At 41.9% G+C, this 144,179-nt stretch overlaps 2 protein-coding genes across 4 annotated transcripts; both read right to left on the reverse strand.

The window, feature by feature from the left end:
* Positions 1 to 5,984: 5,984 nt before the first annotated feature.
* ARID1A (AT-rich interaction domain 1A) lies at positions 5,985 to 84,390 on the reverse strand. 3 transcript variants are annotated; one of them, XM_081306776.1, is made up of 20 exons: positions 82,888 to 84,382; positions 53,407 to 53,619; positions 51,118 to 51,570; positions 49,755 to 49,871; positions 23,825 to 24,065; positions 23,472 to 23,561; positions 22,690 to 22,857; positions 21,502 to 21,814; positions 20,106 to 20,251; positions 19,824 to 19,933; positions 18,278 to 18,487; positions 15,575 to 15,782; positions 14,049 to 14,181; positions 13,698 to 13,870; positions 13,194 to 13,344; positions 12,980 to 13,111; positions 12,799 to 12,895; positions 11,433 to 12,324; positions 10,961 to 11,091; positions 5,985 to 8,919 (listed from the first exon to the last, which is right to left on the reverse strand). In XM_081306776.1, exons 1-20 carry the CDS (start codon positions 84,010 to 84,012, stop codon positions 7,186 to 7,188), a joined length of 6,837 nt encoding a protein of 2,278 aa, XP_081162902.1. In that variant the 5' UTR covers positions 84,013 to 84,382; the 3' UTR covers positions 5,985 to 7,185. The 3 variants fall into 3 exon arrangements, with proteins under 3 accessions (XP_081162902.1, XP_081162901.1, XP_081162903.1); XM_081306775.1 differs by having other exon boundaries at positions 13,698 to 13,873; XM_081306777.1 differs by lacking the exon at positions 53,407 to 53,619 and having other exon boundaries at positions 13,698 to 13,873; positions 82,888 to 84,390.
* A 34,778-nt stretch (positions 84,391 to 119,168) lies between these two features.
* Positions 119,169 to 120,048, reverse strand: LOC308655269 (triosephosphate isomerase). Its single transcript, XM_081305240.1, has one exon. It carries the CDS (start codon positions 120,008 to 120,010, stop codon positions 119,261 to 119,263), a length of 750 nt encoding a protein of 249 aa, XP_081161366.1. The 5' UTR covers positions 120,011 to 120,048; the 3' UTR covers positions 119,169 to 119,260.
* Positions 120,049 to 144,179: the final 24,131 nt, after the last annotated feature.

A 144,179-nucleotide genomic window follows, 5' to 3' on the forward strand; every position in this document is an offset into this window, starting at 1 on the left:
GTGGTTTCGGTTATCTGCCCTCCAAACGTAGCCAGGGTCCGGGTTAGCCTCTGGCCACAGCCGGGCTTAGGGAGGGGTTTATCTTATACAACAGCCACTGGTGTGGGTGGGAACAAAGAGATGGTTGCTATCTCTCCAGGCAAAGAAAACTGGCCCACATCAGTGCTGTGGAGACCAAGGACTATCTTTTGATTCTTCTACAACTCATTTCAGGCCCTAAGACCTAAACTGCCCCTGATATTTGTTGTGCGTAAGGTGGATAAAGTCCAGGGCACATTTCAGTGGTTGTGTGGTGAAGAAGGAGAAAAATGGAGTTTAGAAGGCCCTTCCCCCAGGTTTTTCAGTGGCACTCATTTGTTCTCACTCCAGAGGCTTGTGAGTAAAATGGCAAAGCCTCGGGGCACTCTTGTGACTGGGGCCCAAGGTTGTGACTTGAATCTCTAGAAGCCCAGTGAGGCTCCAAGCAGCACACTTGTTTGAAATGACAAAACTGAGAAATGCACTGCCCTTCCTCTGTGAATTCACAAGGGAAAAAAGACATGCATTCTCAGCGTTCCCTCTGTCCACATAAAATTTTCCTCCAGAATCTATTTGTAAAAAGGCAAGGGCTCTCTTGTGACAAGTCAGAGTGTTTTCTAAAAGCTCAACTGTCACCCTTTAGAGGTAGAACTTTGTCCAGACCTTTACCTTTACTTTCCTGCAATTTCTCTTGCCCTACCTTCTCTGCTGCCCAACCCCCTCCTCTTCCGCTCTGTTTCCTGTTTTATTTTCTGGCTCCTGCTCCGACAGGAAAACAAGGAAGCTGAATCTTGTGCTCTCAAAGCCTGGCTCCCTGGCTCTTCAGATTGTAAGGCGGCTAGGTGGAATGGGAGGGGGTTCTGGGGCTCCAAGACTGTGTGCTGAATGAGAGAGGTGAAGGAGGCAGCTCATTTCAGGCTGCTTTTGGAGTATGCAGCTAAAATGGAGCCTGCATCAACACAGGAGACAGCTGAGCTACCAGAACTGTGGAAAGCAAGTGAGACAGCCATCCCCGAGCCACTTCCATTAAGAAACAAATATCCCATACCACCAAGAAACATTTTCATAATACAAATCTCTAACCCAAACAATACAAGCAATGCACTCTCTATTTCTAGAATCCTATAATTCAAGAGGGTTACATCATTTCTGTTCCTTGAACTTGCCTGGCTCTCTGCTCTTTTCCTCTGCTTGAAACATTCTACCTCCATACTACCTTTAGGTCAGTCCACCTTATTTGGGTATCAGTGGAAATGTCAGCTCCTCAGAGGGGTTTTTCTCTGACTATTCAGCCACCACCACTACCCTGTATTATCTCATCACCATTTTCTTCATAGCACCCTAACACCACCTGCCTATCCTGTCTGTCAATTTTAGTTGTTTCTCATTATCTGTTTCTCTTTTCTGGAATGTAAGATGAATGTAATAGAAAAGCAGGGGTCTCATTCACCAATGTATTCCCAGTGCTCAGGACAGTGCCTCGTGCACTGTGTCTCCAATTAAGTTCTGGTGCATGAGTCAATTTGTTAAACCTGATATCTATATTTTATGGACAAGGGAACTAAGATCACCAAAGGGGAAGTGACTGACCTGAATTCACTCAGTGAATGGTAAAGATGGGATTTGAACTCAGGTGGCTTGAGCTTTCCAAGGTTAATCCTATCACTCTGTGCTGTTAGTCTTTCCTAGGTTTATTTCTTTACTTCTCTTTGTTCCACACAGCTCAGCATCCTTATGGGCTATGCTAAGAATTCTATATAGGCACACCAAGTCTAAATATCTCCTATCTCTGCCAAATTCTTCTCTTACCTGTTTGATTTATTCAACAATATAGGAGTACACACCATGTGATGGGATAAGGATGTAATACTAAGCAAAACAGACACAGTCCTTTCCCTGCTGGGGATGATAACATCTACCTCAGAGGATTTATGGTACTTGGCATAAAGTGTTTAATAAAGATGCTGTTATAGCCAGGTGTAGCGTAGCGTTACATGTCTGTAATCCCAACTTCTCAGGAAGGTGGCTGAGGCAGGAGGATCATAAGTTGGAGGCCAGCCTGGGCAATTTAGGAAGATCCTGTCTCAAAAAATTAAAAAGGACTCAGGTTGTGGTTCAGTGGTAGAGTGCTTGACTAGCATATGTGAGGCCCTATATTCAATCCCCAGCACTAAAAAAATAAATAAAAAATAAAAATACCCCCCCCCAAAAAAAAGCAAATGATGAGGAGTAATTTTTCCCACTGAAGGTATATAGATAGTTCTCATGGAGCACTCACCTTCCGGGAGCATTCTGACAACTCATCCTGTACCAGTCTTACCTTGCTCCTGCCTCCACATCTGGAGAAGACCTTGGCCCCAGGCCAAGCAGAGGGACAGCCCAGTGTATATATCTATCTACTCCCAATTGCTGTTTCCAAACACTAAACTTGCTGCAGTCCCTGTTGAATGGAATTGGAGTAACCGACCCTCATTTGGGATATTGGCTCTAAGGCCATGCCCTTGTGGGGCAAAAGTGACCACACCAGCCTGATTCCTGGCAATGGTGCTTTACCAGAACTTTATGCTATTTCTTTTCACTGTAGATAAAAGGGTGTTCAATGGCAGTTTCAAAGGATGCTGGGTGACGTTTACATCTGTCCTCACAACTGCGGTGACATAAATCAGGACTTGAACATTTACCAAAAACATCCTTTTTGATTTCTGCTGGATCACTTGAAGATGCCCATCCCCACTAGGTCAAAGAACCTGCCCTGCTCTAATCATAGGAGCCAAACACTGATGCTTCAAAGCCCTGGGGACACTTTTCACCCTTCCCTGTTTGCCTTTCAGTAGTTAGAAAACCCTGATTCCACTGAGAGACTTGGTGGGAAGGCCTTAACCACTTGGGGGTGGCAGTGTCTGCAAAGGCAAAAGAACCAATGAGATTGAGAGTATTGTTTAGGCTGGACTTGGCTGCTGTCCAGCTATGAAAAAAGGTTAAGGTCATTTGGGGGGTGGGGAGGGAGGAGCCTGGGAAAAGAACTACTGGCCACACCCCTGGGTTTTCTACTGGCAAGGTTCTATTTACTTCTCAAAAGCAAATTACTCACAGCTCAGTGGTTAGCAGTTCTCTTGGCCTGTGGTAACTCCAGTCAGAAACTGGAGACCAGGCTAGGCTCCCCCTGCATTGCAGGAGAACAGATGAAAGGAACCCAGGAAACCCAACTCCTAGGTAATGCTCCACACCAGCCCAGAAATGCACTTTCCAGATTAGAAAATGGAGCAAGAGGCCCAGAGCAAAAATAGCCATTAGCAATATTGCTTACCAAAATGTAGACATGAAAAAGTTCCCATTAACTTTTTTCCAGAAGAGTACTAAGAAGGCATCTTGGTTGACAAAGATTTTTCTCTTAATATGAAATATTCATTTCAGTCCCTGACCCAAATATTAACAGCTGCACTTTAAAAGAAAATTTTTAGTTGTAGTTGGTACAATCTTATTTACTTTTATGTGGTGCTGAGAATCAAACCCAGTACCTCACACATGCTAGGCAAGTGCTCTACCACTGAGCCACAGCACTAGCCCCACCCCCAGTTGTACTTATTTTGATGAACACTTGATTGAAATTCTTGGAACAATTTTATCTTATGCAAAATACAATAAAAACCAACCTTGCAGGACTACGGCTGTAGATCAGTGGTAGAGTACTTGCCTTGCACTCGGGGTTCGATCCTTAGCACCATATAAAAATAAATTTTAAAATAAAAATATCGTGTCCATCTACAACTAAAAAAAATATTTAAAAACAACAAAAAACTTGCATGTTGTGTTAGACAGCTAGGTTGTTACTCCTGGTGTTTTTCCCAGCTAGAGGATGTGTATGGTATACCAGGAAGCACATGGGCCTAGATCCAGTGGACCTTGCTTAGTATGTGACTTAGAAAAGCCTTTCTCTTTCCTCAGTCTTTCCCCTCCAACTATAAAATGGGAGCCAGAATACTGACCTGATTTCTCCTGAGAAACCTCAATTTTTTTCTCCCTTGCTTCCCTAAAGAAGGGGATGATTAGAAAAACTGTATGTTGTGACATTAACCTCATAGAAGCAACTGCATCTAGCTGACATCTGATTCCTAAAAATTTAAGTAGATACTGTGGGCCAGGTTGTGCTTCAAAGCAAGGATGTAGCAATGAACAAAAAAATGCTCCTGGGCTGGGGATGTGGCTCAAGTAGTAGCGGGGTCCCCTACCATGTGTGAGCCACTGCGTTCCATTCTCAGCACCACATAAAAATAAAATATATTGTGTCCACCTAAAACTTAAAAAAAAAAAATGCCCCTGCCTACAGTTTGGGTTAGGGAAAGGGAGAAGGGAACAGGTGGGTATAAAACATAATAAGATGGTTAAAAGTGCTGTTAAGAAAAGTAGGGCAGAAAAAGAAAACAGGGTAAGGAAGCAAAGACTGCTATTAATTTTTCATTTTTTGGTGCTGGGGATTGAACCCTGGGCCTCATGTATGCAAGGCAAATACTCTACCAACCCCCCTGCTATTAATGAGATTGCTATTTTAAATAAGATGGACAGGGAAAACCTCATGACACTCCCCCCCCCCCTGGAGGGGGAGGGTGCACAGTACTAGAGATTGGACCCAGGACCTTGCATGTGCTAAGCACATGATCTAACGCTGAACTGTACTCCTAGTCTCCTAATATTTGAACAAATACCTGGAAGAAGACTTGAACCATGCAGTTATCTGGTAAAACAGTGCTCCTCACAGAAGGAACATAAAGTACAAAGACCTCAAGGTGGAAACAGCTCTGTTAATGGGGAAGAGAAGATAGTGTTGGAAAGGTAGTGGCCAGCTAGATAACTGAGGGCCTTATATGCCACTACTAGAATCTGGACTAGAGAAGCAATTGAATGAGTCTGTTCTGACTTTAATCCAGAAAAGACATGACAGTGTCTTGAACTATAGTAGTAGTGACTGGATTGAGGATTATTTTCTAAATTAGTGCTAACAAACTAGATGTGGAAATGAAGAGTTGAGGATTATTATTATTATTTTTTTTTTTTTGGCCAAGCAATGTAAAGTTGTTGGACTTGCCATTTACTGGAAAAACTGGGCTACTAGGGAGAGGATGGCATTTTAGCATGCGGATGTTCAAATTAAATTTCCAAGAGATACCAGAGCAGCTGAATACTTTAGTCTGGAGTCAGAGGAATGAGTCAGTCTGCAGATACAAGTGAGGCTACCTATTTAAAACTATGAAAATATGGGGGAAAAAACATGGAGGCTACCTTCAGGTAATAGTTGTTAGCTAGGAGTGGTGGTGCACACCTCTAATCTCAGCGACTAGGAAGGTCAAGGCAGGAGGATCCCAAGTTCGAGGACAGCCTCAGCAATTTAGCCAGACCCTCAGAAACAGTGAGACCCTGTGACCCTGTCTCAGAAAGGATGGGGATATAACTTATTGGTAAAGTGCCCCTAGGTTAAATTCTCAGTACCAAAAACCCCAAACTGAAACAAAAAAAAACCCCAACAAATAGATTCTCTGCTAATTATTTCCTAAAATTTCTTTCCTTTGTTATTTAAATCCAAGAGGCCAGCATACTTTTCTTGCCCAAATATCCTCTTGCAGGCCTAATCATCTCAGAGTTGCCTGTGGGGAAAAAAACAACAGGGTCCAGGATATCACCATTTCAGAAGAGAGCACACTAAGGGAGGTTTGTGAACACAGGACTAACTTGTACTTCCAACACACAAAGATTAAGATTTTAAATAGTATGTAAACAATAAAAAGCCTCACAAAAGTCTTACCAAGATTTAATGTACATTTATTCTTAACACGTGGAACATATAGTATAAAGATTTCATACTGAATAAATGATATTCATTAAGCCAAAAAAGGAAAAAAAGGAGGAATTTACATCAAGTTTTAGCTACATTGTTGAAATACAAATATGCAGATTTTATCACTGAAAAAATCTCAATTGTGTTTCTTCATCAGGAATTTCAACTGAACCTAGAACTTCTTCACACCTCGATTAGAAAGAAAACAAAACAAAACAAAAACCCAGAAAAAAATAAACTATAAGTTGATTGGCTGCTGAGACAGCAAGGACTTTTTACAGAGACCTGTACAGCATCACACCAAGAGGGGCGATGTCTGGCAAGAGATTAAATAGCTGTGTCTCGCTTTGTGCAGGTCACCAACTTGTTAACTCGTCATACTATAAAGGGGTAGCTGGGAGAGGGACCAAACTGTGGGGATCCAAGGGTATGTGCAATGTACAACGTCATATATATACACACGTGGCAGCGCAGTCGCTGCAGCTAAAGGTTAAAACCAGTTCTAAGAGGTGATCTCAGGGTTATTCATACAATCAAGGAGGAGAGAAAGAGGTCAGGGTGTTGTAGGTTCACACATGATACTTTGGGGGAAAAGCCTTTTTTTTTTTTTTCTCCTCAACGTTTAACTAAAAACATTTTTAAAAACTACAGCTTGCTGCTGACCCAGCGTCTTCTCTCGTTTCCATGTGAGACATTATTATTACAGTATGTTTACAGTATCAGGTGTACAGTACAGTACATGAAAGGGTCTACACTCTACTGCACAGGCCTCTCCAGTGAACAGGGTCTGCTCACAACTGCGAACTTCTCGGCTCCTGCGAGATTGTGAATGTACAACGATAAACCACACACAGTTCAGCAGTCACCTTTTTGTCCTTCAGAGTTTTTTTTTTTTGTATTTTTTTCTTTCTTTCTTTTTTTTTTTTTTACCATTAAAAACAGTTATGAAATGTGGCATCCCGTTGATGCAAGGACCGGGGAAGCCATTTTTAGTTTGTTTTTGTTTTTTTTTTTCCCCAAACTCACTGTAAACAACAGTAACTTTGGTTAAAATAAAAAAGTCTTCTATGTAGGCAGAGCTTTGTCTTTTCAAATAGGGTGGGGTCCTGAGGGGGAGTAAGGTAAGGACAGGAACAGAAGGGCGTGAGGAGTGGGGGGGTGGGGGAGGAAAGAGAAAACAGGAGAGACTTTTTTCCCAAGGGAGAAGCTGGACAGCACAGGGTAAACTGGATTCTGAGGTGGTTTTGCATAAATAAAGGGCAACAGTCAGTTTCTAAGTTCTCCACACACGCACACACACACGGGGTGGGGGGTGGGGGGGAGGTGTCCCACGGCTGTCATGACTGGCCAATCAAAAACAGTACATCACAAATGACTTGTGAAACCAATGAGTTCATCAATGGTGACACTGAGATGTCCAACAGCCGCGACTCATACAGAGTGAACTCGGAGTGGTTCTCGTCCACCTTGGCCAGGGCAAGCAGCGCGCGAGCAGCCCGCCGCATCATGTCCACACTAGTTGGCTCAAAGGGTGGGTTCTGCATGTGCAGGAGGCTGGCCTGGCTCTGTTGGAATTGCGTGGCAGCAAGGCTGTCCTCAAGGAAGCCCAGGAGGTTGCCGATGCTGCCCTTCTGCACTGCAATGGCACGGGCTGCCAGGCTGTCCCCCTGCGCCAGGTTGGCCAGCAGTACCACGGCCATCTCCCGGCACACTGGGTTCTTTCGGTCACTGAGGAAGCGCACCATGGTGCTATACAACTTCTCCAGGCGGCTGAAGGGGGGTGTGGCCAGAATCAGGTCCACATTGTTGTCCTGGATGCTGAGTTTGCTGAGGGTTTCCAAGACCAGTCTCTGGGGGGAGAGGACGGCATTGGGGCCCAGGGTGGAGAAAGGGTCCTGGGCTTCAGCTGAAGGGCAAACTGCCCAGTGTAGGAGTCCATCCAGGACAGGCAGGCAAATGCTCTCAGGGTATGGGGAGAGGTCCAATTGCCCCGAGATGTTGGCGAGCGTGACCAAGGTGTTTTCCCGGAGCATCTCCAAGCAGTCCCACCACCACTCTACTTTGTTGCAGCTCACCCCTTGGTCCTGTTCCTCCTCCTTCTCATAAGTTAGTGGTGCCTGCTTTCGTTCTGGGTGCTTGTGGTGCAGCAGGATCAGCTTGCCCAGGATGAGCAGCAGCCCTGGGTGTTTAGACATCTCAAAATCATTGCCTGGCACAAATGACAGGCTTCGGATGGTATTGGAGACACAGACACAGCGCTTGGCAAGGGAATCCTGCCAATCCAGAAGGGTACACAGTGGGGTCTCATCCTTACTGTGGGGTTCATCCTCTAGGATCTTGATGTTCCGGTGGCTCTGTGCTGGGTTAATGCCAAATGGAAATTTGCTGCTTTCCTTGGTGGCTTCTGCACTTTTAGCTCCCTCCTCTGTTAACGTGCTAGATCGAGTAGACAACATGTCATCCATAGTGGCTGTGATCCGTTTTTCTGGAGGGCCATCAGGTGGGGGTCCCTCTTGTTCTGTCGTCCCTGGCACACCCTCTACTGTTATGACATGTTTCCGGGGGGCTGCTGGACAGGGCACAGGAGGCCGGGAAGGCAGCAGCTCTGTCTTGCTCTCAAAGTGGGTCTGGATATGCTCAGTGGTGTCCCCCCCACCAATCCGCCAGTGCAGCAGGCCACTGTCAAACTCCTGTACACGCCCAAGCTTATCTGAGCAGTCCACCACAAACGGGTCATTCTTCTGTACGATCTTTACTGGAAGCTTGTCAAACTTACTGATTAGCTTCTCCTCACAATTCTCTGGAGCTGGCTTGTCCTTGCCTAAAAAGGCCATCTCCTCATCATTTTCAACTGTCTCCTCTTCTTCTTCTTCTTCCTCTAGTTTAGGACCTAGAAGTTCTTCTTCTTCTTCCCCCTCCATGGGGGCTGGACTAGACACCTTGCTGAATCTCCCAGGATCCAGAAGTGTTCTCTGTCCTGGGTCACCCACCTCATACTCCTTTAAAATGCCAAAGATCTCAATCAGGCATCGTCGGAAATATTCCACAAGGAGCTCCAGCAACCCTGGGAGCTGGAAAAGAAAGAGAAATATATTAAGGGAGAAAAGTGGCCTAAGAGAATTCCTGACATAAGAAATCTCCCAAGCTCTAACCAATCTCTCCTTTCCCTCTAGTCAGATACTTGCATCACTTGGAGAGGCAGTCACTCCTTTTCCCAAAGGCTTCTGCAAACAAATCACTCATCTCTCTCTCTCTTTTTTTTTTTTTAATACCCAGAGCAAAGTTCTTCCTTCTGCCCAAATGTTGCATAAATATGCCCCAGGAGCACGTACAACCAGAAGAATGAGAAGTGATACTTCATTTATGTATGATGTGTCAAACTGCATTCTACTGTCATGCTACCCCTCACCCCATCAGGGCCACCCAACTCTCAGCCTCCTCATTCTCAACCAATCTGCTTTTCTCTTCAACAGGCCAGTTTCTTTCTTTTTTTTTTTTTTTTAAAGAGAGAGTGAGAGAGGAGAGAGAGAGAATTTTTAATATTTATTTTTTTTTTAGTTCTTGGCGGACACAACATCTTTGTTGGTATGTGGTGCTGAGGATTGAACCCGGGCCGCACGCATGCCAGGCGAGCGCGCTACCGCTTGAGCCACATCCCCAGCCCTTTTTTTTTTTTAAGAGAGAGTGAGAGAGGAGAGAGGAGAGAGGAGAGAGAGAGAGAGAGAGGAGGAGAGAGAGAGAGAGAGAGAGAGAGAGAGAGAGAGAGAGAGAGAGAGAGAGAGAGAATTTTTAACATTTATTTTTTAGTTCTCGGCGGACAACAACATCTTTGTTGGTATGTGGTGCTGAGGATTGAACCCGGGCCGCACGCATGCCAGGCGAGCGCGCTACCGCTTGAGCCACATCCCCAGCCCTTTTTTTTTTTTTTAAGAGAGAGTGAGAGAGGAGAGAGAGAGAGAGAGAGAGAGAGAGAGAGAGAGAGAGAGAGAGAGAGAGAGAGAGAGAGAGAGAGAGAGAGAGAGAGAATTTTTAACATTTATTTTTTAGTTCTCGGCGGACACAACATCTTTGTTGGTATGTGGTGCTGAGGACTGAACCCGGGCCGCACGCATGCCAGGCGAGCGCGCTACCGCTTGAGCCACATCCCCAGCCCCAACAGGCCAGTTTCAAACCTCCTGGTCATTTGCCTTTATCCCTCTGGAACACTCTCTACATCCCACCACCAAGTGGAACCTAAGTCTAATAGTGGTGGGATGACTCCTTCCAAAATGAGCTAGGAGAAGGGAAGGCTGTGTGAAAGATGTTCACTTGCTCGTTTCCAAGCTTCCCAACATTATAGGAGACTCAACCTCCACGAGTCTTGTAGCACCAGTGGGACAAGGCTTCAGATCTCCAAACACTAGTTCAAGATGGTGCTAAAGAGACAGAAACTCCAACTTAGATCCCATATTGGCCATGTACCTTGAGAAGAATACACTAATCTCCAATCAGATTAATTTTTGGCTGACTGGTATAGCAGAATGGAAAACTGGAGTTTTAGAATTAGAAAGATCTAGGCATGAGGTCTGGCTTTTCCAGGAACTAAACTAGCTGTATGAAATTATGAAAATTCTTCACATTTACATGGTTGTTGTTGTTGTTTTTCTTGGAGGGGGGTGTTTAGGGGTGCTTTACCACTAAGCTACATATCCCTAGCCCTTTTATAAAATTTTGAGATAGGGCATTTGCTAAATTGCTGAGGCTGGCCTTGAACTTGTGATCCTTCTGCCTCAGCCTCCTTCCTTAGCCACTGGGATTTATAAGCATATGCCAATGAGTGGCACAGAATCTGTAATTCTTACCAATACCAAAACCTTTCTCCCCAATAAAATTCCCTTTGAAGTCAACCCTAAATGATGGCATCAACATGATACCTTTCACAAGTTGCTACTGTCCTCAATGTCCTGGGCTCATGCTCAGTTCCAAAAGAAGCAAAGTACAGATATGGAAATTATCAGAGAAACAAAGAAGACCATTTTGGTTGAGGATGGCTTCATTTCCAGTGTCACTTAGTATTATCTATGTCAAGAAGATTCCAGGCCCTTGCAATCTACCCCCAGAATCTGTACTCACCTGACTGAGGTTGAAGGTCATAATGCTGTTATCATCATATAGCAGGATGTTAATGGTGTCTAATGCCCACGTGCTCTCTGCCAGAAGCCCAGACTTGAGGGACATCATTACCCGCCATGCCTCCGGGGTTCCTGAAATAAACCTTTGTGTAGTCCAACCACCAAGCCCAGGTTGGCTGGAGGTAGCACAAGGAATGCTCCATCAGTTAGGGTACTCTGAAAAACGTAGCTCTCTCTGGGAGATGACACACACCTGCCCCTCAAGGCTTTTAAGCTCTCTAGGACATCACTGCATGTCAGTGCCTTAAAAGAAAACCTGAAATCAAGTTACTTCTCATTCTCCAAAGCTTTTGGGCTCTATTTCAGGCAATACCGGACCAGATTTAATCATATTCAGAGTATCAGGATAGAGGGAACAATGAACAGGATGAAAAGGGGTAGATTAAACAACTCAATCAAGGAGGTCTCCTTACCAATGTCTTTCATTGTGAGCCGCCTTCTCTGCTTCAACACAGGCTGCGTAGCTTCAACAGAGCCAGGTGGGAAGGTGATATCCCGCCGAATCATGGGGGGCTGCACAGGGGCAGGTGCTATGTGGGAGGCAGGTACTGGAGGGCCTGCCTTCTGCATTTTCATCCCAGAGTGCAGGAATGGAGACTTGCTAGGAGAGGTACGGTTCTCCATTGGCCGGGGCAGGGGAGCGGGGCTGGATACCTGAGGAATGTGATTCTGCATGCTTGGTGGGGGCTGGTAGTTAGATGGAGGGGGCCTTGTCATGGTGGGCACAGGGGCAGAGGGACCATATGGAGGCTGGCGTGTGCCATGGGAAGGCCAAGGGCCTTCGTGGTTGGCCCTCTGATCCGTGTGCAGCATTTCATCTGTTCGGTTCACACCATGATAAGCAGGACCCTGGGGGGCAGAGCCTGTGCTCTGCCTATTGGCATAATTATAGGTCATGTCATTACGCCCCTGCCACATGGTGCCTTGCTGAGCAACTTCAGCTGATGCCTGTATGGGGCCGCCCATCATTTGCGGTGGCATGTTCTGCTGGGCATTGGAGCCAGGGGGTGCAGAGACTCGGTCTCGGCCAAACTGGAATGGAAATTGGTTCTGGGGGCCGCCTGCTGGTCGGCGCTCAGTAGCAGCAGTGGCAGTAGCAGGATAGGCATTGCCATACTGGTTGTACACATCTTGCTGAGGGGAAGGCTGGGCAGCTTGTTGCTGGCTGGCAGACTGAGACTGGGCGGGGGGCAACTGCTGCTGTTGAGGCTGCCCCTGCCCAGTGCTGTATGGCACGCTGTACATCTCTCCTTCATGCCGTTTGGCAGGAGGGCCGTATGTGCCATCCATTGGCCGCTTATAATTCTAAAACAGAGAAAAGAAGAGAGGAAGTAAATAATCTGCATTTAGGGACCCCAATCTACAGATGCCAAGATGGTTACAACCAGACACTTGCTTCTTCTACTTCTCTGGAAGAGAGAACACAGACACTAAGAGAACAAAGGAATCACCTTTATAAATTATCTTTTCAATTTTTTTTCTGAGAACAATCCTTATTTTCTATTCCTCTCTGGCTCTCCCTTACTCCAAGGAGAAAAATGTAAGACCTCAAAACTCAAATTAAGGTCCGTTTCTAGCCTTTTTGGAGAACTAGGGAGTCTGGATTGGACTCTGAACAGGAGCCCAAAAACTTGGCTCTTCTGACAGAATTGGCAAGCTGGGTGAGAGGAATGCCAGAGTACCCAAAATAAGCTTCTGAAGACTATCACAGACTTGATTAGGTTACTCACTGCTTTAAGGGGGTGGGGATCAGTACAATCCTAGTTACTCCCTCCTTACCTGCTGTTGCTGCTGATACATTGTGGTCTGCTGGCTGGGAAAGGGGCTACCGGAAGGGGTGCCTTGGGTGGAGAACTGATTGCCATAGGAATCATGTCTGCAGGAGGGAGAGAAACAGAAGATTAGGATAGAGAATGGCAAAACCTAAACAGCAGTGGCACCAAGACCAAGTTTAACTCACCGTTGCTGCTGCTGCTGCTGCGGGGGGTAGCGGCTAGGAGAATACATCCCCGAGTCTGGGGTAGAAGGCATGAGATTGGGCTGGGGGGCCCCAGTGCCCATATTTCCCTCGGGCCCTATTCCAGGCTCCGTCCTAAACAAAATTAAAGTACCAAATTGAGTTCACTAGAGCTGTGGGGTCCAAGAGGTGGGACAAGAACAGGGGCTGTACTTACCTCACTCTGTCATAAGGACCTCCATAGGGGTAATGCTGCCGTGGTCCCATAGCCACATTTCCGAGCCCAGGGCCTGCAGCTCGGCTATAGGGGTCACCCATACCGCCATTGGGGCCCTGCCCTGAGGACATGAAGGGATCACTCCCTGGAGCTGAAAGGAGAAAGGCAGGCAGTGAGCAAACTGGTAAGTCAGCAGGCCCAGCAATTTACATGTTGCCTGCTCAGGCCCTCTTCAGAGGTTGGGTCTGTTTTGTTATTCCTGACAGGTTCAAAACAGACCTAAAGAGGACCCAATCAGCAAAAGCAAATACTTGTTTAAACGTGACAAGGTAAGACCAGGAGGTAAGAAAGGAAGTAGGAATGATAGAGGTATTTAGGTTAGGTGGTATATCTGGAGATGAAGTAAGGAAATGAGGATGGCTTGATAACAACCCCCAGCCACTCAAGACATCCCATTTCCCTGGCCCTATCTTCATGAATACATGGTCAACAGCAATTGGTCACCTTTCCTCATGCTGCCATAAGGATCCTTATTTGGCTCATAGGACATGCGCCCCATCATGTCAGAGGTATTCATACTGGGCTGATACCCAGGGTTTGGAGTCATGGAATTCCGTTTCTGGAATGTGGGGTCACTTCCATCAGGAAAGGCATCCTGGATCCCGACTGAATTGCTCCTACTCCAAAGTGAGAAAAACAAAACAAAAACAATTAAAACACAAATAGGTCAAATCCTCCATAAGACAAGACATACAGGAGTTATTGGCTGGTCAGGGAAAGGCTGGCCTTGGGCTGTACAGGAGTTGCCATGTTTCTGGGGCCCCCTAAATGTCTTGCCCCTGCTCCTGGCCTTACCTCATGCCTGGCAAGGGGGGGATCTGACTGTGTGGTGTGGATGCTGGAGTTGGTGGCTTCAGGTCTCCTCCTTCTGCCATGGAACTGCTGGTTGACTGAGGAGTCTGTGGCCCCTGCATAGACCCTGATCCCGCTGTGAACAGAGATGCAGGCTGAGAAGCTTGCTTGCCAGGAATGTTTCTCACAGAAACACATAAATGCCCCAGCAGTCAGTCGGTCTCTCTCTTTTTTTTTGTGGTATTGGAGATTGAACCCAGTATCCTCACTCTACCAGTGCTAGGATTGAACCCAGCACTCTACCATTGACCTACATTCCCACCTTAAGTATTTTGGTCTTGCTAAATAACCCAGGCTGGCCTCAAAACTTGTAATCCTCCTGCCTGAGTCTCTAGAGTAGCTAGGTAAATTATAGATGTGTGTCACCCCCCCAGCTCAAGGGTCTCTTTTTGTAAAGGATTTCCCTAAGGCCTTTAAAGCCTGGATAACCCCTCTCACAGGAGATAATATGCAAGGCTAGTTCATAAAAGAGGGGAATGGATTTTGTACTGCTTGCTTTTAACATTTACAGTGATGTGGCTATGACATCACCATGCTGATCATTTCTTGAGTCACTGCTAGCTTCCCCAACTACTTCTCTGTACATCCCCAAGGGAACCTATTAAACAAAATACTAATGCTGGTGCACAAGAGGGTCCCAGTCAGGGTCCCCAAAATCCAGGGTTGGGAGGGACCACCTTGCACCCAACCTGTGGTGCAAGAGGAGCTAAGGGATTTCTATTTTTTAGCACCAAGCACAATGTCATCCTCAGGTTCAAATGTTCCTCTAAGTTGATGAGCACATAACTACCAGTAATTAATGTTTCCATTAGTTACCATTCCCAGCAGCAGATATCCCACTGCTGAGGCCTCCCTGGATGATGAGTCATCTCAGGCGCTCATTACACCCTCAGAGGTCAACACCAGGGCACATATGTTTACACCTACCTTCTAGGGCCCTAGCCTTCTTCTCTCTCTGTGCTAGTTAGGCCCCAGCCCCCTCTCAGAAAGGAGGGTGGGCAGAGGCACTCCAATCAGAAAATTCCATTCATATCCCTCCCCAGGCCCCTCCTTCCCATTCATTACCATCTCAGCTCCCTGGGGAATTCAGTTGAGTTACATTCTAAGGCACTGACATCAGTGGGCCAAAGCTCCCAAAGAGCCCAGCCTCACTATTATTTGTCAGTTCCCCCACTCTTCTCGTGTCCCTCCCACTTACTAGTGTACAAACATTTGGCAAGATGCCAGGTGAACAATGAAAATTGAAACTTAATGGCTGCTGCAGTGTATCTCCCAAGGGAATTGCTGTTGTCCACTCTTTAATCTGCCAACCTGTTAAGCCCTGTGATAGGGCAGAGCAAAGTAGAGCACACATCCCCGGTACCTGCCCTGCTACACTGGAGGTAGGTACCACTGAGTCAGGGCGTAGGTACCACTGAGCCAGGGCAATAGGTCCTGGGCCTCGGTGGAGCTACTCAGTCCATCCTTACCAGGAGAGGGGGGTTGAATCTTGGGCTGGGACTTCTTGGAATCAGCAGCTGCAAAGATGTCTGGGGGAGGATCTTCTCCCCGCTCAATCTTGCATTCAAAGGCATAGAGACACTGGATATACTGCTTTTTCAAGGAGCTGGCAGCACTGCTTGATGTGCCCACATTGAGGTTGGTTGCAAGTTCCCGCCATTTTTTGTTCTTGTTGACCTGTACAACCAATTAGAAAAGTTGGGGTACACCTTCCATCTGGTCATCCTGCCTACATGCCCCAAACCCAAATGGATTCCTGCAAGGTATTCCTCTCTTCTGGAATCATGAGTTTACTTTATCCTCAGCAAGCTCCACTGCAACAGAACTCAGAAAGTCTGATGTTTGCTGTATACAAGTGTACTGTGAAAATAGTGTGCAAAGCTTCTTTAGATCCAAATCCTACTTTTAAAATCAATTAATTTACTTACATATTTACCCTACCTACCTAATTACTTACTTGATTGGTGATGCTGAGAATTGTACCCAGGGCCTTGCACAAGCTAGGCAAGTGCTCCACTACTACCCATATCCCCAAGCCCCAAATTCTATTTCAAATATACAAGAAAAACATTTTATAGAATGAAGACCCTTTTGTCAATGTCAATGACTACCTTATTTAACTCATTTTGTCAAACTGGGGGTTTTCACATCTAATTTTTTTTCTCAGTGTGAGGGTCCCTGCAAATTTAACATTCTTATGCTGCTGCTCCCTATAAACCCTTTTCCCCCACCAGCCACTGCCATGATTGTCCAGATGTTCAAGGCCTTTGTGACTTTTGTGTGTTTGTGTGTGTGTGTGTGACTTCTTTGTACCCTCTCAGTGGCCAGCCTACAGTTCTTTCTACTTTTTTCAGTCTCAGGGCACACTGAACAAGACCATTGACCAAATGCTCCCCACAATTAAGATTTTCTTCATTAGCTAGGCAGGTCTCCTTTTTCATGTATCCACCACTTAGGAAGCCTGAACCCAAAGGGTTGGGAACACTGGCTTTCCAGTTCTGATTTACAAGGAAAATTTAATATGTTGTGATGCCTTTTGATCTGGTGTCTATGATACCAAAGGATAGAATTTAAGGAAGCACAGACAGGGACAAAGGGAGGTGAAGAAATACTTCCCATAGTGGTGGTGTAACACATAAGCTGTCTTTAAAGTTGATGGCGTTGGTGGGTGATACTTCAGATTTTCTCCCATATCCATGCCATCTCTGGCCCAATCTATTAGAACAGCTCCTCCCCTCCACATAAACTCTGCTAATCTTTAGAAAAGTGCAGGACTCTTATAATTTGCCTTCCACAAACTAACTTATAAAAATAAAAACACCCTCATTTCTGTGAATTCTTATTGTCTTTCAAATTCAGTTACATCACAGCAACTGAAAGGTTTTCATCCTTTTGCAAACTGGAAGACAGGCCTAGGCTTAGGATTCTCTCCATAGTTCATTGTAGGTTCAATGAGTTCAGATGCCGATCAATCAGAAGTATGCCAAACCTAACCCAATATACCCCCTTTCCCTACAGGCAGGAGAAGCCTGACTGTGAGAACTCAGTATCAAAGAAATGAGCATGAATACACCCAGGGTCACCTCAAAGCCTTCTGTGGCTTTGCTTCCCATGACAATTATGGGGCAGTAGGCACTATGGGGCAGTATGCGCGTCTTGTTTTGTTTTGTTTTCCTTTGTGGGGGAGGGAAATATAGCCTGAAGGGAGAAGGAATTCATAACTGACTGTTGGTTGGCTTCTTTCCAATCACTTTCTTTTCTGCTAGTGACAGCTGTTTTCCTCTTCTGGTTTAGAAGGTTTGGAATAAGTCCCTCCCTGCCACACCTTCCCTCTAAGCTTAGTCACAAACTCTGATCCCAGAGCAGGTTTCTGGTCTAGAGACTACAGACCACACAGAGAAGCAGTCTGCAAACACTGTGTGCTATCTGTTAGTGTGGCCTCACTTGTTTGCCTCTTAGACTGAGTCTAAAACAAAACTGTAAAGTATCAGGGAGTGGGGGCAAAACTCTGGGTGGCATCTGTTCAGAGGTTTTCAGCAAGGATTAAACCCATTCACTTAAGTCTCCCATACAGAGTAACTACACACATATTTTCCAACACTTCACTTTACTTCTTCCCTTTATCAATTATTTCTATGAAGAAGCTCCTGAAATCACATCTCCATTAGGAAGTTTCCTGGATTGAGAGGGTTAACAAATTCTCCGGCTGCTCTTGTAGTATCTTGCCAATCAATTCATGTGGCAAAAACTTTGCTGAAAGCTTTATTATTTCTAACTTTTGTTTGACATTATACCCTTCAGAGTGGTTTACAGACCTTGAAATGGTCACATTTGTTCTGAGGAGTGAAGACAGGACTCAAAACTAGGCCTCTCTCTCCAAACACTATACTTGTTACTATGCCAAACTGTCTCCATGGAATCAGAATATCTAAGAGCTTTCTTTATTTTTGTACTTTAGTGGGGCCCTAGACTAATAACTCATACTACCAGGAAGGGTCTCAGTCTACTGCATTTGCCTTATCTCTGGTAGCCCGTCTTCCTGGTCTGACAATAGTATATGACCTAGAGTAAGAGAGTGCTGTCCCCAAGGGATACACAGTATTATAGAAAGCCAATGAGTAACCTGATAGGGGCTTGGGGGAACAAGGGGAAGTCAACTCTTAGGCACTCACCTGAGTCAATCCACCAATCTCCTTCACAGACACATAGAGGCGATAGAGGTCCAGAGGTTTCCTACCCACAGCTGGCAGATTTGTCATGCCCATGGCCTTCTCCTCTGTGAAGGCCAGATAACGGTCCACCCACATTTTCCTCTCAGGCTCACCACCAAGCTCATACAACTTGGTGATCTTCTCATTAGTTGTAGTAGAAGAACTGGACTTCTGGAAGAAGCAGGTCAAAATTCATAGAATGAGTCAAATCCAAAGCCTATGTTAAAGGTCTGAGAAGTCTTTTATAAGGGAAATGGGTAAAGCTTCTTGCTTTAGGTGGTCACTAACCCAGGTCCTGCCTTTATAAGATTGTAGGATCAAAAGGAAGCAAGATTGAAGGGTCAAAAGGAAGCCAGAGTTTCTTACCATAAAAGAAAGACGCTAATACTAACTATATGGTACATACTGAGAGCTGCCTTTACTTATCTGGTATTATAACTTCTCTCCTTTTTTTTTCTTGGAAGGGGGGTGGTATCAGGGATTGAACCCAAGGTACTTAACCACTAAGTCACATCTCAAGCTCCCAGCTCTTTCCTTTTTTAAAAATTTGGACACAGAGTCTCACTAAGTTATAATCCTCCTGCCTCAGCCTCCTGAGTCACTGGGATTATATAAAATGACCACCACATCTGGCACTTCCCTCCATTTTTAAAGATAAAGAACCAGACCCCAGGAGGCAACACCTAGGATCTTACAATTTTTAATTGGCAGTGAAGTTTCAAACCCTTGACACTGACACCTGACACTGAAGTCACTACTATCCCCACACTACTCCCCAGAAGTCAGGACATACTTAATATTGTTTTACTTGAGAAACTCAAAACATGATTTTAAAACAATGGGGTAGACTAAGATGAAAACAATCTCTTCCTCCTCTCAAAAAAGGATGGATCTCCCACCTGATTGAAAATAGTTTTGCCTAAGACAAGATAGTGGCCCAAAGGACTGGAAGCCAGAGGTGAAAAATCACAGGACACTGCAGATATGATTTTTATTTTCCCTATTTATACGGATAAGAAGATACCAGGGTTGCCATATAGCCTAACAGAGAGTATACACAGGACCAACCTATGGAAGCCCAAGGACTCAATACCCTTGCCATTTCCCCCTTTATATAACACAGGCACCAACCATTCTTGCTGCTACGAGTAAGGTCCAGGAAGAGAAGGGCAACTAGTTACCCAGAGCACACATCATCTATCAGTGCTAGAATACAGGAAGCAGTTTCACAGAAGCACCAAACGGCACAGAGAATGCTATGCTGTAGGGTGTAGCATTTCCTCCATGACATGCAGCTGTGAGAATATGTTGTTTACATTCGGATTCCTTAGGATAACTCAAACCTAATTCAAATGAACTATTATTCTGAAACCCTTTATGATAAGAGGAGGATAAGCATTTTCAGGCTCGATGAAGTCATAAAAGGTTAAAATCCTGTTACTATCTTCTTCCTATCACTGAAAAGGTTAGGATCCAAAGTTGAGAGGAGTCAAGACAAAATCATTACCTTGGATTTAGATTCTGTCTTGGGTGTCCCATCTGCCTTATTGTTCATTTTGGTAGCTGGAGTTAACTTGACGTCCCCAAGACCCATCATCTCTGGGCTGGCTGCCATCCCTATAAAAGAGAACAAAATTTAAGTCAACAGGTTTAGCAGTAACTTGCAGATCATTCTTGAACAAATCCTTGAGGTGAGCAAGGATCCTGGTCTGACAATAGTATATGACCTAGAGTAAGAGAGTGTTGTCCCCAATGGATACACAGTATTATAGAAAGCCAATGAACTTACCTGCTGAATTGTTGGCCATGGTTCCACCCATGGGATATGGGGGTCCCTGAGGGTTGATCATGCCAGCCATACTATTAATTCCTTGTCCATAGGGAGGTCCAGTTCCCATCATGCCCCCTTGACTCATATTGGGATAGCCTGGTGGCCTGAGAAAGAAAATGAAAAGCAAAAAGTTTATGGTTCCCTTAAACCAGAAACAGGAAACATCTAGATACTCTTCTCTTCTAGCTCTTTCAAAAGGTTCTAAGAGTGTTCTAAGAGGGTCTGAACTCTATATAGCAAAAACTAGCTCAATTCTGGGGCTGGGGTTGTGGCTCAGTGGTACAAAGCACTAGGCACTAGGTTTGATCCTCGGGCACCACACAAATAAATAAATTAATTAATTAAAAAATAAATAAATAAAGGTATTGTGTCCATCTACAACTAAAAAAATATTTAAAAGAAAAACTAGCTCAATTTTAAGTGGTACACTCCTTGAATAGTAGTGTTCTACTGTGTCTTGAAAGAACTGCCTTCCTCTAAGTCACCTCCGAAGTTAAGCTATATTTCCATTTCAGGGCCCTCTCTATGGCAAAAGGCCCAGATTAAATGCTTAATTCCACTACTTTTTCTCATACCAAACCCCAATCAGAAGTACTCCTCAGCATAGCACTTGGAAGTGGACTTGCAATCTTTCTTTGAGATGGGTTCCTGCTATGTTGCCCAGGTTGGTTTAAAAAAATATATAGGTTCAAATGATCCTCCTGCCTCAACTTCCTGAGTAGCTTAACCACTGAGTCATTCTGGCCCTTTTTATGATTTATCTTGAGACAGGGTCTCACGCAGTTGCTTAGGACCTTGCTAAATTGCTGAGGCTGGCTTTGAACTTATGATATAACCTCCTAAGTCACTGGAATTACAGGTGTGCAGCACCATACCCAGCTACATTCCTTATTTATTTTGTGGTACTAGCGATTGAATTCAGGGTCTCATGCATGCCAGGTAAGCACTCTACCACTGAATCACACCCCCAGTCCCTGCCCCCATTTTTATTTTTAGAAAAGGTCTCACTAAGGTACCCAGGGTAGCTCTGAACTTGTAATCCCTCTACCTCAGTCTCCTGAGTAGCTGTGATTATAGGTATGTGCCACCCTGCCCAGCTTTTGTAAGTTATTTACATAGGATACTTGGTCATATGAAACTTGATACCAACCTATGATGCTTAACAAGCAATACTTTGTAAATAAGCAGCTTTCTAAAAAGCTCAAGAAAATTATATTTATTAGTTATATGTAAATACATATATATAATATGTATTATACAACATTCTTTTTTAGGCCCAGAGCATCTCAATGACCCAAATGGCTTTGCAACATATTTCCTTGCACTTGCACCCCCTTTACTTCCCAGGCCTTACCTGTTTTGGATAGAGTTGGCAGCAACATGCATGGCGACAGCAGATTCTTGAGTTTTCCGGTTCATGCCCCCTGGTGGGGGACACATCCCTGACCCAACCTGAGGTGGCATATTGGCCATATTTGGGCCATAAGGCCTGTTGCCCATGGAGGCATGACTCATTCTCCCTGGAGGAAGTGTGCCATAAGGTGGGATGCCTGGTTGCCCATGCATCTGACCTCCAGCACCCATGGGGTTCATGCTTCCAGCCATGCCTGCACTGGGATAGTTGGCATTGGGCAAGGCATTGTAGTTTGGCTGCCTGGGGTAGCCTCCTGGGAGGGAAGGGAGAGAAGACACAAGACTTGGTTAGTGACTCATCAGAAACTCACTAATCTCAACTCCCAAACTCTATAAACTATGAGAATCATTCAATATTTTGGTCAGGAATGAGATCAACTTCATGGTAGCCTTAACCCCCATGGAAAAAAAGTAAAGGGAAAGCTAGATGCATGTAAAGGCAGGCCTCAGTTGTCCCACATCCCTCTCCTTGCTCATCCACAAAGCTGAGGTTTGAAGCCATGACCCTATACATGCTAGGAAAGAGCTTTACCTCTGAGCCACACTCCCAGTTCATCTCTTCATCTTAAAGACAGCGTCTCAAAATTTAAAATAAAAGGGCTGGGGCATAGCTCAGTGGTAGAACTCTCTTGGGTTCAATCTTAGTACTGAGGGGAGGAGGATTGGGGAAGCAAAAATGACTTTGCTACCATACTATCTGGAGCCCTTCAACTCTCAGGAGAAATTCTTTCCTTTCTACACACTCATCTGACTTCCTATCCCATGTTATGTGTGAGATATTCAGCTTTAGATCTACCTAGGTCTGATGTAAAGAAAAAATCAACTAAGACTTATTCACTAAAAATAAAAAACAACCCCAAAAAACCCCACACTATACTAACCAATAGCTACCCTCTTTTAAGTATCTGTGCTCAGCTCTCGGCTAAACACTTGAACTACAATTTATAGATAAAACAGGCTCAGAGAAATTCAAAGACTTGAGTTAAGTAAAGAGAGAACTCTGTCTTACTAAGAACTCTGATTAAGCTGGGTAGATTTAGGGCAAAGGACAGTTCTACTATTATATATCAGAGAAGAAACTATTTTCTCCTCTCATCTCTGCCTACTCCTAACTGGGTAGTATACTCACCTTGTGGGCCATACTGACCCCCTTGGGGACCATAGCTCCCCATGGAATTTTGCTGGTAGGAACCCATGCCTGTGTGCATCTGTCCTCCAGAAGGCTGACGTGGAGATAAGGCCGAGCCGGGCTGCGGGGAACTGTACTGGGGCATCTGGGGGTTCCTCTGCATATAACCTAATTGTGAGTAGAGTCCATAGAGTTATTTGCTCAGTACAGTGGGAACAAATGCTCTCTTCTGATCCTGGGATTTTATCATCTACATTTCCGTTTGCACCTATTTGCACAGAGTCTCTACGAAGTAGCACACCATTAACAGAAGGCATGCCAAATGTTCGAACTAAATGGATGCTTGAAAAGACACACAGTGACAAAAAACAAAATGGCAAATGGTTTAATGGATAAAGACTTAATGCTGAGTCTTCAGCAACTGCTGACCAAATTAGACACAGTGTAGGGAAAACGTATCAAAAAACACAGATAATGGGACTGGGGTTATGGCTCAGTGGAGCACTCGCCTAGCACAGGTGAGGCACTGGATTCGATCCTCAGTACCACAAAAAATAAATAAATAAAAATAAAGGCATTGTATCCTCCTACAATTAAAAAAAAAAAGACTACTGGGAAATGCAACTCTACAGCCATCAGTACAGCCAAACCGATGATAACTTCAAATCTGTTGATGGATTTAACCTAAGCTTCATGGACACATAGTTCCCCAAAAGCTACTGCATAATATTCAAATGTCTGCTTTAGCCCTCCATCCCTACACCAAAGTCCCAGACTCTCACCTCGATCTTGGGCAATGCTTGATTGGTTCATGGAAGGATGTATGATGCTGTCTGACTGGCCACTGGGTGGCCGAGGTGGCATCTGGTTGCCTGCTCCAGAAAAAGAAAGACGTAAGCAAATCATGGCTAAGCCTGAGAATTCTAACTAGGGGGTCAATTTATTAGAGCTGGAAACAACTCTTGGACAGCCAAGCACCTCCCAGTATTATATATACAGAGATATCCAGCCAAGGGGTTTCCACTTCCCTTCTCCAAACACTATGGGGAAACTATGCAGACATAAACCAGGGCTCCCTAATACCACCGGGACCAGTCACCTTTCCCTCTTCACAAAGGTCAGTACTTGAGGGTACCTGGCACTGCAGCAGGCGAGAGTGGTCCTGAGCGAGACTGAGCAACACTGGCAGGAGAGCCAACAGGGGACGGGGAGGGGCCTCGGATGCCAGGTAGGTGAGGGGAGGTATGAGGAGAGAAAGGAGACTGAGCTGGATTACTCTGCTCTCCTTGGCTGCTGGAAATCCCTGATGTGCTCACTCCAGGACTCAGAGCTCCTTCTGTCCCCATGGGGAGATCATCTATTGAACCAGACAGATCCTGAAACATACATAAGAACACAGATCACTCTTTTAACAATTCTATTACATGCTGAGAATTTTCCTTAAATAACCAAGAGCAGACATACATTATTTAGTTATGATACTATAGCTTATATGTGGCAAACTTTGTTGAGAACCAGGTACAAAATATTTTAGATTCTGTGGGCCATACTGTCTGTCAAAACTACTCAATTCTGCCATTGCATTGGAAAAGTAGCCATGAACAATATGTTAAAAAATGGATGTGGCTGTGTTACAGTAAAACATTTTTTAAAAACCAGGTAGCTGGCTCACAAATGGTAGTTTGTTGACCCCTGTTCCACCTTCCCGAGAGTTAGTGGAGACTTAGTACTTTCTTTTTTTTTTTTTTTTTTTTTTTTTTTAGAGAGAGAGAGAGAGAGAGAGAGAGAGAGAGAGAGAGAATTTTTTTTTTTAATATTTATTTTTTAGTTCTCGGCGGACACAACATCTTTGTTGGTATGTGGTGCTGAGGATCGAACCCGGGCCGCACGCAGCCACATCCCCAGCCCCGAGACTTAGTACTTTCATCTTCATTCTGAGTCCTTAACTTCTACGGTCACAAGTTAAAATTTTAAGAATTTTAACAAGTCTGAGCATGGTGGCACATGACTGTAATCTTGGTGGCTAGGGAGGCTGAGGCAAGAGGATTGAGAGTTCAAAGTCAGCTTCAGCAAATTAGTGAGGGCCTAAGCAACTTAGCAAGACGCGGTCTCTAAATAAAAAAATTTAAAAAAGGCTGAGGATGTGGCTCAGTGGTTGAGTGCCCTCAGTTTAATCCCTGGTAAACCCTCTGCTCCTCACCCCCAGAAAAAGGAAAGAAAGCAGCTATGTGCTGCACACAATGGGAGGGTAAGGCAGGAGAATCGAAAGTTCAAGGGCAGCCTCAGCAACTTAGTGAGACCCTGTCTCAAAATAAAAAAATAAAAAAGAATAGTGGTAAAGTGCCCCTGAGTTCAATCTCTAGTACCAAAAATAAAAGAAGAAGGCAGCTACTTCAGTGTGATGTTAGCTCTCCTCCAATGGGGAAACTACAAAACGCTGCCAGGATGGCACAAGGAGCTAAGAGAGAGAATTTTAACAAGTCTGGGCAACATTTACAGATCCCCCCCCCCCCCCGCCCTCTCAAGATTGTACTAACCTCCATTTACAAAGAAACTCCCTTCAACTCACCATACTTTGCAACATAAGGGGTAAGAGGTGAGAAAGGGATATATTTGCATGCAAAAGACAATTTCTTAACTGCCAAGGTTGGGACTATATGCCTAACACCTGGGATGAAAAAAATGTCAACTAACTCAGATTTTCTTCCAGCTGTAAGTTTTTCAAGGAAGAAGTTGGTGTTTATTTGAGGGGTTTGCTTATCTTGCATTAATCAGTAAAGAGTTCATTCTGGGTCAAGAATCCAAGATTAGCAATCAAAAGCTCAATATGAAAATATTCGGCCAAGGAATGTACTTCTCTACACCCCCTGCCCTCTGTTCATTCTCAAGCAACACCACTTAAGGTGTAGGACAAAGTGTACACTGAAGAAAAGGATGAAAACCCTGTACATTTAAGAAAAGAGTTAAAGAGACACATCTGAAGGAGATCCAAGTTGGCCTAATTTGAGTCTATTCCTACCTACACAAATGAGCTTGCCTTGGAAATATCAGTTGAAGTGAATCGACCTATCACTGGATTTTAGAGGACCTTTCTTAGGCTTTCCTTCAAGCTTTCAAGATATTCTGACCTTCCACAAATCATTTGACTACTTAGCTAGGCTGGGAACATCTCGATTGAGTTCTATGCAAAGAAAGCTTGCTCTGAAGGCAAGGTAAGTAACTGGATGTACACTTCTGTGTCCAGCTTTCATTGTTAGCTAAGGAGTCAGAAAATGCTAGTATTTTTGTTGATAAGCAGTAGACCTGCTGTACCACAGAATACTTTAAAAATGTGATTAACCTGGGTGCAGTGGTATAGGCCTGTAATACCAGCTACTCGGGAAGCTCAGGTAGGAGGAGTCCAATTCAAGGTCAGACTGAGCAATTTAGTGATTTCCTGTCTCAAAATGACAAATAGAAAAGGGATGGGATGTCACTAGTGGTAGAACACTTTCCTAGTATGCTTGAGGAGCTGGGTTCAATCCCTAGTAACGCCCCCCACCCCAAACAAACAAACAAACAAACAAAAAAAAAAAAGAGGCCAATCTCCAGGCAACACCAAAGACCTCTTCCCTCTCAAAGGACTAAAGCATGGGCAGTGATAAACATCTCTGAATTCATCCCAAGAGAAAATGGTTCATTCCATCCTCATTTTGAGAGCTAAGTTATAGGAGAGACACCTGGCTTCTGAGACAAGGAGAATAAATGCAAGAAGACAAGAGAAGCCAGTTGTATAGGCCAGAAATGGCCTCAAAGGCACTCGTTAGACCCTAATGTCTAATAAAATCCATGGCCCAATGCCCTCTTTTAGGGAGCATTAGATTTTCTCATGTACTCCTTTCTAGTCTCTGTTCCTTAGTAAGTTGCCAGCTTGTGGCAAAAAGAGCTACAGGCTTACAGGAAAAAGAAATTGGTGTATTTTGGAATAGAATGGGAATTCAGAGTCCATCCATAAGACAAGCAAGAACCTGGCTCTGAAAATTAAGTGTTTTGTTCTGAACATTTTTGTCTGTGTACAAGTAAAACATAAAGTCAAAGTCTCACTTAACTGTCTTTTTTGCTATCCTCTGAGGATGAACCCCTGTGCAATTTGGTATATGTTCTCAGAGACCTTGAACTGAGAAAACAAAGCAAACAGAGAAAAAAAGAAAAACCCACACCAAAACCTCATCAGCCATGCTACACAGTCAGGGCAAGGACTAAGAAGATTGCTTTAGTCGCACTTTTGTGAAAAAGCCAGGGTCACCACATCTGCAAGGAATGCCTCATTAAGCTGAGGGATTCTAAGAGCCTAAAGAAAATCCTTTGTAGCCCATGGGGCTGGGTCCCAGGACCTGTGGCTGGCAAAGAAAGTGACTGTCATACAGACGCCCTCTGAAGAAAGGTATCAGTTTTGGGAAAGTGCTTGAACTCCTTGGAGAAAAAATGCTAAATAAACCACTGCCAACAATAGCCCCAAGTGGGCTGGGGTGTCTGGGCACTATTATCCATAGGCACACACCACTGGACCATCTACTATGTGCCAGGCCTTTTGTGGAATTACTTAATTTCCTACAATTTTTGCTTATAGATACTACTACCATCACCATTTTGAAGATGAGGAAGACTTGACAAAAGATTGGGTTGTAACCCAAATCATCCAAAAAGTAAGTGGCAGTGCAAATCCAAGTCTGTTGGACCTCAAAGCCTGGACTCGTTTTCCCTCTCTCCCCCTCCATTTGCTCTGATTCTATATGAACTAAGGAAAAAGCACCACACCCTTGAGTTAGGAGACTAAGCCCACCTATGACACATTTTAGTTATAACCTTGGGCTGGGACTTTGGTTTTCTCATGATACAAAGAGAGGGAGAGGGCTGGACAAATCTAGTCTGTAACACTCTGGGACATGTGCAAATGCACTAGTACCATATGGTCAGGGCCAAGCAACCAGCACCAATACTCTGGAATAAGAGATTTAACACACAAGCAGTATAAGAACCTATCAGTCCCAGGGGCTAATCCCAGTAAATATTTTTGTTGGACCATGAGAGGAAGTGGTAAAGGCAGAAACTCCAAAAGATGTCTCATCCTCTCTCTTCCACACGAACAGATATGCTCTGAACTCCATATCCTTTAATTGCACAGGACACACCTCTGTCTTCTACCCTACAAAAAGCCAGTTTTTCAGGTCTTTTGTTCCACAAAAAGCCGGATGTCTGGTTGTTGAGTCAGACCTCACTGTGCCTAACAAGTTCAATTTTCTACAACATACTTTTACAGAACAAGCTTAATCCAAGCCCCTATTCTCCCTGGCAGGTGCTGCCTTTAGCATTTCAGGACTCCAGGTTCTTAGCTCTCTGTGAAAAGGGTTCACCTAAATCACCAAGAGAACTGTAGCAATACCCCTTTAGTGGAAAGCCCTCTTTTCCGGGGTTTGCTCTTCTTCAAGTATGATCCTGCTGAGAGACAGGAGGTGGGGATCAGCCCACTCAGTGCCCTGCCAGTTCCAAGGAAGCAGGAGGGCCAGGAGAATTTCCTCACGTGTTTCCAACGTGTTTCATGCATTTTACTGCTCATCTACCATGCAGATCAAAAGCGCTGGAGCAGGTCCAACTATTTCACACAGAATCTCACACTCCAGGCTGGCTACAGACCCGAAAGCCTTCATTTCTTCACTTGAAATACTGCCCAATGTTATTTTGGGATGTGACCTGATAGAGGAAGCCCATAGGGACTCCATGACGATAACTGTTCCAGCTGTGATTGGTTGCCCAGCCCCAGCGAATGCCAGCATGGGTTTGTCAGGCTCTGCTGACAAACAGAACTCAGCAGCTAACACCTTCTCTTCACACCACAACAAAACCGTGCCTGAAATCACAGTCCATACCTCATTTGGGGGGTGGGGGAGGGTGTGTGCTATTGCTCTCACAGGAAGAATCACAAGCTCTAACATGAACGGCTGCCTGGTAAAGCATATTTTCAAGCAGGAAGATACTAGATCAGGGTTAGAGGAAGGGGGGCTTAAATGATATCCCAATAGAGCCACATGGGGATGACATCAGTTCATTTTGCTGAGCACAGTAAACAATGTCAGGCAAGTCGAAAGAATAGGCTCACAGCAAGCTGATATCCAATTTCCCCATAAATTTGGCTGAATCCTTGAGGAACTCCTGGATGGAGTTCTTATACCCAGTTAGTTATGAAGAACTTTTGCCTAGTTGTGCTCATTGATAGCAGCTAAATTACCATCAGGTAAACTGAGTACAGTGGCACAGGCTATAATCCCAGAGGCTTGGGAGGCTGAGACGGGAGGATCGAGTTCAAAGCTAGCCTCAGCAAAAGTTAGGCACTAAGCAATTCAGTGAGTCCCTGTCTCTAAACAAAATATATAAAATAGGGTTGGGGATATGACTCAGTGATTGAGCACAATCACTGAGTTCAATCTCTAGTACCAAAAAGAAAAAAAAAGAAAATCAGGTATACCGGTGGCATGTACCTATAATCCCAGCAGTTTGGGAGGCTGAGGCCCTGAGCAACTCAGCAAGACCCTGTCTCTAAATAAAAATATAAAAAGGGCTGGGGATGTGGCTCAGTGGTTAAGCAACCTGGCATTTAAAAACAAACAACAACAACAACAAAACAACAGGTAAATCCTACAAGTATGTAGGTAAGGATATATAGTGGGAATTTTGCAACTCAGCTATAGCCACTTAAGTAACAACCCTTAAATGAAAAAATTCCAAAAGCATAGCCTAAAATGACCAAATCAATACTAGCAATTTGCCAGACTACTCTCAGCTTAGTCTCACAGATCCAGAGACATGGCAGGTGGTTGCTCCCATACTGGAGAGTGAGAAGAAATCCTCAAGAACACAGAAGACACTGGGAAATATAGCCCTTGAAGAAAGCAGAAGATTAAAAAAGAAGGCAATAGCTACAACAAACTCCAAGGAAAATGGACTAAGACAATTAATTATTCAGGCAAGTTTTGAGGATGCCTGGTTTTTCTTAAAACCTTCCTTAAGCAATATATCAAGAGGAGGAGACAACCTGTATCAAATACTTCTTTTAAGTTTTGGGGTTTTTTAAAAAAAATATTTTATTTTTAGTTGTAGGTGGACACAATACCTTTATTTTGTTTTCATGTGGTGCTAAGGATCGAACCCAGCGCCTCACGCATGCCAGGCAATCGCTCTACCAGGGAGCAACAACCCCAACACTTCTAAAAAAATTTTCAGTTAGCTTTAAAAAAAAAAAAAAAAAAAAAAACTAAGACAAAGTACAAAGGTATTATGTCTATTTATTTTATGTGGCGCTGAGGATCAAACCCAGTACCTCACACTTGCTAGGCAGGCACTCTACCACCGAGCCACAACCCCAGCCCTGTGGGTTCTCTCTTTTTTTTTTTTTTTAAAGAGAGAGTGAGAGAGGAGAGAGAGAATTTTCCAACATTTATTTTCTAGTTCTCGGCGGACATAACATCTTTGTTGGTATGTGGTGCTGAGGATCGAACCCGGGCCGCACGCATGCCAGGCCTGTGGGTTCTCTTTTTATCTTTGCTATAAATGTAAGGAAGGGCAATCTGACACACCCCATGCTGGAGGACTCAGAGTGACACATCTCCTGAACTGCTGTCCAAGGAGTGGTCTTGGTCCAAAAGATTAACTGCCACTATACCTAGAAAGCAGGCTAGCAGCTGGTGTTGGCTGAAACACCAAGAATGAACCAAAACACAGAACAGGCTGCCTCATACTCCTGGTGGTATACTTTTAGGTCAGGAGTGAAGCACATGGTAAGAAAGGGGAAAAGATAACAGAGGCTGGCACCTATCCTTTTCATTTAGGACTAAGCACCACCTCCTGCCTGAATGACACCACTGTTAGGAATAGCAGAAACTGCTACTGGTCGGTCCCACCATGTTTCCAAAAACTTGGGTTTGTATCCTAGAAACCACCACATAGGATGAGATCCCCCACCAAACTCCCTCTTCTCTTTTTCTACAATGGGCTATTGTTCTGAGGATAATGGTTCATTCTTCCTGGTACCTTCTGGCTGCCTGGTGGGGAATGTATAGCAGAGAAGGGTCAGATACTTTTTGTCTCTAGAATGCTTTTAGGGGGCCCACTTCTAAGAGGAAATTCCTTATATGTGTCAGAATTCATAAAGAAAGCTCTGAGAGACCAAATCTCCAAATTTAAATGATGTTGTAAAGAAGTTAAAAAAGCAAGTCCCTTTACATTTCCCTTTTACAAGGAAGCAGAATTGATAAGAATGTGCCTATCACATGTTTAACTGTAAGGTAAGTGTTTGACTCACCTTTAATTCGCACAGTTATCTTCTGATGTGGGTATTACCCCCATTTTAACCAAGAAGCAGGCTCAGAGATTAGGTGACGTTCCTAAACCAGAGAACCCAACTCTTTACAAGTCGACAATGCTATTTGTTTTCCTTTTTCCTAGCCACTCTTCTTAGAACTTTCCTGGTTTATTTCAAATCAGCCATTTTACTTATCACCCTCTCAACTTAAATGTACAGTGAAGGGTTTTCTTTCATTCATTCTTTTGCTGTAATGGGATTCAAATCAGGGCCTTGTACATCCCGCCCCCACCCCAGGTTTTCAAAAAGATACTTAATGTAAGAAGGGAAGGGAGAAGATGGCTTAGAACTAGGAAATTCGTTTCTATGAAGGTAGAAGTCTGGTCTCTATTGGAGATTCAAACCAAATGTGTGGAGAATAACAAGTTGAGGACAGTTTCAGCAATTTAGCAAGGCCCATGGCAACTTAGCGAGCCCCAGTCCCAAATAAAAAATAAAAAGGGCTGCAGATAAAGCTCAGTGGAAATGCCCCTGGGTTCAATCTCAGCACCAAAACAAACAAACAAAAAAGAACTGAATGTATTCTATTCCTATTGTTAAGCATAAAGGTGTGGCTCAGATAGAAGTCAAGATATTCCTGGCTGGGCTGGGGATGTGGCTAGAGCAGCCGCTTGCCTGGCATGCGTGCGCATGCGGCCCGGGTTCGATCCTCAGCACCACATACAAAGATGTTGTGTCCGTGGAAAACTAAAAGATAAATATTAAAATTCTCTCTCTCTCTCTCCTCTCTCACAAAAAAAAAAAAAAAAAAAAAAAAAAAAAAAAAAAAAAAAAAGATATTCCTGGCCTCTGGCTAGCTCAGTTGTAGAGTACTTACTTAGCATGCTCTAGTTCAATCCACACAAAATAAATAAACAGACAGATTCCTGGCCTTACCTCAGGTGATTTCAAACTCTCATACTTTCTTCCTCAGCAATCCTTCCAAACTGCTGGACAATTAGACAATTAGACCCCATTCCCTAAGGTGGGGAATGTAAAGGCTCCTTTCTGGAGGCAAAAGCCAAGTAAGCTTCAGTCCCCAGGTCATAGACATGCTCCAACAACAGGGTAACAGAGCTCTCCTTTAACTGAACATATCAGGTTGGCTGATTTCCCAGTCACCAAGGGATAGAACAGGAGGGGAGGGCCAAAGGCTTAATGATACACTATAGGTGTGACAACTATACATATATATATATTAGTCTTGGGGACTTCAAAGATAAGAACCAAGTTGGGTGCAGTTAGTGGCATGCACCTCTTGTCCCAGTTAGTCAAGAGGCTGAGGCAGAAGGATGGCTTGACAAGAAGTTTGAGGTCAGCCTGGACAACATAGTAAAACCTTGTTTCAAAAAAATAGATAAGCTTTGTGGGGGCAATAGGGGAATCAGAAACCTTCACACTCACAGAAAATTAGTTATTTTCATTCTGTTAAAACATGTGCTTTAAGCAGAGGCTACAGGACAACTTCCTGGCTTACCACACCAACTCATACCCCTCAGGCAGAGCCCAGAGAGTTCCTTTGAGGCTTTGCTAGACAAGGTGTTTTGTTTTGTTGGTACTGGGATGGAACCTAGGGGCACTTCATCACTGAGTCACCACATCTCTAGTCCTTGTTTGTATTTTATTTAGAAACAGGGTCTCACTGAGTTGCTGAGGCTGGCTTTGAACTTGTGATCCTCTTGTCTCAGCCTCCTGAGCTGCTGAGATTATAGGTTTGTACCACCTCCCCTGGCCCTAGAATAGGTGTTAAAAAACAAATGGCATTGTGCTATATTTGTCCCCTTTCCCTACTAGCCTCCAGAACTAGGGAAAGATCAGGGTATTAGTGAAGAGAAAAATGCCAGTTATACAAAAGACAAGATGTTTGATAACTGTTGCTCAATGAATAATCTCCTCAAAACATCATCCTTAGATCCAATCTCTTTCATTTCTCTTTCCCTGCATCTCCATTCCCATCCTATCCTGGTGTCCACGCTCTAGACCTCTACACTGAAGGAGAGACTCCAGGCGCTGCCATCAAGTACATCCCAAATGGGCCTTGGCAAGTGGGGTAAGGCTGTTGCTTGAACTACAGCAGTGCAGTCAGGTACAATGGCACACACCAGTAATCCCAGGGACTTGGGAGGCCGAGGCAAAAGTCAAAGTCAGCCTCAGCAACTTATCCAAGATCCTGTCTCAAAATTTGGAAAAAAAAAAAAAAAAAAAAAAAAAAAAAAAGAACTGAGGATGTGACTAAGTAGTTAAGTGATTCTGGGTTCAATCCCCAGTACCAAAGAAGGCTATTGGGAGGCAGGGTTTTGTGTCACTGAAGAAATTTCAATATAAATGTCAGAAAACAAGAACCTGCTGTTCAAACCCACCTTAGCAAATCTCTTGAGGTAGGTTTGACTCTTGGGGTGGAGGCTGAGGGCGTTGCTGAGGTAAGAAAGGGGAGAAGAAAGACTGCTGGACTGCTTACATTCCTGTGGTGGGAGCCCTGCAAACAGCAGCTTGGCCACTGCAGCAGCAATTGATTTTTCCAAGGGTCGATATTCTGCTCCCACAGATCTGCTCAGTTGGAGGTTTAATCACATCGAATGCTTCTGCTCAACATCTCCCCTATCCCCCTGCAGCTCCCCAACCAATAAAACAAACACTAAACAATGAGAGCTGGCAATAAAGATGTGGTGGTGCTCCCCACAGCTGTCCCTACCCTCGGAGAAATTCTAGGCACCGTCTCAAAGGGAGTTATGCATAACAGAATGAGCCAAAATTACATGGGGCAGTCCACAAGAAGCTGTAGAGACAGACCCCCCCCCCAGCCCCAGAGAAATCTTTTAATTTACTCTCCGACACCCCCCATATAGACCCATAAAAAAACTGAGATTTTATTTATAACCAGATTTATTTATTTATTTATACTGGGGTTGGTACTGGGGATTGAACACAGGGGTGCTCTACGACTGAACTACACAACTACACCCCCAGGCCTTTTTGTTTTGTTTTGGTTACCAGGAATTAAAGCCAGGACACTTCACTGAGCCATATCCTTAGCATTTTTTGTGTTTTTAGACAGGGTCTCGCCAAATTGCTTAGGGCCTCACCAAGTTACTGAAGCTGGCTCTGAACTTGTGATCTTCTTGCCTCAGTTTCCCGAGCTGCTGGGATTACAGGTATGCACCATCATGCCTGGCTAGTTTTTATTTTGAGACAGGGTCTCAATAAATTTGCCCAGGCTGGCCTTGAGCTTGCGAACCTCCTACCTCAGCCTTTGGAGTCACAGGGATTATAAGTGTGTGTCACCATTTCTAGCTAAATTGAGAGATTTTTTGTTTAAAATATCTAGGCTTCCAATGTCTAAAAAAATTTAGAAGTTCCTGGAATTATCATGGGGCACTAATTGATTGAAATCCTGCTTCTCTGGTTTGTCAGTCTCCATGAGGCCTGTATACCATGCTAATTGACCATTTCTCCTATACAAGCACACTGCCTCCCAAAGGCTTCATACTTTAGTGAGAGGGGAATATCTCGTCTCTAACCATCCCTTAAGTCAAAAATATACCTTAGGGGGGCTGGGGTTGTGGCTCAGTGGCAGAGTACTTGCTCCACTGGGTTTGATCCTAGCACCACATGAAAACAAATAAAGGCATTGAGTCCATACACAACTAGAAAATATATATTTTAAAAAATATATACATACATTAGGGCTAGGGATGTTGCTCAGAGGCAGAGTGCTTGCTCAGAGTGCTTAAACCCCGAATTCAAGCCCTAACATCACAAAAACAAAATTAGCCAAAACAACACACACACACACACCCCAAAAATGTCCAGAGTGTTTTGAGGGTCACTAGTTAACAGACTCAAATCAGGGGGAAAAAAATGAAACTGGGTCAGAGCTGGGCCTGAGTTAGAGCAGTGCATATTTATGGAATAGGGTTGTTCTAATCCCAGCAGGAAATAAGAACACTGTAAAGCTAGAGAAAGCAAGGAAGTAAGAAACCCCTACTTTCTTAAAGTCAAGCATCCTCTGTTAGGAAGGCCATCCACACAGAGCTTGTGCCATGATAAAGATCATCAGCTGTAATGTTAGAACTTGCACAAGCAGGGCAGGAAAAAGTGGAGTGCAAGGAAAGGAACACAGAAAAGCCAGCAGAGTTCTAGGTATAGGAAGTGTAATAGGGAGCAGGTATTGCCTTAGACTTCCACATCATCTGGCTCTGCTCTCTGTGGCAAGCCTGGCTGCCTCAGAACTGTAGTTCCACAGTCCCAGCTACTTGGGAGGCTGGGACAGGAAGATTGAAAGTTCAAGGCCAACCTGGGCAAATGAGCAATAAAAAGGGGGTGTAGCTCGGTGGTAGAGTGTTTGCCTAGTATGTTTGAGAACCTGGATTCAATCCCTGAAACTTGGAAAAGGAAAAAGAAAATTCTAACAACCAGAAAGCAAGCAAGGGTAATTGGGGAAGGTAAGTTATGTGCTGAACATAACTTAGAACGAGGTGGCTAATGGTCTCTAGGCTCTGTTATTCAGAATTTAAAGACGGGTGTGGTAGCGCATGCCTGTAATTCCATGAACTGAGGCAGAAGATCTCGAGTTCAAAGCCAGTCTTAGCAACTCAGCAGCCCCTAAGCAAATAAGTGAGTGAATATGGGGATGTGGCTCAGTGGTTAACAGTCCCTGGTACCAAAATTAATGCCTTTAAAACAAAATGAAACAAATCTTTGAACATAGAGACCTGTTATAAAAACGTGTGTGTGTGTGTGTGTGTGTGTGTGTGTGTGTATGAAATAAAAGTAGAAGACACTGGGGGAAAATCCAAATGTTCTTGATAATGCTTCCCCTGAATACTGATTCTTTTTATTTGAAACTTGTTTTTACTCTTACCTTCCCCCAAATGTCAGGAAATTACTTCCACTCATCTCAGTAAACAATATTCAGTATTTCTTCCACATCAAGGCTGGCTTTAAGAGACAGGTTTGTTGATTCTCAAGCTTGAGCTTTCAACCCCTAGTTACCATCATCAACAAGGCTTCTCAGCTTCCTTGGGAAAGTCAAATGGGAAGGAAGCTACTGGTTTGGAGCAGGGCTCCACTTCAAGGCAATCAGTGATTAGGTCATAATACTAGCCAATTCCATGCTGATACCAGGAGGGAAAGACAGAACAGCTTCAGGCCACAAAAGTAGATGTTTCAAGAGACCAAGCATTAGTTCCCAAAGTGATGGCACCAGAACACATCCAAATTCAACATAGCCTCAGGTACAACACCAAAGTCTTAAAAACAGAATTAATCCTATAGTTGATTTATTAGTTATGCTAACATAGCTCCATAATATTAAGTCCTCCTCCTCTGGTAGATTGGAATGGATTATCAACTTGGTTTAGGAGCCCTAATCTTCCAAGGATGAACCAAAAAACAGCTTTGTAAGCACACATCTGGGGCTGGTTTTCTGATTCTGGTTAGTCTTATTTTATTTTTATAAGGTGCTGAGGATCAAACCCAGTGCCCCATACATGTTAGGCAAGTGCTCTGCCACTGAGCCTCAGCCCCAACCCTGATTCTGGTTAGTCTTTTTGAAGCAGGACAACAGAAACCAGGGAATGTTCATCTCTGGGGTCACCTAATTGGCTCTCAGAAAGTTATAAAGCACCACCAAAAGGAGAGAAAAAGAGAAGGAGAAAATGGGTACAGGTAAGCCATTGTCACTAAGGCAACTGAGTTTACCCAAATGTTGACTAACTTCAGAATATCCTACTTTTTGAAGAATTCTTCTTTCTAGAGTAAATGCTTCTTGTATTCTCCTGGAGAATATACCTAAACCCAGAAGCTATAGCACTATTTACTTAGCCCAGAAATCACAATTTAAAAAAAAAAATTTTTTATACACACACACACACACACACACACACTTTAAAATAGTCAATGGACACAATACCTTAATTTAATTTATTTATTTTTTATGTGGTGCTGAGGAACAAACCCAGTTCCTCATACATGTTAGGCAAGTGCTCTACCACTGAGCCACAACCCCAACCAGAAATCACAATCATACATCCCTCCACAACTCCTTCTTCACTTTCTCTAAAGAAAAGAGAATAGGCAAAGTCTATCTCTCTCTACATTGAGGATTGAACCCAGGGCAAGCACTGAGCTACATCCCCAGTTCTTTCTACTTTGTTTTGAGCCAGCGTCTAAGTTGCCCAGGCTAGTCTCAAAATTGTAACTCTCCTGCTTCAGCTTCCTGAGTCTCTGGGATTATAGGTATGCGCCACCATGACAACTCTCTCTCTCTCTTCTTTTTTCCCCTAAAGGATCTTTCCCCAGGATCACTGATTTAGGGGTATGACTTGAGAACACTCAATCTGATAGCTCAGAGAGGTAGGAATACCTCTGTGGGTCAAATCTACATCAGATTTGGGTTCCATTCCTGGAAGGAAAGAGAACAGATTGGTTCACAAAGCAATGCTTTCCTTGGGGAAATCGGCAAGGGGAGAGTAAACTTTAGGCTTTTCAATACATTTTTCCAGGACAACCTCCTTCACTTCTTCCCTTTTTATAAGTTCCCTGCACTTTCTCCCTCCCACTTGAAGCTAACAGGAGGAGGCACAGAAGTTCGAGTTGCTCATACAGGACAGAAGGTTGAGTCAGCACATGCTTTCTTTTCTATCCCCATGTTCTTCTATAGACTGTTATTCTGCTAAAGGTGGCATTACCTGCCCAACACAAAATAAGTATCATCTGGACTTCAGGGAGGCTTGGGCTACATAGGAGACCACGTGTCTTCCTCAGCAGAAGCAAACATGCTCATCAACTCCAGGTGCCAAAAAACTAGGGAGCCCCACTACTGACAATAGTGTGTGGCTAATGAGTGAAGATATGTTTGGCTTGACTTTTTATACCAATCTCTAGTCTACAGCTTCCTGTAGCAATCTAGGGACAAAATGAAAAACAAGGTCAAATTCAAGTGGTATGTTTGGTGTGATGGGGTATTTTCCCCCACTCTTCTGTAGGAATGATGGAGTATAGGAACCATCATATTAGAGGTAAGGCTCAGCTGCTTTTCAGACGGTGGGTGTTGCAAATAAAACAAAAGGTTCCAGCAAGAGGAATCTGTGTGAGACACACAAGCAGGAAGCAGAGCTGAGCCACCAGTGACTAGAATAGAAACAGGAAATGGGCCCAGGAACAAGCATACAATAATCTGCTGCAAGCAGCAGAGGCTCCAGCAGGCACCAGGCAGTATCAGGGCTGGAACAGCATGACTAAGATGGAGAAGCGGATTGGCCAGCCCTGCTGGAGAACGAGGGTTCTAAAGAAGGATGGCTACATGCACAGGGTACATGCTGCTCTGAGCATTCTGTGCAGATGTGACAAAGAGGGTGGGGATTTCCTTTTCAAGACTGTGAGAGCACCTGGGCTACAATTCAAGGGGAACAAGTACAGACACATGGTCAGATGAAAAGAAAATAGGTTACCAACCTCTGAATACTTAGCTTCTCTGGTTACCATAATTGCTAGTGGCATTTCTGTCATCTCTTAGAAAACACACCATCAAATCCCTAGGCAAGAACTATTGGCCCTCTCTCCTATCATGAAATGGACAAAAGGGAATGGAAATAGTATAAGATTATAATCCTTTGAATGTTCCAATTTTTTAAGCATTCACAGGATTTGTCACTCCTCCCCAATGAACCCACACAACAAAAAGCTGCCCCTCAAAGTCAGTCAGGAGGCAAGAATCTAGAGGCCATTCAACACAGGTGTCAGATACAATTTTGAGTGCTCAAGCAGAGGTACCAGCATAATTTGGGCCCATAGGAAGAAAATGAGGCCAGAGCCCCAGAAAAGATATTTCAGATGGGTTTTGAAGCCAAAGTAGAAGTATACAGGATATTAAAAACAGATACACACAAATATCTTAAGCAAAAGGACAATAGCAGAAAGGAAAAGGCTTAAGTATAACCGAGTGGCCAGAGATGAGGCTGCAGAGGTGCATTGGGAGCTGTGGATGGCTTCACTGTGGACTCTGGACTGACTGCAGACACAGGGAGCCAGGGTCCCAGAGGTACCCACAAAAAACTGATGACGAGCTAGGATCGATGGCATATGCCTGTATTTCCAGTGACTTGGGAAGCTGAGGCAGAAAGCCTGCAAATTTGAGGCTAAGCCTGAGAAAATTAGTGAGATCTTGTTTCTAAATCAATCAATCAATCAATCAATCAATCAATCAATCAAGGGGCTGAGAAGTAGCTCAGTGCTTCAGGGCCCCTGGGTCCAGTTCCCAGTATCACAAACAAACAAAAACAAACAAACAATGAAAAAAAAAAAAAAAAAACCTGGTGATATTCTCCTACAACCAAAGAGTCTTTAAAATTTACTAGATAAGGTTAGTAAAATGTATTGTATCACAAAGTTCCCAGCTTGGTATTTCCTTTGAAAATCTTACTCTTAGCTTCTTCTTCTTTTTTTTTTTTTTTTTTTTTAAGAGAGAGAGAGAGAATTTTTTAAAAAAATATTTATTTTTTAGTTCTTGGCAGACACAACATCTTTGTATGTGGTGCTGAGGATCGAACCTGGGCCGCACGCATGCCAGGCGAGCACGCCACCGCTTGAGCCACATCCCCAGCCCCTTACTCTTAGCTTCTAAACCATTATGATAAATCACTCAGAAATATTGTTTACAGAGTTAGAGCCAAAAGAGGTAGAGTGGGGCCTGAGAATCTGCATTTCTAGCAAGATACCAGGTGATGTTAGTGTTGCTGGATGATAGATCACATTTGGGGGCAGGGAGGGGAATCAAGGTTTTAATAAATAGTTCTTTGACAGCTAAGTAGTCATTTGGAAAAAGATAAAACTGGGTTCATACCCAAGAACACATTTTAAATGATTCAGAGTTTTAAATGTAAAATGACAAGACCATATAAGTACTAAAGGAAAACACAGACTTATTTCTCTTTAACTTTAGTGAAGGAGAAGATTTTCTAAATATGATATAAAACAATTGTAAAAAAGCATGGGAAAGCACCACCAACAAAATGAAAAGACCACTGGGAAGCTGGGAGAAAACATTTAAACATATCATAAAGTTCACTGATATTTTCTTAATATACGGGACTCTTAAAAACAAAGGGAAAAGAACCAAAAATTTATAGAAAAATAAGAAAATCCATAACAGACCATTCACCAAACATTAGATAATTGCTTCTAAATAAGTATATTTTCTTTTTTTTTTTTTTTGAGAAATTTTTAATATTTATTTCTTAGTTTTCGGCGGACACAACATCTTTGTTTGTATGTGGTGCTGAGGATCGAACCCGGGCCGCATGCATGCCAGGCGAGCGCGCTACCGCATGAGCCACATCCCCAGCCCCTGTAAGTACATTTTCTACCTCACTTATAATCATACAAATGCAAACCAAAAATTATACTGAAATAACATTTGTCACTTATAAGACTGACAAGATAGATCCTTGCTGTTCAAAATGTGATCTAATTAAAATAAGCATTAACCACAATAGGCTAACTAGAAGAAAGGCCTACAGAATAGGGCTTGGTCCCATCCAACATGGGAGAGCCAAAGAACCACTCTATTCAACATTCCACTGTTTGAAGCAATTCCCTCACAATCTTTCAAGAAGATCCTACAGGTCTGGTCAAACCCTCCTTTCTGCAGGTTTAGCCAATACCCATGTCCCTCACATACACGTCTCACCTGTGTCTTCATCACCAAGGGGTCTGGGAAAACAAAAGTGAAATGGAAATCCATTCACATTCCTTACTTTAGGTTAAGTTTAGTAAATGTTAAATGGCAAAGAGTTGAGGCTTTAGTCTAAAAATGTACAGAAGATCAGATTGTCCATGGCTTTACTTGGTGGCATCCAAGAGGAAATATTTCACTTGATATATAAGAGCTAGATTCAAATCCTGATTTTTAAGCCTTGGTTTTCTCATAGTAAAATAGGAGTGGTTGCTCAGTACATTTTAATTCCTGTCCTTCCAGGATCACTGGTTTCTATAGCTCTTTTCCTAGCTTTACTCCTATTAGATTCTACAGGAACAGCATGCTCCCACCCACTTCCTCTTTCCAGACCACTGCAATCCATCATAGAAGTAAAACATGAGTATTAATAGTTACTACTTTAAGTGATAGCTAAAGAATGGCTTGGAAGCTGGGTGCAGTGGCACATGCCTATAATACCAGCAGCTCAGGAGGCTGAGGCAGGAGGATCATGAATTTAAAGACAGCCCCAACAACTTAACATATGGGACTCTTAAAAACGAAGGGAAAAGAACCAAAAATTTATAGGAAAAATAAGAAAATACATAACAACTTAGAAGGCTGTAAGCAACCTACTGAGATCCTGTCTCAAAATAAGAAAAATAAGCCAGGTGTGGTGGCACATGCCTGTAACCCCAGTGGCTCAGGAGGTGAGGCCCTAAGCTGCTCAACAAAACCCTGTCTCTAAAGCAAACTTATATTTCCTTTTCTTTTGCCCTTAGAAACCAGGCCATTTCCCTATGTAAAAAGGATCCCGATAAAAAATGCTTCATGACAAATTCACTGTCTGTTTTCCTTGATTTTTTTTTGGGGGGGGGGGGGGTGAAACACTGGGGATAGAACCCAGGGCCTTTGTGCATGCTAGCAAGCACTGTATCACCAAGATGCATCCCTAGCCCTTAATAATTTAATTTTTAAAATTATGAGACAGGCTTTAAGTAGTCAAGGCTGGTCCTAAACTTGTGATCCTCCTGCCTCAGCTTCCCCAGCAGCTGGAATTAACAGGCTGTGCCACAAAATATAATGCTTGAAATATAAATTTGATATGGACCATTTTCCCTCTTCCCCTTGCTTCCAGAAATATCACCCAATCGCGGTCTTCTGCCGATCTCTCTAACTCTGTTGGCTGCTTCCACCTGGTGACTGCAGGCATTGTGCAGGGCTCCATCTGGCTCCTCTCTCCATACTCCAATTGCAGCCTCTGAGGTCTACTTCAGTCCATGGTTTAACTATTAACTACCACACACACAGATAACCCTGCAACTCTATCCAGACTCAGCTATTCCCTAAGTTTTAACTCTTTCATTTCTTACTAGTAACTAAGCAGTTTATTTTTAGACATCTAATTATACCATGTTCCACAACAAAAAATAGGAACTTCTGCGTTGGGGTTGCGGCTCAGAGGTAGAGTGCTCGCCTAGCATGCGTGAGGCCCTGGGTTTGATCCTCAGCACCACATAAAATAAAATAAAAATACTATGTCCACCTATAACTAAAAAATAAATATTAAATACCCAGTCCTTTTATTTTGAGACAGGTTCTCCCTAAGTTGCTTAGGGCCTTGCTAACTTGCTGTGGCTGGCCTCAAACCTGCCATTCTCCTGTCTCAGCCTCCCAAGATGCTGAGATTACAGTTGTGTGCCACTGCACTCAGCTAGAATTCTACATCTTTTCCCAGAATTAGTTTAACACCTTAACTTATTCCCTTGCTTTCATACTCTCCCCTTTTCAAATCATAATATATGCCAATGGATCATTTTTGCAAAATATCCTCTACAGGGCTGTAATGTCAGCTCTAAATAGTTTACTTAGCCCACCAAGGTCTGAACCATTGTAATCTAGCTTTCCTTCTGTCACTGACCAGCCCCCAAATATCTGCACTGCACCCCATCCCCATCCCTGCCTTTCCTCTGATCAAACTGGATTTTTCCTTTCTAACTACTCAAATACAACCATCTAGATCATATTCATGATGTTTTTCCTCAACTATTTAGATATGAATGGATCACTGACATCACAAAACTCTTGATAGCACTACACTAATGAAACAGCGAAGGACCCTTGAAGATAGAATACATGTCATATTCATACTCATAGACCTAAGAGTACAAATGATTTAAGAAATCAACCATGTCTAACTAATGTCTATTTGCCAGAGTGGCAGGTTTTACTCCAGGGCTGGGGAACTTACCTACATTTTTTTTCTTTTTTTCTTTTTTTTTTTTAATATTTATTATTTTTAGTTTTCAGCAGACACAACATCTTTTTTGTATGTGGTGCTGAGGATCGAACCTGGGCCGCACGCATGCCAGGCGAGCACGCTACCGCTTGAGCCACATCCCCAGCCCCATTTTTTTTCTTTAATATTCTCATCTTCCAGATCACAAAGGAAATTGTATATTATCATGTCTGAACCTAAGCCTATAGACAACTGGTATCCAGAGGTTTCAAAGCAGTCAGAAAACTTGGTCAGTCATGGTTTTCCCCCCACCCCCCGGGATGATTATGTTGACCACAGACTTGAAAGTAAAAAGGGAGAGAAAAAGAATAGCCAGGAGCCTATGATAAGCTACCAGGTGAGAGGTAGCAAGCAGTGGGGAAGGACAGGGAAAACCAGATTCAAAACAATTTCTGAGGCAGACTATGATTTTGTGTCTGTGTGTGGCCCCATTACTAGAATCCAGTGATGAGCACCACAAGCTGAGGAGTACTTCCAGGGTGGCACTGGCAGTGCAAGGGCTGTCTTAACCCAGGAACAAATAGCTTTGAGGCTACAGCTAGAAAGCAGTCTCATTTCTTTCAAGTCTTTTTTTCCCCCCCATCATTTTCAACTCACAAGCCTGCCCTTCCAGATCTCCCAAGAGTGACCACTATTATTTAGATTAGTACTGTGCCTTCTAGGCTAATAATTTTTTTCCTTCCCTTTCCAAGGATTCCTACCTTACTGTTATTCCAACTGGGATCTTTTGAACTAGCAGTATAAGTCCACTGGAGAAATGGAAATTCTTGGGGTCTACTTCACATCTACTAAACCAGAATGTCTCAGGCAGATCTCAGTAATCTGTGTTTTAAATACTTTCCAGGTCATGCTTAATGCATGCTAAAATCTGAAAAGCAGTCTTCAGATGTGGGTTTTAAATCCTGTATCCATGTTCTATCAGTCAATCCCAAGTGCATGATTAGAGGGTGTAGCTCAATGGTGGAACCCTTGTCTACCACGTGCAGGGCCCGGGATTTGAACCCCACCACCATAAAAAATAAAAAGGTGGGGGGTTATCTCAGGTATACTTACAAAGCTAAATGTAAAACTTAGAAAACTGCCTCAGTAAGGAAAATTAGGGATGCATTAGGCATGAATTATTCCAGGGAACCACATATACTTGGACGAATTATTTAAACAGAAATTTTTAAGCAGGGTGCAGTGGCTCCTGCCTTATAATCCCAGAAACTTGGGAGGCTGAGGCAGGAGGATTGTGAGTTCAAACCCAGCCTCAGCAACTCAGGGAGCCTCTAAACAACTCACTTAGCCCCTATTTCTAACAAAACTTTAAAAAAGGGGCTGGGGATATAGGTCAGTTGTTGGTAGAGTGCTTGCCTCACATGTACAAGGCTCTGGGTTCAATCCACAGCATATACACAAAAAAAGGGCTGGGGATGTGGATGTGGTAGAGGGAAGTACTCTACCACTGGATTAAGCACCCCTGGATTCAATCCCTGATACCATAAGTAAACAAATGAACAAACAAGAGCTTTTAAAGATATAAATCCAAATTCTCAAAAACGATTATAATCCAAAGTCAGATACCAATTTTCAGAATGAGTTCCTCAAAGATATGGCTTCCAAATGAAGAAAATTAAAGATCTTAATGAAACATCCAGAGATTTGGTCACTCATACCTTACAAAAACCTTCTTAATATAAAGTGAGGTTGTATACATTTTATAAGATGGATGACAAACCCCAAACTCATCTCCTAAGGCCCTGTCAGTCAGTACAAATAATCTATCCTCTGAGATAGACTTTGGGTCTTCCCATAACAATCTGTGATGCCTATCTTGCCTTAGCAGTGGAAACAACAACCTGATACTACATGATCAAGCCCCGTCAAACACAATCTTGCCAGATAAGCAACGTTATGGATACTGCTCAGATTCACTTGTCCAATGAGTGGGAGCCTACTATATGCCAGGCACTGCGATGGCAACGAGTAAGACAGAACAAGTTAGCCCACACTGAGCTTTCATTTAAATAAGTAACTTAAAATATATTTGATATAGCACCCACACTTTTTGTGATTGCCTAAGAGTCTAAAAAGAACCAGACACAATCGAGTAGTGGATCTCTACACCTGGGCTGCAAATCAGAGTCATTTGGGATAGCTTCTAACTATGCCCCACCCTACATCAAAGCAAATCAGAACTCTGTGAACCCTAGACATTTTTCTTTTTGCTGTAGCTTGTTTGGGCAGTACTGGGGATTGGACCCATTACAAATGCTAGGCAAGCACTCTACCACCGAGCTATGTCCCCAGACCTTTTAATTTTAGGACAGGGTATTGCTAAGTTGCTTAGGCTATCTCAAACTTGGAATCTTCCTGCTTTAGTCTCCTCAGCAGCCGAGATTACAAGTATGGGCCACCATACCTAGCTGGCATTAGTTTTTGTTTGTTTTGGTACTAAGGATTAAACCCAGGGGCACTTTACCACCAAGTTACAACCCCAACTCTTTTTATTTTTTAAAGATTTATTTTTTAGTTGTAGACGGACACAATATTTTTATTCTATTTTTATGTGGTGCTGAGGATCGAACCCAGGGCCTCATATGTGCTAGGCGAGCACTCTACCTCTGAGCCACAACCCCAGCCCCCCAACTCTTTTTATTTTTTAAGACAGGGTCTTGCTAAGTAAGGCCTCACCAAATTCCTGAGGCTGGCTTCGAACTTGCAATTTTCCTGCTTCAGCCTCCCGAATCACTGGGATCATAGGTGTGCGCCACTGTGCCTGGCTGGCATTCATTTTTGAAGATAATTACCTAAAGTAATCCTAACATGCAGCCATGGTATACAACCACTGGTCCTGTAATGGATGTTGGGGACAGCAAGAACAACACAGTGTCTGCCCTCCAGAAGCTTGCCATTTAAGTAAATAGGGGTTTTAGTAAAATGCTCTGTCAACATGAAATTTTAAAAAATGTAAAAGTTGGATAGTACTTCCCTGGGTAAAGGAAAAGAGAAGTGATCCCAGAGGGGTATATAAGTTTTTGCCTACATGTGTTAGTGTAATTTGGTTTCTAAAGATAAATATTCAGACATCAAATTGTTCTTTATACCTGCTTCTCTTAAATATTGCAGAGCTTTCAAAGTTAAAACAGACTTACTCAGTGAAGTCAACATAAAAGTTACTAAAGTTGAATCTTTTTTAATTTTGTTTTTAGTTGTAGATGGACACAATATCTTTATTTATTTTTATGTGGTGCTGAGGATCAGACCCAGTGCCTCACCCATTCAAGGGAGTACTCTACCACTGAGCCCCAGCCCCAGCCCTTAAGTTGAATCTTGAAGTTTGATTAGGAAGAATGTTCAGAGGAAATTATCTTTAGGATATAGACTGAGGCTGGGCACAGTGGCACATGTCTATAATCACTGGGATTATAGGAGGCTAAGGCAGGAGGATCACCAAGTTCAAGGCCATTCCCAGCAATTAGCAAGACCTTGTCTTAAAGTAAGAAATAAAAAGGGTTAGAAATGTGACCAGTGGTTAAGCAACCCTGGGTTCAATCTCTTGTGCAAAAAAAATAAATAAAAAGAGAGATATAGATTGAGAGATGAACAGGAAGAGGTGGGGGGAAAGGTAAGAGAAAGTATGAGGCAAATAGAAGAGTATATGCAAAGGTCTGAAAGTGGAGAAAACCCAAGGCCTGACAGAGAAAGCTGCAAGCAAAATGGAAAAAAAGGACAAAGTAGAGATTCTCACAGTGCCTTCCCTGGTTCTGCCATTGGAATGGAAGTACTTGATAGAAATGCACATTTTCAGACTATTCTAGACCTACTAAACCAGAAAATGGTGGGAGAAATCTTTGCTTCTGATGCTTAGGTAATCAGACACAGTTACTTATGGGTTTTAATGCCTTTAGAACCAAGCAAGTATGCTGAAAAGAGTAAGGGTGGTGACAAACATGAGCCAGATGTGTAGTTGCAATCCCAGCTACTCAAGGGGCAAAGGCAGAACTGCAAGTTCGAAGCCAATCTGGGCAACTTAGTGAGACTCTGTCCCAAAATAAAAAATACAAAGGGCTGGGGATATAGATCAGTGGTAGAGTGTACCCCTTTGTTCAATCCCCAGTATTGCAAAGATAAAATATTAAGGACAACAGCAACTAAAGGGGTTATATAGTCAGACTAGCATCTGCATGGCAGCCAAATTCAAAGAGGTGCCTCCTAAGGCCTTACTTAGTGAAGGAATGTACTGGCAAGCCTGGGAATCCTTTAAAACAACTGGTTAAGAAAGAAAAGGGCCTTGTGAGCAATCTGACTTCTCATTTCTTCAGATGTGATTGCTTCCTAACCTGACTAGACAAATCTGCCACCAAACCAAAATTTCAAAGAATAACCACCTCTTGTTTTCTGGTCCAAGTAGCAGAAGGATAAAAAGCAATTAAAAATACAAGATGCCAGGACTAGGGCTGTAGCTCAGTGGCAGAGCAGTTGCCTATCATGTGTGAGGCACTGGGTTTGATCCTTAGCACGGAAACAAACAAACTAGAAAGATGCCAATAACCCAGGCAGCTCACTTTGCACATGGTCAACCATAGAGCCTAAATTTGGTAATATTACCTATTTGGGAGCTTTCCAAGAACAATCCTCCCCTGAGCTTAAAAGGCTGCCAACATCTTCACTTCAGTATTCAGTAGGTCAAATCAGAAACTCTTAAATTCCCAACCCTTAGAACATATGCATAGCATGAGGCTTGATGATACACACCTATAATCCCAGGGACTCTGCAGCTAAGGCAGGATTCCAAGTTCTAGGATAGCCTCAGCAACTTAGCAAGAGCCTCAGTATAGCAAGACACTGTCAAAAAAAATAGTGGGCTGAGTTGGCGGTGGAGCCCTTTGCCTAGCATGTGTGAGGCACTGGGTTCGATACTCAGCACTTTACATACATACATACATACATAAATAAAACAAAGGTATTATTATCCATCTACAACATAAATAGAGATGGGGGGGGGCTTGGAATGTGGCTTAATGCTAAAGAGCCCCTAGGTTCAATTCCCAGTACACACACACACACACACACATGTACACACAAACACAGAGCATGTCTGTATATGAACTTTCTCAGAACTAAATAATACTTTTAAAAAAAAACTAAATAATGCTAAATACATTTTTATCAAAAGGTCATTGGAAGTAAGAAGCAGCTTTTTAAAGGGGAGCAACTTACAGCACTGAAAGAAATCCACTGATTTGGGATCTTGCCACAATAGCACACCACCCAGATTTAGCCACAGACCACAGATGATGAGGGAGTAGTTACACATTTCTGACTGAATCAGGTTAAAAAGCACATTCCAGTGAAGTTCAGGATGCAGAAAAGGATTGCAACAGACACTAATGAGAAGGGAACAAAGAGTGATCACTTTATTCAGACACTTCCTCCCCCAATTTCTCAGCTGAGAAGTCATCAGTAGAAGTCCCATCCTGACAATGTCTCTCCATCCTGGCCTTGGAAGCTTGTACTGAGAAGCTCTGCAAACCTTGCCCTACTAAAGTTGTATCTCAAAGGTCTTCAGGGGAAGCCATGGGAGGCTTCATTATGAAGAGAGTTCCTTCCTTGTATCTGTTTCTTAAAGATACAGAAACCATCTTCTCCCAAGTCAGGTCTAGAGACGGGTTGTAAATCTAAGTAAAATCAAAATTTCAAAAGACTTTTATCTGGGCCTGTGTGGCTAAATGTCATTGCTTAATTGAAGTTGAGCTTATAATGGAAGGTGTGCTATCTATCCCCACTTACTAGATTTTGGAGTAGCCCACTTTATTTCTGTGCCCTACAATTAACTTTCAGAGGATGAGACTTTTTTGTCCCTGTGCAGTGGCAGAGGTAATATGTTCCCACAACTAGTCTCGATGTATTTTAGTTGGTGCTAACTGTCGCTGTGCCCTCTGAGATGATTATAATGGCTGGCATTTATGAGTGTCTACCACACAAAGCTCTCTTCTATTAGCCTACTTAATGTTAATTAGCACCCCCCCAAAGTGGGTACTTTAGGTTCATTTTACAGATGTGAAAACTAAGACACAGAAAGGTGACTTGCCCTAAGCTACACGCTACAGAGTTAGTGGTAAATCAAGATGCAGACTTAAGTACTCTGGCTCAGAGCCCAAGCTCTCCATCAACAAACTACACTGCTTTCTCAGGATATGATCAATCTATCCCATAATTAAGCTCCTGATTCCATAATCAAACACCAGGGCACCAAGCACTGTACTAGGCAAAAAGCACCCATTCACATTAAACCTCCATCATAAACTACTTTCATTTCACCCATGCTCAATGTGATAATGCAAGCTTGAATGTACCCCAGGATTCCATCTCGGCAATACTAAGCCAAAAACATAAAAAGTGTGTGCTCAACAGTAAGGTCAAAAACTGGAGATTTTTTTTTCAACTTTGATGGAGAGCAGAAAGTGCTTCTAACATCTCCATCTTCTCTGCCATTCATGTTTATCTCTAAAAGCCCCAAATCTTAAAAAAACAAAAACAGATTGCAAACCTATTCCCTGAGCAGCAGATAGGACAGACATTCTATAAAATCAGAATTTTGAACCTGAATTCAAAAAATGGCTTATCATTTGTTTAGACATTTATCACCAAAACATCCAACCAGAAACTGGTTTTCATTGGTTTCCTCTTTCTAAGGTGGCAGAAATACTCACAGGCAAGCTGGAGGGTCTTGACTGAAGACTCAGGTTCATATCTTCTTGCCCTCCCTTACTGGAGGTCATTGAGGGGGCTGAGGATGCCTGAGACCCAAAAGAATCTTGAGAAAGCTCCTAAAAGAAGAACAACAAGATGTGAAGGCCTGGTATTGATAAACCAGGCAAGCTTATTTCATGGTGAAAGGCGGATGGGACTTTAACACAGGGGAACTGGGTGGGAGATAAGGCACAATTGTAAACAATGTTATTTAAAGGCAGAAAAAAAATCCAAGCCTTGGTGCTTAAGTTTTATGTCAACAGTGAACTCTTTCTGATGGAACTGTCACCCATTTATTCCTACCCACAGGAACTGTTTCTTGGAGTTAAATGATAAAGTCTGGCTAAATCTAAGTTATACCTGTTAAGCAATGAGAGCTGATAATTTTAAAATGAACAAAAACTCATTCCACAACCTCTGCATTTCCTTGAAAGTAACCGCCTTGGAGTAAGAGATTTATTCCAATGATGCCACCAATGCACAAGATCTTTAATGAAGCTGTCATCAGTCATTCCTTCTCTTTTGGCTTTATAAAACTATTTTTAGGCTTCATTATCTATATCTTGTTCACCAGACACAGCTTGAACTCAATATTTGCTATTTCCTTAAATCTAGTCTACCCTCAAAAAATAAGATTTGTAGCCAGCCATGACAACACAAGCCTATAATCTCAGTGACACAGGAGGCTGAGTAAGGAGGACTGCAAGTTTGAAGCCAGCCTTAGCAACTTAGCAAGACCTTGTCTCAATTAAAAAGGGGGGGGGTGGTGGTCTGGGGATGTGGCTCAGAAGTAGAATGCCCCCAAGTTCAATTCCCAGTATCATCAAAAACAAAGAAAAAGATCTGCCACCAGTGAGAGTATTCTAAAGAATGTGACAGCAGCTCTCTCTGATGGAAATTTCAAAGGAAGGGGTTCAAAATACTTTTGAGTAAAGTAAGAATGAAATGGCAGCTGAAATGAATTATAACAGCTTCTCAAAGAGACTATTTTGGAAAAAAAGACCAAAATCATTTGGGGGGTAAAATTCTGATATGTTGGTTTAAAAAAAAAAATCAGCCTCATTATCTTTAATTTCTTATCTGTCTATGCAATTTTCCATTGCCCTATTTCTTCATCAGTAAGGAGAGCTACAAGTCTTTATGTAGTTAAGAAGGTTATATCTTTATTAGTTCAATCAATCCAGTTAGCATGTTTACCCAGAGTTTAATTAGTTTTTAAGTACACAGTAGAGAACCAATTTGCATGACAAAGTTCTTAGGACACCAGACCCCAACCTATCTGTGGCCACACACAGAGAAGGGCAAGAGGCAGGGGCATCTTACCTGTGGTGGAGGGAAGCGCTGCTGGGAGTAGGCAGTTTGCTGGGACTGCTGAGACTGGGGCTGAGGATATGCAGCCTGCTGGGAGAGCGTCGAGGATGCTGGCTGCTGAGGTTGCTGCTGCTGGTAGGGAGACTGTGCCTGCGGCTGCGAGTAAGGGGGTTGGCTCTGGGGATGCTGCTGTGTCGTGGACTGCTGGGAAGGGTATGGAGTTGGGGATTGCTGATGTGGAGGCTGAGATGGCTGCTGGGAATATGGAGGCTGAGAGGACTGGAGCTGTGGTGGCTGAGACTGTGGCTGCTGTTGATATGAAGGTTGAGCGTGAGGGGTCTGGGATGGTGGTTGCTGGGAGTAGGGTGGCTGCTGCTGCTGAGGGTGAGGACTTTGCTGGTTGTAATATGGAGTCTGGCCCTGTTGACCATATCCACTGGGGCCTTGTTGTCCATAAGGAGGAATCTGTAGAAAAGGAAAATATACTTTTAGCAATGAGTCTTCTAGATGAAGAAATATGAAGTACTCTATCAGAAGCTATACCCCGAGGATATAAAAAGCAAGCAAGTCAAGCCTCATACTAAGGCGGCCCAATATTTTCTTACCATCCCTGACTAAACTGAGCTGGGAAGAATGGCCAAACTTATTAGGTGGTTTGGTTAGGTGTGGACTACATTTATCCAATGAAAATGTATACTATTTCATTTGTGAGCAATTTACATGAGTTTAAGAACAATACTTTTACCAATGAGCCTACTCTTTTCATCATGGCCTAGGTTGTTTTTATAAACATTGGGAATTTATAAACCAGTCACAATGAAAAATCAATACTAGCTTGGTTCAGCCAACTGAAAACCTAGGGTTCTGTAATCCAGAAATGTACAAATCATTAAGCTACTTTATTTTTTGGTACTGGGGATTTAACCCAGGGCACCCTACTACTGAGCAACAAGCCCACACCTTTTCATTTTTTATTTTTTAATTTTTTGAGACAGGGTCTCACTAAGTTGCTCAGGACCTCAATAAGTTGCTGAGGCTAGCCTCAAACTTGTGATTCTCCTGCCTCAGCCTCCCAAGTTGCTGGAATTACAGGTATTCGCCACCACTCCTGGCTCATTAAGCTGCTTTAGTTCTATATTTCATTAATCTTCATTTGAAAAAAAAAAATTGAGGGCCTACTAGTACTTACTTATACCTCAGGCACTATTTTAGGGTCCAGGGATATATCTATGTATGTAGCCACATACTCCCCCCAAATGCCACCCCCATCTCCCCTCAATAATCACAATGGTGGAGGGAAGGAGGGAGGAAGGGAGGGAAAATGACAGTATCTCTTATTTAGGCCTTGCGCACGCTAAACTAGTACTTTACTACTGAACTATACTCCCAGCCTTCGATGTATCATTTTCTATATTTAAGGGTATTCTTTTAGCATCTTAGAAGTAATTTAAGTTTTATATTCTATCCCTCGACATTTTCAGTAGAAGTATCACTCATATATAAATTATAGAAAATTCCGTCAATACAAAAAAAAATTACAACAAAAAGATAATGATATGGGGCTGGGGATGTAACTCAGTGGTACAACAATCGCCTAGCATGCACAAGATCCTGGGTTCCATCAAAGGGAAGGGGAAGGGGAAGGGGAAGGGGGTAGATAATGAAATGGGAGGCCAGACAAAAGATGAGAGGAAATCTTAACATCTTAACATTTGTAATAGTATTAGTATCTTTATTATATAATCTACCCTTTTCCTTCCATTCCCAGTCCCTGGTAAATGTTCATTTTGAGCCAGACAGTTGATATGCTGAAGGCCTTGAGAAACATGTAGGGCCTCTTCCATTTCCAGGGCACACATTATGAATGGTTTTCTTTGTAGCAGCAGTAGACAGGTGCTCAGTCATTGCCTTCCTTCTATCCCACCTCCTTCAACGATCACCACTCAGTGAGTATAAGCAGGCCAAATAGGTCATGAGAAAAAAACAGGGGCTGGGGTGCAGCTCAGTGATAGAATGTGTGCTTAGCATGCACAAGGCCCTGGATTCAAACCCCAGAACTTATTAAAAAAAAAAAAAAAAAGGAGGTATCTAGCTTGTGGCCAGGGAGAAGTTTTCCCTGGCGCTCTCATGGGATGGTGCCCACAACTTTGGTCTTATTAACAGCACAACATAATTAACTGAGCCAGCTGGCCTTTGCACCTATTAAGAGGCTTGAAAGCTAAGGATATATTTTTATTCTATAGCTCAGAGAGTAGATCCTGAATAGCAACAAGAGTCAAAGTAATCAAAGACACCATCTACCTGCTGTGCATAAGAGAGGCTGCCCATGGCACTCTGCGCCCGGCCCTGCATGGTCATCGGGTACCGCTGCGGAGTCTGGGACCCATATGGCTGCCCTGGGTACCCATGTCCTTGCTGCGGTCCTGAAGGAGGTCCCTGTTGTTGCGAGTATGGGTTAGTCCCGCCATATGGCTGAGGTCTCATCTTGCCCATCTGATCCATTGGACTGGATGGCTACAAAATAAAGAGCATTTCATTAACCTGAAGCTTTGATGGCCTCTGGCCAATAAGAACATACAACTCAAATGTATGGGTCTTTTGAAGTCTGTATGCCACACAGAAAACCAGTTGCTATGAAAAGTAATGGAATAGACTCAGTAACTCTTGAGTGGGTCATTTAACCCTCCTCAGAAACTTCATTTGTAAGTCACATATATGTAAAATAAAAATACCAAAATTATTTGGAAAAGCATCTTGTAAGCTAAAAACTACTTTGTAAGTTTGGTATGGCTGAAGAGTCAAGGAATGGGTCAGATATAGAGCAATTAACGTATGCATTTTGTGGTGCAGAAATCAGAACTAAGGCCCTTCCATTAGAAAGGATGCTGTTGTTATGCACTATGACCTTGTTCAACATAAAAACCAATGCATCAACATAGTATGGCTGGGAGTTCAAACACACAAGCATCCAGATGGTTTGTTTTTGTTTTGCATCCAGATGTTTCTATACTTCCAACAGTGGAAACTTTTTTCCTTTGCACATTTGCAGCCTATTTGCACTATGGTCCAAGCACTTAAAAATTATGCTTTCTTCAAATGAGCAAAGAGGCCAAGTAACAGTTGTTGAGGGAACAGTGACTCTAATTTAGAGCCTTATGCATCTGAAGTGAAAAGTTCATTTTCTCTAAAATCAAGTTAGAGGACATAATGATAGAATTTTTGTCTCTTTAAAGAACAAGATAGAGAGGTACAGCACAGCACCAACAATAGTTCAAAGTTTAAATCAAAAGCATTTGTCTATAAGCAGCTTTCTTTCCAGCTCTCTAGGGAACAACAGGTTCAATCAACTCATTGACTTTTTGACATGCCTTTATCCTATTGGAGCTGCACAATACAGAATACTCTCATACTTTCTTCTGCCAAAAATACCTACCCATAACTACTGTGATACAGAAGGGAGGGATTTATTATCAAACACCCCTTAAATACACTCAGTGAGAAGATAGGTTTGGGCTTGATATGAAACTTGAAAGTGAATCTTAAATTGGGGGCGGAGAATAGATATTAGTATTCCAGGTCTAAGTATCATTAACTCTCAAATCAATTTCAGTAGGTCTCAAAGTTTATCATGCCTCAAAAATCACTTGGAAGGTTTGTTAAACCACAGAAACACTGGGCACCATCCCCAGAGTCTCTGGTTCAATAGCTTCAGGGTTGGACCTAGGCTATCTACTTATAACAAATTCCGAAGTGAGGCTGACACTCCTGGTCCAGGGACCACACTAAACTACAAGGCATGGTGGTGCATGCCTGTAATATTAGAGGCTGAGGCAAGAGAACCGCAAGTTTGAGGCCGGCCTGGGCAACTCAGTAAGACCCTGCCTCAAAATAAAAAATAAAAAGGACTGGGGATGTGACTCAGGGGTAAAGTGCCCCTGAATTCAATCCCTAATACAAAAGAAAACCCTACTAAATGTTTTATAATAGAGGAAGTAGAGTGCAGGCATTGTGGCACACACCTGTAATCCCAGCCGCTTAGAAGGCTAAGGAGGATTGCAAGCTGAGGCTAGCCTGGGTAACTTGGAAAGCCTCTATCTCAAAAATAAAATGGGTTGGGTGGGGGGGGTCTCTCAATCAGAGAGAACCGCTGGGTGGAAAGGAAACACAAAACTAGAGCTGTCATGAAGAAAAATGGTATAACAATAATCCACAAAAGCTGCTGTTCTAAATACCAACAGGAAAATAGCAGAAGCAGAGTTTTCTTTTTCTTTTTTTTTTTTTTATTATAAAGAGAGAGTGAGAGAGAGAGGGGGACAGAGAATTTTAACAGTTATTTATTTTTTCTTAGTTCTCGGCGGACACAACATCTTCATTTGTATGTGGTGCTGAGGATCGAACCCGGGCCGCACGCACGCTAGGCGAGCGCGCTACCACTTGAGCCACATCCCCAGCCCTGAGTTTTCTCTTATACTAGAGCTGAAATCTCAGCTAAAAAGGTAATAATGATGATGGGATCACTCCTCTCCCAAACTATAGAGAGTCAAACTGTGTCCCAAATCACTACTCCATGTCAGTGTTATTAAAGGGCTGTTTCTAATGATCCTCACAACTCCCCTCCTTGCCTGCCCCTGGTACTAGAGACTTAATCCAGGGGCAAGTTGCCACTAAGCTTTCTTTTATTTTGAAATAGGGTCTGACTAAATTGCTGAAGCTGACCTTAAAATTTCAATCTTCCCGTCTCGGCCTCCATTGTCACTGGGATTACAGGTGTGTGTCACCGTGCTGTGCAATCCTAACAACTTTTATTCAAGTCCTGCATCAGTATTAGAAGCTCAGAAGCTCCAATAATGTTACCGACCATAATTCTGGAGCTATATGAATTCTCTCAGGACTATTTAAGAAGTTCAAATTTAGCAATAATTGGGCTAGTGAGTAATAAATAGCATGTGGTCTTCCCCGATACACCTGGCAATGAAGCCAAAATACTATCATTCTCTCTTGTAAAGAGCTCAAGGGCTTACATGGCCACATCATGCCACATATCATATGGAGGTCTTCATCTCAGCCCCACAGAAGGTAGTTTCTATCTGGCTCCAAGTGAAGAGACATTTGCTGAACAGAGACCAACCTGCTGTGGGTATCTCTGTCAGTCTAGGTCTTCTCTGAACATGAGAGGCAGTCATTACCATGGAGCTTCTAGAGCAGCAGCTATTAACAGGGGCTGCAGATTAGAATAGTCTGTGAAGATTCACAAATGCCTGGGCCTCTCCCTAGAGATTCCAATTTAGTGGGACTGGAAGGACTGGGGCTCCTCCCTGTACCTCCCATTAAGATCTCGGAATGATTCTGATGTATACTATTAGCTGAGAACCAAGGATCTAGTGAATCTCTGTTTAACAGAATTTTATGGACATGTAGCAATTATTAAATATTTAGAATATAAAATGACTGATGAACCAAAATGTTTTATCTACCTTTTTTTATTTCTTTTTTGGTATCAGGGATTAAACTCAGGGGCACTCAACCACTGGGCCACATCCCCAGCCCTATTTATATTTTATTTAGAACCAGGATCTGAGTTGCTTGGTGCCTCGATTTTGCTGAAGCTGGCTTTGAACTCACATACCCCTCCCTCAGCCTCCTGAACCACTGGGATTACAGGCGTGGGTCACTGTGTCTGGCTATCTACTTTTAATTAATTTAAATTCACATGCAGCCCCATGTGACTAGTGGCTATATTGGACAGTACAGTTCTAAGGCAATGTTCCCAAATCACTTTTATCACTCCCTGCTCAATAAAAGCTCCAAACTTCCTATTAAATCCTGAGCAGTACTTGAGTTAAGATTCAGGCTCAGTGGTAGAGTGCTTGCCTAGCATGTGTGAGGCACTGGGTTCGATTCTCAGCATCGCATACAAATAAATAAAGTCCGCTGACAACTAAAAATACATATATTTTTAAAAACATCCTGAACAGTACTACAAAGAAACCAGAATATAGTAAAATTTGATAGATTTGAGTTCAAATCCTATCTGACCTCAAACATATCAATTCTTCATCTAAAATGCACATAACAAACAACAACACAGTACTTGTTTTTTTTTAATTAATACTTTAATTTTATTTTTATGTGGTGCTGAGGATCGAACCCAGTGACTCACACATGCTAGGCAAACACTCTACCACTGAGCTATATAACCCCCGCCCCAGTGCTTGTTTTTTTTTTTTTTTTGGTACGGGGGATTGAACTCAGGGGCACTGAATCACTGATCCACATCCCCAGCCCTGTTTTGTATTTTATTTAGAGACAGGGTCTCAATGAGTTGCTTAGGACCTAAGTTGCTGAGGCTGGCTTTGAATTCACTATCCTTCTGTCTCAGCCTCTGGAGCTGCTAGGATTACAGGCGAATGCCACCACACCCAGCTCAATGCTTGGTATTTACATGCACAATAAATGGTAGGAATTATCAATAATGATAAATAGTACTTCCACCTGGCTGTATAGCGTGGTTCAGTTCTACACACTTTTTCATTTGTACCATAGTTTTCCAATATTGTACATGCCCAGCTGTATAACAATATTCCTTGCCTTGCCCTCCTATACACAATGGCTTCTTGTGGCAGAAACTCAACTTTTCAACATGAAGCCACTGCCCACATTTTCAACACACTTTGATCTCTTACATATCTAAATATCCTATTGTAAATTCAGTCAGCACCACAAGATTTAACATTTAGTTGAGCTAACCACTTCTTAAGACTATTTTGTGTTTTTGAGGGGGTCTTCCTCAAAGTTCCTGCCTTGGCCTCCAGAGTAGCTGGGACTACAGGCATGAACCTCCACACCTGGCTAAGACTTAAGTTCTGGGAAGCCAGAATTCAGGTATTAAGTTCCCCCCAAACATCCAATTACAGATCTAGGGCTCAAGAACTGTTCGAGTGCAAGAAGAGAGCAAGAAAAAGCTCAGATTAAACTACTCAGACACAAGGCCAGAGGCTTATTCTAAGTCCAACCCTAAGACAGGACTTTACACAGAAAAAATTGAATTGGGTTGGATTGAATGGAAGAGGGGAGATTAAAACAGTCAAGGAAGAACAACAGGGCTGGGGATGTGGCTCAAGCGGTAGCACGCTCGCCTGGCATGCGTGCGGCCCGGGTTCGATCTTCAGCACCACATACAAAGATGTTGTGTTCGCTGATAACTAAAAAATAAATATTAAATTCTCTCTCTCTTAAAAAAAAAAAAGAACAACAACAACAATCACATTTTGAGAATAACCATCCTATACCAGAGAGGATTTCAAAACTGCACAGGCATGCTCAAACACACTGCTTAGGGCTGGGATTGTGGCTCAGCAGTAGAGCATTTGCCTAGCACATGTGAGGCCTTGGGTTTGATCATCAGCACCACATAAAAATAAACAAAATAAAGGTATTGTGTACAACTAAAAAAAATAAATATTAAAAAAAAACCCACTGCTTAAAAACAAAAGGCTAATGGCAAATCATCACCACCACCACCACCCCGTCTCACATCAGGGAGCCTGTGCACCCAATGGAATACAGCTACTTACATGAAGGTTATAAAGGGCTCAAGGAAATCTCCCATCTCAACTTTAGGAAATTTTTGTAGTCCAGAAAAAATGACACAGAAATTCTTTTTCTAAAAATAAAATTAAGATATTTCGGGGCTGGGGATGTGGCTCAAGCGGTAGTGCGCTCGCCTGGCATGCGTGCGGCCCGGGTTCGATCCTCAGCACCACATACCAACAAAGATGTTGTGTCCGCCGAGAACTAGAAAATAAATATTAAAAATTCTCTCTCTCTCTCTCTCTCCCCTCTCTCTCACTCTCTCTTTAAATAAATAAATAAATAAATAAATAAAAAAAAGATATTTCTTTTTCTGCTCATCAGATTCCCCTCACCAAATGCTTATAATCAAGAGTGTATATATAGCTTATTTAGCAAACTAAAATATTCATTCAGTTCGAAGAGATTACCCTGGTCTCACATCAAAGTTAAATATTTACTCTTATCAGAAGGGGAGGTGAGCAAGGGACCTAACCTAACATTTAAAATCACTATGAAAGATTTGTAATTTGTATATAGATGAAATGCTATCATCCAATCATAACAGAGAAAGGGTCTTAAAATCTTCACTAATCAGTTTTATTAGAAAGTAGCAATTTCACAACAGAAAAATCCCTACTACATGCAAGGTAGAAAAGTCAGTATCAGCAGTCTGCAGGCACAAGGCAGGGGATGGGAAATACCAAATCATAGCTGCAAAGAGCCAGAGATTCCACTCTGGGAAAAGACAGAGAGGAAATCCTTTCAATGGGAAACCACAGGAGTAGATTACTGTGATTACACTTCAAAAGCAAAGGCTCTGCCACAGAGACACATAATTGAGAGGAAAATGCTGCCCCTTGATCGAGGAAGTCAGGCCCCCTGCTATATACCCTCCTGCATTCATAAAAAAATAAAAATAAAAAAGGGGAAAAGAGCCATAAGAAAACTCCTCATCTCCATCTACCATTTATCTTCTTCCAGATCACTGGCCGTGTTATAAACTGCCTGCCAAATGAAATGCATCAGAAGATGCAGTTTAGGGGCATCAAAGGCAAGAATGCCTAGCAAGCTTGTCCTTCTGAATATATTCAAAACAAACAGCTTGTAGAGAGTGAGTTCCCCTGCTCCAGGCAAACAGAATTGCAAGCCCCTCCAGACCAGCTAGCTATTGTAATCCCTTATTGTACCAAGGAAAGCCACAATGACCCTCAGAAGCTGCTGAGATTTAACAGATTGGAACATTAAGGTAGAATTGGGCTAAGTGTCATAGAGCCAAAAGTAACCAGTTTCTGGACACTCAGATTAAACAGACTTGCAAAATTCTCCATCTGACTATGAGTGACTGAGAAGAGAACAGAGAAGACAGATGAGATATATCATTCTCTAAAATGAAACATTTCATGTAGTAGTGGCAGCAGGGAAGAGAAAATTATAATTCTGATATAAAAGTCCAAGAGAAAAGCCCTAGGCCCAATCCAAAGATAATGCTACTTGGCCAAAGTAACAACTCTAAGGGTCAGATCAGTACCTGACAGGGCCAAGACTGAAAATAAAGAGTAAAGCGAAAGGAGCCAGGAACTGCCAAAAAGGTGTCCATCAGAAAGGAGAAATCTTGACCACCACTTACTTGCTCTGTCACCCTAAATGTCAAATAGTTGGGGGCCAGGATAAACCAGAGCCATAACCTTGGATTTTAGACAGTTAAATATTATTTCTTACTTCTTGCACTTTCAATTTAATCCTGGCCAGATTTGTTGTATGACTTTTAATAATAACAATAAAAAAATGCATCCCTGGCTCTTTAACCGAAAGAACCCCCTAATTGATTCCCACAGTAATTAACCTGCATTTTACCTCAGAGAGCGGTAGTTAAGGAAGTCGGCACTGCTATTTATAACTCATCTCAAATTGAGGGCAGACTGCCTAAAATCTAACACATCCCAGCTGTACTCCTGTTTGAACTGGGGCCAAGGGAATTTTTTAAAGCAATCTTGGCACCGAATGAATGACACCAACAGTATGAGAGCGCGAGTGGTTGTGTTGTGGTGACGTAGCACTGGAGGTGGAATGGGAGAGGGGGGCCAGTGTACTGTGATCCCTCTCGTGCATGCCTGCTGCTTGCCGAGTCCCAGTACAGTAAGCTGGGAACCGCCCACTGAGAGCCAAACACAGGAAAAGGCTTTTCCTGTGGAACGCCTTGAAGTGAGAAACACATGGCTAATCTGCATAAACTCGAAGCCACACCGCCCCTGCCAGGAAGGTTAGTGCTCGTAATCTCTGGCCATGAAGCTGGCTGCCTGGGAGGACTTGGACTGGCGCCTGATAACCCAGAAAGAGCCGAGAGAACAGATGGGTAAGGACCCCAGCAGAAAACAGCCCCAGGTCACGTGACTCGCCACATGGCCCCGCCAGCACAAACTATTGTCTGGCGGCGGAGCTCCCATACAAAGGCACCCAGCCTCCGCTTCCTGTGATTCCAGGGACAGGCGGCAGCTGTTGATCCAGTTCCCATAGGGACCCTCTCCTGTTAAGGGGCACTGCAGGCAGGGACAAGTATAAAACTTAAGGCCTCTCCCAACCAACAAGCTTTCACTTTCCTGCCAGCTCCAAGGAGCTCACTTAGATTTCAGGACTAAGATTTTTAAAAGTAGACTTCCACAAAAAAACACTCTCTGTACACATAAGTTGACCAGCATTAAGCATTCCCATTGTCCCTCTCTTCCTCAGCCACAGACATCTGTATCTAATAGCCCCTAATCCTATCCATTCTTCTTTCTTTCCTTTTCCCCCTCTTCTAGCAAGTCATGGCTTTGAAGACTAGTCAAAGACCTCTACACCCCAACTGAAGAGAAACTCTTCAGAATCCTACTCATTTTAGTTCTACTCCTAGACCCTGTCTCCTAATAATAAGGAGACCAACTTCATCTCGTTTTATTTTTAAACAGTAGGGAAACATGACTGTTTATGTGACCCAGGACAATAAGCGATCCCTAACCTCTTATTTGGCCTCACCAAGACATCATTAAAGATTTCTTGAAGCTAAAATGATAACAGAATTATAATCTCATCAGATATATCAATACCCGACCTAGGAAATCAAATACACTTGACCTAAGATTCTCATCACTCATACATCAACTGGGAACCACACCCCAATTTTCTACTTCAGAAAATGGAAAACAGTTCTTTCATTCTAGTTCTGGTTCATTCAAGTTCTAAACAAGCTTTTTCTGTCTCTGGTGAGAGAACTAACCAACAACTAGTTTGCAACTACTACCCCAAAAAGAGTTTTCTTGTTTTTAATCTATTGAAACTTCCATAAGTTTCCGAGCTTAAGAATAAAAATTTCCCCGTTTCCAATATATCTCCTGAAGAACCAACTGGAGGAAACCCCCAAAAGGGTTTGACCTCATCCTCAGGACCTTCCAACCCATACTACTGCAAAAGTGAAACAGAATGACAAAAAAAGACCTCACTGGTGAGTATTTAGGCTCCTGTGCTCTATCCTTCCTGATTAGAAGATTAGAGAAAACTCACTAAGGTTAGAAAAAGGAGACCAAAAGGGGAAGAGTCATCAAATCATCTAATAAAAACTCAAACAGATTATGAGAGCCAACTGTAATAACCACCTCACAGCTGTCCACCTAAGAGGCATGCCAGAAAAACCACAACCAGGTGGCTGGTATTTCTTTATTTCTTATTTGGCATTAGAAAGAACACTTGAAACAAAGCAGCTAGAGCTTGAAACTAATGAACTTCCCAACAAATGGTAAAATCCTTCTTTTCCTCTATAACACTTTCATTAGCCACATTTTACAAAAAGAAGGCTCTTCCTAAAATAATGAAGATCACTTTTTTTTTTTTAAATGACCAGACTCAGGTAACCAGTTCCTCCCTATTTCTAACAAATTATAAAAGCCTCTAAGGAAACCAAACAACTTGTTTAGAAAAAACTCCTCTTTGGGTATATATTGCTTATAATTCAGGACTCTAAAAACAATAGTAAAGCCCCAAGATAATGATTAAGCAGAAATCAAAAATGCCATCTGATAAAATTAAACATCCCCTTCTTTATAATTCTCAGGAGTAAGGCAGCAGTACAACATAGTAGGAAGAATACTAAACTGAGAGGCAGAACACTTAAGGTTCCAATCTCAGTTCTCAGACCAGTTTCCTGGGGGGAACAAAAAAAGACCTCACTGGTGAGGTGCAGTTCAGTGCAGTGAACCAGCCTGTAATCCAACCTCTTAGACTACACAATCCAATCCTACTTTCCAGATTCTGAATCAACAGCTCCAAGATGGCTAAGAATCTGGATTTTTAATCTCAGGAGATTCTCCTGTCTAGTAAGGGAGCATATGTAATTCAGATACATGTTGATTCCTTAGCCAAGCAATGGTCTGAAGAGAACAGTGACTGGCTAACAGAAAAAAAATCAAGAATGCACCTAAGACTCTCAAATTTCAAAATGAGCAGCATTCTCAGTAAGACAAGCTTCCCCCAAATTCCCATACCTGGTCCCTGATGTGTTCACATTGAGTACATATACAGAGTATATACTTTAATTCTCTTGCTTACCTCTATACTTGGTCCTGATTAACATTTTCTCCTGACATACAGTGTAGCACACAATATGGTTTACTTTCAAGACAAGTGTACAAAATAGACTTTCAAGTAGGAAAGGAAAGATAATGAGAAAATGAAACTCTATGGACCTTGCAATTCTCAGCCCTGTTCCTACTGAGAGGAAATGCTTTGGGACCTACATTGCCAGTCAGGGGCAGTGGTTTAAGAGCTCTGCCTTGCAGTGCCTTCAACTTCTCTGTCCCTCAGTTTGCTCATCAAGAGAATAAATATAACAATACAGTAGTCCCTCCTCCAAAAGTGCTGATGGTACCAAACACCATATATACTATGTTATTTCCTATACATAATACACACCTGTGATAGTTTAATTTACGTATTAAGCACAGTAAGGGATTAACAACAGTAACTAATAATAAAAAAAAATAAATATATTTAATATATGGTCTTTCAAAAATATAGAGTATTCCTTTAATATTTCCAAACAGCAGTTGACTGTAGGAACTGAAATTGCAGAAAGCAAAACCACAGATTGGGGGTGGGGTGGGGTGTTGAATGCAGTGAGTTAACAAGGAGGGGGACACTTTTCTTATTTTTTCAATTGTAGTTGGACACAATAGTTCTTATTTATTTATTTATTTATTTGGTGTGGTGCTGAGGATCCAACCCAGGGCCTACTGCATGCTAAGTGAGCACTTTACTGCTAAGCCACAACCATGGGGTGTGGGGGGGAGGGCGAGCAGCACCAGGGAAGGACATGGGAAACTGCCTGAATCCAGCTGGACAGTCTCCAGAATCAGACTTTGTAGTTACTGATTCCTAACTGAAAAACTTATTTTTTTTCCTCCCAAATAAAAAATTTTAACCCTGCACACCTCTATACTTGGTCCTGATTAACATTTTCTCCTGACACACAGCGTAGCACACAAAGTGGTTTTTTTTGTGTGTGCGTTTGTGTGTGTGTGTGTGTGTTTTAAAGTGGGGACTGAACCCAGGGCCTTGAACATGCTAGGCAAAATCCGTACCACTGAGTTACACTCTCAGCTCCCTTACTTTGTTTAATGTTCATGTTCTGGATTATAATATAAACTCCAAGGGGTACACTTCTACATGTGTTTAATTCACTGCTGTATCCTCCTTTTAGCAATTACCACCCTACATGAGTCTGATTTCTGATAGTAAAGTGCAGAAACCAAAACAATTAACATCTGATCCCATACACTCAAGACCAAGAGCCCAAAGTGGCCAACTAGAAACTAGGCAATCAAATAAGGTTACTCTTTTTGAAAAGTACAGGATTTGACACCACTTTTGAACAAGTCATTTCATTAGAACCATCTGTAAAACAGGAATTAAAAATCTACATTTAGCCAGGTACACTGGAGGTGGCCTATAATCCCAGCGACTGAGGAGGCTGAGGCAAGAGGATAGCAAGTTGGAGACCAGCCTGGGCAACTTAGCAAGACCCTGTCTCCAAATAAAGTAATAATTAAAAAGAGAACTGGGGCCAGACATGGTAATTCACACCTGTAATCCCAGCAGCTTGGGAGGCTGAGACAGGAGGATCGAAAATTCAAAGCCAGGCTCATCAACAGTGAGGTGCTAAGCAACTCAGTGAGACCCTGTCTCTAAATAAAATACAAAATAAGGCTGAGAATGTGGCTCAGTGGTTGAGTGCCTGGGGTTCAATCCCCAGTACCCCTCCACCCCCCAAAAAAGAACTGGGATGTAGCTAAGTGGTAGAGTCGGTGTGTTCGATCCCAGTGGGGGGCGAGGGGCAGAAAAACTTGTGTTTAACAAAGATAGGAAACCAGGCATGGTGGCACATGTCTGTAATCCCAGGGAGGCTGAGGCAGGAGGATCGCCAGTTCAAAGCCAGCCTCAGCAATGGAGAGGTGCTAAGCAACTGAATGAGACCCTGTCTCTAAATAAAATGTAAAATAGGGCTGGGGATGTGGCCCAGTGGTCAAGTGCCCCTGAGTTAAATCCCAGGTAACCACCCCACCCCCCGCCAAAAAAAAAAAAAAAAATAGGAGACAGTTTAAATACATTATGTGAAAATGCTTGTTACAGTGCCAGTCCACAAAGCACATAACAGACATTACTTCCCACTCCACCCTCAACAGGAGAAAAGGCAGAATGGGGTTGAAAGCACAGTTTCAAAATACCTACTTAAAAAACATGAACACTCAAGTCAGACACCAAAAAGGTTGGCCAGTCCAAGTCTCAAGCACCACCTACTTTCAGTCTGTTCTCCCAGAGGAATTTGTTCAATAACTCCTTCCAAGAATTCTGACAGTACAGCCAATAGTTTTCAACTGGGGCAATACCAGCCACTGAGAAGTGTTTAGAAATAAATGTATTTTAAAAAGTGCTTTTTTTTTTTTTTGTTATCACAGTGATGCTATAATGCTTCTGGCATTTATTACCTGGGGAGCAGAATGCCAAACATCCTGCAATACAGCTCCACACAAAAAGCCTTGCTGAGAAACAGTGACCCAGCCCCTTATACCTCAGATGGGTGACTTCCTGTAACATTTGACCCTGGAGCAGCCAAGGGAAAGAGAGTCAGAACTGACCAGTACCCACCCCGCGTCGAGCTTAACAGTGCAAAGCCACCCACTAGCCAAGATGAACATAAAAGCTCATTTTAAACAACAGTTAGAAGACAATTTACCAAAGGTGATACTTTTCCTCTAGGGCATTTATTATAATTATAATGATATAGTTATTTGTGATTTGCTTACATATTTCTTCCCCACTAGAAAGTAATCCACAGTGGCAAGAATTATGACTCTTAGGCTCACAACACACTGCCTGATAGCATTACAGAAGCTCAATAAGCACCTGTTGTATTAATTTAAGCAACTAGCATATGGTAGATGCTTACAGGTTATTCAAAAAAGATTATGCCATATGATTCTTATGTTGGCAACTATTTTATGCCTTAGACAACATTTCAACAACTAGATTAGACAATTAGGTGAGCACTGAAAAAGTTCTTATCCTAACAGAGTAGAAGACAGAGGTAATTCCACATGGCTATAGACATCATGCTCTTGACAAAACTAACATAAATATACATTGGAGAATAGAAAGTCTATTTAACAAGTGGTCCTGGAAACATTGTATATCCATACATAGAAGAAAACTAGATCCAGATCTCTTAGCCTGTACAAACATACACTCAAAATTGATTAAAGGCCAAAATGTTAGATCCAAACTTTGCAACTATTCAAAGAAATAATTGGGGAAACACTTCAACATACAGGCATAGGCAAAGATTTCCTGAATAGGATTCCTATAGCTCAGGAAATATGATAAAGAATCAATAAATCAAATAGCATCAAATTTAAAGGCTTCTGTACAACCAAGGAAACAATTAGTAGAATGAAGAGATAACCTATAGAATGGGAGAAAATCTTTGCCACCCACTCTTCAGAGAACAAATATCCCAAATGAATAAAAGAATTTTTTTTAAATGCTCTCTTGGACTATATTCGCTGTAATATTGGGGTAACCAGTCAACCTTGTTCGGTGAAAATACCTCTAACACGATAAAAAAAAAAAAAAGTTATAACATCCAATTCATATATACAATTCAAATAAAAATAATATATGTATAATGTATATTATATATATTCTTTTTAATACATTAATGTTTACAAAATAAAACCTGTTTTCTACTGGGGAAAAAAAAAAGTTCCTATCCTGAAATGGGGAATATGACCAAAGTCTGAGATATCTTGATGGTATCTAAAAAAGACTCGTTGGTGCACTATATCCCAGCACATGCTCAAAAATTAAAGTACAAACCTATTACCCATAGGAGGTAGTAAGGGGTGACACCAAAATAAGGCACCTTCTTACCACAAACCATTCTCTGATTCTTCTACTAAGGAAAGGGCCTTAGTGTATGTAGATGGACCACAAGCCTGATTAAGTGGGGCAGTATTTTGGTGTCCTTACACCCAAGTTAATTGTCATCATCTATCACTAAATGATACAGTACATTTAAGGAATATGTAGAGAGGAAAGGTGTTACCTTACAAACAGCTTTACTCAGGAGTGTATGTTCCTGTTTTTCAGCACAGATAATACTATTTTGATTCATACTTGTTTCTCTTAATTAATTTCTAAAATTCTTTCCTCTTCCATGTCAAACAGATTTGCAGGTAAGTGCTCCAAAATAAGTAAAGGCCAACAACTGCCTCTTAGCCATAAAACTGTAAGACCTCATTTGCTTTCTCTTTTTAAAGAGAATTTGCTTTCTCACATATTCTTTTCAAACTCAGGCCTTGTGCATGCTAGGCAAGTGCTCTGCCACTGAGCTAAATCCCCAACCCCTTCTCCCATACTTTCATTTTATCTATAAAACTCCAAACTTGGTCTGGTTATTCAAAGATTATACAAAAAGATACTAAAGTTCTCTACATAATTCTACCTTCTGCTGAAGTTTTTCTTTCTATGCTAAAAAATGTATCTGTGACACAACACTGTGTTAAAGGGACCTAATTTACATGCAGTCAGGGATTCCTTTGTAGTCATGTTTGTACATCAATCCAATCAAGTGATGTATTTTGATAAAGACACCAAGTGGCAGCAATAATACCATGCGCTTTTTTCATTAATTTCTAGCATGGCCTTGAACCACTTCCCAAAAATATCTTTCTCTAGGACCCCCAATTCTACTCTTAACTGGCACAATTATGTAAGTTAAGGAATGACCCAACCTTAATAAACAAATCTTACTAAGATCAACATGCCTCCAGATCTTTAGGACTTAAGGTCAGCAATTCACTGAATGGAAAACTATAGATGTGTGCAAATTCCCCAGCACTTTTCAAAGCCGTAAATGCATGTTGCTAACAATCTCCTGCATACCATTGTCCAGACAAATGTGTATAGGAAACCTGGCTTCGTGATTTAAACCAGAAATACATGGGACAAGGTTACCAGCTTCTTTTAGAAGCTTATTGACTCTCTTCTTTATTTGCACTCTTACTACTATAATCACATTGGGATGGATACTTGGCATATTTGGAAGTGTAGCCAACATCTAACCCTCTGCCCTCCCCCATCCCCCCCATTCTGCTTTGGTTCATATACTCTTTTGAGATTCTCTTGTTCAAGGCACCAGAATTTTCCACTGGTATATGTGTCTGGTGAGTGAGCCCAACTATCTCAATCTCATTTTATTTTAACCCAAAATACCATAATGAAAGCAGTATTGGTTACTTGAGGTTTTAAGTTGGGGTTTTAAAGAAGCCAGTTCAAAGCTGCTCTGGGAAAGCAGAGGATTCAAATCACAAACTGGAAAGAAAAACAAGAATGTTACAAATCTGTCCTGGGCCAATAGAACCCCAAAAACAGATTGAGGAGGACTAAAAATCTGTCTCCAGACCAAAAGCAATAAAATGAAAAATGAGAAGAGGTAGAGAGAGACCATTTAAAAACCTCTGTTTGGGCAGGAATGGTGGTGCATGCCTATAATCCCAGCAGCCCGGGATGCTAAGACAGGAGGATCAAAGACAGCCTATGCAACTTAGCAAAGCCTTAAACAACTTAGCAAGACCCCATCTCTAAATAAAATTCAAAAAAGGACTGTTGATGTGGCTCAGTGATTAAGTACCTCTAGTTCAATCCCTGGTACCAAAAAAATAATAATTAATTAAGACTGGGGAGGGGGGTGGCTCAGTGCTTGAGTGCTCCTGGGTTCAACTTTTAGTACCAAAAAATAAACAAACCAACCAACCTGTTTGTGGGACAAAGGAAGGCACTTTCAGCCTCCGGTTACCCAGGCCTTTCCAACAGAGGTAAGCAGATAGTAGGAATCTTCTCAGAAATGAAATTGTTCCAAAAGTGGTATAAATCGCTTCTCCAGGCCTTTTACCAGCTCTGGGTGGTAAATTTACTGACCGTTTCCGTGTACTTTTCGTACTACTTATAAGAAGAGTTAGATACCAGTGAGAGAATGAAAAAGGGAATTTAAAAAAGAGAAAATAAAGCTAAAAGGTAGAAGGATCATAATGTGAGTTAAAACATGCACACATAAAAGACTCCCTACTAAAGTATACATCTGAATACACAAACATCAATTCACAGATAAAACTGTCAGCATTCTATCTCCTGAAAACCACTGCCTTCATTGCAGCCAGGTTTCAGTAATCACAGCTACATTTCTCAGGCAGGAGAGAAAAACAGGTGTTATGATACTTGGTTTTAATGGGAAGGATATAGAAACATTAGATTTTCATGAAGTCCAAGTGAACAAGAACACCGGTTTGCCTTTTGGTCTTCAACTGTTAATGATTACCTGACCATTTCTATGCCAAGCATAACCCTTATTCATTAAGTCATGCAACAGAAGACAAGCCTTGATTCTAATGTCAATTCCTCAGAGTGGTCTCATTACTTCAAAGATGGGTGACTTGTCAGGATTCTGTTGAGAGGGTTTACTTACTAGAATTTCACAAGGAACAGAAGGAGAGGAATTCATAGTAACTCAGGCTGGCAACTGGGGAGTTGGGGATGAGGGAAAGAGGTTACTAAGAAATAACCAGATCACCAAAGGCCCTGTTCTCAGATGAGGTGGCCAACACAGGCAGAAAGGACATCATACCATTCAAATAGCGCTCTGACACCGGTCTTTAGATGACATTTTTGGGAATCGCCCTCTTAGGCAAAATTTACTGAGTCACTCACACTTGAGGACCACCAGTCTAAAATATAATCTTTTCCAATTTCATTAAACACCCAAGTACCATAGATTCAGATTATTCTTATGCTATCTCTCCAAAGAACTAAGAGAAAGAAAAATGGGAGGCAGGGAACCCCCAAATTCTATAAATTATTTTTTTCACTAAAATTTACCATCATTGCATAGTAAAAGAGTCATCTCAAAAATAATCTCTCCTGTTACAATCTGAACATACGTGTATCCCTAAAATTCATAAGTTGAAATCCCAACCCAGACACCTAATGGTATCTGGAAGTGGAGCCTTTGGGATATAATTAGGTTTAGATTAGGTCATGACTGTGGGCTCCCAACACAATTAGCACCCTTATAAGAACAAAAGACACAGAGGGCTTCCTCTCCTAGAATGAGATGGTATGTGAGCACACAATGAGAAGATGCTAAGACCACTGTCTACAAGTCAAGAGGGCTCTCACCAAAAAGCAAATCTGCTAACACCTTAATCTTGAACTTCTATCCTCAAGAACTGTGAGAAATAAATGACTATTGTTTAAGCTACCCAGTCTATGGTATTTTGTTATAGCCACCCAAGCAGACTAATACAATCCCTAGCCCCAAGAACTTTTAGCATTTTCTCCATCCAGTTATATTTTCTTTCGCCTTAAGTGGACATCACTCTGTAGTTAACCAGAAGAAGTCTTCAGGTAATTCAGATATATCCTGCAGCCCAGTAGCAAGTAAATGAATAAACCCAGTAGTTCTCAAACATGAGTGTGCATAACAGCCTGAAGGACTTGTTAAAACAATACTGCCAGAATTCTGGATTCAGTAGGTTTGGGCTGAAGATTCGCATTTTTTAATACAACCCAGGTAATCTGGGAACCACTGTGCTAATTATCTCTCAAACTAGAACAAATGGTCTTAATAAAATTTGAGGCTTTGGGAGGGAAGAGATGATGCTGGGGTTACAAATCCAAGGTCTTGGACATGCTAGTCGAGCACTGTACCACTGAGCTAAAACCCCAGTCCTTAGTTTTTTTTTTTGTTTGTTTGTTTGTTTTTATCATTAATACAACTCAAATGAAGCTAGGAACAATGAGATCATTTTTAATTCAGTAAAGATCAACATTTTCTTTTACCACTCAATTCTCTCAAGCAGTAGTCTACCACTCAGAAGTCACATAAGAATTTTATTTGACAAACAAATAGCACTTGTACATATATTATTTAATACTTACTACAGCCTGTAGGTAGATATTTTTCCTCATCATACAGTTGAGAAAATATAGATTCCAGTAAGTTAAATGACCTGCCTAAAGTCACAAAGCTTAAGGGAAATTTAAAACTAGGTTTTAGAGCTGACTTTCTTATGAAACTTTACATGACACTTAACCTTATGTGTTCACTTTCCCCAAGTGGCAAATTAAGACAATAATATCTTCCTTTCCAATGAATACTCCAAGTTTCTGGAAAGTGAAATTACTCTGCAAACATTTCCACAATGCAAGTCATTCACATAGACCAATTTTATTTACAGCCTGATTTGTAATGTCAAAGATCTCTCCTGAGAAGCAAACCTGAGGACTAAATGTTGACAGCTCTCACTGTTGGAACCACAAGGCAGCTATAAACCAAGTGCCATGACTATCATCAGAAACCAAGACAATCAAAACCCTGAATGTAAGAGGCAGACAGAACCAAGGTCTAGGCATGATATCAAATTCTAACTAAAACGTACAGTGGTGCACATTCTGTAATCCCAGCTAATTGGGAGGCTTAGGCAGGAGGATTGCAAGTTTGAGGCCAGCCTCAACAACTTAGCAAGATCCGTCTCAAAATAAAAAATGAAAAGGGTTGGAGATGTGGCTTAGCGATAGGGCATCCCTGAGTTCAATCCACAGTACTACAAACAAATAACAAAATATAATCAAACCTTTTCAGTTTTTAACCTCATTTTAAGAGTTTCAGGCAATTGGGAAAATGTCATCCCAATAAGTCCTAGTGTTTGAATCATTTGTTTTGGAGAAGCAAAATTTTAGTTTCAGGTATAGCTCAGTGTTAAGAGTATTTGCCTAGCATACAAAAAGCCCTAGATTCCATCCTTGGCACTACAAAATGTGTGCACATATACAAATTTACGTGTATATGTTTTTGTATATTAATGTCACAGCTCTGGAGAATCAGACAAACCTTGATTCAAATCCCAACTCTGAGTTGGGGTTATAGCTAAGTGGTGGAGCACTTGCCTAGCATGTGAGAGGCACTGGGCTTGATCCTCGCACCATAAATAAATAAATAAATAAATTAAAGGTTTTATGTTCATCTACAACTAAATATATATATTTTTTAAATCTCTAGTGCCTGGGGATGTGGCTTTGTGCTAAGAGTACTTGCCTAGCAAAAAAATAAATAAAAAATATCCCAACTCTTCCCTAGAGCATATTTCTTATTCTGAGATGGTGAAATTCACAGGTTAATCCAGCATTAGTTCAGGAATCTGAAACTCTTTGTAAATGTGAAGTAAGAGGAATAATAGAATCCACCTCTTCTAGAGTTTTGAAGATTAAATAAGGAAATTCCTAACAGAACCAAACAGTGGTTAGCACAAGTAAGCACTCCAATACATGACAGCTATCATGAATACTTACCCGTAATGTGATCTTATTTCTAAGAGAGGATCTTATCTCAAGACAACATTGTGCACAAACTACCTAAATAATTGTTCCCCAAATTGTTTACAATACAGTCTTTAGCAGCCCAAATTACTAAACAGGTAAAAAGTTAGAAGTTTAAAAGGAAAGGCAAGATATCCACACCTGAATTATAAAGAGTTTCAGACTCCTGAACTAATTAATGCTTGACCAACCTGTGAATTCTACCACCTCAGGAACAGAACAGAAAGGGCAAGAAAGCAAGCCACCTGTATTTGCCACAGAAGGTATGATAATGAACAACAACTAATTCCCAGCATTTCTGGCCTTCTCTGAGGACAGCAGAAAACTCTAATGTCAATCCCAGAAATGGGGAAATCACTAAGAACATGCTTTTAGGGGCTGGGATTGGGGCTCGGTGGTAGAGCACTTGCGTAGCATGTGTGACTCACTGGGTTCGATTCTCAGCACCGCATATAAATAAATAAATAAATAAATATCCATCAACAACTAATAAAAACATTAAAAAAAAAAAGAAAGAACCCAAAGACATTACTGTTTCCTCCAAAAGGATGCAACCAGCACAATGTCACTTTTAATCCTCTACCACGTGGCTGAATTTACAGTCTTCTTAAAGTCAAAGTACACCAGGTTTGAATCAGTTGAAAGTAAACAGCTGGGCCCAAATGCACTCATGCACAGCAAGCAAGCTGGGCTCAAGGAAAATAAAAATACCAAGCACACAGCAAATGGATTATTTAAATGACAGACATCACACTGACCCCCAAGCTCCCCCAATGCCATCATACTGGAAGCTAGATTTTAGCCGGAAGGGAGGGTTAATTTTAATAGAGATGCCTATAAACAAACAAGCTGAAAGCTAACAAGGGTGAAAAGCATACAAAAATCTTGGCTTCTGGTGATGAGCCACAGAAAATCATGAATGTGCTAGTGCCAAGGGAGGAGAAAGTCTAATATCTAACATTGCAGACTTGGGAACACAGAATTAACAAAGCCATAAAGAAGCTCAAATGCAAACTAGAGAAAAAGGCACATGGCACACTTCCTCTTCATATGGGTGGCAATTCAAGCAGTGCTCTGGGCCTGCAGAGCACCCAGCCCTATACCCAGGCCCTTAGTATTTAATATCAATATAACTTCCTGGAGGGCGACAAAAATCTGTCCTGGATTACTGGGTGATTTCTAATATGTACCATAACCAACACTAAGTCAACATTTTAGAGATCAAATTTCCTTCTCTGCAGCATGCTGGAATGTGTTCTTGGCAATAGGCTTCTTCCCATTCCAGTCCACCCTTAGAAAATGCAAAAGCCACTGGGAAATAAAGACTCAACCTGTCCCAAGACAATCTTCTGGCTACGCACAAGTAAGTAACAAAAACAAACAAATTCACTCAGATATCTCTTCACATTCAATAAAGAACTAATTTCTTCTACTTAAATGGGGGGAGAGGCAATTTCGGGGAAGAGCCAGTCAAAGCCATTAAGTCAATGTTCACTCTAACTTGAATTCCTGAAAGACCTGCAATTAACTAGAGTTCATCTGGAGGCCCTACACATCTACTGTCCATGGCAGATGAACCAGCATCCATGCCCAATTCTGAGTTATTAAAGACCCACTTTTGCAAAATGCCAAAATGGAAGTCAAAAGAAGTTTAAAGAGAAATTTCTACACTAGAATGCTGTATTCAAGACTCCATACTTCCACGCTGATGCAGTGTCACTCATTGTTCTTTTCCAGCAGGAAGCACTGGTATAGCCTGGAACTGAATACCCCATGAACTCTCAGTTGTTAGGCATGCACTACAGGCCCTTGACAAATGCCAGGCCCAACTACACACAGTCCGGCAGGTAAAGAGAACCCAAAACCACCACATTTCACAGGCTCCATAAGGAATAAGCATGTGTTTGCAGCATTTATGAACTTCTTGGTCACAGCCAACCTAATCAAAAACAATATTAAAGGCCATTTCTATGAACAGATGGGCAAACCACATATTTGCAGGCTTATCCAACCCATCAACCCTCAATACAAGGTCTAATCGAAGCAACTCTGCTTGAGCACAACTCCAAGCTCTTTAGAAATAACAGCAGTATAAGAATCCCAATAGGTACTTCATGACTATTGTTTCTGAGGAGAAAGGAAAAAGTCCAGGCTCATCAACAAAAGCTGAACCACCATCACTGCAGAGCTGCCCAGAACACAGAACTCTGAAGGTGACAGGACCTTCCAAACTCACAACTACTATAAACAAGCACTGGCCAAGAACTTAGCAAGTTGTACCAAAGGTCCTAAATGGTCACAAGAACCACTTTTTCAGAGAATTTCATGGTTAGAGTCCGTATTCTCAAAGTCAACAGACCATTGAGACAACTACAGATATACGGATGGTTGTGCAATCTGGATTTTGTGAAGCTCACTGGACTTAGAGTAGCTTTAGGGATAAAAGGCAAATTTACATTGTAATTTTCTCCTTCTTCAATGCTTTAGGTTCACAAATAACTTTTGAAAACCTGTCCCAGGTTAACCCTGCCCAATTCTGATTACTCTGAATTTCTTCAGCCCATATATTTAGCTTGGTCTATAGACATTTATTTATTTAGGTACTAAGGATTGAACCCAGGGGTGCTTTACCACTAGGCTACATCCCCAACCCTTTTAATTTTTTTTGACAGAATTTCACTAACTTTCTGAGACTAGCCTTGAACTTGGGATCTTCCTGCCTCAGCCTCCTGAGGCACTGGGATTATAGGAGTGCACCACAGCACCCAGCTTGTCTATATACATTTATAAAAACTTGCTTTGTTAAGTTTTGTGTGAGCACATAAGCACACTTCTCCATGAAAAACAAATTCCTCTAAAGCAGATATCTCCTTTCTTTTAAACCCCTTTCTAGAACCCAATCAGAATTAAATAGGAGTATTTCCCACCCCCATTAGAATCTCCAGAACTCCCTGACCTTGAAACAATGCTCTCAGCAATAAGTCTGAAATTCTAACACCCTTACCAATCATCTTACTGAGAAAGGCCTTGGCAATACTAGACAACCAATGTATGTGTTGACCTGAGTTTTTGGATTTTGTTTTAAAATAAGCTGATAGTCCTTACAAGATAGCTAAATCTAAAAATTTTGGTCAGGGCCATAATTATGTTTTATCCCCTGTTACTATCTAAGTAGCTAAATCCAAAAAAGCACTTCCAGAACACTGCTTTAAAAAAAAAAAAAAAAAAAAACACTTCTTGTGAAGAAATGTGGTATCAAAGTCAGTGGATATCTATCTATCTATCTATCTATTTATTTATTTATTTATATTAGAGATTGAACCAGGGGTGCTTTAAACACTAAGCCACATCCCCAGACCTTTTTTGTTTAAGACAGGGTCTCACCAAGTTGCTAAGGATCTTCCTAAATTGCTGAGGCTAGCTTTAACATTGTGATCCTTCTGCCTCAGCCTCCCAAGTCATGGGGATTTCAAGTATGCACCCACCAGGCCCAGGTGGATTTAGTTTAAAAAGAGGCAAGTGCTCTACCACCCAGTCTAACATGTGCAAGGACCTGGGTTCAATTCCCAGTACCACCACCACCAAAAAAAAAAAAAAAAAAAAAAAAACGCGAGAGAAAAAGAGATAGAGAAAGGAAACTGAGAAGGCTCACTGGTCATCTCACAAAGCTACCAGAGTACCACAGGCAGACAGCTAAAATATTCATAGATTATTCTTCTTTCTCCATAAAAAGAATGTGTCACTGAAGGGGCCCCAAAATGTTTTAATCCTAAAATGGAAATTCAAAATCAAAGACTAGGGGCTGGGGATGTGGCTCAAGCGGTAGCGAGCTTGCCTGGCATGCGTGCGGCCCGGGTTCGATCCTCAGCACCACATACAAAGATGTTGTGTCCGCCAAGAACTAAAAAATAAATATTAAAAATTCTCTCTCTCTCTCTCTCTCCCCTCTCTCACTCTCTTTAAAAAAAAAAAAATCAAAGACTAAATCTACCCACGTAACTCTTCAAAAAGGATCTAGCGAGATCCCCAACATAGGGCCTTTGTATTGACTCAGAAGCCAGGGGGCATTAATGTTAACATGTATAAGTAATGCAGAGAAGTCTAGTAAGAACTATGAATAGTTATATTTGGGTAGTGGACTACAGTCTGCAGAGGAGAGGGTAAAGACTACACTTAAGTTGCAGTATCTTTTTTCTCCTTTCTGATATTCCAAAAATGCAACCCAACCCCAAAAACATCTCACCAAACTATAACACCTTCCTAAAGGAACAAGGTTTTAAAACTTAAACTCTATGGGCTGGGGATATGGCTCAAGCGGTAGCGCGCTCGCCTGGCATGCGTGCGGCCCGGGTTCGATCCTCAGCACCACCTACCAACAAAGATGTTGTGTCCGCCGAGAACTAAAAAATAAATAAATTCTCTCTTTCTCTCTCTCTCCCCCTCCCCCTCTCCTCTCTCTTAAAAAAAAAAAAAAAAAAAAAAAAAAAAAAAACTTAAACTCTAATAAACCAAGCTTTTGGCTTATATTTAATTTACTGTGGAAAATCAGGAACTTTTTCCAAACTTCTGTTTATTTTCACTATTTAATTGTGATTGATTTGGGGGAGAGCAGAGGCGGGGAACTGAGGTTTAATCCAGGGGTGTTTACCACCAAGTCATATCCCCATCCCTTTTATTTATTTATTTATTTTTTTCATATTGAGACAGGGTCTCACCAAGTTGCTTAGGAGTCTGGCCAAATTGCTTCAGCTGGCTTTGAACTTGTGAACCTCCTGCCTCAGCCTCTAGAGTCACTGGGATTACAGGCTTGCACCACCCCACCCAGCAATTACAATGTGCCTTCAAGTTAACAGGCAGCCAGGGTCACAGTGGTTTCACTTTCAAGACATCTTTCTACTTCAGATATCTTTTAGATCCCCTCTCCTTATCTCTATGCTCCCTGCCCCCCAGCACTGCCCTCTTCTCTATCCCTAAGTCTTTTTTGCCAATATTATTTTATTCTTCCACATGAGGTGACTAGTATTATCTTTGCTTGAAAACTGTTTATTAATTTTCCTGTCAAACATTCTATAGAGCCTTTTACATCTTAACTACAGAAACCTCCTGGGTACATATTGACAGCTCAGCAAGTATTTACACAAAGCTCTGAAACATTTGGTTCCTTTAGAGAGGAAGAAGCTGCTGTGTCAAGCAGAGAATTGTCAAACACCTTTCCTTCTCCCTTCCCCTCTCCTTTATAAAGGGAAGCTTCCTTCTAGCACAATTCTAATAAGCCTAAATTACACTTCTAAACTACTAAGCCATGAGGAGAAAAAAAATGGAAATTCAGATGTGCTAGAGAAAAGAAAGAACAGTACTTCCACGACCACATGCAAACCATACCATGTAGTTTTTTAAATCACGGGTATGAGAAAAGACAAATATACCTATGAATGGACCCTGAAAACACTTAGCTTTTCCTGTTCCAGGCTCAGAAACTTTTGGTCTTCTCTCAGCAAAACTTACAGGACAAGTCCAGGCACTTGGATTACAACCAACTGCCCAAACCAGACCTAGACCTGCCCAAACACTAGAGTCTGAGAGCTAAATGCTACCTCTACCACCCCCCACATCTCCTTACCCTTCAAAAAATTCACCCCCAAATATAAAGTCTCCTCTGGGGACAGTGAAGCAACTGTTTTTAAGTTTTGCTTTAATGGTCTCTGCCTAATTTTTCGGTTGCTGTTTAGTGTTTTAAAACCACCAGCCAGTCATGTGCAGTAAATGGTACAGGCCTGTAATCACAGCAACTCATGAGGCTGAGGCAGGAAGATCACAAGTTCAAGGCCAACCTGGATGACTTAACAAGACCATGTCTCAAAAAATTTTTTAAAAAGGGCTGGGATGTAGCTCAGTGATAGAGTGTCCCTGTGTTCAATCCCCAGTATGGTAAATAAATAAAATCAGATAGGTGAAATGACCAATGACAAACAGATTAAATAGTTTTAAGGAAACAGTCTGGTAGGTCTTTTCCTGTAAAGGTCCACAGACCACTGTAGCACCCAACTGTACAGAGCTTTTTCCTGTGAATCCTCAGGAGACAACAATGAATTCCTCAAACCCAAGAGAGGAAAAATGGTCTCAAGACCCCTACTGATAGGTAAGAATACCCTTACAATAAGCCAGTTATGTAAACATAGACAGATACACACCATCACAGTAAAACTTCATCTTACTGATGAGGAGAAAATAAACAAAAGGCAAATGACTTGCCCCATCTCACACAGCTTAATCTGGAACTGCATATGGAACCCATGCTCCCACACTCCTCCTCCTCTGAAACCTGGACTCTTTAACCCTTAACCACCAAGCAGCACACAATTCAGTGGGTATCAGTAATGATAACGACCAATCTAAACAAGGAAAAACACAGATAAAAATTAAGAGTATCCAGACTCCATTTCAGAGCCCCACATATCACAACTTACTGGCAGGAAAGAATTAATTGATGCCAATTTATTTTGAATACCATATTTTAACCATATTCACATGCTTCAATTGCTTCTAGAATTTTTGAGATTTGAAGCCAATTAATACACTCTTTTGGGGGACAAGACTAACAAAGGGAACAATCTATTACTTTGTTAGCCTATTCCCATTTTTTTAAAAAGTTCATTAACTTCTTCGTGAATGGCCTAACGTAGTGGACACCACACCTTTTAGGACTCAATTCAACATATGAATGTTTAATGCAATGAGAGACCTCTTGTTAGAGCACGTGCCACTTGTCATGGTTACTTTGTGCCACACAAAGGGAGGAATATAAAAAAGTCCTCACAGGAATCAATACACAAGAAGCCCACCTGGCCACTTTCTCTCCTCACACCACCATCCCATCTCTCATCACTCCCTGTTGTCTCACAAACTGGTAGAGAAACAGGAGGCCCCCACAATTTAAAGTGCCATCTAAGTGTGGTTTTCCTGGTCCCTCCTACTTGAGAGAGCTCCAAGAGTCCTGTATTTCAGCCAGCCCAGAATTTCTGCCAGTAGGCATTCCCATAATAAATCCAGGATTCCTCTGTTTCCCAGGAGTTGGAAATCTCTCTTGATATTTCCACAGCAGAAACTAACAGCCAAACTTCTATAATCATATCCAACTTGATCTTGAACTACTTATCATATTTCATTTTTTTACCAAAATAAACTGGAACTACTTGCAAGGTGTTACTGCTAAAAGTAAAAAGCCTTACATCAAATTCAAGTACATAAGTAACCTAAAACCATTTCATCAGTACCAGGATTTGACACCTTGAGACACAATATCACTTATAAAGAAATAAAGGAAAAGTCTGCCTGCTGAAACTATGCTAGCTCCTATAAGACACACATGCTCTTACCTAATCTTTATTTCATTAAGGCACAGTAAAATAAGAACAATTCACCTCTGCTATGTTACTCCTTGTGTTGGAAAAGAAGTCTTACCATAAGACGGAGTTAGGCAGAAAAGAGAATGGAGAAAGATCCTGTTGTTTAAGAATACTTAAGAATATGGCATCATGTTTTGATAAGAAGTTTATCCTCCAGCAGCAAAGACCTCAGAACAAAGTCCTGACCTAGACTACTGCCACACAGCTGAAGAAGCCCACCAACTGAAGCTGTACTCTCTTCCACAAGTGAATGTTATCAGCTCATTCCCTGGGTCTCAGGGGAGTAGGTAACTAAACTGAAATTAAGTAAGAATCTGTTATGTAGGGTGCTGGGTCAGATGATATTAAAAGAGAATCAGGGGCTGGGGATGTGGCTCAAGCGGTAGCGCGCTCGCCTGGCATGTGTGCGGCCCGGGTTCGATTCTCAGCACCACATACAAACAAAGATGTTGTGTCCGCCAATAACTAAAAAATAAATATTAAAAAAATTCTCTTTAAAAAAAAAAAAAGAATCAGAAAATTACCACCAGCAGCATTGACAGACTTCTAAACAAGGTCCATATCTATTATCATTTATCCAGGACAGAAAAGGGCACAGTACCCAAGCACATAGAAAGTACTCATTTAATGACTGACAAACAGAAAATACACAGCTAAAATTGATTTTAAAAAGAAAAAAAAAAATCCTAAACCAAGAGAATTCAAAACAATTTTGCTTTTTAATGAACTTTAACCTACCCCAAATTATTTCCTCTAGTAGGGGGAAACATATAGATTATAGAATGAAATGAGAACATTGTACATTTTAAGAGAAAACTATCCTCCAAGTAGTAGAAAAACAAACATTTTCTTATTTCTCACCCAGATGTAGAACATCAGGGAAGTTCAAGACACAAAGCTTTATGCCCAGAGCCTAACACATCTATTTTCAAAATTCCCAGCTCAACAGAAGAGTAGAAAAGTAGTTCTAGGATAGGGAAAGAATACAGCTAGTTAATTATATATAAACAAAATCTCCTCTTGGCCCAAAAACAAATGCTGGGGGAAGGGAGCATGAGGGAGGTTTTTCCCTCTTTGAAAAGATACATGACCACCCAATATTCCCTGACCAAGCACTGATGGAGAGAGAAGAAAAGCAAAATGCAAATAAAGTAGGATGTATTAAAAAGTACCTAAATGTTGCAATTTCTAAGTGAATCTTAAGTGCCACTGTAGGTCACATCTTTATACCTTGGAAGATGAAAAGAATTGAAACACAAATGCAAAGAAAAAAAGCTCTAAAATCACTGATGACAAAACAGAAAAACTAGTCTTTTTAATGAACCATAAGTTTTAACAAACCAAGCCTTGAGGAAAAGGGCAAAAATTCATCAAGAGCATGAAAGACTCGGGCGGTCTACTTTTCAAATTGAGCTGCTCTCCTAAAGTTCAATTAACAAAAGAAAGTGTTAACAAGATTCAACATGTAAACAAAGAATGAGGCCAGCCTTGCTTAAAACACAACACTTTAACCTAATGTGAAATTCTCTGAGATTCCAGTTCTAAACAAAAATCATTATTAACAAGAAACGCCCCCCCACACATACACACACACATTTGCCACTCAATAAAAAGCCCAGTAAAATAATTCCAGTTCCAAGTGAACAGCGTCAAAATTACTCAAGACAAATGCATCTTCAGAGCCATCAAAGAAGTCATTTATACCATTAGGAAAGTCACAAAACCAAAACAAACAGCAAACCCATTGTAGAGAAAAACTCAGCTACTGTTCTGACAACACAGAATCTATTTCAGGCTGCATAAAACATAACAAGCAAAATAAATCCAAGGTACAAGAAAAATGCCATTGCCTCCTCTTTTGTTTCAGGCACAATGTAACAAGGACAGCCTGTCTGGGGCTCTGCTCCTGCTGATACAGTATTGCTGCTTAAACCTCCCTCCCTCAAGGTCACAGCCAATTTCAGCTCTGGAATAAAAGGCAGATAGTGGCAGCGATGGTTTGGGTTATCACTGGCAGAAAAGCAGAGTGTAAAAGTTTATGAGCTCATCAGGATTGTTGTACCATTACATCAGAGGCAATTATAAATGGCCAAGAGCAGGAGATGGGGAGCCAATCAGATCACAGATAGGATGTCAACCTAAGACCAACTGTCTCCTGGCTTTGACAGAAGGATTTTACCTCCATAATTCAAATCCCAAACCAAAGCAATCTGCACTTACTACTCCAATCACTCAGCTGTTTACCAGCACTTCCAGAGAGAAGCCCAGGCCACTGGGCCAGCGGAGACCAAGACAGGCGAGGGACCGGGCTGCCCTGGGTGAACCGCAGCCGGCCTCTAGCTGCCCCCAAACAGGCCCCTGCCCTCCCTCGAGGTCCCCCGAGCCCGAGGGGCCCCTCTTTGAATACACACACGGGGAAACAGCCTCAAGGAAGGCAGGGGGGACAGAGAGGAGCGGCAGGTGACCAAGGAAATGTTCGTTCAACTCCCCGGCTCCTACCGCTGCCTACTCCCCTAACCTGAGCCCTCAGCACCCCCTCACCCTGGCTGGACCCTTCCGGGCACACTCTGCCCTACACCCCCCTGAAGGCCCCCCGGAGTTCGCAGGGACCAGGGGAGTGGGAGAAGCGCAGTAGACACCTCTGGAAAAGCCCCACACAAAGGCTGAAGGAGGGAAGGAGAGGAAGGCAGACAGGCAGCCATTTTAAGAGAGAAGAGCCAGACAATGGCAGCTCCCCGGCAGTGGGGGCCTGGGACCGAGGGGAGCCCCCGACAGTGGCCTGCTCCCATGGCCGCCACCCACCCCCCGGACCCGCTCGCCCCAGCCCCCTCCCCACTCAGCTGTGTACCTGAGGGGTCCGGGCGAGCGGCTGCCCCCCGCCGCCGCTGCTCCCGGGGCTCATGGGCGCGTGGTGGCTTCTTTGTTGGGCCCCTCCCGAGGCGGCGGCCGCCGCCGCAGCAGCAGCAGCAGCAGCCCCCCAGCACTGCGAGGCCATGTCCGCCGGGCCCTTGCCCGTGCCCCCGTCCTGGGGCCCGCCGCCGTAGTCGCCCCCGGGGTAGCCCTGGTAGCCCCGGGCCGAGCTGGGCGACGTGAGCAGTTGGTTGAGGGTGGGGGTGGCGGTGGGCTGGGGAGTTCCCCCGCCGGCCGCTGAGGGGCCGCCTCCCCCCATGGCCCCGAAGCGCTGCTGAGCGAAGGACGAAGACGACGAGGAGGCGGAGGCGCTGGAGGAGGGAGGCGGCTTGGAGCCGGCGGCCGCCGCGCCGGAGCCCGGAGTGCCACCTCTCGGGGAGCTCAGCGCGTAGGCCTGGGGGGGCGGGGGGTAGGCGCTGCGGTTGGGGTAGTAGGAGTTGTACTGGTGGTTGGGGAAGCCGTGGTCGTGCGAGTTCTGCTGGGGCCCCGCGTAGGGCTCCAGGCCCCCGCCGCCGCCGCTCTGCAGCGCTGCCAGGCCAGGGCTTTGTTGTCCGCCATGTTGTTGGTGGAAGACGGCGGCCGCCGCCGCGGCGACGGCAGACGGGCTCCGGCCGTAGGGTTGCCCGAAGCCGTAGGCTGGGGGCGGCAAGGCGGCCGCGGCTGAGTGAGGAGGCGCCCCCACCCCGTCGCTGCTGCCGCCGCCGCCGCCGCCGGGCGGCTCCGTGAGGTTATTGTTCAGGGCGGGCCTAGGGCCCGCGTTCCCGTTCGAGTTCTTCAGGTCCGGCTCCGCGCCGGGCCCGCCGCCGCTGCCGGCTCCGCCGCCGCCGCCACCCCCATTGCTCTCGGCCCCGTCCTGCAGCTCCTTTCCCAGCGGCTGCGGCTGCCCCACGGCGGGGCCCTCGCTTTCCTGCCCGGCGGCTGCCTTCATTTCCCCGCGCTCGGCCGCTGCCGCCTCGCCCCCCGCCTCCTCCCGCTGCTGCTGCTCGGCTTTCTTCAGCTCCGAGGGCGGCGGCGGCGGGTTGCCCAGGCTGCTGGCGGCGGCGGGGGCGACCTGCGCGGCCATGATCCCCGCTGTCTCGTCCGCGGAGAGACCCGGCCCTGTCTTCGTCTTCTCCCCCCCTCCCACCCCGCCCCGGGGCCGAGTCCCCCGGGCTGCCCTCCCCACCCGCCCTGGCGGGCCTCGCGGGGCTCCGCTGCTGCGCTGCGCTCGCTCCTCTCCCCCCCGCCCCGCCGGCTCAGGCTCCGGGCTGGCGGCGGCGGAGGAGGAGGAGGCGGCGGCGGCGGAGGAGGCGCCGGCGGCTCAGCTGCTCCCGGCTCTGTAGGCTCGGGACCCGGCTCTCCCGGCTCATTCCCCCCAAGCCCTTGCCTGGGAATGAGGGGGGCGGTGGAGGCTCCGCTCCCCAGGGCCTGGCCCCGCTGTGACTCTCCGCTTTCTGCTGCCGGAGAAAGGAGGAGGGAGGGAGGGAGGGAGGCGAGGGGGAGGGGGAGGGGGCGGGGAGGGAGCGGGGGGAGGGGGACCCGGGACGGGCGGGCTGGAGGGCGCGCGGCAGCAGCCGGGGCGCCGGGAGGTAGAGTCGGAGCGCGGGCCCGGTCGGGCGCCCTCCCTCCCCTCCCGGGCCGCGACTCGGGCCGAGGCTGCTGTGCAGCAGCGGGCGGGCGAGCTAGCGGGCGGCCGGACTGAACGGCTAGAGCGCCCCACTCTCCTCCGAGTCCCCCTCACTCCGACACGAGGCTCAGCACTGCCATTTTACCCAGCGCCGTCGCGGCCGCCTGGAAAACCCGGAGCGGAACGCGGAGCGGGCGCAGGCAGTGGAATGGACTCGCTCCTTTCCCCTCACAAAGGAGGAGGGGAGAGAACGAGCCTAGGCGGCGGCAGGCCCTCAGCCGCTTTCGCTCGGCAGCGCCGCCGCCGAGGGCTTCGGAGAAAACCTGGCCCGGAATTCGCGCCTCTCCGGAGCCTGCGCAGCCTCCCTCCTGGCGTTCCTCTCTCCTGGCCGCACCAAGGGGAGCGGGCCGCGTGAACTTTACCCGCGCCTGCAAAATTGATCTGAGCCAGGCACCGGGGGCGCCTCAGCGCAGGCCTGGCCCCCTGCAGCGGACCGGGTCTCTACAGCACTTTTCTTCTTCAAAGCCTTTTACAGACCTGCCCTAAAGACCCAGCTGAGTGAGCCCTGCTTTTCACCCGCTTTGGCAAGCCCAAAGGAAGGATGATCATTGTTCAGACTATCCGTTTTCCCACTGCCCTGCCCTCATTAGCGGGTTCTGACAAGGCCTTGGGGGCATGAGGTCCAGGATTATCCCCATTTCACAGAATTGAAAGACAAGGGGAGGGGACTGCCCAGGTCAGCAGGCAGAGGACAGCGGCTATAAAATGAAGTGGAGTCCCCAAGCTGCCTCTTATTTAGCCTAAAAAGAAGTCTCAAGTTGTGCAAATCCAACAATAGGATCAGAGTGTCAGAATGGGTTTGCAATCAAAACTGATCAACTCACCACTGACTTAAAATAGTGACCACCGAAGCTACTTTGGGGGCTTAGGACAGTCTTCTGGCAGAACCCAAGTTCCATTATTACTTCTTAAGGGAAATTAGCCCATAATGGCCAATAGCCCCAGTCTCCAAAGACTTTTAGGACTAAATAGCCCACAGAAGAGTCTCCAGGGACTGTCAGAACCAGAGTATTCACACAAACTACTGCAGAAGAGGGATGCAGTGAATGGAAACCATTTTCTCCTTGAAGAGAGAAAAGGTACAAACAGGTCACTTAGGAAACTGAGGCTACTCAGATTTGTTTTCTATCCTGTGGTGTAAAAATTCTTCAAAGTTTACATTACATTCTAAGAGACCCTAAGGCCAGGTTTATCTGAAAAGATCAAGGCATTCATAGAAAACCCCAGTGTTTTCCTGATCTGCAGACACCACCAAATCCCAGCAGCAGTCCTTTAGTCCCCAGGCTGACTTGGAATGCTATGACAGGACAGGCTTGAGAAGCCAGAGGGGATTCTAACTTCTTACCAGGCCCAAGGGTGCAGTGGGAAAGGCCCAGGGCAGCATCACTAGGCACCAGGGGCCCTTTCCTCCTCAGATTTTATAAGTGGATATTTTATGGCCACTAAATCATTATCTTAGAACTTAGAGATATTGCAGGCCCCTGGAGTTCTGACGTCATTGGTCCCACTGAATAATTCCAAAATCCTGAATTCTTTTCTATCCCCAAGAAACCAATGACCAAACCACAATACAAGGCAAAACCTTCCTGTTCATCTAGAATGGTACCCCCCAACCTTCTGCTGCCTACCCCACCCAAGCCAAGAACCAAAGGAGCCTACCAAGAAGATCCAATTGACTGGTATGTACCATGTACCAATGCCCTCTTTTCACTCACAATCCTCAGAGGCAACAACTCTCCTGGAGCATTAGGTCCTAGAAACCAAATTACAGGCTGCCTCATAAATGAGCTTGGCTATTTAATCAACTGCCTTGGAGCTGGCAAACAGTCCTGAGTCCTGCACACAAATGAGGAATTTTTTACATGCAATTACCCTGCCATTTTCCTCAGAGCTGGGGTGTAATGGGAAACCTGGAGCCCAGTGAAAATCTGGAAGCCAGAATGGATTTGTCTCGAAAGAAAGCCCCGTCCTTCAATGGCTGTGAAATATAGAAAGCGCCAAAATCCCTTTCCCTACACGTGGGCACGCTATTTTGAAAACAATCACCATTGTAATCTAGCAATAAGGTAAAGTGCACAAAAATTACCCACCTGGGTCGGGAGAAATGATGTGGGATTTCTCCTTTCCTACTTTATTTTTTTCCCCTTAGAACTCGTTTTTTTGGGTTCTCTTCCACTCCTATCTTTAGATACCCACACCACTAACCTAGGGACTGCTGGGCTGAGGAACTTTCTTAGAAACTAGCCCATCCGCTTTCCCTAGGGGCACTGGAAACGCGGAAGGGGGAGGGGGAGCCGGGCACGTGGCTGGCCCGAGCAGCGAGACCCCGGCTCAGGGCCGTGGGTCCTCCCCTCGGTGGAGTGTTCTCCCCCACGGCCCCTGCCTTTTAACCCCACACCCAGGCGGCTCAAGAATCCCGGCGCAGATTAGAGAACTAGGACTAGGACAGCGCTCCCCTCCCGAAAGCGCCTCTGCCACCAACAGCCTGATGGCAAATATGGACTGAATCGTTGACATGGAAACCGGACTAAAGTCTCGCTCGCGCTCCCTCACTGGAGAGTTCTTATCTCGGTGCCCGACCCGACGGCACTCGGCAAACGCGGACTGGACCTTCGGCCCCGTGGATCCGGCCGAGTTTCTGGGCTCAGAACCCCAGCGGCTGCGGCAGCCAAGGGAGGGGGGCAGGGCTGCCAGGACAAACCGACTGAAAATGGCAGAGGATGTGCTCTCGTTTTATCCGGCTGCACAGCGCACATGGATTGGGTCCGAGAATGAGGGAACAACCTATGAAAATCCCACACAGTCAACTGCAAAATGTGGAAGCGGGGCCTGGAGGGTTTGCTAGGAAAAGGAAACGTTTGCAGGGAGGACAGTCCTTCCTCTCTCGCAGTTTGCTTCCCCTAAATGTCTGAAATACAAAACTCCACAAACAAAAGATCGAGCGCTCCTACTCGGGGCTCCTTCCTTCTTTCCCCCACTCCTTTTTGGAGGAGACGTTTTAAACCCAGGAACCCCGTGAGGGTTTGGTCCGGGTACAGATTAAGGCGAGGAGAATCCGCGCAGCGCGGGGCGCTTGCCCCCACACATTCCCGCCGCGGCCAAGCAGCAGACACCCAGGCGAGCGCTCTCGAGTGCGAACTGGAGCTGCGAGTTTGAGCAAAAGGGCAACTGTGTCAGTTGACGGAAGCCAGAAGCAGAGTTCAAAGCCTGGCGTGGATTTCCGTCTGGAGCTGTCTGTTTCTTAAAGTTTGTAACTCCGTGTTAAGAAACAGCCCCAGCGGAGGCTTTGGGATCAGTGTGAAAGTCTAGCACTACCATCTGACAGCGAGCTGCAAAACTTTGGGCTGCATATTAAGCGAGGAAAGTGGATTAAAGCTAGAGTCAAGGCAATTTATTATGTTCCCGGCTCCCAGGCGGAAGCGGTAAAATACGAACTGGATTACCGCGGAGGAAAATGGAATGGAGTCTCCAGCTCTTCACGGATAAAACTGAGCCTGCCTAGGACCTCGAATCCCAAAGGAGCGAACCGGTTGCCTCAAACTTGGTCAGAGCTTAACAACTGCTTTTTTAGATCCCTTTTCCATTCATCTGAAAATATTAATAAACAATTTGGGGGAAAGTACGTTTCAGAATAATGATAAGTAACACATTTTGAAAAATGTTAATCTCTGAATGAGATGGGAATATATATATATGGCTGGGATTGTGGCTTAGTGGTAGAGCACTTGTCTAGCATGTGTGAGGCACTGGGTTCCATCCTCAGCACCTATAAAATAAAAAATTATATAAAGGTATTGTATCATCTACAACTAAAAATATTTTTTAAAATAGTCTCAGGTATGTCAATCAGCTTATTGTGTATCAGTATAAGCTAAGAATTATCCTCACCACCACCTCCACACAAACTAAAATAAAAAATAAAATAAATAAAGGGCCAGACTGGTCTGATTTATGATAGGTTTCAAACAAAACATTAACTCAAGAGGCAATTTGAAAAGAAGGAAGAATGTTCCAGTCCTCTCATATGCTAGTACTGTAGGTGCATCCTCTCATTCATCAATCTCATTAATGAGCTTTCTTCCTTTTTTTCTTTTTGAGAAGACAGTAAAACTACTACTAATATTTTTAAAACGAAAAAAAAAGGGGGGCTGAAGTTTTACTATAAAACCACTGGACAGATAGGGAATTTGGATTTCTCATTTCTGAGTCTCATTGAATATGCATATTCACTAATTTATACCAAAATAGTATCTGAAAAACCTACTTGCAAAGAAGTTTGATCACAATTTCATAGACTATCAAATGAGAAGCAGCCAGACTTGTTGGTGCCTATCTATAATCCCTACTACTCCAGAGCCTAAGGCAGGAGAATAGCAAGTTCAAGGCCAGCCTGGGCAGCATAGCAAGATGCCATCACCAAAAAAAATTTAAAAAGAAGAAGGAAGGAAGGAAGAAACTTAACAATTTTGAACTTGGTACTTATTACACTAAGCTGCTTTTAGATTTGGAGGGCTAAGCACCAACAATATTACCCAGGAAAGGTACACCAATCAATACAGAAGGCTATTGCCCAGGAACAGAAAAGGCCTGTTGTCTTTGACTTCCCATATTAAACCAATGTAGGTTGCTTTTGCTTTGTTTTGTCCTTTAAAAGCAACCCCTGAAAATTTCACACATATAAAATGATAATAAGGAAAATTTTTAAATTTTGAGGATAGAAAAAGAAATTCAAAGGAAAATCAAATATTCTGTGTGGGTCTTTCTCTCAGCCCTTGCTTGCAGACAGCTTTCTTACACTGCCATTTTACTGATAGGAAAGAGAGTGAGGAACTTTCTCACAGCAATTCTGGAATGGATCTGGAATGGAGTCTTTTGCTCCATCACAAATTCTGTAGAAGAAAGCTAGAAAGGGAAAGAAATACAGTGTGGTCACAGACAGAATGGAAAGAGGTGGGCATGCAGTTTTGTGACACAGGATCAGTGGTTTAAAAAGCAAACATGTCTGCATCACAACCACCTCAAGAGAATGCTCCAGCATGATCGTCCTAGGCTTTTTATATAGGAATCAAAGAAAATCCAAAGAAACCTATTAGGCATAAGACAGGAAGTGAATGGCCCCAAAGGGAGAGCATTCTGATGAGCTTCAATAGGTTTTTAACCCACCTATCCTCACAAAAAATGACTTCTTCCAAAGATTAAGTGAACCAAATAAACAAACAAACAAACAAACAAAAAAAGCTAGTCATGAGACTGATCACAGCACTTGTAGGGGCAATGGTGCGGCGCTCCACTTAGAAATGAAGAACTTACCAATGACACCAAGGGAAAACTGCCAGGAAAAGTTATAGCAAAGCTTGGCACTTTTCCACATTATTCACTTTCTTCCCTGAAATTTAACAACATTGAAACTGGATTCAGAAGCCCTCAGCAGGTTGGTTCTCATTGGCCTTCCCTGCAAAGAGACTGCTGGAGGCCTCTGTAGAAATGTGTTGTTGCCCTTCCAGTCTTGCTGTGGGAGGGAAAGAAGAGGAGGCAAAGGAGGAAATAACCCACCACATTTCACTGAGCCTATCCAACAGGCCATTTAAAAAGAGCACCAAAGGGCTGTGTTTGTGGCTCAATGGTAGAGCACTTGCCTAGCATGTGTGGGTCACTGGGCTCGATCCTCGGCACCACATAAAAGTAAATAAAATAAAAGTATTTAAAAGAAAGAGCACTCAAACACACATACTCATCATTATGTGTTTTCTAACGGAGCCCATCCACAAACTACTCTCTTAAAAGAGTTCACAATGCCATATAACAGTAGGCACTATTTTTATTCCAAACACCAAGACATTTTTAATGATTCCTTTTGACCTCAGAACAAAGTCCAAGAGCTCATTTAAGTATTTCCTCTTGTCAGTCACAACTACCTAAAAATATGGACAGTCTGTCTAGCAGAAACTGGAGAGCATGGCTGATATGTTTGCTCCTTTAGCCCAGTTAAAATACGAAGTCCAAAGTGTTCTAGAAAAGAGAGATTCTTTGATTCCATACCTTCGCTTAATGTTTTTTGTTTTGGTTGAACCCAGGGGCGCTAAAGTACTAAACCATTTCCCCAGCCCTTTTTTAAAAAGAAATATTTTTAGGGACTGGGATATAGCTCAGTAGGTAGAGTGCTTATCTCACATGCACAAGGTCCTGGGTTCAATCCTCAGCACCACAAAAAAAGTAAAAAAATATTTTTAGTTGTAGATAGACACAATACCTTTATTTTATTTATTTATTTTTATGTGGTGCTGAAATCAAACCCAGTGCTTCACACATGCGAGGCAAGTGCTCTACCACTGAACTACAACCCCAGCCTCTTAGCCCTTTTTTTCAATATATATATATTTTAAACTTTGAGACAGGGTCATTAAGTTGCTAAATTGCTGAAGCTGGCTTTGAACTTGGGATCCTCCTCCTCAGCCTCCTCTGCACCTGGCTACACTTTAGTTCTTAATGAAGTACTAGACAGTATTTCCAAGATGGAATCGTAGGGAAATCAAGGTACCATATGGCCTTCCAAAAGAAAATATTCTCTAAAAAAGAGTCTTGGGGGTGGGGGTGCTGGGGTTGTAACCCATTGGTAGAGCACCCGCCTCGCATGTGAGAGGCACTGGGTTCAATCCTCAGCACCACATAAAAAAATAAAGATATTTTAAAAAGAAAGAAAGAAAGAAAAGGAGTCTTAGAGGTAAGGAGATTGCAGCCTGATTGGCTATTCAGGATTTTTAGTTATCCATGCTTAGGTGTCTGGCACAGTGGCACACATCTGTATTCATAGTGACTCAAGAGGCAAACCGTAGAAGGATCACACATTCATGGCCAGTCTCAGCAACTTAGTCAGATTCTGTCTCAAAATAAAAAGGCCTGGGGATGTAGCTCAGTGGTAAAGCACCCCTGAGTTCAATCCCCAGCGCCCCCACCCCCCAAAAAAAGTAATCCATTCTTAGTATAATTTGTCATTGATTATAGAAGGATTACATAACAACCACTTTATAAGCATAACTAAAGGCATGCAGTTTCTACCCTGAAAACTCCTTTTTCATGACAAAAGAGAGGCTGGGGTTGTGGCTCAGTGGTAGAGCACTCACCTCGAATGTGTAAGGCCCTGGGTTCCATCCTCAGCACCACATAAAAATAAATAAATAAAATAAAGGTATCGTGTCCAAGTGCAACTAAAAAAAATATATATTAAAAAAAAGGACTTTACCCTATGCATCTTACTCATCTTTAGCAATTCTTGAGTAGTCCTGACCCAATTTCCACCCAAATTGTTCTTCTACTGAGGCTCAGAAATCTTTTGAGCGAGATGGCACACACCTATAATCCCAGTTTTTCAGGAGGCTGAGGCAGGAGGATTGCAAGCTGAAGTCCAGCCTGGGCAATTTGACAAGATGTTCTCTCAAAAAAATAAAAGGAGGGCTGGGGTTGTGGATCAGTGGCAGAGTGCTTGCTTAACATGTGTGAGGCACTGGATATAATTCTCAGCACCAGGTTTGATTCTCAGTACCACGTACCAATAAATAAAATAAAGGTCCATTGACAACTAAAAAATAAATTTTAAAAAATAAAATAAAAGGAGATGGGGATACAACACCACTGGGTTCAATCCTCGATACCATGGTTGGGATGGGGAAGGAGTGCCTTGTTTCTTCCTTTTCTCCTTGAATACTTACAAATACTATGGGAATTGCACTTAATTGTTATTTCTTGAAAGTCTGAAGTTCCACAATAAAATTCACAGGAGAGCCCTGCAACAGCATTAGTGCTAGGAAGATGTGCAGTGCTCAACAGGAGCAGTTGTGCTGAGCTGCCACCATTCACTGACATCACCTTTTGACTGCCTGTGAGTGATTCATATCCTCAGTGATCTGCTAGTTGAAGATTAATTAATTTAGTAAGTTCTTCACCACTGCACACACTATGCTATCTGCCTGAACTTCCCTCCTGCTTCTACCACGTGCATGTGCATGCATACAAACATACATCTGACATCGTGTTTTGGTGTATGATGCCAAAATATTTGAAAAATTTAACAGGAAAACCATTTTCTAGGGCTGGGGATGTGGCTCAAGCGGTAGCACTCTCGCCTGGCATGCGTGCGGCCGGGGTTTGATCCTCAGCACCACATACCAACAAAGATGTTGTGTCCGCCGAGAACTAAGAAAAAATAAATAAATATTAAAATTCTCTCTCTCTCTGTCCCCCTCTCTCTCTCACTCTCTCTTTAAAAAAAAAACATTTTCTAAACAATTAAAAATATAGGGAGGGGGCTGGGGTTTTTTTGGCTCAGTGGTAGAGCATTTGCCTGGCATGTATGAGGCACTGGGTTCGATTCTCAGCACCATATATAAATAAATGAATAAAGATGAATAAATAAAGATCCATCAATAACTGAAGAATACATATTTTAAAATATATATAGAGAGAAAATGGATAATAAGGAAATATTTGTTTTCTATTTTGTTAAAGGTTTTTACTTCCACACCTTAACCCAAGAAAATGCACAGATGCATACACACACACACACACACACACACACACACACACACTTTTTTAAAAAGGGATCATGGATGCTGGCCAGGGTTAAGGTTATACCAAACATATTCTACACTGCCATTTTCCAAAACTAGATGAAACACAGCAAAAACATGGAGAAGGAATTTACAGGAATGGAGTAAAGACTTGAAAACTCCATAAAGATACCTTTGGAGGTGAGTGGGGTTGAGGAGGAGGGAAAAACCAAGAGTTGAAGGAAGGTCGTCTTCTTACTATTCAAAGCAAGGAGACTAGTTCAACATTTGAGACAAATGTCTAGACCTTCATTCTAAGGTTTACAAATGGTTATATCCATTTATAAACTGAATGACCAACGTTTCAAATAGACCTGCAAAATCTAATTATACAAACTATGTATGTTCAGAAACATCAGAGTAGATTCTTCAAGTCAAATGGCCATCTCTTTACTGTAATAGTTTGAAATAAGTCTAGGAATTTCCACTTTTTGTTTTGATATGTCAGACCCCTCAAAAGTTTACTATAAAGGAGATATATACTTAAAAGGAAAAATATACTTCCAAAATAGTATTGGCCCTTTTCATTCAAAATTTTCTTATAGGGCTGGGGTTATAGCACAGTGGTAGAATACTTGAATACCCGCCTACCATGCTCAAGGCCTTGGGTCTGATCCCTAGCACCCGTGGGGGTGGGGGACCTAGCTCTTGATGGAGATGCTTTGCTGGCCAGGGGTGGTGGTGTTCACCGGTAGTCCCAACAACTCAGAAAGCTGAGGAAGGAGGATCACCAACTCAAAGCCAGACTCAGCAACTTAGTAAGGCCCTAAACAATTTAGTGAGACTTTGTCTCAAAATAAAAAAATAAAAAGGCTGCAGATGTGGCTCTGTATTTAAGCACCTCTGGGTTCAGTCCGGCTACAACAAAACAAAACAAAAACCTTGTTTTCCAAGAAAACTGTTGAACAAAGAAAAAGAAAAACCAGGAAAATCTGAAGACATGGCAATTTCCATTCTTTGGGGCCTTAAAGAGATTTTGATGAGTACAAAGATAGCACTTTGAGATCATTGGAATAATTATCAAAGGCATTACTATTCAGTGGCACATGCCTGTAATCCTAGCAACTCTGGATGCTGAGGCTTGAGTATTGAAAGTTCAAGGCCAGCCTGGACAACTTAGTGAAAACCTGTCTCAAAAGAAAAAAATAAAAAATAAAAAGGGCTCAGTACCCCAGTACCACCCTGAACACATACTAACATCCAGAAGGTATTATTATTAATATTATTGTTGCTTTTATACTCAAGTTTATAGTTTAGTCTCCCCCATCCAGGAGGAGAATAGAATTATGGGACCCTCTCCTATTCTCCTATTCTTTCCTCTTTTCCTTCTTTCTCCTCTTTTTGTTTGTTTTGCTCTGTAGTACTGGGGATTGAAATCAGAAGAGCTCTATTACTGAGCTACATATTCAGTCCTCTTTATTTTTTTAATTTTGAGGCAGAGTGTCACTAATTTGCCCAGACTGGCCTCAAACTTGTGATCCTCCTGCCTCACTCAGCCTCCTGAGTAGCTGGGGTTCCCACTACTAACTTCCTCTCTCTTTTTGTCTCAGGGTTACATAGGCTCTCACATTGGGTGATTATACTTAGATTAAATGGCACAAAACTATCCATAATATACAATTCGTGCCACACCATCTGCTCTCAAAGCTCAGGCTCCTGTACGTTAACAGAGCTCATGCCAGAGATTCCTACGTGGCTTGGAACCAAGGACTCGTAACGCAGCTATGCGAAATCATGAGATATTTGTTTTACCTCTTTGGCTAACTCCGAGTTTAGAATGGTCTTTGGTCTTTGTAACAAGAGAAACAACTGTCCACCAAAATGAATGGCTAACACAAATCAAATCAAATAATGTCCTTAATTGGACAGATGAGAAAGCAAAGAGCAAGCCTGATGCGGAGTCCATCCGAATGTCACCCTCTGACAGAATCCTGGTGCTAAAGGGAGAAACAGAATAGTTTTCTGACCTTTTTACCCTTGCCATTGAAAGACTAGAATTTGATCTTTACATTGGGTTTAGTGTTGGGTTGGTTTCAAAATTAGTGACCTGGGAAGTCCCAGGCAGCAGCCAGTACTTCCTCACTCCATGAATGGGTGGCTATCCCTCTCAGTCGGTTGGTTCCTCCCATTCAGCCTCTTTGAACACCTCAGCTAGCAGCAACACAAAGCAGAACAGTTGACCCAGGAGATCCTAAATGTTTGAAGCTGCAATACATATGTAGAACCCCTGGTTTTCTTTTTAAATTTTGAAAATATGTATTTAACAGAATTCTCTATTTTAAAAAAGTTTCTTTAATTGCATCTCTGAAGCCAATTTTCCATCTCAGTATTTGTAAAAATTGGAGTGATATTTGCCTTAAACTCTTAACATTTACCAGTTAACAGCATTCAACTCATCTATAATTTAAAAAACAAACAGAGAAGAAAACAAATCCTTTGGTCTCCACACTGCTTAAGCCTTCATACGCTGTTCTCCATACAGCATTACAATGGGTAATGTTGAGTATTCAGTGATAGAAGGTGTTGGCAAGAGGTTAAATTTATAAAAGTGTAAAAAAATATACTTTTACAGGAAGAAACTTGTCTGTGACAACTAGTGTTTTCCACATTTTCTTCCAGACATCAGTAAAACCAAAGAGAATAAAGTTGGCTTGAAAAGTGAGAATATACATACAGAAAACAAACAAGTCGGGGAGCCCTTTGCTTCTGTCTTTGTCACACTCAGAGAGTACCCAGGTGTTCCAGGGAGAGCAAGTTGCATGGATATGCTCACCTAGAGCTGTAGCCCAGGTATCTCCCATGGCTCAGTGGTAGAGCACCTGCCTAGCACGTGTGAGGCACTGGGTTTGATCCTCAGCACCATATAAAAATAAAATAAATAAAATAAAGATATTGTGTCTATCTACATCTAAAAATAGTTACGAAAAAGGGGGAAAAAAAAAGGAAGCCCAGTCCTCCCATTTGCTGTAGAGCAGCAGGAAGAATTCCTCTTCTATGGGGAGCAATTGAGGAGCAGCTCAGTTCCCAAACAGGGTTTTCCAAATTGCCTCACTCTGTAGACTTCCCCAAGGGCCAGCCATTAAGGGTACTTGTCTGCTATACCTGTATAGGAAAAAGAAAACACCAGAGGCCCTAAGACACAATGAAAGAACTCAGTGTGAAAGAATATACAACAAAAATTAAAATCACTTTTTTTGAATTATTTCAGCTTCACACTTAAAAATCAGAGAGACCAGGCTGGGGATGTGGCTCAGTGGTACAGCACCTGACTAGAATGAGTGGGATTCTTGAGGGGGGAAATGTTTTTTGTTATTGTTGTTTTTTTCAGAGAGACTAAAATTCTCATTGAACATCCCAGGATTTTATTTTGAATCCCTTAATATTAGAACCAATCCAAACAAAAGGAAGCACACATCTATGTATCAAAAATTATATTCTCGCTGGGCATGGTGGTGCATGCCTGTAATCCCAGCTGAGGCTGAGGCAGGAGGATCTCGAGTTCAAAGTCAACCTCAGCAAAAGTGAGGTGCTAAGCAACTCAGTGAGACCCTGTCTCTAAAAAAAATGTAAAATAGGGCTGGAGATGTGGCTCAGTGGTTGAGTACCCTGAGTTCAATCCCTGGTACCCCCCCAAATATACACATATATCTATATCTTTATTTATTCTCTATGGATTTTTATTAGAGCTCTAAACAGGGAGAGCAAGTTGCATGGATATGCTCACCTAGAGTTTCAGACCAGGTATCTCCCAGGGCCTGAGCTGGGGTTGTGGCTCAGTGGTAGAGTGCCTGCCTAGTAATGCCTACTTTAAATTGATAGGGGGAAAAAAAATCTTTCTTCTTTTTTCCCCCAGTGCTGGGGATTGAATCCAGGACTCTGTGCATGTTAGATGAACCTTATCCTACTGAGCTACACCCCCAGTCCAAAAAAACAAAACAAAAACACAAACAAACAAAAAAACCTTAGGCAAATAAACATCTCCTACACCATCAAAATTTCAAACTACAGAAGATTTAGAAAAAAAAACACAGAATAAAGAGGTATACATGAAAAGGAAAGTAAGATAGATTCCCCATCTCACACAAAGTTTTTTTTTTTCTTTTTTTGTACTGGATATTGAACTCAGAAGGTCTCTATCACCAAGCCATACCCCAACCCTTTTTATTTTATTTTGTGACAGGACTTCACTAAGTTGCCCAGGTTGGCCTCAAACTTGTGATCCTCTTACCTCAGCTTCCTGAGTTGCTGGGATTACAGGAGTGCCCTATCACACCCAACTCACACAAATTTGATGACAATAATAATAGCTATCTTACAAGTCATCATTATGGTATATCATATTGTATCTAAAAGTTGCACAAATCCACTAAGATAGGTGTTATCATCCCCATTAGATAAGCAAAGAAACCAAGGCTCAGGTACATTAAGTAATCCAAGGTTGTACACTGCTAAATGATAGTCAGGATTTAAACTCAACTCTCTAAGAAATTCTAAATCCTTCCTGATACAGTGGTATTCCTTATAATTCCAGTTACTTCATAGGGTGAAGCAGGAGAATCACCAGTTCAAGGCCAGCATCAGAAATTCAGTGAGACCCTCAGGAACTTAGGGAGATCCTGCCTCAAAATAAAAAAATAAAAATAAAATAAACAAAAGGGGTAGGGATGTAGCTCAGTGATAGAGTGCCCCTGGGTTCAATTCCCAGTTATCCTCCCTACCCCCCACAACAAAAAAGTGTGATCCAAGCCTAGAAATACAAGCATCTCCTTGGGGTTTCTTAGAAATGCACAAGCTCCCTAGTAACTTGGGAGGCCCGGGCAGGATGTTTGCAAGATCGGTGCCAGCCTCAGCAACTTAGGGAGAACCTAAGCAACTTAGTGAGACCCTGTCTCAAAATAAAAAGAACTTGGTATTTAGCTCAGTGGTAAAACACCTCTGGAGCTCAGGTCCCACCTTGCACTTTAACAAGATCTTTAGGTGATTTGTATTCAAATTAAAATTTGAGAAACACTGTTTTAGGGAAGGGTAATTCCAGGAACAGGGTTGCCTCCCAACCCTGTTAAAGCCATGAACATTTGTAGAACTAAGAAGGGAGGGTATGGCAAGAAAGCTCTCACTTTATAACCTTTCCTCTCTGATTGATTTTTAACTAAATAACTGAATATTCAATTCTTTCTTTCTTTCTTTTATTTTTTAATAGTACTATGGATTGAACCCAGGGCCTACCTCAAGCATGCTAGGCAAATGCTGTACCACTGAGCTCTAGCCCCAGACCACAATATCTGTTCTTTTTTTTTTTCTTCTTCTTCTTTTTTTTTTTTTTTGGCTGCTTTCCCTTAGCATAAGGTTTTCAAGGTTTATCCATATTGTTCACCAGTCACAGATGGCAATATTCTCTCAATAGGTGTGTGGGTGTCAGGAGCAATGTAACCTCATCACCTACTCTTCCCAAGGGGGCTCCTGAGTGCCATCATTCACCTAAGAGAAGTCTTTCTCCTTCTATTACTAACTACCCTATAAGGACATCTTTAGTAGAGTTCTCTTTTCCCATCTTCTCCCTGGGACTTAGCAGCTCAAGTGTAGCTGGCCGTTGGCCAAGCTTCCTTTCCAAGACACCTGCAGGCACTACTAGTGCTGCCACCTTATGCCCATTTCTTGAAGTAGTGGACACTGGATATGGCACTCTATTCCTCTCTGAGAGCCCTGCTCTTGGCTGTTTTCACAGCAATCAAGGTTGTGACTCATGACACAGTGTGACCAGGAGAGGTCGAGGGAGTACTGTGAGGGAATTCACTTCTGGTACCTGCAAAACAACCAAGAGGCAGAAAAGGGAGCAAGTGTGAATGCACATGTGGTAGAGGGGAGCAGGATCTATAAGCTCTCTTTCTGATTCTCTGGGTTGTTTCTTTAGCTCCTATTTCTCTTCCTCTCCTCAGTTCACTTTCATTTCCCTGTTATTCTTCACAGAACAGGGAACCTAAACATATTTCCGATTCACCTGGATTGTCTTCTTTTGCCACTTCCAGGAGCCCAGCAGTAGTGTATTTGGTCACCAGGTACAGTTAAGTTACTTCTATTAAAATACACACATGCCAGGCGCAGTGGTGCACCCTGTAATTCCAGAGACTGGGGAGGCTGAGGCACAAGGATCGTGAATTCAAAGCCAGCCTCATCAAGATAGCAAGACCATGAATCTAAATAAAATATAAAAAGGGCTGGAGATGTGGCTCAGTGGTTGGTTAAATGCCCCTCTGTTCAATCCCTAGTACAACACACACACACACACACACACACACACACACACACACAGTTTGTCTAAATATTCTGCCATACTGAACAGCAAAATAAGAAAAAGTTTTTCTGTTATTCAAAATCAAGATGTTCTTCCTTGCTGGGAGCGGTGGCCCACCAGGAGGATCCCAAGTTCAAAGCCAGCCTCAGCAATGGTGAGGAGCTAAGCAACTCAGTGAGACCTTGTCTCTTGTCTCTAAATAAAATACAAAAATAGGGCTGGGGATGTGGCTCAGTGTGTCCCTGAATTTAATCCCTGGGATGGAAAGAAAGGAAGGAAGGAAGGAAGGAAGGAAGGAAGGAAGGGAGGGAGGGAGGGAGGGAGGGAGGGAGGGAGGGAGGGAAGGTTCTTCTTTAATAAAGGAAGCTATTCAAAGACAAATTTTATTATGAAACATATTTGAATTATGAGTGCCCCCCCAAAAAAAAAAACCTAGCATAATAACAAATATACTGTCCCTAAATGCTCATGCTGGGATTTGAGAACTTCTCAATTAATATGGGGCATAGAGATTATGGATTATCATCCACTACCATGAACTCCCTGAGTAGCTCCTTTATTCCTTATTCCTGGGAGGGACTTTCCAAATGAAGGCTCCAGGTACTTATCCACCTTAAACTCTCACTGTCCCTCTGTCATATTCATTCAAGTAAAGTTTGAATACTACTGCATGCCAGTCCTCTGCAGAGAAGATTCTAGCTTCCATGGAATTTAGCTTCTGGGCAGGCAATATATTGCTAAATTGCATTTCTTATAGATCTGTAGGGTGCTGGGTTGATTTCCCTCAGTGTGTCTTGGTGGCTGTTTCTGAGTGAAACAGGCAAGAAAGATCTTCCTATCTTGAACACCAAGGAAGAAAATCAGATAGACTCAGATGATCCTGGATGGTAGCCTTTTGCCTTTATCTTATTTAACCTTTGAATAACTTCCTGAGAGCCACAGAAGTATTCTTATGAAGCCTGAGAAACATAGCATTTAATGGTCTACATGATACCATTGATCCATTGATTTATTTTTTTCTTTCTTTTCCTTCATTTTCTTTTTTTTTAAATAATGGGGATTGAACTCAGGGGAGCTTTACATTGAGCTAAATACATCATCCCCAGTCCTTTTTATTTCTAATTTTGAGACAGGGTCTTGCTAACTTGTTTATGGCCTCACTAAATTGCTGAGGCTGGCCTTGAACTCGAAATCCACCTGAATTCTTTTTTGTTTATTTGTTTGTTTGTTTTTGGTATCAGGGATTGATTTCAGGGGTGCTTAACCACAGAGCTGCATCCCCAGCCCTTTTGTGTTTTATTTTGAGATAGGGTCTTGCTAAATTGCTTAAGGCCTCATTAAGTTGCTGAGGCTGACTTTGAACTTGTGATCCTCCTGCCTCAGCTTCCCAAGTCACTGGGATTACAGGCATGGACCACCACACCCAGCTCTGAATTCTTAAACATTGCTATGAAATGGTTTTTATATAGAATTTTTGTTAACTTGTGTATTTTTATGTTATTTAGAAATATGAACAGTTTACATTTACATGGTTGTTCCTTAATCCCTGGGAACTCAAGAGCAAAGTGTGACAGGTCTTCCCTATTTTCTACTCCTTTTGTCTTCCACAGGGCTGGGCATATCAACAGAGGCTAGTTAAACTTTTACTGTTAGTCACTTTGTAGAGGAATGCATTATTTATTATCTCTTGCTTGGGGGTCAAAGCAACCAACCAGATCTAAAGACACATTTAGAAGACCTGTCAGGGGCTGGGGATGTGGCTCAAGCGGTAGCGCGCTCGCCTGGCATGCCTGCGGCCCGGGTTGGATCCTCAGCACCACATACCAACAAAGATGTTGTGTCCGCCCAGAACTAAAAAATAAATATTAAAAAAAAAAAATAGAAGACCTGTCAATGTAAACAGGTGTGTATTTATTCTTGACTTTGCTGTTACAATTTAGTAAAGCTTCATTTGTCTAACACCTTTGGAGAATGTGAAAAGCCTGAATTCATTTTCTAAATAATTGAAATTAATCACTTTAGGTACAAAGAGTTTAAAAATATGCCGTTAATGAAATATTGCTTTAAATAAGATAGATCTTTGGCTTCTTGAAATGTATAGCAAGAATAATTTAATCTCTTACATTCAGAGCTAGATTGTAAACTTATGCATCTGAAAAATATTAATATATGCTAGATTTTTTTTTGCTGTACACAACATGGATGCAAGGCTGGTAAGGTTTTGAGTTCTTTTATATCCTAATAACTTTCCCCCCTCCCTTTGTTAAGTATTAGATTAATCACTACTTCCTGGGTGTCTGGTTGTAGCAGTCCTCTTCCTAATCTGTGTCAAGGAAGTCAGATAACCAAAGTAGTAGCATTGTATGTAAAGAAAAAGCAAATAGATTTTTAATCTGAGGGTCTTTCCTAGAAGGAAATAATAGTATTAGCTTTTCAAAGGCAATTCAATGGTCTCTTTCACTTGCTCCAGTAGTCTCAATTCTACTGTTGATGCCCTAGATTTTTGGATAAATTACCTTCTCTAGAAAACTAAGATGTTTTTCTATTTTTTCTGCTAACACAATTCAGTCAGAAGTAATTGTTTCCATCAAAATTTCTCCTTTATTTCTAAACTATTCTTTTTAGTTCCTCCTGATTCCAAATTTCAAACCACTAGTCCTTCCAATAAGGCATAAAGAAAAATCTAAATAACTTAGAAACCTGGTAAAACTTAAAGATTTTCTTATAGATTGCAGGGAGTCTTCCAAATGCAATGTTTTTGTTTTCTGTTGGAAAAAAAGGCTTTCCAGTTGGAGTTTTTAAGCTAAAACCAATGTATTCAATTTCTAAGTCATAACAATCACCATTTAAAATTGAGGTTCAAACCCGGCACCATGGCACAAGCCTATAATCCCAGCTGCTCCAGAGGCTGAGGTAGGAGGATCGGGACTTCAAAGCCAGACTCAGCAAAAAGTGAGGCAGGAAGCAACTCAGTGAGACCCTGTCTCTAAATAAAATACAATACTTGAGGGCCTGAGGCAGGAGGATCATTAAATTCAAGGCCAGTCTGAGCAACTTAGTGAGACCCTATCTCAAAATAAAATGAAAAGGGTTTGGAGATGTAGATGTGGTAGAGCTCTCCTGGGTTCAATCCTCAGTACTTAAAAAAAAGAAAAGAAAAGAAAAAGAAAAGAAAGAAGTATCCAATGTATGCTAGGTGTTCATATTTTCTTTCCTGTGCTTAAAGTAGTGCTGCAAAGTATATAACAACCCTAATTCAGACTCATAGACATTAAGTAATTTAATCAGTCAGTAGACCATTAAGTCAAATACCTGAGATTCAAATCCAAAATCTGGATTTTTGTTTGTTTGTTTATTTATTTATTTAGTGGAGCTGGGGATTGAACCCAGGGCCTTGTGCTTATAAGGCCAGCACTCTACCAACTGAGTTACATCCCCAGGCCTTTTTTATTGTTTTAAATGTAAAAAAAAAAAAAAAAAAAAAAAAAGTTTGTATCTCACATAACAATCTAGAAGGGAGTAGTTCTGGAGAATGTCCACCTACTCAAGCAAGAAGTTCCTTGCCTTATTAGAGGGAGTAGTAGCAGTCAGATAGGAGTAGGCAAGGCACTTATAGGTGCTTGCATGTTGACAGGAAGGAGAAATAGAGGATCCAGTTGCCCCTAGATAAATGAAAAGAATAGAAGGACTGGGAGTACCCATCTCCCTATTTCCCTCCTTCTAATACCCAGACAGAGCTACTCTCAAAGTCTGCATTCTTGTCATCAAGCCAGGTTGATATATATATATATATATATATATATATATATATATATATATATATATATATATATATGTTGTGGATGGACTCAATGCCTTTATTTGTTTTTATATGGTGCTAGGCTCGAAGCCAGTGCCTCACACTTGAGAGGCAAGTACTCTACCACTGAGCTACAACTCCAGCCCCTATATATTTTTTTACTTGTTCTTTTTAGATATACATGCCAGTATAATGTATTTTGACATATTATATGTACATGAAGTATAACTTATTCTAATTAGGATCCCATTTTTTGGTGTGCATGATGTGGAGTTACACTGGTTGTATATTCATATATCAACATAGGAAAGTTACATCTGATTCATTTTATATTCTTTCCTATTCCCTCCTTCTCCCTTCCTTTTATCCCCCTTTGGCTAATCCAGTGAACTTCTATCCCCTCCCCTTATTGTGTGTTAGCATTGCATATCAGAAAGAACATTCATTCAGCCTTTGGTTTTTTGGAATTGGCTTATTTCACTTAGCATGATAATCTTCAGATCCATCCATTTGTCGGCAAATGGCATAATTTCATTCTTCTTTATGGCACCTTTATTATACTATTGCTGAGCCATAATAAGAGGCTATTCAGCATGTCTTCTAGCAACTGTGGCCAACTTGACCACGGACCTTTTGGTAATAAATGTAGTCAACCAATTGTATCTGTAATCAGCAATTGTTGTTAGAAGATAAATTAGAAGTGGTTTTCTCAGGGGCTAGAATCTCCCCCCTGAGGAAGCAGGTAGGAATGACTTACATTAGCCAACTGGCCCAAAGGCCAAGGAGTTTAAAGCCTAGTTAGGTTCCATAAGAGGAGCTTTATAGTCACTTGATGAAAGCCAAATGACCAAATATTAGACCAGCAAGTATATGAACAGTTCCATTCAAATATAAAGGCAAATAAATATCCACTTGATGAAATATAGAGTTGAGACTTCAATAAGAACAAATACAAGCCAGGCCTGGTGGCACACGCCTGTAATCCCAGCAGCTCAGGAGGCTGAGTTAGGAGGATCATGAATTCAAAGCCAGCCTCAGCAAAAGCAAGGTGCTAAGCAACTCAGTGAGACCCTGTCTCTAAATAAAATATAAAATAGGGCTGGGGATGTGGCTCAGTGGTTGAGTGCTCCTGGTTCAATTCCTGGTCTCCCTCCATACACACACACAAAAACATTAGTTCAATCAGAAGTCTTAAGGGACTGGGGATGTAACCCTGTGGTAGAATGCTTGCCTAGCTTGTGGAAGGCCGTAAGTTTGATTCCCCATTCCCAACAACAACAACAACAGAACACCAGCATGGTGGTATATGCCTGTAATTCCTGTAACTCAGGAGGCTGAGGCAGGAGGGTCACAAATTGGAAAACAGCCTGGGCAACTTAGTGAGCACCTGACTTAAAATAAAAATAAAAAGGGCTGGGGGTATAGCTCAGTGGCAGAGCATCCCTGGGTTCCATCCCTAGTACCACATACACACACAAAAAGTCTTAGCAGTTTTCTCAAATACCTGTGATTGGAAGATAGGAAGATGGGTCTACTTGGCTTTAGTGGGACAAGGATCTTCTGGGAAGATGCACGAGATGACTTGATCAGAGAAGCCATTCCCCTAAGGAATAAGTGACTGTGAGAACTGCAATTTCCTAAGTTCTTATTAATACTTACAACAGTTTTTTTTCTGTTTTTTTTTTTTTTTTTTTTTTTTGTACCAGGGATTGAACCTAGGGGCTCTTAACCATCAAACCACATCCCCAGCCCCTTCTACTTTTTATTTTGAGTCTTGCTAAATTGCCCAGGCTGACCTCAAACTTGGGATCCTTTTGCCTCAACCTTTCAAGTTGCTGAGTTTACAAGTATGCACCCCATGCCCGACTCCTACAGCAGCTTTTTTTTTTCTTCCTGGTAGTGGCGATTTAATCCAGGGGTGCTCAATTACTGAATCACATCCCCAGCCCTTTTTTATTTTTTATTTTAAGACAGGATCTTATTAAATTGCTAGGGCTGGCTTTGAACTCACAATCCTCCTGCCTCAGCCGCCAGAGCTGCTGGGATTACATGTGTGTGCCACCGCTCCCAGGTTACAGAAGTTTTTGTTTGTTGGTTGGTTGGTTTGGTTTGGTTTGGTTTTTTTGGGGGGGTACCAGGGATTGAACTCAGGGGCACTAAACCACTGAGCCACATCCCCAGCCCTATTTTGTATTTGATTTAGAAAAAGGGTCTCACTGAATTGCTTAGCGTCTCACTTTTGCTGAGGCTGGCTTTGAACTCTCCATCTTCCTGTCTCAGCCTCTGAAGCAGCTAGGATTACAGGCATGTGCCACCACCCCGGCTATCACAGCTTTTTGAAGTCTTTAATTTTTTTGTTTTTTCTTCCCTTTTTCTTTTAATTGTGACAAACATGCCAATTTGGCTTTGCCTCAATTAATTCATATTCTTTCTTTCATTTTCTGATTGTGACTTAGGTTAGTTCTATGTTCTAATTAATTATATGTATATATCTTCAGCTACTACCCCAAATGCTTCTATACTGTTCCCTGATTCTTCTTTTTGTTGTTTCTATTTTAATTTTGAGTGTTTGTTTGTTTATTTTTTTAATACTTTTTTTATTTTTTTTTCTTCTAAATTTTCAGATTTGTAGTGTTTTGATAGTTGGCTTTCTGTACCCTACTACCTTTTTACCCAGAAGACGTAAAACAGCTCATCTTCCTTGTGGTAAACAGACTTTGGATTTGAGGGGTTCTCCTTACTTCAAACCTGCCATCCCATCAAAGTTGTTATCAAAAGTCTGTTGTGGTCACTACTCAGTTAGCTAAAAGTTTACAAAGGGCAACAACTCACCAATTAAAGTTTTGCTTTGGGTCTTTGTGTGAGGAGGAGGGAGAATGGGGATGTGGACCATGAGCTCTGTCTCTACACGGAGTCTTGCGTTTCCTCTTAGTGTTGCTGCTTCTGTTCTTGAACTGCAGTGATTGAGTGGGGTTAACCCGGCATAGTTTCTGCTCCAATAAATGCTTCTTCTGCAGGATGTTACTGACACATCCCTTCACACCTCTTCTCAAGTTGCTTCTACCTCAGGTGATCTGATCTTCTGTCTCCCCACATCTCATCTCCAATATCACCTCTTTAGGAAGCAGTCTCTAATTCTGCCAAACTTGAGGTCAGCAGATCTTCTGTTCTGAAGAACCAGATAGGAAATACTGGAGGCTTTATAGACCCAGAGACATAAGAGTGCTACATAAAGTCTCTGTCCCAAAGACTTAACTCCGCTGACATAGTGCACAAGCAGCCATACACCACTGGAGTGGCTCTGCTGCAATAGAACATAATTTATAAGAACAGGGCATAGGCTAAATTTTGCCTATGGCTCAGTGTGCTGACTCTTGTTCTACTTAGATATTTATTTTCTAGTCTAATTATTCATGTCTTCATTATCATATTTGTTTCTGTTAAGTTTACCTCCACCAGAATATAAGCACCTTGAGGGTAGGTGTTGGTGTCCTTACATGTCTCTGAACTAAGCAAATCTGAGCTCCTAATGGGTATTCTATAAACATTTCTGGAAGTAAGCAGGAAAGAAAGATAGCAAGTGGCCAGATGATGTGGCACATGCCTGATCCCAGTGATTCGGGAGGCTGAAGTGGGAGGATTGTTAAGTTCTGGGCCAGTTTCGGCAATACAGGAAGACCCTGTCTCAAAAAATGAAAAAGAGGGACTAGGGTTGTGGCTCAGCGGTTATAGAGTGCTCATCTAGCACGTGTGAGGCGCTGGGTTCAATCCTCAGCACCACATAAAAATAAGTAAAGGCATTGTGTCCAACTAGAACTAAAAAAATTATTTAAAAAAATGAAAAAGAAAAAAAAGAAAGGTAGGAAGGAGTAAGATACTGATTAAGCAGAAAACAGGATTGTGCAAATCCTCCACTGCTATGCAATTAAATACTATCATCCCCTATAACACAATCAGATGCTGTTTATAACATGGCTATGTAGGCTTTTCTAAAAAGCATGACCTCAGCAAACTTGCTTTTTTTTTGAGGGGGAAGGGTACCAGGGATTGAACTCAGGGCACTCGGCCACTGAGCCACGTCCCCAGCCCTATTTTGTCTTTTATTTAGAGACAGGGTCTCAGTTGCTTAGTGCCTCACTGATTGTGAGGCTGGCTTTGAACTCAGGATTCTCCTGTCTCAGCTTTCTGAGCCGCTGGGATTACAGGCATGCGCCACCTAGCAGCAAACTTGTTTTTGAAGATTCATGGAATAATTTTCTAAGATGGCATTCAATGATCTTCACTCCTGGTACTCACTTACCCCTTCTTCACTAAAAGGGCTGACTATGTAACTTAAAGGGTGTTGTAGAAATAAAGGTGTATGACATCTGAGACTGATCATAACAGACATCAGTGTTTCTGCCTTGTTCTTTCTTGGATCACATACCCTCTGAGGGAAACTAGCTGTTACATCTTGAAAACATGTGTCAGGCAAATCTACGAAGAGGGTGAACAATCAAGGCCCCCTGCTCCATTCCTGAGAGTGAGTCAGCCTAAAATTGTTTCTTCTTCCTCAGTCAGCTTCAGACATTTCACTATAACTTAGTGATGTTGTCTCAAAGCCAAATTACTTGGACATTTCTGAACTGATCCATAGAAGCTATGTGAGATAATTAGAAGCTTATTATTATCTTAAGATGGTAAATTTTGGGAAGAATTTGTTTTATAGAATACAATATGCTAAATGGCTTTCCTTCATTTAAATTCCCTGATGTCTTTCAGAAAACTTTATTCTTTTCTTAACATTTAAAATATCTAGCCAGGGTGCTGGGATTGTGGCTCAGCATGTGCAAGGCCCTGGGTTTGATCCTCAGCACTACGTAAAAATAAATAAAATAAAATAAAATAAAAAGATATTGTGTATAACTACAACTAAAAAAATAAGTATGAAAGAAAAACATTTAGCCAATTACAGTGACACACACCTGTAATCCCAGTGACTCAGGAGACTGAGGTAGGAGGATCACAAGTTTGAGACTCAACAGGCTAGGTACATAGTTCAGTGGAAGAGCACCCCTGAATTCAATCCCCAATGGCACACACAAAAAATCTATATTACTTAAATGTCTGTCTCCTTCATTGTAGCAAAGACCACATCTCATTCTTAGTCAAGCACAACTCCCAGCATTCAGGAGGGATTCAAATATATTTCAGCAAATATCTAATAACAAAGAATCCTAAGTCTAAGAGTAATTTGCTACCAACATTTTGTATCCCTAAAACATATAATGGGGTCTTTCCCAAATCATTCTTCATATAGGATTAACACATTTATGTGCCTCCTTTGTAGTTTTTATCACACCAAATAACAATAACACTAGTGGTCAGTGTGAACTCTTTCAGGGCAAGACCTTAGCTTATTACCTTTGTATTTCCAGCATCTGCAATTTCCCATCACAAAGGGTGTTCAATAAATTCTTATTCAGTGATAAATTAGGAGAGGTGATTGATTTGTGAAATGACTAAAGGTGGGCTTTCCCTGAAACAATTCGGTCTTAAATTTATGCTATTTCAAAATAAATATTTGTTAAACAAAAACCAGTAATGCCATCTCATTAAATATTACATTTTGGGGAATTTGTTGTTTTGTTATGGTATCATCAATTACACTGAACTGAAATAAGACCCACTTAATAACATCTCTTAACAAACCAAAAACCAAATTTAAATAGAGGTTCTACAGAGGAGGCAATAGATCAGAGGAAGGAAAGTAGCTTCTCTCTATCATTCCAGTTTGGCAATTAGAAAACACAGGAAGTTTACATTCCATAAGACTCACAGATCCAGAGATGAACCAATCCCTGTTCACATTGAACAGGAAATCCAAAGATATCAGGTTTAGATTCTACAAGTTAGAAGGCCACCCTTGACAGAGAATGCCACTCAAAATATACAGAAAACAGATAATTTAGAAGATTCATGATATATGGAACTGAAAAGTGGAAAGAAAAAATGCTTCTAAACTGTATATGTATAGTAATATTCATAAATGTCTATGAATCCAAATACCATTATTATGGTATCAACAAGTCAGCAGACACTTGTCTTGAAATTAGTTTTTACGGGCTGGGGATGTGGCTCAACTGGTAGCGCACTCGCCTGGAGTGCATGTGGCCCGGGTTCGATCCTCAGCACCACATACCAACAAAGATGTTGTGTCCGCCGAGAACTAAAAAATAAATATTAAAAAAATTCTCTCTCTCTCACTCTCTCTTTAAAAAAAAAAAAAAAAAAGAAATTAGTTTTTACGTTATGCTACTGTACAAATTTATAAGAAAACTGTTAAAATCATTCTCAGGAAAAAAAATCCATCAAAACATCAGGTAACATTAGGACATATCAATCATGATTTATTCTTCTGATTTTCAACCAAAACTGCTTATACAGATTATGTAATATCCATTGATATTCTTGTCAGTTTTAATTAGTATGTATACTTATTATATACTAATATACTAGAATTAGTATACATACTAGAATTAGTATGTATACTTATTACATACTAATGTATACTTATTACATACTAATATACTAGAATTAGTATACATACTAGAATTAGTATGTATACTTATTACATACTAATTCTAATAGCAGCAACTATTAGAATTAACTAATTCACACTAATACATCCATATAGAGTTCCATCATTAAAATATTGAAAGAATATCTTTCACTGGTTGGTTGGTTGGTTGGTTTTTGCTGTACCCGGGATTAAATCCAGGGGTACTCTACTATTGAGTAGAGTACATCCCCAGATCTATTTATTTATTTAGACAGGTCCTGGTTAGGTTACCCAGGTTGCCAGGTTGTGATCCTCTTGCTTCAGCCTTCCAAGTAGCTGGGATTCTGTGCACTCCCATGCTGCCTCAGTGGTGGTCTTTCTGATTGGTTGATGACCTTCACATATCATATGAAAAGAATTGTTATAAAGCAATAACAAAAATGAATCTACTTGGGCTGGGGATGTGGCTCAAGCAGTAGCACGCTCGCCTGGCATGTGTGCGGCCCGGGTTCGATCCTCAGCACCACATACCAACAAAGATGTTGTGTCCGCCCAGAACTAAAAAATAAATATTAAAAATTCTCTCTTTTATGTTCAAAACTCTAGAAAAATTAGGGATAACAGGATCATACCTCAACATTGTAAAAGCAATCTATGATAAGCCACAGGCCAGCATCATTCTGAATGGAGAAAAATTGAAGGCATTCCCTCTAAGATCTGGTACAAGACAGGGATGCCCTCTCTCACCACTTCTGTTCAACATAGTCCTCGAAACACTGGCCAGAGGGGCTGGGGATGTGGCTCAAGCGGTAGCGCGCTCGCCTGGCGTGTGTGCGGCCCGGGTTCGATCCTCAGCACCACATACCAACAAAGATGTTGTGTCCGCCGAGAACTAAAAAATAAATATTAAAAAAAAATTCTCTCTCTCTCTCTCTCTCTCTCTCTCTCTCTCCTCTCTCACTCTCTCTAAAAAAAAAAAAAAGAAAGAAACACTGGCCAGAGCAATTAGACAGATGAAAGAAATTAAAGGCATAAAAATAGGAAAAGAAGAACTTAAATTATCACTATTTGCAGATGATATGATTCTATACCTAACAGACCCAAAAGGGTCTACAAAGAAACTATTAGAGCTAATAAATGAATTCAGCAAAGTGGCAGGATATAAAATCAACACGCATAAATCAAATGCATTCCTGTATATCAGCGACAAATCCTCTGAAACAGAAATAAGGACAACTACTCCATTCACAATATCCCCCCAAAAAATAAAATACTTGGGAATCAACCCAACAAAAGAGGTGAAAGACCTATACAATGAAAACTACAGAACCCTAAAGAAAGATATAGAAGAAGACCTCAGAAGATGGAAAAATATACCCTGTTCATGGATAGGCAGAACTAACATCATCAAAATGGCGATATTACCAAAAGTTCTCTATAAGTACAATGCTATGCCAATCAAAATCCCAACAGCATTTCTTTTAGAAATAGATAAAACAATCATGAAATTCATATGGAATAATAAAAGACCCAGAATAGCAAAAACAATGCTAAGCAGGAAAAGTGAATCAGGCGGTATAGCGATACCAGACTTCAAACTATACTACAGAGCAATAGTAACAAAAACAGCATGGTACTGGTACCAAAACAGGTGAGTGGACCAATGGTACAGAATAGAGGACACAGTAACCAATCCACAAAACTACAACTATCTTATATTTGATAAAGGAGCTAAAAGCATGCAATGGAGGAAGGATAGCATCTTCAACAAATGGTGCTGGGAAAACTGGAAATCCATTTGCATCAAAATGAAACTGAATCCCTTTCTCTCACCATGCACAAAAGTTAACTCAAAATGGATCAAGGAACTTGATATTAAATCAGAGACACGGCGTCTGATAGAAGAAAAAGTTGGCTATGATTTACATACTGTGGGGTCGGGCTCCAAATTCCTCAATAGGACACCCATAGCGCAAGAGTTAACAACTAGAATCAACAAATGGGACTTACTCAAACTAAAAAGTTTTTTCTCAGCAAAAGAAACAATAAGAGAGATAAACAGGGAGCCTACATCCTGGGAACAAATCTTTACTCCACACACTTCAGATAGAGCCCTAATATCCAGAGTATACAAAGAACTCAAAAAATTAGACAATAAGATAACAAATAACCCAATCAACAAATGGGCCAAGGACCTGAACAGACACTTCTCAGAGGAGGACATACAATCAATCAACAAGTACATGAAAAAATGCTCACCATCGATAGCAGTCAGAGAAATGCAAATCAAAACCACCCTAAGATACCATCTCACTCCAGTAAGTTGGCAGCCATTAGGAAGTCCAACAACAACAAGTGCTGGCGAGGATGCGGGGAAAAGGGTACACTTGTTCATTGTTGGTGGGACTGCAAATTGGTGCAGCCAATTTGGAAAGCAGTATGGAGATTTCTTGGAAAGCTGGGAATGGAACCACCATTTGACCCAGCTATTACCCTTCTCGGTCTATTCCCTAAAGACCTAATAAGAGCATGCTACAGGGACACTGCTACATCGATGTTCATAGCAGCACAATTCACGATAGCAAGATTGTGGAACCAACCTAGATGCCCTTCAATAGATGAATGGATAAAAAAAAATGTGGCATTTATACACAATGGAGTATTACTCTGCATTAAGTAATGACAAAATCATAGAATTTGGAGGGAAATGGATGGCATTAGAGCAGATTATGCTAAGCGAAGCTAGCCAATCCTTAAAAAACAAATGCCAAATGACTTCTTTGATATAAGGGGAGTAACCAAGGACAGGGTAGGGACGAAGAGCTTGAGAAGAAGATTAACATTAAACAGGGATGATAGGTGGGAGGGAAAGGGAGAGAAAAGGGAAATTGCATGGAATTGGAAGGTGATCCTCAGGGTTATACATAATTACATATAAGAGGAAAGGAGGGGTAAGAGAAAAATGATACAAGTGGAAGAAATGATTTACAGTAGAGGGTAGAGAGAGAAAAGGGGAGGGGAGGGGAGGGGAGGGGAAGGGGGATAGTAGAGAATAGGATAGACAGCAGAATACATCAGTCACTAGAATGGCAATATGTAAATCAATGGAAGTGTAACTGATGTGATACAGCAATCGGTATACGGGGTAAAAATGGGAGTTCATAACTCACTTGAATCAAACTGTGAAATATGATATATTAAGAACTATGTAATGTTTTGAACAACCAACAATAAAAAAAAAATTCTCTCTCTCTCTCTCTCTCTCTCTCTCTCTCTCTCTCTCTCCTCTCTCTCTTTTAAAAAAAATGAATCTACTTTAAATTGCCAAAATATGACTAGCATGGAACACAGATCCTAGAACAAAATTTAAGCCCACTTCTGAAGGTGCTCCTACATTCAAACATTTTTTTATTCAGATCATATATAGTCCCAAAGGGAAAAGCACAATAATGCCAGCTATGGACCACACAGTTTTGAAGCGGAACTTCTAATACAGAGTCACAGGAGCCACCACCATGGCCATTGTGTTTGAATGAACATTCTCATTTCATGCTCTAGGACTAGGTTCTGTTTATATGATGCTGATATTCAAAGCATCTCAGCTCCAAATTGTGACTTATTCACTGAGAGCCCTGAATTGCAATTGTCATGAGGGAAGGATCTCTACTAACTAATAAAGCAGGCAACAGTCTTAACATCTTCTAAGAAGCAAGATTGCTGCCCAGAAGTCTTTCACAGAAGTACCTGATTTCAGTATATCCAAATCAACATATTAAATTTCTTTACAGATTGTCAGGCCACAATGGCAATTATTCATTCAACATATTTTTTGACGGCCTACAATTTTCTTGGCACTGTTCTAGGAGTTAGGTATACAGTGGTGAACAAAGAGGACAGAAGTCTACCCTAAGAAACCTAGATTTTAGCAGTGGGAGATAGACAACAAAAAAAGTAATTAAAGGGCTGGGGATGTGGCTCAAGCGGTAGCGCACTCGCCTGGCATGCGTGCGGCCCAGGTTGGATCCTCAGCACCACATACAAACAAAGACGTTGTGTCCGCCGAGAACTAAAAAATAAATATTAAAAAATTCTCTTTCTCTCTCTCTCTCTCTCTCTCTCTCTCTCTCTCTCTCTCTCTCTCTCTCTCTCTCTTTCTTTTTAAAAAAAGTAATTAAAATATGAGGGCTGGCTGGGTTTGTGGCTCAGTGGTAGAGCACTTGCCTGGCATACGTGAGGCACTGGGTTGGATCCTCAGCACCACATATAAATAAATAAATAGAATAAAGATATTGTGGTCAACTACAACTAAAAAATAAATATTTTTTAAAATGAAAAATAAAAAGTAATTAAAATATAAGTAAAAGACTTATATTTTCAGTGGAGAAAATAGGTAAGAGGGATGGGGAATATCAGGGTAAGGCAGAATTGTAATTTTATTTTATTTTTTTAAAGAGAGAGTGGAGAGAGAGAGAGAGAGAGAGAGAGAGAGAGAATTTTTTAAAAAATATTTATTCATTTTTTTTTAGTTCTCGGCGGACACAACATCTTTGTTGGTATGTGGTGCTGAGGATCGAACCCAGGCCGCACGCATGCCAGGCGAGCGCGCTACCGCTTGAGCCACATCCCCAGCCCGTCTAGGAGATTCTTATTGAACCACCACTTGGGATTCAATTCTCAGTGTGTCTGATTCCCAAGCATGTGTGTTCTTAACCATTCTGCTACCCTGCATCCTAAGGATTACTTTCTTAGGTTACAGTCCCAATATGATCACAGAGACAAATGATATGAACAATTTACTAGAAGGGCTAAAGTCCTTGCAGCCATTTGGGCTTGCTAGGTATGTGGTCCCCTTCTAGGTAAAGTGATCCAAATTGTTCTTTCTTGCTCAAAGGCTATTACTCATAGAACCTGTTTTGAATGAAACAAACCCTACACAGGACTGCTGATTAACCAGTGGCTTAAACACAAACCCGAAACAACTATATACAGGCTAGCCAACTGTCACTGTGAGGCAATGACAGTGGTTTAGTGTTAAAGCCGCACTCAGGACCAAGTAATGGCAAATCAATCCAATCAAATTCTCTCTTTAGGGACACATAAATGCCAGGTGAACAAAGAGAAGGCAAGTAACTCAAGCTCAAGTTGTGGAGCTTTTAGCAGCTGTGTGGTAAGTGTAGAAAATGAATTATTTATAGAGAAGCTTTCAATTGTCATCCAAAGAGTGAACCCAAACACTTCTTGATAACAAGCTCATCCCACTAGGAACCCATGAATAGCACATTGAGGCTAAGTCATTGATGCTACTAGAAAAATATAATGCCATGAAGCATTCTCCAAGGATAAAGCTTTCAAAGGGAAACCAAGTCATTCCATCAGATTGAATCATTGTACCAATAAAAATTTTAAACTATCTTTTTTTTCCAAAGTGTGTGGGGGAATGAAGAGAAGTTATAATACCCTATCCAACAAAGGCCTCTTAAACCTTCTGAATCTTCACTTCGCCTCAAATCTTAAACCCTTTTCCTGCCCTGCACTTTCACCTAATGGATCTGTTTTTACATCATTGGAAAAATACCGACAACCAGGAATTTTCTCATCCTTTAACCACCAAATCAACCAATTTCTCTTTTTTTTTTTAAAAGAGAGAGTGAGAGACAGAGAGAATTTTTTAATCTTTTATTTTTTAGTTTTCGGCGGGCACAACATCTTTGTTTATACGTGGTGCTGAGGATCGAACCCCGGGCCGCACGCATGCCAGGCGAGCGCGCTACCGCTTGAGCCACATCCCCAGCCCCAACCAATTTCTCTTTATTGGCACCCATGTTTTGTTCTTTTCTCCTGTGAAAAGGCAAAAACTGTCCCCATTCCTATATGAAACCAGTTATGCCATCTGTATCCTATTCCCTCCAGCCTTGTCACGGACTTTGCTCCTGAAAATTTCCCAAATCTTTCCTGCATCATCAGTTTTTTCCTTTCTGTTGAAAACATGCAAGTACACTCTAGTTCTCTTTCCCCTTACTTAAAAAACTGTTCTGGGAAATTAAACAAACAAACAAACAAACAAACAAACAAAATCTCTGGAGTCAAGATAGCTTTTAATTCTGACCCAAACTTGAATAAATTATACTACAAAAAAGGAAAAGTTTCTGTAAAATAAGAAATCACTATTAACAAAATGAGAAGACATGTTTGCAACTCAATATCACAGAGGGATAATGTGCCCGATATATTAAGAGTCCCTACAGGGGCTGGGGCTCTGGCTCAAGCGGTAGCGCGCTCGCCTGGCATGCGTGCGGCCCAGGTTCGATCCTCAGCACCACATACAAACAAAGATGTTGGGTCCGCTGAAAACTAAAAAAAATAATTATTAAAAAAATGGCTCCTTAAAAAAAAAAAAGAGTCCCTACAAATGAATAAGAAAAAGACCAACATCTGATTAGAAAAATGAGTCAAGTGTAAAAAGAGACAATTCAATGAAAAAGAAATACAAAGAGCTTTTTGACTTTTGAGAATATATTCAACCTCACTTAACATAAGAGAAATTAAAATTAAATTAAAAGTATACCAAGAGATCATTTTTCTTTTCAATATTGTTTTAGTTGCTGATGGACTTCATTTTATTTATTTATATGTGGTACTAAGAGTATAACCCAGTGTCTCACACATGCTAGGCAAGTGCTGTACCACTGAGCTACAACCCCAGCCCAAGAAACCATTTTTCACTTTTCAGAAGGGTAGAAATAAAAACTTTGATATTATTCTGTATGGTAAAATAGGCCTCATCACTGCTGGTAGGAGAGATATTGATACAAATTACATAGAAACATTTTGGCACCATATCTATCAAACTCATAAATGTACTTACCTCTTTTTTTTTTAGTTGTAAATGGACACAATATCTTTGTTTTATTTATTTATTTTATGTGGTACTAAGGATCGAATCCAGTGCCTCACACATGCTATGCAAGTGCTCTACCACTGAACTACATCCCAGCCTCTGTACTTACCTTTTGATTCAGCAATTCTTCTAAGTAATTTTATCCTACAGATATATTGTCTCATGTATGAAATACCTATGTACAAAATTATTCTTTGTAGTTTTGTTTGTAATAACAAGAGCTTGAAAACAACCTAAATATTCATCAACAGAGATTACTAAATGATTGAATAAATATATTATGGCATATCATGATATAACAACACAATGCAGCCATAAATAAAGCAGAAGACCTTTTTGTATGCATTTGTGGAACAATTTCCAAGACATGCTGATAAGTAGAAAAGGAAGGGACATGGGCAGCAATAGATGCATAATGAGCTACCTTTTGTGTATATTTGTTTAAAAGGAGGGAAGGTGAAAGAGTGCACACACACACACACACACACATAAAATGTTTGCTTGTATATATGAAGAATGTTTCCAGAAGGATTCATATGAACCTGAAAACACTGACAATAGGGTAGAAAACACTGTGGATAAGAGCAAGTTATGGTAGTTAAAGTTTTTCATAGTATATACTTTTTTCAGGGGGAGGGAACTATAGATTTAATCTAGAGGTGCTTTACCACTTACCTACATACCCAGCCTTTTTTTTTTTTTTTTTTTTTTGAAACAGGGTCTCACTAAGATGCTGAGTCTGTCCTTGAACTTGAGAAGCTCCAGCCTCAGCTCCCAAATTGCTGGGATTATAGGTGTGTACTGCCCCACAGGGTTTGTATACCATTTTGTACAATGTAACACAATTTACAATTTTGTCTTATTTACAATATCTTAAGAGTTATCCTTTGGTGATGGTATACTCCTGTAATCCTAGCAATTCAGTAGGTTGAGGCAAGAGAATCAAAAATTCTGAGGCCAGCCTGGACCACTGTGCAAGACCCTATCTCAAGATGAAAAATAAAAAGGGTTGTTAAATGGTAGAGCACCCCTGGGTTCAATAACCAGTACTAAGAAAAAAAAAAGTTTTTCTTGACCTACTTCCTCCCTATCAATATCTTTATTTATTTGTTTATTTATTTATTTTGCAGTGCTGGGAATAAAATCCAGGGCCTCGTGTATGCTAGGCTACCCTCTACCACTGAGCTGCATCCATATTTATTTGAATTTAATTTTTGTTTTGGTTCTAGTGATTGAACTCAGGTTTACTTTACCATTGAGCTACATCCCTTGGGGCCTTGTTGTTTTCTGAGGCTGGCCTCGAACTCCCGATTCTCCTGCCTCAGCCTCCGAAATCACTGGGATTACAGAGGTGTGCTATGGTGCTCCGCATAGCAAACCTTTTAGAAGATGATCTCTTTTTTTTTAATATTTATTTTTTAGTTGTAGTTGGACACAATACCTTTATTTATTTATTTTTATGTGGTGCTGAGATTAGAACCAGGGCCTCACATGTGCTAGGCGAGAACTCTACAGCTGAGCCACAACGCCAGCCCTAGAAGATGATTTTTTATGTTTTATCCAGTTTGCTTATCTACATTCTGTGGCAGGGATGACCTGAATTACATAGCCTATCATTACCAATAATAAAAGTCCATTCAGTTTACTTTATTCCTGCAAGAGAATAATCTCATTAACTCTAGTCAAAGGCTCATTTCAGGTCTGGGTGAGGGCACATGGTCATTCAATATTGACCATATAATGACTTTGGGAAGAAAGGGCCAGTTTCTAAGAAGAGGACATTGGTATAGGATAAATGACTGGCATCCCTAATTTACCAAATTACTTGCTATTCTCTAAAAGTATCCTCTAGGCTGGGTGTGGTGGCACATGCCTATAATCCCAGTGACTTGGGAGGCTGATGCAGGAGGACTGCAAGTTTGACACCAGCCTCAGCAATTTAGTGAGGCTCTAAGCAATTTAGGGAGAACCTGTTCCTTTTTCTTTTTCTTTCTTTTTTTTTAAGTATTTACTTTTTAATTGTAGCTGGACACCCAATATCTTTATTTCATTTTTTTTTTTTTTTTTTTAGTGCCAGATGTTTTATTTTCCTTACATGTGTGAAAGCTCACATACACAACACACAGGAATTGGCACCATGGGAGAAGGAGCATCCCTGGCCTCTGAGGGGAGGATATTGGCCTTGGTGTGAGAAGGGAAAGGAACATGGTTTCTCTCTCTTGCTCTCACCAGGGCCTGAGGGGACCCATGAGCGAGCTCCATTCCTTCTACCTCTCAGTTGAGGAGAAGCCACCTTGGTGACATGTTTAGTTCTAACCATTATAGTAAGTGGTGGATTAACCTGGTTCCAACCATCACAGGGGAAAGGTGTAAATGGTAAAGGAAGGTACAGTGGATTAGGCCTTGAGAGGAGGCAGATGACAACATCAGAAGCATGTGAAGGGTGAGGGCAGTTACTTGGCTTCTGGACTACCTAATCCCTGGCTTAGCGGGAAGAACAGATCGATGGCGCTTATTGTTTGGCATTGATGATGTCCACAAATTCGGGCTTGAGGGAAGCACCACCCACGAGGAAGCCGTCCACATCAGGCTGGCTGGCTAGCTCTTTGCAGGTTGCCCCAGTCACAGAACCTCCATAAATGATGCGAGTGCTCTGAGCCACTGCATCAGAAACATTGGACTTGAGCCATCCCCGAAGTTTCTCATGTACTTCCTGGGCCTGTTGGGGTGTTGCAGTCTTGCCAGTACCAATGGCCCACACAGGCTCATAGGCCAGGACGACCTTGTTCCAGTCCTTCACATTATCTTCGATGACCTTGGTCTGTTCGAAAACAACCTTCTCTGTGATGCCAGCTTCCCTCTCATCTAGCTTCTCCCCAATGCAGGCGATCACTCCGAGTCCCTCTGCTAGGGCATGGGCCACTTTCTGCCCAATCAGCTCATCTGACTCCCCAAAGACGTGCCTCCTCTCCGAGTGCCCCAGGACTACCCACGTGGCTCCACAGTCTTTGATCATGCCAGGGCTGATCTCCCCAGTGAAGGCCCCATTAGTCACTTTGTAGCAGTTCTGCGCGGCCACAGCAATCTTGGGATCTAGTTTCTGCCGGGCGAAGTCGATGTAGGCAGTGGGGGGCGCACAAACCACCTCGGTGTCGGCAGGCACCTTGGCCGCATTCAGGGTACAGATGAGTTCCCCCAGACACTTCTTCCGCCCGTTCATCTTCCAGTTGCCCCCCACGAAGAATTTCCTGGAGGGCGCCATGGTGCTGGTGCCGGCACACTGAAGGTCAGTATCAGCCTCTTTATTTCATTTTTATGTGGTGCTGAGAATCAAACCCAGTACCTCACACGTGCTAGGTGAGTGCTCTACCACTGAGCCATAACCCCAGAAAGGGAGAACCTGTTTCAAAATAAAGAATAAAAAGTTTGGGAATTTATCTCCGTGGTAAAGCACTCCTACGTTCAATTGCAGTACAAAAAAATAAATAAAATATCTTCCTATATTTATTTTCTGTGCTTTACCTTATGAAATCCCCTCAGTCAGAATCTCTTCCTGTTCACTATCTTTTTTTTTTATTACTTAGCCTAAATATTGCTCATCTCAAAAACAAATAGATAAACAAAACCCCAAAGCCAGAGCCTCTTATCTGTATGCCCTTTGTAACTTGCTTACACCTTTCCCTAATAATAAGGGATAGGGATTATTTTTTCACCTGCATGACCTAAGATTTTGCCAGGTACATTTAACAAATATTTGTTGAATCAATGAATGAAAGAACACTAGCTGGGGGCTGGAGTTGTGGCTCAGTGGTAGAGCACTTGCCTAGCATGTGTGAGGCCCTAGGTTGGATTCTTAGCACTGTATATAAATAAATAAGTAACATAAAGGTCCATCAATATCTTAACATTTTTTAAAAAAGAACACAGGCTGGGGCTGGGGCTGGGGCTCAGCAGTAGTATTCTTGCCTGGCACGTGTGAGGCACTGGGTTCGATTTTTGGCACAACAAATAAATAAAGGTCTATCAACAACTAAAAAAAAAAAAAAAAAACACCAGCTGTACCATTCAATTTCTACGTTTTCTTGGATCTTAACATTCCATGATCCTTTGAAATTCCAACTCCAAAAAATAACTTACTTGGTGATGTTTGTTGTTGTTATTGTTGTTGTTTTTGCTGAGCTGGGGCCTGAATCCAGGGCCTCATGCATGCTAGTCAAGTGGTTTACCGAAAAGCAACAACCCCCACCAGAACCAGTAAGTTTTTATGACCTCTGGCAAATGTTTGGTAAAAGAACAAATGGCTATCAGTGAAAATTTTAGGAGAAATATCAAGAACTGAATAAGTGGCTGATCACACTTTTAGCATGCTCTCTCTTCTCCTCCTTCTTTTCCCAGGGGCCTGGGATCAAATCCATCCAGGACCTTGCACATGCTATGCCAATTCTGCCACTGAGCTAAATCCCCAAGCCCAGCATGCTTTTTCTTTTTTATTTTGTACTGAGGATCAAACTCAGGGGTGCTTTAACCCTGAGTCATATCTCCACCCAGAGCTCTTTATTTTTTGTTTTGAGAAAGTGGCTTTGCTAAATGCTGAAGCTGGCCTCGAACTTGCAATCTTGCTGCCTCAGCTTCTAGAGTCTCTGGGATTACAAGCAACCACCACCACACCTTGTAGCATGTTCTTTCTCAAAGAACAACTACCCACTTAAGTAATATTTTTTTGCCAAAAAATGCTTAACTTTTAAATATAAAGAAATAATTTGGGGCTGAGGTTGTGGCTAAGTGGTAGAGCACTCGCCTTGCACCTGCGAGGCCCTGGGTTTGATCTTCAGCACCACATAAAAATAAATAAAATAAGTATATTGTGTCCAACTACAACTAAATAATAAATATTAAAAAAAGAAATAATTTGATTAATCCAAATTAAAGGTAGGATGTTGGGAAATTGCTCTAGAATAAAGGAAACTAAAAGAGAGGTGAGGAATAAATGTGAACCAATTAAAAAAAAAGCTATAAAGTACATTATGAGAATATGTGGGAACATTTGACAAACGCTCACATATTAGGTAATAAAATTGCATCTGCATTGTATAATTGCGGACTGAACCCAGGGGTACTCTACCACTGGGCTCTATCCCAGATCATTTTATTCTTTTATTTTGAGATAGGGCTCGCTTAATTGCCCAGGCTGGCTTTGAACTTATGCTTCTTACATCTCAGACTACTAAGTAGCTGGGATTACAGGCACGTACCACTAGGCCCGGCTACATTATGTTTCTCAATGATGACAATTGTATCATGGTTAGGTAGATGTATTGGACTGAATGGTGGCCCTGCAAAAGACATGTTCATGTCCTAATTAATCCCCAGAACCTGTGAATGTTATTTGGAAAAGGGGAATTAATGGATGTAAGGAATTTTGAGATGAAGAGATTATCCAGGGCTATCTAGGTGGTCCCTAATTCCAATGAAAAGTATCCTTACTTGACACAGAGGCAGAAAATAGGAGGTAATGTAAATGAAGAGGCAGAGATTGGAGTGAGCTGGCTGTAAATCAAAGAATGCCAATAGCCACCAGAATCTGGAAGCAGCAAAGAAATCATTCTCCCCTAGAGCCTCAGTACCAAAAAACAAACAACAAAACAAAAAATGTGCCATGATGTCTACTTTTAAAGGGATCATAAAATAATATATCTATATCTGTATTTACATCTATCTATCTGGAACCAGGGATTGAACTCAGTGGTGCTTAACCACTGAGCCATGTCCACATCCTAAGCCTTCTTTAATATTTTATTTAGAGACAGGGTCTCACTGTGTTGCTTTAGGACCTCATTAAGTTGCTAAGCCTGGCTTTGAACTCTCAATCCTCCTGCCTCAGCCACCTGAGCCAATGGGATTACAGGCAGGCACCACTGTGCCTAGCCAAAAATAATATTTTTAAAAGCTATATAGGATTAGGGTAATAGCTCAATGGCAGAGCATTTGCCTAGCATGCATGAGACATGAGACCCTTGAGTTCAATCCCTAGTACCACAAAAAAAAAAAAAAAAGGAAGGAAGGGTTATAGTTTGGATATGAGATGTCCCCCAAAAGCTCTGGGGTTAACACAGAAACATTCAAGGGTGAAATGAGTAGATTATGAAAGCAGTAACTAATCAGTTCATCCTAATTTGATTTTTTTTTTTAAGAGAGAGGAGAGAGAGAGAGAATTTTTAATATTTTTATTTTTTAGTTCTCGGCGGACACAACATCTTTGTTGGTATGTGGTGCATCTTTGTTGGTATGTGGTGCTGAGGATCGAACCCAGGCCGCACGCATGCCAGGCGAGCGCGCTACCGCTTGAGCCACATCCCCAGCCCAGTTCATCCTAATTTGAATGGACTAACAGTGTAACTGTAGGCAGGTGGTGTGTGGTTGGAGGAGGTGGGTCACTGAGGGCGTGCCCTAGAAGGGCTCATCTTTCCTGCAGCCCCTTCCCTTTGCTCTCTCTGCTTCCTGGCTGCCATGAATGGAACAGTGTCCCTCCACCAGGCCCTTCTGTCATAATGTTCTGCCTCAGAGCAATAGGGTCAGCCCACCATGGACTAAATCTCTGAAACTGTGAGCTCAAAATGAACTTTCCTCCTCTAAATTGTTCTTGTCAGGTATTTTGGTCACATCGATGAAAAACTAACACAGGAAGGAGTGAACAAAGGAAAGAAAGGCATATTTGTGTGTGTTTAAATTAAATATATATATATATATATGTGTGTGTGTGTGTGTGTGTGTGTAAATATATATATACACACACATATATGGATGTATATATGTGTTTCTGCATGTGTATATATATAAATAATATGCATATGCATCCATAGTAAATAAGGTAAAATGTTGATATTAACAATTGATAAATTAAGGTGAAGAGTATATGGAATGGTCATTGCACTATTTTTCTATTACTATATAAAATTGGAATTTGTAAAAAAGAAAAGAGGAGTTCTTGAGCTTTAAAAAAAATAACTTGCGGGGCTGGGGATATAGCTCAGTTGGTAGAGTGCTTGTCTTGCATGCACAAGACCCTGGGTTCAATCCCCAGCACCACAAAAAAAAAAAAATTACTTGCAGGCTGGAGTTGTGGCTCAGTGGTAGAGTGCTTGCCTAGCATATATGAGGCACTGGGTTTGATTCTCAGCACCACATATAAATAAATGAATAAAATAAAGGTTCATCAACATCTAAAATTTTTTTAATTACTCACCATATCAAGGCTGTCTATCAATGATTAAAGACAGCATCCATATAATTTCATATGAGGACAGTTATTTCAAAAACTTTTTGGAAACCTCAAGAACGAGTCAAAACCAGCAAGATCTGCTGCCCTACACCCCCCACCCAGTCCTCCTGATGGAAGGGCTATGAAAAGTATGAAATGTTTTTGAATGGCAGAGCTGAGCAAGCTCTTTATCTTACTTACAAACAAGGGTAGCATGGGAAAGGAGAAGGGGTAAGTTTAAATAAAACTAGAAAGAACTACTTAGGAGATGTACAGGTTTTCCCCTTCATCAGACTCATTATTATTTGCATCACTGACAATTTCACATGCACATATAAGTTCCTCCACATTCTACCTTTATGGAACTAAGTACAGAGACCATATTATTAAAAATCTGGGGAGAAAACACAAATCCAAAGTAATAGTGGTTTAAAATAACATAAATATTGTATAAGCAGTTATCAGATGAAACAAATTCAAAGCCCAGTTAAGCTCTTTGCTCTCAAAGTTGAAAATGAAATGAAAGCAATTTTTACAAGTATATTAGTAAAATAAATACAGTGGAAATGAGGAAAACATGAACTAACAAGCTCACTTCTGTAATGATATAAAGATAAATGATATCTACAAAAGTGACATAGTCCCAAAATAAACCAACCAAAGTAAAGAATAATCTTTGAAGCTAGGAATGGGAACATGAACCTGTAGCCTGCTAGCTACTCAGGAGGTTTATGTAGGAGGATTACAAGATAGCAAGGCCCTGCCTTGGAAAAAAAGAAAAAGAAAAAAATATATATATAAGAAAAATAAGAAAAAGCAATAATCTTTGCGTAAATTTAGACTTTTTCTTTTTTGGTACTAGAGACTGAACCCAGGGGCGCTTAACCATTGTTAACCATTGAACCACATCCCAGCTCCTTTTTTTTGAGAGAGCATCTTGCTAAGTTGTATAGGGCTTTCCCTTAGTTACTGAGGCTGGCGTCAAACTTATGATGCTCCTGCCTCAGCCTCCTGAATCGCTGGGATTACAGCCATGCACCACCATGCCCAGCTAAATTTATATTTTTTGTTAGGCAGACTGCACTCATATGCATTGCTAATTTAAAAAAGAACTAATGCCTACAGAGTTACAAAAAATGGTGTTGTGAATGGATAATTATGATTGTAATGCATTCCACTATTGCCATGTATGTAAGAAATTAAAAAATAAATAAAAAAATAAATAAAAATGAGCAAAAAAAAAAAAAAACCCAAAAAACAAAAACTAATGTCTGGCATGGTGGCCCACACCTGTAATCCCAGCAACTCAGGAAGCTAAGATAGGAAGATAGAAAATTGGAGGACAGTCTCAGCAACTTAGTGAGGCTATAAGCAACTTAGTGAGACCCTGTCTCAAAATAAAATAAAATAAAATAAAATAAAATAAAAAAGGACTAGGGTTGTGTCTCAGTGGTTAAGTGCCCCTGGGTTAAATCCCCAGTGCCATAAATAAATAAATAAAATAAAATGCAGAAAGACAGTTACCTACTTAGTGTCTCTGTCTCTCTCTGTCTCTCTCTGTCTCTCTGTCTCTCTCTCCACCCTGGGTTTGATCCCATCACCAAAATAATAAATAAATAAACAGGAAAGAGAGAACTAGGTAGGTAACCATTTTTTTCTGCATTTTATTTATTTATTTATTTATTTATTTATTTATTTATTAGCACCTGGGATTTAACCAAGGCATGCCATATCCCCAGCCCTTTTTTAATTTTTTTTTATTTTTTTATTTTGAGACAGGGTCTTGCTAAGTTGCTTAGGTCCTCATTAAATTGCTGAGGCTGGATTTAAACTTGCAATCTTCCTGTCTCAGCCTCCCAAACTACTGGCATTACAGGCATACATTACCAAGCTCGATTTATATTTTTGAATTTCAATAATAAAAATATAATAAATTATTTTAATTTAATTTTCCATTCATACATTCAAGTATTTATTGAACACCTGCCATATATAAATTACCATGGAGCAGGTTGTTGTGGGAGGGGTGGGTTTGAGGAAAAAATATACATATATTCTCTATGTGCACACATGTGTCTCACTTATATGTATGAACCCATTTTGGGCAGGTGGTAGTACCAGGGATTGAACTCAGGGGCACCCAACCACTGAGCTACCTCCCCAGTCCTGTTTTGTATTTTATTTAGAAACAGCATCTCACTCAGTTGCTTAGCACCTTGTTGTTGCTGAGTCTGGCTTTGAACTCACCATCCTCCTGTCTCAGCCTCACAATCTGCTGGGATTACAGGCATGTGCCACCGCACCCAGCTATGAATTCATTTATTAAGCATCTGCTCTATGAATTCACACATTATAAAAGATACCCTTTGCCTGGTGCTGTGGCACAGGCCTATAATTCCAGCGACTTGGGAGGCAAAGGCAGAAGGATTGTGAGTTCAAGACCAGCCTTGGCAATTTAGAAAGACTCTGTCTCAAAATAATAGATTAGGGGCTGGGATTGTGGCTCATCAGTAGAGCGCTTGCCTAGCATGTGCAAGGCTCTGGGCTCAATCCTCAACACCACATAAAAACAAATAAATAAAATAAAGGTATAAAAAATATAGTGTACAGCCTAGTGAGTTTGAGCACATTCATTCACAAGGTTGTACAAGCAACACCACTTTTTACCATTTTCATCATTCCCTAAGAAAACCTTGTACCCATAAGTAATCATGACCAAAATCCCCTCCGTGGTCTCTGTGACCATTAATCTACTTTCTATCTCTGGATTTTCTCAATCTGGATTTCATGTAACAAAATCACATAATATGTGACCTATTGTGACTGATTTCTTTCACTTGAAATAATGTTTTGAAGTTTTATCCATGTTGTAGCTGTTTCATTCATTTTTATTGCTGGATAATATTCCATTTTATGGATATATCATGTTTTGTTTACATATTCATCAGTTGATGGACCCTTGGGGTGTTTCTATTTTTTTACTATAATGGTGATATAGTGATGCTACGATATTCATGTACAAGTTTTTGTGTGAATAAGGTAATCATTAATATGAATAATTAATATTCATTAATGCACTAATTTTTTTATGGTACCAAAGATTGAACCCAGGGGCACTTAACAACTGAGCCACATCTTCAGCCTTCTTTTTTTTTTTTTTTTAATTTATTTTGATACAGGTTCTCCTTAAATTGCTAAGGCTGGTCTAGAATTTACAATCCTCCTGCCTCAGCCTCCCTAGCCATTGGGAATACAGACGTGGACCACCTCACCTTGCTCCCAGCCCTTTTTTTTTTTTAAGTCAATTTACTTTTTATTTTATTTTCTTAGTTGTTGTTTGGATACATGCCTTTATTTTATTTATTTTTATGTGGTGCTGAGGACCAAACTCATTGCCTCCTATGTACTAGGCAGCACTCTACCGCTGAGCCACAATCCCAGCCCCTTGCCCTTTTATTTTATATTTATTTTTTAGGTATAGTTAGACACAATACCTTATTTTATTTACTTATTTTTAGTGGTGCTGAGGATCAATCCCAGGGCACTGCACATGCTAGGCAAGTGCTCTACTGCTGAACTACAACCCCAACCCCTTCCAGTCCTTTTTTAATATTTTATTTTGAGACACGGTCTTGCATATATATATATATATATATATATATATATATATATATATATATATATTGCTACCAGGGATTGAACCCAATGGTGCTTTTCCCACTGAGCCACATCTCCAGCCCTTTTTATTTTATTTAGAGAGGGTCTCACTGAGTTGCTTAGGGACTCACTAAGTTGTTGAAGCTGGCTTTGAACTTGTGATCCTCCTGACTCAGCCTCCAGAGCTACTGGTATTATAGGCGTGTGCCCCATGCCCCGTAATTATGTTTGTTATTGCTTTTTTATTTATTTTTATTAATTGTATATTAATGTATCAATGTAAAATCTACAGAAGTAGCTGATTGTGGTGAGCATCATGTAGTGGATTTTTGTTGGTTAGGGCTGCCTAGCATCCACCTCTGCTGCCCCATAGTAATAGTACTCATAATCCCTTGTGTGTGACCACATAAAATGCTTCCGAGGAAGCTGACTAACCCTATATCCGAGATATACCCAATTTGGCTTAAGCCTAGCCCATGCTAACTCCATGGACATCCATGAGCTCACTGATGACAGGTGATCTTAATTCAGGTAGATGAGATATGAAAGGCCTTTGCTGGATCTTCTGAGGAAGATGTTTCCTTGATATGATGAAGTAACTTCCTAGAGAGATGTTTCTACTAGAGGTGAGGGAAGGACAGATAACTGTCCTAGAAGCAGCTAGCTGTAACCATATGGACTTCATGCAGAAATAAATTTAGAAATGTCAAATATTTTAGAAGCAGAAATGGAAAGAAACCCAGTCTTTGTTATCATCATTGAGGACAAAGCTTAACCTGAATTTCCAGTTGATGACTAAATTCCCTTATTGTTTGAGATTAATTTTCTGTTGCTTGCAATCAACGTAGTACATCTCAGTATTAGCAGAAACTAAGATTTTTATAATACTTATAATATAAAACTTTGACCTACATGAGATACAATGGATTCTGTCCAAGGAAATGATGAAAGGTTTCATGTGGAAAGTAATATCTGAATTATAACCTTCCAATTATAGAGTTTTTTTTTTTTTTAAGAGAGAGTGAGAGATGGGGGGGGGAAGAGAGAGAGAGAGAGAGAGAGAGAGAGAGAGAGAGAGAGAATTTTAATATTTATTTTTTAGTTTTCGGCAGACACAACATCTTTGTTTGTATGTGGTGCTGAGGATTGAACCCGGGCAGCACGCATGCCAGGAGAGCGCGCTACCGCTTGAGCCACGTCCCCAGCCCCCAATTATAGAGTTTTGACTAAATACTGTGGGCTAACCAAAACTAAGCAGATTTCTTTTATTGTAGACCTTCTGAGAGCCTTTAGCATACTAATATGAATTCTGAATATATCCAAAAGAGGGACATAATATGCAGTGTTTACTAAATTTACTTCACCCTAAACACACAGTAATATTTCAAGGAATCCAGATGGCACAGGAAACACTGGTATTTATAATGTTAATGCATGGCCAGGGGGAAAAAAAAAAGAACAAGATCATCCTGGCCAAGTTATTAGAAAGCTTTTATGAAGATGAAGGCATTTGAACTACTACTACTACTACTACTACTATTATTATTATTATTATTATTATTATTTTAGATGGGATCTTGGTATGTTTCTGAGGTTGGCCTCAAACTCCTGGATTCAAGCAATCTTCCTTCCTCAGCTGCCTGAGGAGCTGAAATGAAAAACACATGCCACCATGCACAGCAAAATAATTTTTAATAGATTCTAACAAGTAGAATGAATCTAGGTAGCTTCTTTTTGTTGTGGTGGTTCAAAGTATTTATTTGAAAGAAATGTCAGAACACCATGACACAGGTCTGTAATTCCAGTGACTCAGAAAAGTAGGAAGATAACAAGTTCAAGAACAGCCTCCACAAAATTTAGTGAGACCCTGTCTCAAAATACAAAATTAAAAAAGACTAGGGATGTAGCTTGGTGGGTTCAATCCTCAATAGCAAAAAAAAAAAAAAAAAAAAAAAAAAAAAAATCAGGGTGGCTGGGGATATAGCTCAGTTGGTAGAGTGCTTGTCTTGCATGCACAAGGCCCTGGGTTCAATCCCCAGCACCACAAGAAGAAACAGAAAAAGAAACCAAATAAACAAAATGGAGGCACATGCCTATAATCCCAGTGACTCAGGAGGCTAAGGCAGCAAGATGGCAAATTTGAGGCCAGTGTCAGCAACTTAGCAAGACCCTGACTCAAAATAAAAAGTAAAAAGAGCTGGGGATGAATATGTAGCTCAGTGGTAAAAGCAACCCTAGTTCAATCCCCCAGAACCAAAAAACAAACAAAAAAATTAGCAACTATATCTAGTTGCACATTTCAATCAGTTTCTTTCTTTTCCAGGGGTACTTAACTGCTTAGATATATCCCCAGCCCTTTTTTTTTTTTTTTTTTGTATTTTATTTTGAGATAAGCTTGCATTGAGTTGCTTAGGGCCTCGCTAATTTCTAAGGCTGGCTTTGAACTCACCATCCTCCTGCCACTGGATTACAGGCATGTGCCACCATGCCAGGTTCACATCAGTTTGTTGACTAAAATTCATCAGCTAAATTTTTCAGTCAAGAAGAAACCTTAGCTGGTCATTGTAGCAAACAATAATCCCAGTTACTCAGGAGGCTGAGGCAGAGGGATTGCAAGTTCAAGGCTGGCCTGGACAATTTGGTGAGACCTTTTAAATTTTTTTTTTTAAGAAGATTGAGTCTTTTTTTTTTAATATCTTTATTTTTATTTGTTTATTTTTATGTGGTGCTGGGAACTGAACCCAGGGCCTCACGCATGCGAGGCAAGCTATAACCCCAGCCCGAGACCTTTTAAAAATTAAATAAGATCAATGGGGATGTAACTCAGTAATGGAGCACTTGCCCAGAAAGAAAAGAAAGCTACCTGCAAGGGTAATCAACAGTGAGTTATTCTTTAAAGTTATTAGTAAGGCTCTTTTTCTGGAGCCCTAAAGCAAGCTCAACAAATAAAAGATAACTATTAGTAAAATATGCTAAGTGAAAATGTATTGCACATTGTATTTATAGGGACACCTACAAATAGTGTCAAGAGTGATGATGATTCCTTTATATTTGATAAGGCACCTGGCAATGTATTTGTTATATATCAGCATCACTGTAAACTCTTTATATCCTGAAATAAACACTACATCTTTTCAACTCTGGCCATCCAATGGGAACAGCTGACAGTTGGAAAGAACTCTGCAAGTTTGTAGGTGATAAAATTAGAGAATTAAGCATTGTTACTTTATTAAGATAGAATCATTAAGTCTCTAAAACCTGCTTACAATTATTTATGGTAGCTCCATTTACTCGAGAAGAAGAAATAGTTCTCTTCTATTTTTTCCAAATTAGTTCTGTGAATAAGGGTGATTAAAGCTTGAAAAGAAAAAGAGGGGGGTGCATGCCTGTAATCCCAGTGGCTTGGGAGCCTGAGGCAGGAGGATCATGAGTTCAAAGCCAGCCTCAGCAAAAGGGAGGCACTAAGCAACTCAGTGAGACCCTGTCTCTAAATAACAAACAACAGTAGGGCTGGGGATGTGGCTCAATGGTCAAGTGCCCCTGGGGACTGTACCAACCAATCAATGAATAAATAAATATTCAGTAAGCATAATACATAAATATACAAAGATGTCTGGTTGTTGTTGTTGTTGTTATTGTTGTTGTTGTTATTATTATTATTATTATTATTATTATTATTATTTTGGTACTAGGGATTTAACTCAGGGGTACTCAACCACTGAACCATATTCGCCAGCCCTGTTTTGTATTTTATTTAGAGACAGGGTCTTACTGAGTTGCTTAGCACCTCACTAAGTTGCTGAGGCTGGCTTTGAACTTGTGATCCTCCTGTCTCAGCCACCAAAGCCACTGGGATTACAGGAATGTGCCACCACTCCAACTGGTTATATTATTAATTTTTTACTTTTAATTTTATTTTTGGTACTGGGTGTTAATTCAGGGGCACTTAACCACTGAGCCACTCATGCAGCGCTTTGTTTAAAAAAAAAAAAAATTATTTTGAGACAGATCTTAAGTTGCTTAGGGTCTGGCTAAGTTGCTGAGGCTGGTTTTGAGCTTTTGATACTCCTGCCTCAGCCTCCCAAGTTGCTAGGATTACAATCATGCACCACCATGTCTGGCTATTACTATTTTTGATGCTGAGTGTTGAATCAATGGCCCTGAGCATGCTGACTGTGAGTTCTACCACTAAGCTACAACCAACTTGGTTTTTTGTTTTGTTTTGTTTTATATGATTTTGGAAATAAAACCCAGAGCCTCACATATGCTAGGCAAGTACTCTACCATAGAGCTACATGTCCAGCCCTTACCCTTATTATTTTAAAAATAAAATTATCCCAGCTACTCTCCCATCATATCATCCCCAAAGTAAAAATCAAGGAATACAATTATTTCTTCACTTTTCATCAATGGCAAAATTAGAAAGAGAAAGAATGCAAAAGTTAAGGTTCCTCTCCCCCACCCCAGTATTGGGGATTGAACCTATCTAGGGGTGCTTTAGCACTGAGCTACATCTCCAGACCTTTTATCTTTTTATTTTGAGACAGGGTCTCTCTAAGTTGCCAAGTTGCAATCCTCCTGCCTCAGCCTCCCAGGTTGCTGGGATCACAAGGGTGTACCACCACACCTGGGAAGTCCCCTTTTCAGTAGTGAAATAAAAGTGAGGAAATAAAGAAAATTCAGATGACTAGTGAGAATTGAGAAGTAAGAAAAAGATAAAAGTAAAGAGAGAGAGAGAGAGATTGACAGACACAGGTCCATATAATTGGGCTGTAGAAAATAAAAAATCCCAATAGAATGTGGGTGCTGAGATAGATCACTAAACTGAGAGAATGTTGCATTCATGTCACTCCTCTGAGATATCAGCTTGGTGATGCTATGTAGGTCATTTTATCTTTCTAAGCCTCTGTTTCCTCATCTGACATACAAGGAGATTGAACAAACTTTCTCTGATATCCTATCTCTAACTTTCTATGAATCCCTAGAAGGCTCTCAAGTGGTGGAAGCTAATACAAGCTAAGATGGAAATTTGGAGGAATCTGAAGCCTAGCAAGAATCTAGCAGAGATTGTCAGTCAGATAAAGGAACAGCCAGGGTAGGAAAAGAAAACTGAGAAGTTGAAGAGTCAAGAGCAGTTGCCACGTGAACCATCTGCAAGTGCTCTCCCAACAATGTAGTGGAAGAAGAGACACCACTACCTCCTCATATAATTACTGCTATTAGGAAGAACCATATGAAATTGGTTGATATTCAATTATTATAAAAATGGCTATTTCAACTTAATATTTTTTAGATTATCTCATTTGGAGACAACGAGTCTTCACAGTACTGACAATTAGCAATTAACTGATTTACATGAAAAACAGTAGATTGATTTCTTAATTTTTTTTCAAAGTTGATGGTATTTAGTAAACTAGAAAAACTATTACTATTACAAGGATCCTACCATTCATAATTGTGATTAATCTCTCTCTCTCTCTCTCTCTCTCTCTCTCTTTTTTTTTTTTTTTAGTACTGGGGATTGAGCCACATCCCCAGAACTTTTTAGTATTTTATTTAGAGAAAGGGTCTCATTGAGTTAGGGACTCACTAAGTTGCTAAGGCTAGCTTTGAACTCCAGATTCTCCTGCCTCAGCCTCTGTATCCTCGGGGATTCCAGGCATGTGCCACCACCACAGTGCCCTGCAATTCTCATACTTTTAAAATACAATTCTGAGGGCAGGAGGTGGAATTCAATGGTAGAGTGCGTGCCTACCCTGCATGAGGCCCTGGGTTCAATCCTGAACACTGTGGAAAACAAAAAAGAACGTTAAACCTAGAAGAGGAAAGGAATATCCCAACCATACAGTTTAAAAGCTTGAAGCCAATCCTTGCCTAATCACAGAGGAACTGAAAGAAGTATTTAGTTACATTACTCTGGCTTTCTGGTAGAAGGAACTAGCTCTAAGGAACTAAGAAACTAAAAAGGAGAAGCAAAAAGGGGTGGCTCAACTTTTGCCATCCAAATACAAACAGCAAAGGATTCTAGTTGGGTCTTGTTAAAAAAGGAAAAAAAGAATGACATCTGGAGATTTGGGGTTTGGCCCTAACTCTGACACTAACTCATTTGACCCTGAGCAAGTCTTCACTTTTCAAAATCTGAAGTTTCACATGCTGGAAGCCCTGGGTCCAATCCCCAGCAGTGGGATTTAAAAAAAAAAAAAAAAGGCAAACATTGAAGTTTCATGTCTTCAAAATGAGGGAGAGGAACAAATGATCTAAAGGAAAACAATTTCAAATTTAGAGAAAAATTTCAAGAATAGTTCAAGGAACTCCCACAAATTCTTTAACAAAATCAAAAATTATTTTTTTTCATTATTTCCTCTTTATATTTGTAGTTATAAACATATGCCAATTATTTTCTGAACCGTTTTAGATGAAGAAACATCTTTTCTTTTTTTTTCAGTGCTGGAGATTGAACCCAAAGCCTTGTGCATAGGGCAAATGCTCTACCACTGAGCTACATCCCCAGCTCTAAGGGAAAGATATTGTTGGTAAGAAATACAGGAGCAAGAGAGGTCTGTGGATGTAGTTCAGTGGTAGAGAACTTGCATAGTGTGTGTTTGGTACTGGGGCATCAAAACAAAAAACAAAATAAAATAAAACTTTCTCTCATGTAATCACAGTAGGGATATGAAAATCAAGACATTTAACATTGATAAGATACCACTATCTAATTCACAGTCCATACTAAATTTGGTCAGGTGTCCTAAAAATGTCATTTAAGACTGTTTTTTTCTTAGTCCAGAATAAAATTCAAGATCACATACTGCATTTGGTTGTCATGACTCTTGTCTTCTTTAATTTGAACCAGTGCCTTAGCCTTTTCTCTTTCCTGACCTTGACATTTTTGAACAGTACAGGTCAGTTATTTTATAAAAATGTTCCTCAATTTGGGTTTATCTAATTCCTCGTGATAGATTCAGTATGTGCATTCTGGGTAGGATTACCACTGAAGCAATACTGTGTCCCCACTGCTTCTTATTTGAAGGTACATAAGGTCAGCATGTCCCAATATTGATATTAGACCCGATGACTTGGTTCAGGTGGTGTGAATGAAGTTTCTCAACTATTTCATCCTTAAAACTATGAGGCAATTTATGGAGAGACATGTTGCCATGTAAATATACCCATCAAACTTTCACCCACCAGTTTTAGTATCCATGAATGAGTCTCTTCATCATTCTGTACTTACTAGTTGTCACTTCTTATAAAGAAAAGCTTTTCTGTCTACATTCATATACTAATTCACTTATATATATTAGCATGGGGTCCATGCCAATATATATATAATTTTATTTATTTTATTCCATGGTGGTTTATAATACATTACTAATACTATTTGAGTAAAGCAGGGGTTACTTTTCTTTGTACCCTGGCAGTGTAATGAAGAGGTACAGACCTCTTCTTAGAATAATGATTTTATTAAGCACACAAAATGGTTACAGAGAATATTACATATGGGGCTGGGGATGTGGCTCAAGCGGTAGCGCGCTCGCCTCGCATGCGTGCGGCCCGGGTTCGATCCTCAGCACCACATACCAACAAAGATGTTGTGTCCGCCGAGAACTAAAAAAAATAAATATTAAAAATTCTCACTCTCTCTTAAAAAAAAAAAAAAGAGAATATTACATATGTTCACAAAGGAAGTGATATACTAAAATAAAATAGTAAAAGTTTGTGATAAGTGTTTATTAACACATTAAAATACAATCCAGAAATGATGTGTGCAGAATATATCAATGTGTCTGCAACCAACTGCAATATGAAATTATCTGTAATGGTGACAATCATTAAGTATTAGACTGCTAATACTACTGTGGTTTTGTTGCCTACATTCACAATGAAAGGAAATACTAGATGTCAATTACAAATTAGTGAAAATAAATCTGTAATTTTTTTCCCCATCCATATTCATGGACCAAATGAATTTTTTTCCTGGAGGCCAGGTTAAGAGCCAATGATATGGTCTAGGGATATAGCTCAGTTGGTAGAGTGCTTGCCTCACATGCACAAGGCCCTGGGTTTAATTCCTAGCAACCATACACACACACACACACACACACACACACACACTCACACAGAGAGAACCAATGATATAGTCTTTTTATGCCTTTATCTCTCTAAAGCCCTTACTGAACAAAAAACAAGAGTCTTAACAACACTAAGGAAAATAAAACACACCTCTGTCCCAGAAACCTTCAAATAGCAAGATCAACCAAAAGGATCTGGTTGTGGGTCCAGCAAGACAAGGGAAATTGAGGGGCAAATGAGAGAAATGACTTATCCTGGATCCTACAAAGAATGGAGTCAGAGGCAATGGCCAGAAGCCTTTAGAAGGATTGGTGATAAAAAGGCTTAACTAATGAGCATCTACTAAAACCGAAGCTTCTGAAAATGACTGGAAATTGAAGCCTTAGGAATTTCAGTTTTGCCAGGTTTGGTGGTACATGCCTATAAACCCAGAGGCTTGGGAGACTGAGGCAGGAAGATCACAAGTTCAAAGCCAGCCTCAGCAATTTAGTGAGGCGCTTTCACAAATTTTTTTTTTAAAGTAAAAAAAGGGCTGGGGATGTAGCTCAGTGGTAGAGCACCCCCTAGGTTCAATTCCCTAGTTACCTACCCACCAAATTTCAATTTAGGGATGTAGCTCAGTGGTAGAGCTATATCTGGCCTAAGTTCAAGTCCTAGCACCACAAACAAACACAAAATTCCAGGTTGGATGCAAGATCAACCCAAAGGATCTTGGGGATATTGCTCGGTGGTTAAGCGCCCCTGGTTCAACTTCTGGTACAAAAAATAAAATTCCAAACTGAAAGAATCTCCTGTATGACTATAAGATACAGGCTGATGATAAAGGAAAGGTCTGGATTCCATTACGATAAAGTTGATGATGTATGTCACTTTTTCTATAGGTTTTAGTCTGCAATGTGATTTTCCTTCAAGAAATCAGATAGTGTCACTGTTCTCCCAGTTAGTGATAAACCACAGCAGTGTGACTCTAATGTCTCTGGGACATTGTTGTAGGTTATATCAATATAGTAATGCATAAGAATTCAGAAAAGTGGGCTGGGGATGTGGCTCAAGCGGTAGCGCGCTTGCCTGGCATGCATGTGGCCCGGGTTCGATCCTCAGCACCACATACCAACAAAGATGTTGTGTCCGCCGAGAACTAAAAAATAAATATTAAAAAAATTCTCACTCTCTCTCCTCTCTCACTCTCTCTTTAAAAAAAAAAAAAGAATTCGGAAAAGTATCCCTAGATTTAATAAGAAGTCATATATTTTCTTTCTTCTTCCCTAGAGAGCAAACCAGGGCCTTCCACATGCTAGGCAGGTACTCTACCACTGAGCTGCACCCTCAGATCCCAAAGTAATACAGTTTCATATGCAATTTTTTCATTTTACTTAAGAAAAACAATGTTCTTGGGGTTCTTCCAATTTAATTTATGGATTTAAATGTTAGACATAAAATAAGATTGAGCTAAAATCCTAGTTACATTATCTTACAGTACCAACCCCAAGAGAAGTATCAGTTTGAAGACCAGGACATACCAGCCAGTTTGAAGTTCAGTAAACTCTGGAGGCAGAGGGTGGAGCCCAGTAGGAACATTGAAGCTGAAGCTAAAATGGTCTCATTAGAAGGGAAAATGTGAATAATACTGTTCACACATAATGCTTTCTAAATTGGTTAAAAAAAAGTATTTAAATTTAAGTTTAAAAAGTTACATGTATAATTTCTAAACTTTAAAGTAATTTGCATTGTGGGTTGCGTGGATAAGAACTTTGGATCTGAGCCAGGTGTTCACTGGTTATCCCAGCAACTCTGGAGGCTGAGGCAGGAGGATCAAAAGATCCACGACAGACCAGGCAATTTATCAAACTCATTGTAAGGTTCTGGATCTTTGAATTTAAATCAAAGGGTTCTTCCTATTTCCTACTTCAGGAGGTTTGAATTCCATTGCAAATTAGATTTTATTTCTCTATCATTTTTCTTCCTTTAAATTATTCACTATATCCAAGTACGTAGGCAAAAGCTTAAACACAAATCTGTTCATCCTTCCTAAATAAAAGCAATGTTTATGACTAAACAGAACAGAATTCCGAAGGCTCTACCATTTTTCTTCAGTATTGGAGACCTGGCCATCTTTTACCCTTAAATTTCTCTTTCCTGACATTCCTAGAATCTTATCTTTCAGTATTGGACTGTGTCATTACTCTCCATATTCCTATGAAATCCAGTCCCACTCTTACTTCCATGTAAACTTTTTAGCTATCCACTGTTCCCAACTCCAGATCTACATGCTTAGAACCTGTGAACTACACATAAACAACAGAGGGAAACATTCTGGAAAACTTCAGTTACCATAGTATATAACATAAGTAATATAATAATGAAATTATCCAAAAATAACAACATATTTTTACTGATTTGAGCCTGTGGTAAAGTCTTATCTGTTAGATTGCTTAAGAATAGCCTCATCTTGTTCAACTTGACATCCCACAAAATACCTAACATAGCACTGTGCACATAGAAAACATTCATTTACTGAATAAATGTTCAGAAGATGTTAGCATGCAACAACTCAATCTAATCAACAAAAAAATTGTAACAAATCTAGACTGATTCTTCCACCATCCTTAAGCTTAAAAGACATCAGCCCAATAAATAAGAAATATTTACGATAAAGGAAAAAATCATGATAGAGCTGTCATCTAAAACTAACAAAATGGAACCAAAAGATTCATATTTACAATGTTTGAAATGAGACCCTCAAAACATTTAAACATTAAATAATGAATTTCTATACATAAAATGACACAAGCCTCCTGTTTGCTTGAATTCCTGGTTATAGCTTTTAAGTTTGTGGTGCACAGAAGGTTTACAGGAGTGAGGTTGTCTATGGCATCCATCACTTCTCTTCAAGCTTCTCAGGGAGTTGAGATCAAACAACTGAAGCCCAGGTTAGAACTGACAATGGGAATTGGGGAAGGGGGATCTGGATTATAATACCAATTGTATTAACGAAAAAGAAAAGTTGCCCAGGTGACGCACACCTGAAATCCCTGCAATTTGGGAGGCTGAGGCAAGAGGATCACAAGTTCCAGGCCAGCCTCAACAATTTAGCAAGGTCCTGTCCCCGAATTAAAAATTCTAGGGCTCAGGATGTGGCTCAGTGGTAGAGTGGCCCTGGGTTCAGTCTCCAGTATCAAAATTTAAAAAATAAGAGTACAGTAAGGGCTGGGGTTGTTGCTCGGCGGTACAGCGCTTGCCTAGAATTCATGAAACCTGAGGTTCCATCCCCGAACGGGAAAAAAAAAAAAAAAAAGACTTTACGTTGAACAAATAACCTGCCTCGCTTCTAAAAGCCTTTGTGCCGCCTAAAATCTCTAATTGGCCGGTCGCTACAGTGGATTTGGCATCCACTGTTCCCGCGGCTCTGCTGAGGGCTGGTGTGGTACGTCCAGGGGACCGAGGACCCCGACAGGGAAATCGTGCGGCCGGCTTTCTAAGCCGCGTAAACCGTAGAAAGTCGGGACTTCATCCTTCCCGTACCTGCCACCCTGACTCGGTTTTAAGGACAACTCATGGAGTCTTTATGGGCAGCCCGTCGGGGCTCTGGACCTTAATCTCCCCATCTGTGAAATGGAACCGGCCGCCGCTGCTCGGAGGGAGCAGGCACAGCAGGTTCCCAGCCCGCGGCGACCCAGCGCCAAGCAGCCGGCGCTGGCGGCAGCGGAGCGCACAACAGGGCAGTTTGCAGGAAGTGCTTTAGGGTTGGGAGGGGAGGTTGAGGGCGGAGGCGGGAATGTGAAAGCCGAACCCGAGCAGCGGAGTTTGGACCTAGGTTCAGGAGAGGCGGGGCGAAACTGGGGTGAAGGGGTTAGTCAGTGGACGGGCAAAGCCGGGCCACCTCCCCCGAAGAGGGAGCTGGGTGCGGGGGAGGCTCTGAGGTGGCGGCAGAGGAACGTGGGGGGAGGGGAGAAGCGAACACGCTCAGGAAAGGGGCGGGAAGCGCGCTCCCACCGCACGCATGCGCGCGCCCTGCTCTAGAGGCCCGCAGGCTCGGCTTGCTGACCGCGCGCCGGGCACCGACGGTGCGGACGTTAGAACAGCAGGAGCCGCAGGCCCCTTCCTGCCCCATCGGGACCCGAGAGGCCTGCAGAACCTCTTGAGATGGAGGGCGGACACCTGTTTCTGAAGTGGGAATTTAGGGAACTGGGGAAGGGAACACGTTTCTCTCCTTTGCTCTCTTCGATCCCCTCCCCCACGAAAATCGGGGCGGGAGGTCCTGGGCGTGTCGGAGAGAGTCCGCTCCGGGTTTTCCCGCCCACTTTAACTCTGTGAGCGCTTCGACCGCGCGGCGCTTCACTCCACCGGGCGCGCCCGAGCCCTCCGCCGGAACTCGTTCCGCCTCCCCCACACAGCCTTCTCCTGGAATGGAAAGTCGGTTCTCAGGCCTCTTTCCCTGAGCTCTCACAGGCCGGACCGCCACTCCCTGTCTCTTCAGGGTTCCAACTCAGGCCGCCCCTGGCAGCTACAGTTCTCTTCTAATAAGGTCGCTCGGAGGGACTACTTGATGTCTCCGTGCGCCCGGTGGTGCGGCCCCGCTCGGAGCTCTTCCTGGAAACTCCCGCCTCGGGGAGCCAGGAGAGCCGGGCCGGGGGGAGGGGTGTGGAGGGGACGCGCACGCCCCCTGTCCCAGGGGAGGGCTGCGCCCCCGCCCTTCTCCCCGCGGAGGCGAGGGAAGGCGGGGGAGGGGAGGGAGGAGCGGGGCGCGGAAACCGAGGGGGGGGCGGCTTCCCGCCCCACCCTCTGCCTCCAGAACAGCGGGTTCCCGCTGCTGCCCCCTGCCGCCCGCTGCGCCCCGCGCCCCTGCCCGCTCTAGGGAGGCGCGTCGGGGGCGCCGCTGCCGCTCGGGCCGTGGGAACCGGAGCCGGGACCTACGAGGACTGACCGGTTTCCTGTTAGAAAACTTCCAGTTACTTTAGAGAAGCCCGATGGGCCAACTTGGTCGCAGCCAGCCGAAGTTGGCCACATTTCACACGCCTAGAGACCTCCCTTGTACTTCAAAACGACGGGGAATAATCTCGGGGGAAGCAATCGGTCGGTGTAAGGAAAAGCAACACCACGTTGCAACGCTCTGACTCAAAGGAAATCAAACAAAATACTGATTGTGGGGAATTTTTAAAAGGACTTCCAACAGAAAGAACTCGGGGTTTTCAAGTGATAGCTCCCTCCCCCCCCCCCTTGTGTACACAAAGATTTAAGTCATGAGAGTTGATTACAGCAATGCATTTGCTTGTAAGCTTACATGAGTTTGTGGTTTAAAAAACCTCGTGAACTTTTTTCAAAAGAGAGGCGTTTGTTTCTGAATCCAACAGGAAGAAAACCAATTCGAAAGAGCCTGAAAAAAAGTTCAATTAGAATAGCAGCCACATTTCAACATTTCCCAGATTTTGCAATGTTAAACGGGGAGCGTTTGTGCCAAATTTTAAGACAAGAATTCTTCCTGCCAAATTACAAATTTCTCAAAATGAGGGGTGTTCAACCAAATTGCTGCCAGACCCCATAAACAGGCACTAACAGCGCTGCTATAATTACACCTTATTATCTCCCTCACAGCCCTATTTGAGTCACTGCCGGATAAAATCCTCGTCCCGGGTGTCACTAGCTGGCCTGTTTCTGAGGCTGAACAATCACATACCTCCCCTGCCTCAGTTAGTCCAACGAACTGTATAAACCGCTGCCTTCCATTCCATTCTTTAGTTGAGCTCTTTCTGTAAAGCAACCCAATCAGATAGGTTATTTTCACCCCCAGCTTCCCTAGGGACTGAAAAATGAAGATGAAAACAAACTTATCAGAATTGCAAGGAAATTTTCTTCTTTGAAGAAAAAGATTTAGGCAGAGAAACCAAATTTGTTGTTTAACGGGAGCCCCTTAAGGGGATTTAGCATAGTGGGCTTGAATGCAGTTAAACCAGCTTAATCACTTTCTTTGTTCTGGCTCTTTGCATTTATTTAATGTATTTTAAGGAGATTTGGCACAAACTAAACTAATTTCTTCTATGTTAGTGTAGTCTATATGTGAACCATAATATACGAACCAATGTGAACCAAGCAAATTTCTGTGGAACCCTTGACACTTTGAAGAATTCTTTGCTAAACTGTTATATGTCCAAGAATTTATTTTTTTTTTATTTATTTTTATTTTTTTAAAGAGAGAGTGAGAGAGGAGAGAGAGAGAGGAGAGAGAGAATTTTTAATATTTATTTTTTAGTTCTCGGCGGACACAACATCTTTGTTGGTATGTGGTGCTGAGGATCGAACCCGGGTCGCAGGCATGCCAGGCGAGCACGCTACCGCTTGAGCCACATCCCCAGCCCATGTCCAAGAATTTAAAAGTGGGAGTTTGGGGGCAATTGGGTAGGGAAGGACAGGAGGTCATATTTTCATAGAGATTTTAAAAACATAAAAGTTTGGCCATCTTTTGGTAAGATCTGCTAGGACCTATGTTTACTCATTTTTGTCTAAAAGGTTTCTTGTTGTTTTCTGATAGGGAGAAAAAAAAAATTCTGGATCGCATCTCCAGATAGATTCTAATTCTTCTAGCCTTTACTCTCCTTCTTAAATAACAATTCTACCAGGCCCTTCAACAGCCCCAGATGGAGGGGCATTCATTCACAAGTGACTCCTGAGCTTCCTTCTGAATGTCTGCTTCCTTATAAAGCCAAAACCTCCATCTTAACGCTTAATGAATCAAGGCTTGTAAAGATGAAAGCAGAAAACCCAAGTGCCTGGGAGAAGTAATCTCACTTCTATCCTACCTTTAAGTTTACTCACAACATGCAAGAATAACAATAATAGGTGTTCTTTACTACATGTGAGCCAGAAACTGTTCTGTCATTTACATGAATTAACTCCTCACAACAGGCCTAAGAAGTGGGTACAATTGTTGCCACTGTATTACAGATAAGGCAATTGGTACACAGATAATTTAGTAACTGACCTGAGATCATTCAGCCTGGAAGCAACAAAGCTAGGATTTGAACCCAGGCTGTTTCTGGATGCTTCTCACCACCCAAGTTGGCTATCGGTTTTAAATGTTTTTAGAGTAAAGAGTTACCATTAATCCACCACCTTTTGCACTCAGGATATCACCTATGTGACCAAGTCCTGGGTCGGGTTTTTTTCCCTGGAATTTCAGTAAGGTGAAATTTGTTGAGATCTGTTTAGGGAAAGCATTCCCAAATCAGATTACTTTCTTGGAAGCCAGCCTTGGAGTGTCAGCATATGCGTTATAAGTACTAACCAGGACAGACACATCCAATCTCACTGGATAATAATGTTTTAGAACGTGCCTACTTTATAAAGAAGCAAGATGGTTAGCAATCAGATGAATTCTGTGATGTTGGACAAGTTAGAAACCAGGAGGGGAAAGTGAGAAGAGAGAAGACAATAGAAGCTGAGAGCAAATAAATGTAACATATATGTACATGGAGAGATGAGTACCACACTACAAAAAATGAGGGTCAATGTCATACAAAAGAGAATCATGTGGCATGTTATGACAGAACCAGAAAAGGAGCATAAACTGAGTACTGGTACATAGCAGGGGGAGGGAGTCAGGATGGTTTTATTTTCCAGATGGAACTGGAACAAGTGCAATTTTAGGCTGGATTAATAGAAATACAGCATCTGGAACAAGGAAAAAATTTAATTTTATTCTATGTTAGAACACACAGAAGTGACATGGTCTCCTTTAGAGAAGTACAATAAAGAGGACAACCAACCAAAGAGGTGAGGGGTCTTGAAACCCTGGTTTATAAAGACTTGAACTCACAAATCATCAGAGAGTCATCTTAAAATACCTGATCGGCTATTGTGTGAAAAAGGATCCAGAACCTGAGTGTGGTGGTGCTTTTTTTTTTTTTTTAATTTTAATATTTATTTTTTAGTATTTGGCGGACACAACACCTTTGTCTGTATGTGGTGCTGAGGATTGAACCCGGGCCGCACGCATGCCAGGTGAGCGCGCTACCGCTTGAGCCACATCCCCAGCCCCGTGGTGGTGCTTTTAAGATGTCAAATTTGAGGTCAATCTCGGCAATTTAGCAAGACCCTGTCAAAAAAAGTGGGAGAAGGGGGCTGGGTCTGGGAATGTAACCCCATGGTAAAGCACCTCTGGGTCCCAGTATCAAATTTTTTAAAAAATACAAAGGAATTAGATTTGTCCTAGGAGGCTCCAAGTTTCTAGAACTGATATTTAGGAATTTAAGAAATATATATTTTAGCTCAGAATATGAAGAAGTCATGTAAATATGAAATAGGCTACCTTAGAATATAATAAGCTCCACATCATTGGTTTTATTCAAAGTGCACATTGTCACTGGCCTATATGATATTTAAGGTGCCTTTCATCCTTAATTTGTTATCCTTGGACACAGCTGGGTGTGGTGGTACACACCTATAGTCC

The sequence above is a fragment of the Spermophilus citellus genome (assembly GCF_964194105.1).
Source record: "Spermophilus citellus genome assembly, chromosome: 9".
NCBI classification, from domain to species: domain Eukaryota; kingdom Metazoa; phylum Chordata; class Mammalia; order Rodentia; family Sciuridae; genus Spermophilus; species Spermophilus citellus.

Excerpts from the sequence above, each read along its gene's own strand:
- LOC308655269 (XM_081305240.1), bottom strand. The coding sequence starts at position 120,010 with ATGGCGCCCTCCAGGAAATTCTTCGTGGGGGGCAACTGGAAGATGAAC.
- ARID1A (XM_081306775.1), bottom strand. The coding sequence starts at position 84,012 with ATGGCCGCGCAGGTCGCCCCCGCCGCCGCCAGCAGCCTGGGCAACCCG. Across the intron at positions 13,345-13,697 it reads TTATGGCAGCATGAGGAAAG|CTCCAGGGAGTGATCCCTTC; the intron begins GTGACCAATTGC and ends TTCTCCTTTCAG. Across the intron at positions 12,896-12,979 it reads CAGCAGCAGCAGCAGCAACG|ACATGATTCCTATGGCAATC; the intron begins GTGAGTTAAACT and ends TCCCTCCTGCAG.